This window comes from Gymnogyps californianus, chromosome 2 (assembly GCF_018139145.2).
Source record: "Gymnogyps californianus isolate 813 chromosome 2, ASM1813914v2, whole genome shotgun sequence".
Classification (NCBI taxonomy): Eukaryota; Metazoa; Chordata; class Aves; order Accipitriformes; family Cathartidae; genus Gymnogyps; species Gymnogyps californianus.
Window position 1 is genome coordinate 1434504 of NC_059472.1, and position 124602 is coordinate 1559105.

A 124602-nucleotide genomic window follows, 5' to 3' on the forward strand; every position below is an offset into this window, starting at 1 on the left:
GGTGAGCAGGACAGATTTTCCGAGGAGCTCATCTTCCACCGAGATGCTCCAAGGCTTGGGCAGACGTTGGATTAGGTGCTTATTATCCTCGCCCAGTTATAGCAACGCATAATCCAGGGATGATGCTTTTGACAGGCGGAGATGAGCGAGTGGACCCATCCCTCCTGCCACTAAGGCGCTTCCAGTGGCTCCGTAGCCGGCCAGGCTCCCCGTCATCCATCAAGGGTGCTACCCCAACTCTGCCCCGGGGTTTAGCTTGTTTCTGGTGAGGTCCTCAAGGGTCTGCACCCTTGCTGCTGTTAGATCATCTCCCTAGCCTTCAGCTGGAGATAATGAGCCCCTTTGACCCCCCCACCCCCCCCATCAGATTTGTGAAAGGGTCTCCAGTGGGACCGGAGGATTTCCAGCAGAGACAAACAGGAGGGACGATATCTAGGCACCCTTATCTGCCATCCCTGGGGACAGTGGCTTTGGGACACAGCAGCAGGCCAGCAGCTCCTCGGATTTTTCCTCTAGTGCAGCAACTGACTTGGCACTTTTGCATCTGTGTACTAACGAAGCAGTGATTAATTTCACTGGGCCATGCTGGAATCTTACTAAAGAGAGAGCAAGCACATCCCGAACTTGTCCCCGATTCCCCTAGAGCGGGGCCGGGCTCTCTCCTCTCCCCCCTCCTTTCTTTTCCACTCTGCCTTCTCTCTCCTACTAAATTAATCTCCATTGCTCCAAAGGTCTCTCTCGCACACACCGCTGACCCAAGCTCAAATTGATTTTTTTCCCTTACCCCTCACCCCCTGCTGTTTTCTGCCAGCAAAGCAGAGAGAGGATTTTTTTTTACTAGTATTATTTTTATTTTTTGTTTTTGGAGGTACTAAACTTTGACCTTCTGGGCTCTGGGAAAAAAATAATTTAGAAGTGAAAACTAATTATTTCAATGCAGGAATGTGGGGAAGGAGCCTGGAGGGTGGGGGCTCTTTTTACTGACTGCTTAAGGGGTGAAGTTATCAAGCCAGCTGCTGGGGTTTCATTCTTTCTTGGTTGTTCCCTGCTTGCCCCAATTCAGCTGTGAGTTAGGGCCATTTATTTCTTCTGTTTCAGACAGATCGGGGCAGCAGCGTCCTGTCCTGTGGCTCTAAGATGTTGTGATGGTCCTGGTTTTGGTAAGCGCTTCAAATTCACCCTCTTTGGTGGATATGGGGTGATGACGACTGGCTTTTGAGCAGAGGAGCCAGGCATGATGCTCTGAATTATAATGATGCTGATTGCGGCGTCTTGGGAAAAAGCCTGCCTCTCTCCCCTGCTCTCCACCTCTCGTTAGCAAAGAGGGCCCTTGCAATTAGGTCATCAGCCTGGGAGCTGGGGATCTGCTGTGTGCCAGACTCGGAGCTACCTGGGAGATGTTGCTGCCAAGACTCGGCCCCATCTGCAATCCCGGTGCTGGTCAGTTTATCGGCTCAGTGGAGCTTGTCTCTTACTGCATCTCTCCTTAGGATCCTACTTCACTGGGGGCTTCTTGATGCAGCAAAGAGAGAAATAAGTGCTGCAGCAAAGCTCCCTTCAAGAAAAGATGCTCGGAAATTATCATTCAAATCCTGTTGCTGAAAAAAAAGGAGGCTAGCCTGGCAAGTACCTGCTTTTGATGAAGTTTTTCAGGTCTCCAGAAAGAACCGGCAGTGGAAATGTTTCCTGCAAGAGGAAACCAAAAGTTTACATGTCTTTGTGACAAAGACATTTAAAGTTTTCTATCAAAGAAGAAATCTTCATGCTGGCGTGCGGTAGGATGGTGGGGATGAGAGCTGGTCAGTCTCCACTTTCAATCGCTCCTCCGCAGAGAGGAGAATTCACTGGCACAGGTGGCAAACGTCTGCATGAAGGAGAAGGAAACACAATTAGTAGCCCTGTTCAATAAGTTATGGCTGAATTAGGCAAATAGCAGGTTCATGGTGTTTAAGAAAATTCACAGGACAGAGAGAAGAGCTGGCCATGGGAAGGGGTGCAGTAGTTGAGTGGTTATGTTGGTCAGGGTGTTTCTGATGATCTAACACTGCCACCAGCCTGAAGGGGATGGCTTTGCTGACGGGGCAAAGCTGTTGGTGGTACACAAGTTAGAGGAAGCCCTGCAAGGGCCTTGTCCTGGTGCATTGGGGCACCTGAAATGCAGGATGTCCCTACAGCACCAGCCAACAACTCCTTCGCTGTCCTCGGGTGCATGCTGTCTGCTAAGGGCAGGTGCAGACTGGTGGGTGTAGGGAGCAGGAGGAAGGAGGAAAATCAAGGGGTGACTCTGATCCACTGGTCTCCACCTTGGGGTTGAGGCACCAGGGAGTTTTGTCTCCTGGGAAGTTAGAGAGGAATGGAGGGATGGATGGGGCAGCTGAGGTCACTCGGCTCAGCTTTTCCTGGCTTGCCCTGTCTTGTGGGAGGACACCAGGAGAGGCAGCGTGGCTGCATCTGCCCTGCAAGCATTCTCCTAGAGAATAAGGATGCCCATCTCTTGTGATGGCATGAAAGATGAGTTGCCCATCTCTTGGGGGGTCAGGTGTAGCACAGGGGGTGCTGGATACTTCTCTCTCTCTCCTCCTCCCACTCCTGAGCCAAAAGATGCTGCAGGGACATGTCTCAGGGAGGAGTACGTGGGAGCTTCGCTTTACTTCTGCACTGGGTAAAACATACCACTTGCCATGGCAGGGCCTCTTCCCTCCATGCACAGCAGCCCCATGAGGAGTCCGTAGGCTGCTCCTGGGCATGCAGACAGGATGTTCTGGAGTCTGTTACATGCAATGAGAGGACCGTTCTCAGCCCTGTGCATGAAACAGTTGACTCACCTTGGCCAAAGAACAGAGGAAAATATGTGTCCGTCCCTACTGGCCCTACGGGTCTTTCTTCTCGTTCCAGTGCTTGGACAAGGAGACGGTCATGCTCTTGGCAAATGCACTGAGGGCAATGTTAGTTAAACTGCATCAAGGCCCAAGGGGTTTTGTGCAGATGAGGGTCATTCTGCTCTTCCTTGGTACAAGTGGGTCTGAAAAATGGGTGGGAAAGTTTGAAAGCCTGGCCTGATCACGCCACAGACAGGAGCTCTGGGAGCAGCATCCCGGCTTTCCGCAGCGAAACTCCTCCCTGGCAGGGACAGGATGGTCAGCCTCCTTCCAAGGGTCAGCCTGGTGTTGGATTTCAGCTCCAGGGCCCAGGTGGGGAAGCTGGCCCCAAAATGCCTCCGTGCATGAGCGCAGCCAACGCACCAAGTCAGCAGCTTGGGAACTGGCTCCTCAGCAGCTTCTGGGGGACGTCTCAAGGACGATGCCTCTGCAGAGGCCACATGGGGCTGGGACACCGGGATGCCACACACAGCGGTCTGTGGCCAGTGTGTGGCAGGGGTGGAGTGGAAAGAAGAGGGCAAGCAAGAAGTGCAAAGAGTTTGGGGTGGACTCGTCCCCAAATCTGGTATAGGACCAAATCTGGGATAGGTGGGTACCGGGCGAGTGTCCCCTCTGCAAGTGTCTCGGGGCCATGTGTCCATCAGACCATTTGCCTTCCTGCTGAGGAGCAGCTTGGTCAGGGAGTGAGAGGTTCAGGATGCCCTTTACCATGCCCCTAAAGCAGGATTTCTGGGGCCAGCTCTGCATGGGGACAGCCCCTGCTCCTGGGACTCCCAGTGCTCTTGCAAAGGTGAAGAGATATGTGACCTTCAGGAGGGAGACAGAAGCGACCGACCCATCATGCAGGGACTCTGAGGCACCAGGGAGCATCACACATGGATCACCAGAGTCCCAGCCTCATGCATGAGCAGATGGGGAAGAAAAAGGCAGTGGGTTGCTCCCAGGCAGTGCTGCTGTCCTCGACAGGAAGATTTGCCCTTGTTTTGCTGAGCACTAAAGCTCTGGTGCTGTGACGTTGTCAAATACAGTCCAACAGGAGAGTGAGACTGGACTTTCTAAATATCAAAACCAGCCCGAATTCCAGCCTCATTTCTAGACTCAAATACAGCCAAAACAGGACTTCCCCCCCTCAACCCCCCTGAAAAATCATGGAAAAACACTTCCTGGTCTCCTCGGACACCAGAAGTGCTATTCACAGCTTCTCTACCCTTCTTCCTCTAAAGAGGTCTCATGTGTTCTTGCTCCTTGCACTCCACCAGAATCACCTCCCAGCCACCTCCATCTTGCAGCAGCCCACGAGAGAGTACAGGAAGCCAGAGATAAGGAAAAGGAAAATATGGGGAGCAGCAGGGATGGGGTCAGCCATTCCCTGGCCTGTGTAAAGGTCCTTGCTTGGCGCTGGAGGAAACCACCTCTTTCTCCTACAGTTCTTTACTGTTGGCACTTCACAGCCTAGAGGTTGGTGGTTTCAGAAAAGGGTTGAAGCATCCGGAAAGGAAATGCTTTGAGGGCTCATCTGCAGGGTGAAAAAGATCCAGCTGGTTATGCTGTGTCCTCAGAGGCTGCTCGGGTTTCTTCTGTTTTGCTATGCAAAACAGCCTGGCGTTACATGGCAGGGGAAGGGAGAAGCAGTAGCTGGGGAGGATGCTTCCCAGCAGAGCTGCTGGGGGACATGTCCAGCTGCTGAGCAACATGGGGATGCAAATGCCCGTGTAGTGCTGGCCTAGAAATTAGGGGATCCAGCAGCCAGCGGAGGAGTCTGCAGGGCAGGATGGAGGCCACGAGCCCCGCGTGGGGCATGGTGGAGCTGGAGGAGTGGGTGTCACGGTCAGTGGCCGAGGTACATCAGGTCCTTTGGGATGTGTTCACATCACAGCTGAGTGTATCAGGGTAGGCAGTGTCCAGCTACCTTGGACTGGTGCAAAAATAGACACAGACTCATTGCCAGAGCCTTCAGAGAGGCTGGGAGATGGTAGGAAGGCAGTCAGTCATGCAAGGTTAGAGCCAGCCCGGGCACGCTAGAGTGATGTTGCAATCCTGGCACATGCATTGGTGCAGGCATGCCCTTCGCCTGCCCGTTTGCCCACGTCTCTGCTGTGCGTTGCAGCCAGGACTGCAGGGAGGCTGGATGAGAGCACGCAGCTGATTGCCCCCACGGCATGTGAAGAGTAGTGGGATTTTGGGGTGGTGGTCCCTAGGTGTCAAGACAAGACTCTCCCATTCCTCAGATGCCTGCAGCATGTGCAGAAAGGAGAAACAGAAGGAAAAAAAAAACAAAACAACAAACCAACACACCCAACAACAGGTTTACCTAGATGAAACATTTATATGCCCATTTGATCTTGGAAATGTAATTACTGCCGCTCGCCCATTGATCGCAGCGAGGCATATTGACCAGCCCTGGTGCTCGTGGAGTCCTTATCCGACTCCACTAAGCAATGTATCGCTGAGGCCAAGCCCAGAGCCAACTCTGCCCATGGCTCCAGCCCCTTACGGTAACCCCACCTTGATGTGCATCCTCCTAGGGACAGCAAATGTCTTTTTGCTCTCAAAAAGGGCTGTTTTAGGACATGGTGTTGTTTTCCTTCCATCACCAGCTTGGGTCCCCTGGGGCCCAGATGGATTGAACCTGCATCTCTTTGGGACAGGAGAGTCCGTGATGAGCCTTGCTGTGAAGCTGCTCAGCTGGAACCAGGTCAGGAGCTGCGGTGATGGAGAGCAGCTGGTGAACAGCATGGGGTGCCAAGCGGAGAAGCTGGGACCACTGGGCACCTGAGCTTTCCATCTGAGGAGAAGACGCCAATTGCTCTGGTCTCAAGGATTCAGGAGACACCAGGAGACACCTCAGCCTTCCTGAGGGCTGCCCACGCACTGAGGGCATCTGCAAACGCACACGGGGATCTCACGCATGAGGATGTGCGTGGGACGGCTCTCTTGTGGGCATCCATGCTTTTGGGGCAAGTAGAGGCATCACACCCCGATGTGCCTCCACCTCCTACCCACCGCTGGCAGCCCCGTGGGGTTTGTGCCCGTTCTGCTGAGCTGGTTGCACTTGCAGCTGTGTGTTGGTAGGGAGAGCAGCAAGCTCACGTGAGCAGAAGGCGCTCACTCTCCTCTGGATATACGGGTGCATCGCTTCCCTTGGGTTTAGGATGGAAAAACCCAGCGTGAATTCACAAACCTCCTCTGCCCCAAGGTAGCCATCGCTTCTGCACTGACCTGTATGAGCCCTCAGTTCTGCAAGGGTGAGTATACACATGCACGCACACGTACAGTGCATTTCCCACCCTCCGTGAAAAGTCACGGTGCAATCATAAACAGGGGAGACCCTCTGATTTTAAGCCCACCAAAACCCAGAGTGGATCAGATCAGCCAGTTTTTGTGCCCCGTTTGCACTAGTGACGTACTTGGCAAATTCAGTAATAAGGGCATGAAAATCTACGGTTTTACTGCAAGTGGTGTCTTCCTTCATTCCTGTTTATTTTTCTTGAAATTCTCCATGTTTTCAATGAGAAAATGAAAATGCAAAGCCTCAACTTCCAACTTTTTGATAAATGAAAACACTTTTTAAAAAGCAACCAGAGGAAACCAGTTGGTTAGTTTTTAACAAACACACCTAAATAATATCTTGACGGGGTCAGTGGGATTTGGGCTTTTAAAGAAGACTGTCCAAACACCACTTCTTCTGGAAATTTTTCTTAAGTAACAACCTCAATTTCGCAACTCCTTCTTCTTCAGGTGGAGGTTTATGCAGGCTCTGGAGAGTTTTCATCTTTTTTTTCCCTTTCCCTTTCTCTCTTTTTTTCTTTTAAAAAAATAATAGTCTTTTCATTTAATATTTCTGAAGGAAACCTACCGTTAATCTGTCCAAATGCCACAAGTAAGGGCCACCCGGTGTGCGGTAACAGCTATCTACCTTACAGCAATAATGCCGCAAATGGATCCCCGAGGGGAGGTGAAAATCTTGATATACTATCGGCCGCAAATCCCTTTCAGCGGAGACGTAATCTTTTTACAACCAGGTAGGATCGTGGAGAAAGGGAGGGATCAAATTGGAAAGGGATGAGGGAAGGGATGAGCGCTTTGCTACTCCATAAATATAGGTTTGGGGCAGGTGCCTGGGACCTCTCTGGCTGTGGGTTTTGGGGGTTGCAGGAATAGGAGCAGTCGCACTTGCACGGTGATGTTAGGGGACATCATCCAGTCTCTTCTGGCTTAAATCCATGCAAATCTGGCCGTGCCACAAAAATCCTTCCTGGTTATCGCTAGTGAGCCCCGCATTAAGCAGGAATGGGCACAAGGTAAAGACCCCGCGGGGAGGGGTCAGATGGGGGATAACATGAGTGGGGCAGCTAATGGGAAGAGGGCAGGATGCTGGGGTTCATTTCCCAGGAGGGCTGCCCCTGAAAAAGACCCCCTTCTGCTAATGGATGCTCTGGGAAATGGGGTTCATCCCTAACCCTGCGCCTCGGTTGCAGAAAGGGATTCAGACCGCTGGCACTTGGTGGCAATGCTGCAGGACACAGAGCTGCGTTGGACGTGCTCTGCAGACACCTCCGGTCTCTGAAATCCTGAATTTGCCCCCTCCGAAGCTGCTCCCAAAGCAAGGCAGCCCCATGGGGGGCACACGGGGAGGTTTGAGGGTGTGCAGGTCTCTAGGACCATTCTTGGTCATCACCACCCTGTTGAGCTGGACCTCTCTGGTCTTGCACTTTCTGGTCTGAGTCTTGCACGAGTCAGGATGCAGAGGGATGAGGAAAGGGTTAAGAGGATTGAGGGCTGCTCAGGCCTCCCTGCTGTGGGGCTGGCAGCCCCCCACTGTGGTCTCCGGGTGGAGAGGAGGACTGCTGGTTAAGGACACCCCAGGGAAGGCTGTCTCACATGCAGCCCATTTCTAGAGGCTTTTTCCAAGCCGTGCTTTATTTACCTGTTCAATATCAGAGAGCAATTCCCACTGCAGCCTTAACATTACACGCTACAAAGTGCTAACTCCGCGAAACACGGCTTCCTCTTAAAGGAGTACATGCAGTAACACCCTGCGCCCCACCGGTGCGTGGGGCACCTGTGCACCCCCAAAAATGCCCCACGAGGGGCCCGCAGGCTGCACAAGAGCATCTGTGTATGGATTTGCACACACAGTGTCTTCCCACATGCGCACAAATAGAGTGCATTTGCACGCTCGGAGATGGATGGCAGGCCCACGTGCACACCTGCAGCAAAGCTCTCTTCATGGTGTGTTGCAAGCATGCACTGCGCGCACACACACAGAGCTGGAGGGGAATTTGCTCAGATGCTGCCTGGATGGGGGCTCCAACGTGCTCGTCCTGTGCCCATCTGGCTCTGAACCTGTCCCTTGGAGGCTATCCAGGGAGGTATGGAAATAGGAGCCTACTGCAGCAACGGAGAGCAAGGGAAAAGCAGAGGACAACAAATGAAGGGGCAAGGAGATGCGTCCCAGAGCTCTGTGTGTTGCTATTATTTTTTTTCAGTGGGGTCTGGGTGAGCTCCAGGGAGAAAAGGAGCTGAGAAAACACTGTCAGGATGAGAAGATGCTACAGGGTGGAAAGTCCTGTGCAGCACTGTCGTAGTTTAACCCCAGCCGACAACTAAGCACCACCCAGCTGCTCGCTCACTCCCCGCACAGTGGGATGGGGGAGAGAATCGGAAGAGTAAAAGTGAGAAAACTCATGGGTTGAGATAAAGACAGTTTAATAGGTAAAGCAAAAGCCGCGCACGCAAGCAAAGCAAAACAAGGAATTCATTCACCACTTCCCATGGGCAGGCAGGTGCTCAGCCATCCCCAGGAAAGCAGGGCTCCATCACGCCTAACGGTGACTTGGGAAGACAAACGCCATCACTCCAAACATCCCCCCCTTCCTCCTTCTTCCCCCAGCTTTATAGGCTGAGCATGACGTCCTATGGTCTGGAATATCCCTTGGGTCAGTTGGGGTCAGCTGTCCCGGCTGTGTCCCCTCCCAACTTCTTGTGCACCCCCAGCCTCCTCGCTGGTGGGGTGGTGTGAGAAGCAGAAAAGGCCTTGACTCTGTGTGAGCACTGCTCAGCAATAAGGAAAACATCCCTGTATGATCAACACTGTTTTCAGCACAAATCCAAAACACAGCCCCATACCAGCTGCTACGGAGAAAATTAACTCTATCCCAGCCAAAACCAGCACAAGCACCTCGCCACCAGCAATGTGCCTGTGACCCATGAGGGAGAGACAAGTCTCAAAAGACCTTGCTCAGCCCTGGGTGCTCCCTTGGGTACACCAGCCCCGAAGCCCGTGGGCAACCCAGGAGCCCTTGAGCCACCGGTGGATCCCATCTGCCGTATGACACCCCTGTCCCTCCCCGGCCCACTGATTTGCACCGCTCTTGATTGCATCCGCTGTGGTACTGGATCGTGCGAAATCCCATCTCCAGTCCTCACCGTCAGCCTCGGTCATGTCGCAAGGTAGCGAGGAGGATGGAGGCTCATGGGCATCGCAAGCTGCGATCCCTCGCTGCAGCTCCATCCCCCAAACAGGTGCCTCTCCCTGGGAATCAGGATATTGCCCAGGGTTTTTTGGTACAGGGGAGGCCCTGGAGTCCCCCCTGCCTGCCGGTGACAGATGTGCTCATCTGCTGGTGGCTCATGCTGCCGGTGGCTCCCCTCCTCGTGCCGGGGTGATAAATGGATTTACCTTGCATGAAATTGCTGGCAGCAGCTCAGCCGATCCATCAGCTGCTCCTTGCTCACCACTTTTCAGTTCCCCAGGTGAGCTTGGTATCCACAGACTTTCCCCAAGGCTCAGAAAGCCTGGCGACGGGGACAGGGACAGGGACAGGAGGAGCTGGGGTCCAGGAGAGTAGGGACATGCTGGTGGGGTTCACCCCATGAGCTCCCCAGGGCTTGGCATGTGGTTTCAGTGCTTGCAAACCAGCCAGAAAGCATCTTCATATCCATATTTTTAATTCCAGGTTTTTAATTTGAAATTCTACCGGGTATCACCCCAGTTGTGTGATGGATCTTGTCCCTTTGGAGACCCTGATCCGAGAGCGGGGGTCAGCTCTGCCTTCCATCCCTGAGGCTGGCAGAGGAGTGGGGAGACAGACTGTGGGGTGGTGGAGAGGGACGGTGGGGCTGAGGGGAGGCGGTGGGTTGGGGATCATGCTGGGGAGCTGCTCCCTGCCTTGAGCTCGTGCTCGTGCCTGGCAGAGCTGGACTCCGTGGAGCCTGAGGATTAATGCTTGTCCTTGCATTTCCGATGGAAACCCGTCTGCTCCGGAGGAGCCAGCTTGCCTGGTACTTTTCCTGCTGAAGCCTGGATGCTGGGACAGGGAAAATCCTCCCTGGGAGGATGCTGCAAGGTGATGGGGAAGGTGGTGGGGCTCCAGCCAAGCCTGGTCTTGGGTTGTCCTCCTGGCATGGGGCAGCAGCTACGGACGTCAGTGAAGTGTGGACGTTGACCTGGATTTGGATGGGGACGTTCATTCAAAGCGATGGGGAGGGTTGACAGCAGGGCTGAAACCTTCAGCCACAGCCAGGAGAAACATGAAATAAGTCAGGTCTGGTAAATCGTGGATGCCCAAACCACCAGCCAGGGCTTGAGGATATTATAAATGCCTCCACCAAGGGGATGCGCTGATTTACTTCCATCGGTTTCAGGTAAGCTGAAACCTTTTCCCTTCTCCTCTCGCCCTAGACATGCATTCAGATGCTGCCTGCCAGGGCCGGGAGCCATTTCTTTCTCACCTGCGGCAGCAGAAGGGAAGGAAAAGCAAGGACAGGACAAAAGGAAGATTACAGCTCGTGGACCAAGGATTGCACGAAGTCCCAGCCCAGCTGTGAGCAAAGTCCTGTTCCCTGCGGGTGAGGTTTAAGAGGCCAACTGGGCTGCTCTGGCAGCTCACAAGGAGCATCCTGGTGACTCAGCAAGGGTGCCCCTGGTGAGGGGACCCCCAGGGTGCTGCACCCACGCAAGCATTGCTCTTTGCCACCGTAGCACGGTGTTGGGGCTCAATCAATAACTCTGGGTATAAAGAGCCGCAACAGCAGCATTGGTGTGGGCTTGGGCAGGGTAATGGATGGGAAAAGCCAGTTCACCCAGAGTAAAAAAAAAGAAGAAAGAAAAAAAATCAATGGGCAGGATTGAGATGACATCATATCGCCATTATTATATCATCAGCCCTGCACTGCTAATTTATCGCTCGTGTAATCACTCTCCTTCCGCACCCGCTGGTCTCAACTCAGCATCTCCAGTCCCTACTTACACCAGAGCTCTCAAAAAGCAGCTCTTTGGTTAAAAAGCGGAGACTGGGGCCATTACAGGCCCCATGACACCCGTCTGGACTCTTCATCCTCTGCATGTTTCCCCGGAAGGGTTTGGGGAAAACAATGATGCCGGTTCTTCACTATTTGCCATTTCGCCAGGGCACGCTGGTGCATCATTTGGGGATGAGCCTTTGCCTGTACTAATCTCTTCACTCTAATCATGTTTTCATCATTTGCCTTTCTCGCTGCAGAGGGAAATAGGGAAAGGAGAGCCCACTCCCCTTCAAACGGCCAGATCCTTAGTGGGGGGATCAAAAACCTTTCAACTCTCCCTCTGATACATCGTCTGTTATATCTGTCCTGGTACCAGGAGAGAAATTCAGTTTGTTGATTCTCTCCTTTCCCAGCCTCCTTCCCACCCATTTCTATTGAGTTTTGGTGGAGATAACATCAGCACGGCACAACGCCTGCAGCCTCTCACTGTGAATATGGAAGCGGAAAGGCCACGGCGAAGATGCCACCTCCAGCTACAGTTTTCTCTTAAATCACAGAAATAATCATGTCGGCCTCAGTCTGATTTAAATAAAAGACAAAAAAAAAAAGTCGGGAGAAAGTAAACACACCCCAAATCAGGCAATTAAGAAGTTCAAGTCTCTGTAGAAATATTAGCTCAGTAGCATTACACATGTACGGCAATTTTTAATGGCCGCTCAAGCAATTTAATATGCACTTTAATATATCTGTGTTCTCCACAATACGGGGCCTGCGCAGGGAGGCTGATTTCGGCTCAGCAAGGATTAAATGATTTGGTTATATCGCATAAGCAGCTGAGGAAACACCCCCTCCCACCCTCAGCCTGGTGATTAGAGAAGATAAGGGGCAGAAGCAGACCCAGCCCAGCCAGCTGACCCCACGTGCCTCAGTTTCCCCTCTCTGTAGAAGAGCCTGCTCCAAGGAAGCAACAGCACGAGAGATTTGGGGGCCCTGTCTGGAAGGCCAAGCCAACTCAATATGGGAAAAGCCAAATTTTCATGCAGGGCTGAACCGAGTCCAAGCAAAGCCCCCCCAGCCCCAGGTCCTTGCAAGCCACGTAACCTTCCTCCTTGTTTTTCACAGAGCTTGGAGCCACCCTCCCAGCCCGACTGGCTGTTCCCACCATGGGGACAGGCACTGAACCCCCCAACCCTCCCAGTCCCCACCACCTACTATTAATCTTTGAGCTTTGCCGGGCAGTGACTTACTGGTTTCCCTCACATCCCGCTATAGCCTTGGTGCAGCCATCGCTTTCCCTCCGCTGCTGATTCTGTTGCCTTGTTAACAGTAAAAACAAAACCGCGGCAATCACGTTTGTTTTTGGCGGGACTGATTCCCCGCGAAGCCCCTCGGCCTTTTTTTATCGCCACAGGAACAGCCCCCCCCTTGCCTCGCCGTTAAACCCGAGTTCGTTATCCGATCCCCAAAGCTCAGCGCTTCACGGCTGCGGCGGTGTTGAGGCCGCACAACCTCATTGCACCTGACTGCCTCCCAGGCTGTGCAGGATCCAGATGAGCAGGGCTCAGCGTTCGGCTGTGCTGGATTCACTATCCAGCTGTGCCAGGCTCCGGATCCCCACGCAGAACTCAGCATCCAGCTGTGCCGGATTCACTATCCAGCTGTGCCAGGCTCCTCATACCTGTGTGAGGCTCAGCAGCAGCCCACGCAGAGCTCAGCACCAGGCCAAGCAGCGTCCAGATGTGCAGAGCTCAGCCTCCAGGTGTGCTGGATTCACGATCCAGCTGCGCCAGACTCCTCATGCCTGTGTAAGAACCCAGCATCAGCCCATGCACAGCTCGGAATCAGGCCTCACAACATCCAGATGTGCATACCTCAGCATCCAGCTGTGCCAGAGTCATATCCGGCTGTGCAAGGCTCCTCATCCCCGTGTAGGACACATCACCAGGCTAGCACAGCTTGGCATCCAGCTGTGCGGCATCCAGCTGTGCAGCATCCAGCTGTGCCAAGCATCAGGGCACAGCATGCAGCTTGCAGGATTCAGCATCCAGCTGTGCAGGGCTCAGCACCGGGCTGCCCTGGGGCATCCTGGCCATGCCGGGAAACGGGCTTGGACGCATGTTGGACATCCCCACTAAGGCAGGAGTCCAGGGAGAGGCAGAGACAATTCACAGCCGGCGGCTGACAGCAGGGACTTGCTCCAGGGGAAGGGCAGGGAAATTTTTGGCAGGACGGAAATGTTTCATCACCGAAATATCATCAGGCTGAGATCTTTCCTCAGGGAAAATGTTGGTTTTTTTTTTACAAAATATTTCCAATGAGCATTTCCTTGTCTGAAGAGTTACCTGCATGTTATGGGGGGTGATGGTGCAGTTTGGTTTTCTTTCAAAAAGTCGAGGACCTTGTGTTCCTGGATATTATTGCATGAGAGGTGCTGCACATCAATGTATTCATTTGACCCTGGTTGCAGCACCCGTGTGTCTCCTCTTGGCACCTTGCAGCATCGTCAAGGGGTTAATGAGGGATGCAGGGGAGGCAGAAGGGACCTTTGAGACACCGCCAGCTTGCTGCCTGGGTGCCGGCAGCCCGGACCATGCTCTCCGGCTGAGCGGGTGGCCGGAGGTGGCAGATGCCACCACCCTGCCCTGCCACACGGCTCTGGAGGCAGCAATTTCCCCGGGGCTTGGCAGCGCAAGGTTATGGACTCTCTGATTTTTAATTAATGCGATTGACTCGGTGCGTGTTGGGAAAGGGGAGGGCCAGGGACGGGAAATTGTCCCTTCGAGGGACAAACCCTGACAACCTTGTCATCCCCAATTAGCGGGTAATTACCTCAATGACGTACATCTTTATTAATCCAATTAATAGAGCGGGTGGCGTGACCTCGGCAGATCTGCTGACTCAGGGTGATGCTTGCCAGGAGGGGACGCAGGAAGGGGGTGGAAGAAAGAGTGAATTCCTCCTCTCCCGACCCCTCTTCTTCATCACTAATTAGAGAGGCTGTTTGCGAGCCCACACGCTGGCATGGTTCAAGGAGACAGGGATGTCTCCCAGCCTGATCCCAACTGTTTCCTCTTTCGTTCCTCCTTTCCCCATCCTCTATCCACTGCCTTCTTGCCTGTTTGTCCCCTTATTCATACATCTTCCAACAGACACTTCTTGGGGGAGAAATAACCCTATGTCAGGGTGTCTAGCCCCAAATAGTGGTGATCCAGGACATGGGGATGTCTCCCGCCTGGAGCGTTGGGCTCATCCCTGGTGACTTCTTTAAAGGGCTGCAAAGGTCTCAATGCACAAAGCTTCCCTGGATGGAGAAAAGCTCAGTGCTGGGTGACAGGATAGATGGAGAAATAGATGGATGGACAGATGGATCAATGGAAGGGTAGAGGTGGATAGATATATGGATAGATAGGCTGATAGGTAGATAGATGGATAGATGGATGGGTGGGTAGGTGGATAGATGGACTGGTAGATAGATGAATGGATAGATGGAGAGATAGATGGGCTGACTGATGGATAGGTAGATGGATGGATAGATAGATGGATAAATAGGTAGGTAGATAGGTGGATAGATAGACTGATAGAGGTGAATGAATAGATGGATGGATGAATGGATATTGATGGGGCTGAAGCAAATGGATTGATGATGCTGATGTGTATGTGTATGTATATGTATATGGGACCAGGTGTCTAGGAACCTATGGGAATAGCTCAACAGACTGATGGGTCACTGGAGGGCCACGTCCAGGTTGGACGGGTGGGGAGACAGTCAGATCAATCGCCCAGGCCATACCTCTGGCGAGGCCACCGCGGAGCATGGGCGGCCGATGCTGCCTAGTATGGATGGTGGTGCTGCCTGCACGTGCTGATGGGCTTTGTGGACCATAGCCACTTGTCCTGGCCGATTGTAAAGGGGACACCCTTGCGAAGCCAGAGGGGAAGCGTCACAAATGGGGGTGCGCACTCTCATGCAAGCGACAGTCCCAGGGGGCTGGTGGACTCCCCCAGGGAGGGAACACTCTGAAGGTCCTATGTCCCCATTGCCACCAGCTGGGGTGGGATCTGCTGCTGGGCACGAACCAGGCAGGGCAGGAGCAGGGAAAGGTGGAGAGAGCTCTTTTTTTCATAGCTCTCTTGTGGAGTGACCTCTCCTCTGTCTTTCCCCACAGATGGAGCCTCAATTAAATTCGGAAATACATTTTTTAATAGGACTTTCACCTCAGCTCCCTCCCGGGCTATTAAAGCCATTATGGCAGAGTTAAGTAAAGAACTAGCGGCCAGGCAATAAGCTTGAGAGCCTCTGTTGCTGTCATCATATGTTTATGGCCCAGGCAATGTTTGCTTTATTAAAGATTCAGGAGCCATTTCCGAATGGCTCAGTTCTGTCCTTCCCATTAAAGACTGGGCCCTGGCGAAGGAGGCCTTCGTGAGTGCAGGGAAAAAGAGGAGGACTGCTATCGAGACGGGAAAAAAATAGGATGAGTTTGTTGGGAGAGTCTAGGGTCATGGCAGGAGTCGCTCTATGGCAGGAGTCACTCCATGGCAGAGAGAAAGAGGGAAGAGGCAGAGCAGGGAGATGCACCCCACAGCACTGCTTTGCATTTGTTGCCCCTGGGTGCTGCAGATAAGGGCCCCCCCATATGCTGCAGGGTTTATTTGCCCCTGGTGCCCAGGAGCTGAGCAGGACCCACAGATGGAGGTCATGCAGGCTGCTGGCTTGGCTCAATACAAGGGCAAATCCCTGCATGGCCCAGCCGCTGCATCCAGCCGTGCAGAGCAAGGTCACACCAGCTGGGCTTGCTTCAAGCCATGAGGGATCCCCACTGAGTACCAGGATCCTGAAAGCCCCCTTTCCCCACAGCATGACCCCCTTGCTCCGTAGCATGACCCTCATTGCCCCATAGTATGACCCTCTTGCCCTGTAGCATGTCTACATTGCTCCACAGCACGACCCTCTTGCTCCATAGTGCAACACCCTTGACCGACAGCATGACCTTCTTGCTCAATAGCACGACCTCATTGTGCCATAGCATGATGTCCTTGACCGATAGCATGGCCCTCTTGCTCCATAGCACGACACACTTGCCTCCTAGCATGATCCTCTTGCTCCACAGCACGACCCTCTTTCATCACAACATGACCTCCTTGCCCCGTAGCATGTCCACCTTGCTCTATAACATGACCTTCCTTCATCACAGCATGATCTCCTCGCCCCACAACATGGCCCTCCGCCCTCGTTGTTTGCTGTAGACCCAGACTGTTCTCCCAGTGCATCCTGCAGCCCGTGAAAGCCCCACATCTCTGATCTGGCCTCAGTCTCCTATGCCAGGGGAGTTTGTGCCGCAGTGGAAACTTCCCTGTCTCTTGCTGCTGCTATTGCAAAGAGATGGTCAGAGTCAGCTCCAGATGCAAATCCCGAAGTGGGGCAGCTTTGTACTCTGTCGAGGGTAAAAATCTTGCAGATTAAAGTAAGGAAGGGGTGGGGGGGGGCGGTGCGAAAGCTACTAGCTTGGAAAAGGTGACACATAATACCTCAGGGTAAATTCTGGGGACAAATCCAGTAGAGGACCAGCATCCTCCCCCATCCTCTTTTGGACTACAGAGCTCAGACCCTTCAGAAACACGCATGTCCCACAGAAAACAGGGCACAAGGAATCAAAGGAGGTCCCCTCTCCACCCCTGCCCCGCTGCCAGACCAGGTCCACCCTGGGCCAGGTCTGACCTGCTCCCACACAGGAGACACTTACTCCCGTGCACGGGAAGGCGGTCAAGCACTCCCCGGGGACCACACAGGGATGGGGGGGTATCCCCAGCCACCGCTTTTGTCCCTGGTAGGAAGCAGCTGAGGATGACGGGCCCTGGGGACAGGCAGGTGCCTGGCAGGTCCCTGCTCGTGGCAGCTTGCCTTCCCTCCTCTCGCAGCAGCACTTTGCCTACGGGGCAGACGCAAGAAGACTTGCTGTCAGGCAGCATCGAGGCAATTGCTAGAGCAAGAGCTGACTTGGGTGCGAGCATGTAGATCGGTTTGCACAGAGCCATGTGCATGGAGCTACATGCATGGGGCTATGTGACAATTCTGGACTCGAGCACCATCCCACCGTGGGCTGGCCAGGCTGTGAGGAGCAGGATTCAGCGTGTACCGGCTCTGCCCTCTAGTGCAACGCTGCCAGCTTGCATCTCCACCAGTTCCTGAACCTGCTGGTCTCTCCCCTGCAGCCCCCAGTGCCTTGACCTGAAGCCCAGCCTTGACCCACCTGGCTCTGCTGCCCTGGTGGCTTCACACCCCTCCGGCACAGCCCCTCTCTTGTGGCCTCATGTCTGATGAGCCTCCCAGCGCTGTTTGCTGCCATACAAGGCCACGCAGCAGAGCTTTAGCACCTCCAAGCTGCTGGGGAGCCAGGGCCAAGAGGGGACCTTGCAAATCTCAGAGAGCACCTTGGCAAAGCTTTTCGGATCAGCCCAGGGGAGCAAGCCCCTCACTGCAGCCCCAGCGGGGCCCGAGGGGCAGCTTGTAGGAGCAGGATGAGCGCTCCCAGTGCTCCCAGCAAAATTTCACCCTTTCCTTACTTTACACGATGGATGGAGCTTGCTACGAGCTCAGGGTGCTCTACCCCAGAGGATGCTGCGCTGCAATGCTTGGCTTTATTTCTTGCACACTTCCCCCATAAGAACTTCGCAGGATATATGGTTTAAAACTACTTTTTATGGCATGCTTTGCAATGCACTGGTCTCCAAAGCACCCCAGGGACACCTCTGCTCACCCTTGGGTGGCAGCGTGAGTTGGGAGGTGCCAGCCTCACTGGGTAGATAGATGCAGGGTGCCAGTGCTGCGAGGAGTGGGTGCATTGGACAAGGTGCTGCTGCCCTCCAGTGGGCTCAGGCTGGAAAGGAGGGTGGCTGTGGGCACCCCGCTCTGCACCGAGCACGTGGGTGCTTGGGAGGGCTAAGGTGGGACTTGGGGCTGAGGATGACACCTTCCATGGGATGGAGTGAGCACCGGACAAGGGACCAAGTGGGCACAGCATCATTTCTCTTCTTGGGAGCAGGAGAAAGCCTGGTCTGCCCCATCCTTCACCCAAACTGACCCCGCTGATCCACTCCTGGCCCAGGACTGTTTGGAAGCAGCACCAGGTGCTGCTGTAGGGCCTGATCCTGCTAACGAATTGCAAATTCAGCGTGGCAAGCAGTGAGAGCACCTTGCACGGGTGCAGCGTCCCAGTACCACACCATGCCGGGGCTGGGGGCCATCAACCCAGTAGCTGATTTCCTTCTGTTGCCCCCAGGGACAAGCAGGAGCATTAATTTGTAGCCAGTGACAGCTCCAGAGGAGCCATTATGGGTTACGGTGCCAACGAGCCGTGAAGCAAGGAGGCAGGCACACAGCCGTGGCTCTTGACACCGCAAGTACCTTCTCCTCTTCTATTAAGAGAGCCGTTGTGTACTTAATGGAGGGGAAAATCAAAACACCTTCCCACCACACTGGAAGGGCTGATATATGGGCTGTGAGATTTTTATTATTGAGCGTGAAGCTCCAAGAGGAGGAAAATTCAACCTCAAAGGCAGGAAACTCAGCTGAACCCCCATGGGTTTGCTGGGCTCTCCCTGATGGGGTTTCCAGGATGGTGGGCACCAGTTTTCTGTCTCAAGGGCCCTAGAAATCAACAAGGGATTAAAAAAAACCAAACCAAACCCTCTTTGTGTCTCCTCTCTCGTCATAAGATGCCCCTAAGAGCTGCATTAACTGGTCCCAGCCCAGGATGCCCAGACCGAGGAGCATTGCAGATGGCCCCAGCTCCTGAGCCCACTTGGAGCTCCTCTCTGCGGGGACAGAGGTTGGAGAGACCTCAAGTTCTTGGTTACTGTAAAGCTATTTTTGCAATGGTTCTTGTGCTTTCTACCCATGTTGGGCCCCGCCACCAGGATCCTACAGGACCCCTTCACCTCCTGGTCCAGATGAAGACAAGCATGTGGAGATCCAGCTCCATAGCCTCTCTGCGAAGAGGAAGGGAGCACTAGGCTCTTGCTGATGGAGCACACATCTCATCTGAAAACGTCATCAGAGGGGGAGGTGATCCTGGCTACGGAGTCACGAGTTTCCCACATCCACTGAATGTAGGTGGGAAAGGGATCTACTGCAGCAGAACAACTTACTGTGGGTGGCTTAAAAAAAGACTTGGCAGGGCTTTGAGGTTGATGCTGGGTACAGGAGGTCTGATGAAAGGGGAAACACGTTAAATTACAAAACTATGCCGAAAAAAGTCAGATGCTATTTTAACCCTGACTTGGTAGAGAGGAGAGAAAGAGGCTCCCCACCACCCTTTTATACATTAACCCGATGTTGAAAGCACTGACCCTGGTTCATTCCCATCTAAGGGGGTTTAAACCCACCTCTGTGTCTCTGAAGAGGAGTTACTCTGTCCTTTAACCTCCTGTGAGGTGCACTGGGGTGCACTGGGGTGCACACTCCCTGAGCGAGGGACTTGTCTGGCTGCCAGGACCCATGGTCCAGCCCCACAGCCATGGGCTTGGTCATCGTCCCAGGATGGCAGGGAGGTGGGGTCCAGTGAAACACAGACCCCCAAGGGAAAATAGAGGCGGGGGGATCCTATGTCAAGGCTTTGCTGTTTACCAGCTACCAATGACATCCTCCAGCACGAGTAATGCCTTCGTTCCCATTGATGTGGTCTTCCAAAAACAAGGGGTTTGGAAACCGTTGTTGGAAACTCCCTTGGAAACCCAAAAACAGCAGATCAAAACACATGGTGTGAAGCAAAGATGACTTTCTTGAACGGTCTCCTTTTTTTTCCGGGAGAAAAGCCCCCAAGGGATCCAACCTCTCAGCCCTGCTCCCCACCCCCTGCATTACTTCCATGAAAAACTCATGTGACAAAGCCACCAGCTCCCATTACACCATGCTGGAGAAGGAGATGATGGCTCACCAAGGGCTGTTGGACCGATCCGGATGCTTAGGAGCTTGGTTAGCCTTGGATCAGGTTATACTAGAGCCAAATGATCTCTCCCAACCCCAACAGCTCCAGATTTAGGTAAAAATGACCCAAAATCAACCCATTTGCAAGCCCAGTCCGGGGCTTGTTCCCCTCCACGGCTGGTGCACCCAGTCCACCTGTGACTCGCAACAGAGATGCGCACTATGAGTGTTTTTGAATCAGTGCTTTTTAATCCATAAAAGGTGAGAGTCCATGTACAAATTAAAAAAACCAAAACAAAACCACTGTTGTTAGGGAAATTATCCAATTCGCACAAAACACAACCCCTCCGCCAACGCCAACGGAGGAGTTGGGTGATGCGGGTGGCAACGCAATGCGCAGGCTCGCCGTTTGTGCACGCTTCTTCTAAATAAACACATCTCCAGCTCGGAGACGTCTGCGTCGGCAACACATTTAGGATCAGGGGAAGATGCTGCCGGGATGCTTTAATGGCAAGGTGGCCTTTTCTGTGAACCTACCCCCTTCCTTACCACTCTCGCGCCAAGCAGGTGGCAAGATTACGTTGAAAATCTGACTGCACCAGATGGCCTCGTGGTGGTAGCCGGATCCGTAATCCGGTTTGATGATGTCTCGGTCTATGGAGAGGCCTCTCGGTCAGTAACGCAGAGCTAGAAGCCCTCCTTTCGTTCTCCTTAAATAAAACCGGGGCTGAAAGCTTGGCACGTGGGCATTGAGCCGCCTAGAAGAAGTCATGGTACAACCCTGGGGGGGATGCTCTCGCAATGATATCCCGCTGCCAGCGTGCGTTCGCTTCATTAAACTACCGCTACAAATTTGTCACGACTTAAAAAGTACAAAAATACAATTGCATCTCTGAAGGGTATTTTATACCTACCAAGATCATCCAAGCACTGAAGACCAGACAGCTCTTTAGCCTTCAGAAAAATAATGCACAAGGCAGAAATGAGATTGAGAAAATTTTGCCAATATATCTAAGTGCGTATTCGGAGTCTCCCAGCATTTCCAGTACAATTACCAAGATGCATGTATCCATCAGCCCAGCTCGGGTACGAATGCTGACAGCACAGTGTTAGGGTATTAGCAACGTGTGCAAGATCCAATACTAGCAGAAATTTAGTAGTTTAATAATCTGGAGGAGCTATCTTCCTGGAATTTTAATCTCATACCAAGAAAAAAAACAAGGCTCTTAGCTATTAATCTACTCACATATTTAGGGCAATCCACCTCTACTGATTAAAAAAGCGAGACAACAAATGCCCGTTAAGTCTTTCCCTTTTCTTCCAAAGAAGCAGGCTGTGCAGCTGGGCTGTATTTGCTGGGCCAACTTGGGTGTTCATTAAAATAAAAAAAAACCAAAAAGCACTAAAAAAAAATGGTCAAACCCATCCTAACTTCAACCCATTTCACTGGGACATCCCTAACTGGTACCACGGCAAAGATGCACAGCCCGGTGCTGCCTGGACAGGTCTGTGCTGGACCCCATGACGGGATCACCACGAGTCATCGATGCCCACGCTATCCCCTCTCCCGAAAAAGGGGAGTTGAAGGGGACCTCCAGATGGAGCTGCTGAATGATTCGGTTCTGCCAGCAGCTCTCGGCGAGCGGCAGCAGCGGTGCCATCTTCTACCTTGCAGAGAAAGCCTAGGAGACGCTAAAGAAGGTTACAGCTTTTGCTTTAATGGCTGGGCCTTGGTTTGGCTGCTCCTCGCACTGAGCAGAAGACACAAACCAGTCCCTGCTTTATACCAAAGCACAGCTCCCCCCGACCTCTTAAGAGCATTAAAAAAAAAAAAAAAAAATTAAAAATTAAGAATAAATCAGTGTTTCCCCACATTGTTTAGCTGAGGATCGTTTAACGCAGGAGTTGGGGGATGGAGGAGTCCGGTACTGTGCATCGCTCGCCTCTTCGGAGAGGATCCGACCAGTGGCACGTCCCCGGGGCTGGGGGGGGGGAGTCCTTGCAGCCCCGACACCAGCGCAGCCCGGACAGGCCACCGGTGCTTGCAAGGGTTGACTGGCAGCCAGCCCCGGAGCTCGCGGGACACGACCTAGCCCGGCGGCTGCTTCAGTACATGGCCTCGTTGTCTCCCACCGCAGTGAAGGGGACGCTGTAGGTGCTCTTCTTGCTCCGCTTGCTCTTCTTGCTCCAGACCAGCAGCGTGCTGGCGCTCTTGCTGTTCATCAGGCTCTTTCGGCTGTTCTCCTTGTTGCTCTTCAGCATCCCGCTGCCCGAGGACATCGCCGCTGCCTTCTTGTCCGCCTGTTTGGGAAGGGGAGCGGAGAGAGGCGTGAAGCCAGGGCAGCACCTGGGCTGCAGACGTGATGCCCAGCTTCAATCCTGCACCTCCAGCCTGGGAGCAAGACACTGGGGAACCTCTTCTGCAGTTTCCCACCTAAGGCTTGGGATGTGACTTACGGCTTTCGGTCCCTCCGAGCCCTGCAGGGTTATCACACTGATCTCCACTCCCTCCTCTCCAGTGCTCTTCAGCAGCTGCACCACCTCAGCGTGCTTGGACCACTTGCAGTCCTTGCCGTTCACCGAGATGATGTAGTCTCCCTCCTTCAGCCCGGCTTCCTGCGGGGGAAGAGAGAAGACGCACACGTTAGAGCTCATGGATGCCACTGCACAAGCTCTGCTCGGTGTCTATACCCCACTCCGTAGGTCGCAATCCTGTGGAGATACGGGCTGCAGGGAGGGTTGGGGTCCACCCTCCACCTACAGCACAAGGCAGCCAATGCCTTCATCATCCTAAAGATTTTACATCTGCTTTGCAGAGTGCATGCAAAAGTGGGATGCTCGACAGACTAAGGATCTCTTTTGGAGCTGCTGGAAATGGCCACGCTTGACATCCAGCATGCTATGAACTCCCAGCCCCGTGATTTTTTGCAGCCTTGCAAAAAGTGCATCCAGCTCCGACTCTTTGAAAAAGGTTAAACGCTGCAGGTGTCCAGAAAAAAAAAAAAAAAAAATTGCCTGCAAGCCTTGATCCTTGAGAAAACAGAGCAGGCTCAGCAAGGTTCTTTGCACACCCTTCATCCATCAAGGCATCAACAAGGCTCTTGACATGTTTGAAGGAAAGCACGTGCCAGCTCGGGGCCGTGGGGACAGCATCACAGCTAGCAGCAAATCAGCCAGCACATGCCAAGCCAGCTGCAATGGAGGTTTAGAAACTTGTCCACACAGGGACACCTGCATTTCGGTGTCTATCTGGAGTCCAATCCCACCCCAGCTGAGTGCAATGAAGCCCAGGGGATGCAACTGTGGTCCAGATATGGACCATATATGGTCTTCGAGAAGATTTTAGTCTCCCAAAAAGGGATGTGATCCTGCTGCTAAGGAGGACGTTGTTACAGAGGTGCTGGGCTCTGGATGGCAGGGTTGGTGCTGAACAGTGCTGAGGGAGCGGGGAGACCTTTCGGGCGTCCCACCAGGATGCTCCAGCAAGCTTCTGCTGGAAAACAAAGTTGCCCCCGATATATCAGAAAGCCCGTACAGTGAGTTTTCACTGAGAGAACTTGCATTTCAGACTTGCTATCTTGTTCCATCCACTGTCACGTCCCAAAATGGGGGAGAAGGGAGGTGGGTGCTTGCCAAAGAGAGGCTGCCAGCAGTTAAAAACTGAGCTAACCTCCGTATTTTTTCCTTAGCTGTCTCCTAAAAAAAAAAAAAAATGAACTCAGTTCTTTCGTGACACCCATCTGCAAGCCCTGGGCTGAGATCCGGCAGGGATGAGTCTCCACCTGAGCACACCAATGCAGTTACCAACTGAGTGTTAAGACCTAAAACCACCCGGTACCCCTCGAGGCAACCCCTGACACCTCACTTCCAGCATCCCCACGGGAATAGCAAGAGCCTGGGGTACTCACGGCAGCGCAGCCCCCCGGGATGACACCAGCAATGAGGACGGGGGAGTCTCCTCGCAGTGTGAACCCAAAACCGTTCTCTCCTCTCATCAGGTGGACGCTCCGTGCTGGGTACCACTTGTTTTTGGCCGAGAAAACCGAAAGGGGCCCCTGGGGTAAGGCAGAAACACAGAAAGCACCTTTTGGTGCAAGAACAACTCCCTGGGGACGCGCAACCTTGCAAAACACCCACTGATGGGGAGGAGGCAGAGCAAGAAAGCCTGTCTTTTGCATTTCTTTAAGGATGTGATTTTGAGCCTGCCCGGTGTTTTACCCTGCCTGCACACCCAAAAATGCAGATTTATGCACTATAAAGCGAGAGGTGCTTAAAAGCCCTTGTCAGATGTTGGCTTTATGAGTGGCAGCAGCAGCCTTGTGTGGGTTGGGAAGGACTTCAGGAGGTCTCCGGTCCAACCCTCTGCCCAGAGCTTAGGTCTGGGCATCCTCTCAGCACTGCCCCGCTCCTGCAAGGCAGGAGGAGGAGGTCTTGGCACAGTCAGCGAGCTGGCATCAGTTTAGACACTATAATTCTGGAGCAAAGGAAACAGAAAGCTCCGGTGGGCAGAGCTGGCTCCTTTAATTCCTCCCTTCAGGAAAAAAAACCCATCACCCAAGGAGGGATGATGGGGGTTGAGGTTTTTCACCTCTGCCTGGCTCTGGGGGATGCAGCCCAGCTGGGGTGGTCCAGGAGCGGGGTGCGAGGCGGTTGGACAGGTCACCTCTTCAGGGTCAGATCCCCCCCAGATCTTTCCTATTTTCCTGTCTTTTTCCTACTTTTCTGTTCCCACAGGAGCGGGATATACGTGCCTGCCCTGGGGCTGTTCGAAAGCAGAGATGCCCAACCTCTCCCTGGGGTGCTACGCAGCCCTTGGGGCGCCTAGGGGATGGGGACAGCACAGCCAAGGTCCCGCAGCAGCCCCAAAGCTCAGCCCTGCTGCCTGGGAACCTGTAAGCCTAAAGAGGGTAGGGATAAAGGTCCGGTGGGATTTTCCTAGTGGATTTTCCTAGCGGATCTTCCTAGCGGCACCATCCTGCCCCTAAAAAAGCTTCCTCTAAAGGATCCCTTCGGTCCTTCTCGGGTAAAGCCCACCCAAAATGCCTGCACCCGCTTCCCCGTGCGCTGGACGAGCTTCGCGACCCATTTAGGTCTTGCAGAGACAGATCCGTGCCCTCCCAGCCCTCCCCTCCTGCACGGGTCCCTGCCTGCGAGGAGGCGGCTCGTCCTCCTTGGAAAGCCGCCCGCGAGCGCAGCGGCTGCACCGGGAGAGGGAGAAGAGGCTGCGGGGAGGAAGGAAACCAGGCAAGCAGAGCGTGCAGGGGAGGAGGAGGAGGAGATGTCTGCTCCCTCGGGGCAACCTCCATCCCGTAGCTGTACGTACCAGCCTGTGGAAGAGGTCGGTCACCTTCACCTGGGAGAAGTTGGGGGATTTTATCTCTGGTTTCTGGTGCGTTTTGGCTAGTGGGAGAGAAAAGCACATACACTGGGGTCAGGTAGTTGCGGTAGCTGCTGTCTCTACATCGTGCTGCCCGAGGAGGGACGGTATGACCCATAAGACTCGGGACCTGCTCAGGCAGCTGCCAGACACGCAACCCAGAGCCCCCACTCCCACCTCGTGATGCTCCACCGCCGTGCAGGGAGCTCTGGTCCACAGCGACACGCCACGAACTCGCCGCGGAGTTTGCCCACCCCAGGCAACCTGCCAGAAATCCCCTCCCCAGCTGCACCCCCCCCAAAAAGCCACTTACGGTGAATGTCCGGCGCATCTCCCGTTTCGAAGAAGTCCTCCTCGTGGTCGATTTCCGAGTATTTGCTCAGCGAGCGTTTGTGGGCGAAGGAGAGGACCTCCTGGAGGATATCCATCTTCCGCAGGATCTTGCACAAGCCATGAATCCTCATGGCTTCCTCGTGCTTCATGATGGCTTTCTTCAGATGAGCTTTGCCTGCAAGGGAGCAGAAAGATCGCAGCCCGAGCGGAGCGGAGCAGCCCCGCCGCCGCCGCCGCCGTTCCCTCTCCGCTCGCTCGGCTGCCCACGGATGACAGCAGCCTCCGCGGCTGTGTCACCCGACGTGACTCAGGGACAGCCCAGTCACGTTCGCAGCCTGCCAGGCGTTCAACGTGCGCTAAATGGAGTAGGTCCCAGCCGTCAGCTCGAGCCCCTGATGTCGGGCTGGGAAGGGACCTTGAAGGGTGACCTACTTCACTCCCCCGGCGCTGGAGCTGGCAGATGTTCCCAAAAAACCGCCAGCGAAGGAGCTGCCACCACCTTGCGCCGCCCCCGAAGTCCCTCCTAACGCTTAACCTCAATCTCCTCCGCAAATTAACTTCTCTCCATCGCCTTGAGTCCCCCGGGGAGGGAGACGGAGGACAATCGAGCCCCGTCCTCCCGGTGACAGCCTTTTAGCTTCGGGAAGATGCAACACGTCTCCCTCTTTTTCTAGGCTAAGCAAAGCCTTCTCCTTGCCCTGCAGGTCCTGCTTTCCACCCTCGTCGGCATCTGCTCTTGCTTTGCTCCTCTCAACTTGCCTTCATCATGTTTCCACCCTCGTGAAAACGGAGCGGCCGAAAAACAGCCAGAAGAGATGAAATCACGATGACCCGCGGCTATCAATGCAAACATCTCCTTTGCAAGAGACTGCAACCAAGATACCCGTATCCAACGCTCAACTACGGAACAAGCTATATATATATGTCTGTATATACACACGTATCATAGAAACACGTGTGCCTGCAGCATTTCCAGTTTTAGGACACACGGTGGCAACATAACCCAGGGAGATGGTTGGAGTTTGCTCCAGACTTGTGAGGACCACAGCCAGTGGCCTTAAGACCTCTGCTTTCCCCCACGAGAAGTCGCAATCGAGGCAATGTATCAAGGCCGGATGGAAACCAGAGAGGAAGAGACTCTCCAAAATAATTGTATCAAACGCAATCGATCATATTTTATCAAAGCACCCACAGCCAGCCTCATCCACAGGCAAGAAAGCAACTATGTTTTATTGAGTATCATCAGTTCCTGCTATTTTCAAGAGATCACTGGGAATAGAGGTCAAGCATAGAAGCTGTGCAAGCTTTTGGCTCCACTCCATTGAAGATGGTGGAATATACCATGTCTGATAAAACATAATGTTATAAGACTAGGAGACAACAGAGGGGGGGAAAAAATATCCTTTCAGGGAGATGGTTTTAATGCTGCAAGTTTCTTCCCTTCCTGTAAACCAAAACCAGAGCTGAGGCTGGCATCTGCACGTTCATTTTTCACCAGCAGACGCTGAATGAAGCCCGTTCCCCCCCAGGAAGAGCAGGCAGAGCTGGAAGCTGGGCTGATGCAAATTGTCAAACCAGACGACAGCAGCTGAGGGGGTCGGGGTGGTGTTACCATCATGCTCTGGTTTTGGGGTTCATTTAGGGAGTCTCCTCACGCACACCCTCCGCCTCCCATCCCCAGCAGTGAAATCTGGGCGAGAAGCCGGGAGGACTTTGCTGAGGCCGGCGACGTGACAAACTCATTCCTGGTGGGACCTGTCTCCTTTCAGACGTGTGCAATGAGGGGAAAGAGCACCAGGAGGCAGCTCGCAGGGGAGGCAAACGGGAGACGACACCCCAAAATCAGGGCGCTGAGCTTGCTCTCGTTGCAGCCTCATTGGGGAGGGGCTGCCAAAACATGGCTTCAGCTGAATAAGCAACGCTCTGGTTTTTTCCCTGAAGCTGAAAATCCGCATGGGAGGAAGTTCTCGTCTCCCAAGCCTTTTGACGCAGCTAAAAAAGCCACCCCCTGGCATCTGCTCTGTCTTCTTGTTATCAAGCCAAGTCAGCGGCAAGCCCAAGCCAAGGATCTCCGTGTCCCTACGGATTTCTCCGTGCTGCGTTGGGTGACGTCACCTGGCTCAGGACACCTTGGTGCCTGAGGTTTTACTGTCAAACTTGGCTGGACAGGTTGGTGCAAGCATCATGAGTTGGTCCTCAACACCCTAACAGGGATGCTTTCCTGCCTTCCCAGGGGAGGCTCTTTTCAAAGAAAGCCCCAAAAAAGGTGTCTTTGCATGGAGAGACCCCCCCCCAACAGCTCATCACACACCTTCGTGGAGACCATGCCTACACGGGTAGGGTTACGATGGGGCTCACTGCCCGTGCATCGAGGTTTCATTGCAAGAACTGGGGGCTCTGCCCCCACCGATATGCTTACCCAGCTTCCTCCTCTCCTCGGGGTCCTGCAACAGGACGCGGAGCGACGGTCCCTCTGGCATGGTGACGTGGAACTGGATAAAAGCCTTCTCCTGCTCCGGCAGTTCAGCATCGGATGCCGCTGTGTGAAACAAACAGGTGGGGATAGGCTTAGAAGAGAAGTCAGGGCACTGCTCGGCCACCCAGACCCCTGTGGCAGTGGGGACAAGGGGACCAGGAAGCCACATCCACCTTCACGTGGCTCCAGTAACTTCAGCAGCAGCTTCCTCTCACCCAAGCACAGCCTGCAACGACCAAGACATCACCGATGGGGAGAGGGATGAGTTATCACATTCAAGGCTGCACCAGGCTTTGAAGCCAAGTGCAGGATTTGTCCTGGGCACGGCGCAAGTATCCGTCTCTTTTGCCTCCTTCCCTCCGGTCTGGAAGCAGGACTGGAAATCAGGAGCCCGGGGTTTTCCCCACCAGGACGTTAGTGACACGGAGCCAAATCAGACAACAACTAAGGCACAAGAGCTGGGCAGATTAAAGTGTAATTTGGGAGCTGAGCCCTCCTTGCTGTGCCTGGGACCCCTGCATGGGCAGAGAGCTTGCAGTGCAACCAAGGGGGTCCTTCGATGGAGAAACTGAGATGGATAGAGGTTGCACAGGCACTCCAAGCACTGCGCTGGGCTCTGTACGCATAATTTTTACACCCTTATTTCCAGGCAAAGCTGTTCCTAATCCCTCTTGGCTCACAGGGAGCTCAAGGCTGGATGGCAGCATCCTCGCCTGGGCACAGGGTGCGATAGGAAAGAACGCGGAGGGCTCCAGGGAGCCTTGTGGACTGGCTGGTCTGAATCTTAGGAGACCCCAAAGCCTGGTGAGCACCCCCAGCACAGGCACCCAGTGGGCTGGGAACCAGCAGCTCCAGTGCTGGCTCTCCCCATGCCAACCCTCTCCATGCCAGCATCCCTGGGGGATTGAACTGCAGCATAAAAAGTTTATTGCCAGCTGGTTATGGGAGCAAAGGATTTGTTATTCTGAACAAGGGGGTCAGGGAGAGGCAGCGAGCGGGCACGTGAGATCTCAACAGCATGCTCTGGATGGCACAAAAAAATCCTCAAACACCCAAATTAGGCATCTCCTGCAGATTTGTGTTTCCCTCAGCACCTAAGGCTATTAGGCCAGGCAAATAGCCTCAGAATTTTAGGGGAAAGGTTTGCCCTGTCCCTTGTAACCCCACGCAAACCCAACCCCGTCACCATCCTCTGCCGTTTCTGTCCTTAAGCCGCTCCAGCCCCACGGCACCCCACTCTCTCCCGTCTCTGCCCCAGCAGCTCTCCTCGCTCAATCCTGCTTCTGCAACGCCCACGCAGCGCAAGCACAGCAGCAAGATTTCGGGCAGGCTCCGGAGCGGGGGAGGACGCTGGGACAGTCTAGCAGCCACCGCCGTCACCGGCACAGCACTGCTTTCGGCAGCCATCCCCCAAAAAATCCCCCAGCCTGTCCTCAGCCACCCCACCAAGTGATGAGCCGGCACCACAGGTCACGGCGTGCATCGGCTGCCCGCCCCCAGATCCTCTGCCTGACCCGCAACTGCTTGCATGGCTGTCGGTGATGGCGCAGATGGATACCATGGGTTGCATCCCACGTCCGCGCTCCAGCTGGCTCCCCGGAGCCACGTAAACCTGGCTCCGGCACAGCCATGCATACCCTGCTACCAGCACCTCACCACCCCAGGATGCCCAGGGCAGCTGGCCACGAGGCTGGCAATTAAATTTGAGTAGCCCAGACCAGTTTGTCCAGGGATATCCTGGGGTTTTTTTGGTTTTATTTTTATTTTTTGAAGCCCCCTCCCCGCAGCTGGCCTGCCACATGGACCGGGGTGCCTCTGGAGGATGCCCGGCCAAGGATACCGGCACACGCGTGGCGAGCAGGTAGCTGACCCCCCATTTACCCACCCAGTCCCAAAGGGGACACAGCAGGTGACATCCTTACAGCACCTTTTTTGCTCACCTTTTTAGAAGGACTTTGCAAGCACTGTGCAAACCAGAAATATGGGGGAAATCTGCCCTGTGCATGAATCGCTGAGTCAATAAGCGAGATCGACAACTCGGAGCATCCCAAAAACTTTAGGTTTTGTATCCATCTACCCTGTGCATGCCTCCCTTCACCTCTTTTTTTGCAACCCCTCCCAAACATCAGGCTACCATGTGGAGCCAGCACTTGGCTGAGCAGGCAGCTGCCTCTGAGCTGTAACACTCACCGGGGCAGTCGCAGAGAGCAATAGCAGCGAAGTAGTGGGAGAGGGCTTTGAAATGCTCCGACTTGACGTGGACCATGGTGGTCCAAGAGAAGGGAACGTAATCCTTCACGTGGGCCTGGGTCATCGTCTGGTGCACCAGCGAGTAGACGTCTTCTACCTGTGGGGCATCAAGAGACAAGCTGCTAAGCCATGGGTTGAGATGTAGGACATCCATCAGGAGACAGTGACAGCAGGCTGTCCTCTCCTGGGGCGTTCTGCCGACCACAGAAAGAGCCTCCCCAGTGGTGACAGCCCCACTAAGTCCTCTCCTCCCCGAGGTGCTCACCCTTGCCGCCTCCTGGGCGAGCTGCAGCCGGGCGAGGAAGTCGTGCTGGGCACGCAGCAAGGTCATCTTCTCAAACACGCACTCCTGGACCTGGGCGACCATCAGCCGCACCAGCATGTTCAAGGAGGCGGCACTCATATCCAGGCTGGGAGCATTGGAGAAGTTTTCCTTCAAGTAGTTAAAGGCACCTGCACGAGGGAGAAGCTCCTGGTAGCCACCAGGCTTGTAAGCAGGAGGGTCAGACTTTCAGACCACGAAGGTTTCCCCACTAGCAACGCAGGATGAGAAGAGCCGGCAACCCAGCTCGCACATCAAACATCTCACCAGAACCGGTGGGTAAAAAGGTCGGGGCTTTGCTATCTAAACCACCCTTGTGCCCACAGCTTTCTTCTCCAAAGCCCTGGGTGACCGCAGTCCCAGGGTCCCTTTTTTCCCCCTGCTGCTCGCAGACGGATCAGCGTCTCTCCTCTCCCCAGCTGGGACATCCCTACTGCTGTGCAGCAAGAGAGAGCCCTTTGGGCGGCTGTTGGGTCATCCCAGCCCCTCTTCTCAACCCACAGAAGCAGCGTGGTGCCAACTTGCACTTGGTTTGTGGTCCCTTGGAGATGCCCTGTCCCCATCCCTCTTTGCACGACTGCTGCCTCCCCTTCTTGCACTCGTGTAGATTATTCCCACCCCGGGAAAATGCTGCCGGCATGCCCCTGGGGAGCCGGGGAAGGGGGGAACCCACGTACCGGCCGCCTTCTGAAAGGCATCGATGGCCTGGTTAAGCCCCGGCAGGGATGCGCGGTCCTGCCGTGCTCCGATTTGGGTGTGCAGGGCTCCGATGTTGAAGAGCACGCTGCCCTTCTCGAAGGCCAGCGCCCGCTGGTGGGATGGGACCCCTGTCAGGGAGTCATACCTGGGGAAGGGAAGAGTCAACAGCTGCCCATCCCGGGGTCCTCGCCCACGGATGCAGGAGGAACCTGGAGGGTTTTCGGCGCTCTGCGTGGGCTCGCAGCCACTGTGCCCATCACGGCTCATCCCCGTGGGGCACACACTTTCCCCTGCCTCCCCTAACCAACCCACCCAGGGCAACCGCAAGGGGAAAACCCAGCTCCCCCGCATCCGCCAGCACCGGCTTTGCTGCCGAGGCAGCGATCCCGTCGTGGAGGCTTGGTCCCGACTCCCTCCCCACTCGCGCTGCCCCAGGTGGGATGGGGAAAGCTGCACCAACCAGTGGAAGAAGACACCCAGGCTTTTGGTGGGAGGGAAGAAACGGCTGTCGAGGAAGTAGAGCTGGTTGTAATACTCCATCAAGAGCTCGAGCCCGGCTTCATTGCGGCTCGGGGTGCGCATCGCCTGCGGGGATGGGAGAAGAGACACGTGGGTGGGAAGAGAGGGGGAAAATGGGAGGGAAAATGACAGATTTATGGAGCTGCACATACTGGCCAGCCCAGGGCGGGGAGAAAATCCACCTGAGTTATTAGATCAATAGGATCAGATCAATATGATTAGATCAATAGCGGATGAGACGCTGCGCAGCAGCGGGAGGCAGCTCCCCAGCACAGGTTCAGCAGGGGGAAAGGTTGGGGAGGCACCAATTTGGTGCTGGGGCACCCAAATCCAGAGCCAGCAGCCTCGGAGCCATGCTGGAGGCAATGATCATCTAAACCAAGCTGGGATTTTTTTTTTTTTTTTTTTTTTAAAAAGAGAAACTCATGCAAAGTCTGATGAAATAAATGCTAGGGAAGAAACAGAATTTTTTGCTCTTAATAAAAAAGCCCTTGAGCTTTTGACCTGACACAGGGAGGAAAGTCAGAGCTCTCCTAATGCCTAGTTTTAACCACGGGGCTTTTCCCAGCTTCTGGCTTTGCAGGGCTCCTCTCCCACAGCCTGAAGAGCAGGATCAGGCCCTTCACAAGGGCTTGAGCGAGCCTCTTTCTTTCCGCTCTCCCAGATCAAAGCTTCACGGCAAGGCAAAACTTGAAGTTACTTATGAAAGCTGTTTCATAGGAGAGGAGAAAATTCACCTTTACCGGCTTGCTTTATATTTCCTCTTCTCCAAGTGCTAGCTAGAAAGAGAGCAGTTGTTTAGCCTTGCCAGGGGTGAACTAATATTCATAAACCAGTAACGGATTGCATTGCAACTTTTATTGTTGTTCAGTTCTAGGTTAGCAGGGTGTTAAAGGACGGGGAAAGAAAACAATTACTGAATGGTCTGTAATATTTTGTAACCTATGAACCGAAGCTGAGGTGCTCTAGCGCAGGAATCCCGGCACCCCGAGACACAAGGATAAGCGTGCAGTTTGGAGAGAGGCTGAGGGGACCCCGGAGCAAAACGTGGCACCTCCAAGGAGCGTTTCTGGACAAGCCAAAGCAAGACTTTGCAACTCAAGGGACACCGACCTGTCGCAGCTCCATGAACTCTTTGATTTCTTTTTCAAACAAGATGCCCTCCTCTCCATAGTGTTCACTGATGATATCCTGGATGGGGAAACAAGAGAAAAGAAAACCCTGAGTCACCCTTCAAAACAGATTTTCATGATTTAAAGGGTGACTTCGGGCGATTCTGTATAAGACACTTGCCAGCTCTCCCCGCAAGGAAACCTGCACCAGGGAAAACCATCTCCTCCCCTGCCTGGCTCTTGCTCTCCAGTGTCTCCGGACCCTCATCTCCCACTTTCCCATGTTTTAAGTCCAGCTCCTCCCCATAAATTTCATTTTTTTGCAGCTGTTCCAAAACAGAAAATGTTTTGCAGCTGCTGCAACAGCATCTCCTCTACGGCGCCCAACTGTACCCATGTGCTGAACCATCCCCCAAAGTGCACGGTCACTCCCTTCCATCGCCTTGCATCGCATCGAGCGTGCAAAACCCCGATGCTCACCTTCAGCGGTACCAGCAAATCCAGCTCCTTCGTCTCCTTCAAGCCCAAAGGGATCATGGGGACGCTGATTGACTCGCTGGAAGAAGACAGCAAACCTATTTGGTGGTTGGTTTAAAAGCCTTGGAGAGACCCTGTGTGTCGGGGACTAAAAGGAAGCAGCTCTTTGCCCTAGGCTTCTGCTGCTCCTCTTAAAGGCTAAAACTAGAAGAGGACCTGACTCCGCACAGCAGAAAGATGCTCTTCCCAATGCAATGTCGGGAACGGCAACGCGAGAGGAGAGGCGCACAGAAAATAACCTGAAACCATCACCCTTATACCTTCGGCTTCTGCTTTTCTCTCCATAACAAGTACAATAGCAACGAAACAGGCTCCAGTAACAAAGCTGCTTTAATTACCAGCCCTTGGGAACCGGGCGTGATGCGAGCACAGGTCATGGATTCACCCACTCCTATGTGCTAATCTGGGCTTTGGCGCTGATAAGGACTTGCTCGGGCTGCAGCGCTGTGCCTGATATTGAAATGTTCTACCTCTATTAAAAGCAGTTGTCTAATAATAGCTCTTATCGCAGAGCCTGTTCGATATTGTAAAACGCTGAAGACGACGACGACTCTGGGAACCACCCAGTTGGGGAGTGATTTGCGTTTCAACATTAAAACAGGGCAGTCGTGCAGCACCGAGGAAGAAGCTCTGCAGGATGACAGCCAGGAAGGACCATCTTTTGGGGGACTGAGCAGCTATTTTGATTTTCTGCTGCCAAGTAGTAAAGAAATGGTCTGTATAAGCAGCAGAGCCTGGAGCACGCAGAAAATTACAGCCCTGCGAAGAGCCCCAAAGCTGGACCCATCGTCTGACTCCTGTACACAGAGATGGGGAACGGGAATCTGCCGTGGTATCTGCAGCTCACATCGGCTCCGCAAATGCTTTCCCCAACACCCATTTATCCCTCGGGGATGTCCCCAACCCCGGCACCGAGCCATGGTACCGCATTCTCAGATACTGGGCCTCCCAGGGGACTGGTTTAAAGAGACAAGAAAGTTTGGCAGAGAGTGAGATGGGAGGTGGGTGAGGCAGGATCAAGCCCTCGTCAACTCAGGTTTGCACAACAGCCTCCTCTCGTTACCTCCAGAAACTGCTGATAACTTGTTAGCACATCACTCATTAGTCCAGGGAGGAAAAGAGGCAAAGAAAGTCGAAAAAGCCTGGGGAGCGGGGTAGGGAGGTTGCACCCACATTATCATCTGTTCATACGGAATAAACAGCTTCAAGAGCTATAATTAGTGCAGAAAAGCCATTATTGCTCATTCCTTAACAAGATTTCCGCTTGAATCCAATGCCTAGAGCAAACAAAGGGGCTTTTGTTTGGCCTGGGCAGGGTTTTGGGGTTGCTGCTGCTGCTGCTGCTTTCTTTTTAAACCAGGGCAAACAAGCGGTGGGTTGGAAAAGCTGAGCATCCCTGACAGGGAAGAACTTGGGGAGGGTGCGTGCAACATGGGAGATGTTGCATGCATCCCTACTTCTAGCACAGAGGAAGAAGGACCAACATGCACGATCACATTCAGAGACTGCAACAGACCTTCTGAGTGCAGCAAACACCCAAGGGTGGTGGAGATATGGGCTCCCTTGGCTTTCTTCCCATAGGAGATCCCGTGACCCTAACGTAATCCTGCACCCAGATCATACTGGTCCTACATTTAATATCATCGCAGCAACCTGCAGGATGGAGTCACCGATGCTCTCCTGGTCTTTGCACCTCTCTCTGTCCCCAGCAGCACAGCAATCCTCCCCCGAGGAGGGCCATGCACCGGGAAAAGCACGTGGATGGACACAGAAACGTAGAATCATAGAACAGTTTGGGTTGGAAGGGACCTTTAAAGGTCATCTAGTCCAACCCCCCTGCCATGGGCAGGGACATCTTCCACTAGATGAGGTTGCTCAGAGCCCCGTCCAGCCTGACCTGGAATGTTTCCAGGGATGGGGCAGCCACAACTTCTCTGGGCAACCTGGTCCAGTGTCTCACCACCTTCATTGTAAAATATTTCTTCCTTAGATCTAATCTAAATCTACCCTCTTTCAGTTTAAAGCCATTACCCCTTGTCCTATCACTACATGCCCTTGTAAAAAGAAGTCCCTCTCCAGCTTTCTTGTAGGGCCCCTTTAGGTACTGGAAGGCTGCAAGAAGGTGTCCTCGGAGCCTTCTCTTCTCCAGGCTGAACAACCCCAACTCTCTCAGCCTTTCCTCATAGCAGAGGTGCTCCAGCCCTCTGATCATCTTCGTGGCCCTGCTCTGGACTCGCTCCAACAGCTCCATGTCTTTCCTGTACTGGGGACCCCAGGGCTGGACGCAGTGCTCCTGGGGGGTCTCAGGAGAGCAGAGTAGAGGGGCAGAATCCCCTCCCTTGACCTGCTGGCCACGCTGCTTGGGATGCAGCCCAGGATATAGTTGGCCTTCTGGGCTGTGAGTGCACATTGCCGGCTCATGTCCAGCTTTTCACCCACCAGTACCCCCAAGTCCTTCTCCACAGGGCTGCTCTCATTCTCTTCATCCCCCAGCCTGTATTGATACCGGGGGTTGCCCTGACCCATGTGCAGGACCTTGCCCTTGGCCTTGTTGAACCTCATGAGGTTCACATGGGCCCACTTCTTGAGCTTGTCCAGGTCCCTCTGGATGGCATCCTGTCCCTCAGATGTGTCAATCGCACCACTCAGCTTGGTGTCAGATGCCATCCACCCATCCATCTCGGGAAGGGAAGGAGCAGCAGTGGCTCCCACATTGCTGCAGCGTCCCCGGTCTGTTCTGCCTCGGGGATTTCTGCTTTTCTCACCCAGCGAAACGGTGCTGCCGAGCCGCCCTGGCACGTTGGTTTGCTGCTGGCGAGCGTGCTAGGATTACCGCTCCAGTGAGTCAAGCCCGAGGTGGCTGGGTAAGCGTTTCAATTAACAAAAGGTCTAACCTCGGAAAGAGAGAAAAATAACCTAATACCCTCGATGGGAAAAGAAATCAGTGAGTAATCTGCTCTGGGAACAGCCAGAACAGCCCGAGCAGCCACGCTTTTAACTTCTTCTGCTAAATACCCTATTTCACCTGCTGGAAAAAACTCATGCTCTGGTGGGATGCTCAGGAAAGGGGGATGATGCAAGTGAAGATGGTTGTTTCTGACCTATTCCTCCTGCTTTGGGACATCAGCATCCAGAGGACGCACCATCCATCCCCAAACATCTAAGTATCTGCTAGGAAAAGCTGTTGAATTTGCTCTCCTTGCAGCTCTATAAATGAAACACTGATGTTCCCAGGATGAAAAAATGTTTCCAGCAAATCTCGCCCATGCCCAAGTCCTCCCCTATTCTCCAGCCACCACCTCATGGTCCCTGCCAGAGGGCCAAACCCTGCGCAGAGCAGGGAGGCAGAGGAACGGGTACAAGGCGAGAGGCTGCCTTGCTCCCAGAAAAAGCAAAAAGTGAAATAATCATAAAAATAAAATCCCAACTGAGCAAGCTGCTCTTCCCACACCGCAGGCAGCTGCCTGCCTGGCTCGGCTGCCCAGCGTACCTGTCGTTCTGGTACACGTCCACGCTGCTGTTCAGCTCCTCCAGCTCCTCCTTCAGCAGCTGCAGGTTGGAGTTCACGTAGCTCAGCTCCAGGGCGACCGTCTCTTTGACCTTGTGGTTACTGGTGGCCCTGCAAGACAGCACCGCGTGGATCAAACCTCCTCCATTTCATCAATGCCTTTATTTATCAACGCTTGGTTGCATTGATCAACAGAGATTAAGTTATCCAGCGGTGCAATACCACATGGATCCATCCAAACCGTCCCGCAGAACCGTGTCTCTTGCTCTGCGCGTGAGCATAGAATCATAGAATCGTCTAGGTCGGAAGGGACCTTTGAAGGCCATTTATTCCAACCCCCCTGCAAGGAGCAGGGACATCTTCAACTAGATCAGGTTGCTCAGAGCCCCGTCCAACCTGACCTTGAATGTTTCCAGGGATGGGGCATCTCCCACCTCTCTGGGCAACCTGGTCCAGTGTTTCACCACCCTCATCGTAAAAAATTTCTTCCTTAGATCTAGTCTGAACCTCCCCTCTTTTAGTTTAAAACCATTCCCCCTTGTCCTATTGCTCCAGGCCCTGCTAAAAAGCCCGTCCCCATCTTTCTTTTAAGCCCCCTTTAAGTACTGGAAGGCCACTATAAGGTCTCCCCAGAGCCTTCTCTACTCTAGGCTGAACAACCCCAACTCTCTCAGCCTTTTAGGACTGGGGAAGCCAGAGCATCCAGAGCACTGTGCCATGGAGGTTGAGGCCAGGCAAAACTCATTACAGTGTTGCACCCTGCTCAGACGAACCTGCTACTTCTGCCCCAGAGCAACCTTCCCCTTGCCCATCCATGCTCCCACCTCCAGTGCAGCTTCAGATTTGGCTATGAGCACTCAAGGTGCTCACCCACACCAAAAAAAACCCGTGCTTTATGCTTGGGTTTGAAGAACAACTTATTTTTGGGTGCAAACAACCCTTCTGCAAGAGAAGAGGCTTGCTGTGCTCGCCCATGAGTAGAGTCAGACCCTGCCCTCCCTTCCCCACTCCTGCACATCAGGAGATGTAAACACCAAGGCTTGATTTCAGCTGCCTGCTCCCAGCAAGACAAGCTCCCAGGCTGATTATAACCTTCTTATCTGCTCCAAAGGAAAGCGGGGAGAGATAACCCAGAGCTGACAGCATGCAGTCGTCGGCTGAAAGGGGCTCTGGCCGCTCACGCTAAATCACACTGGGCTCCAGGAAAAACAACACGTGCACAAGCTCTGCTCGGCCAGGGCACCGCTTTCCCCCCAGCTTTTGCAGAGCATGTTGCCTTTGACTTGGTTTTTTGTGGATAGCATCCTTCAGGGGCCTTGCCCTGACCTGGTTCACAGCAGTAGAAGGAGCTACGCTGTTTTTCTTTTAAGATGCTAGTCCTTTAGTGTCTCCTCCTGACTCCCCTCTGCTGGGATTTCCCAAGACCAATGCATTTTTTTTTTTTTATTCCAAACAAACAAAGCAAAACCACAGCAGGTCCAAAGATCTCCACGGCCGCTTCCATTTAAACATCCTTCAGCATTTCTGCAATTCCCCATACAGTATCAGCGCAGTAATCACTCTCTTTCCATATAAACCAGTATTTAGTCGCTATTTTAGTCCTCCAGGCGTCACAACCCCTCCAGGACACGGGCGCATCACTACTGTCGCTACAATTTTCTTCCAATATGAATTAAAGAGAGTTTCCCCTTCTTGCTCCCAACTGGCAACAATATTTTTTTTTCTTTTTTATAATTTCTTATGTTACCAACAGCTGATTTGTGCTGATTTGCAACTCAGTGACACCAGGGTAACATTTGCCTATATACATGATACACTTCTGACCAGTGCTTTCACGCCTGCTCTGCAGCAGAAAGCACGTAGCACCCTGCAAAGCCCGATTTTGCTCTGCAGGATTTTTCAGGTGCATGCAAGTTTTTCCAGGACTTGTCACCAGGTTAAGGATTTAAAGCCCAATGTGGCTTCGGGACACTTCAGTTTGCACTCTGCAAGTGCCACGTGCAGCAATTAAGAGCACAGTACCTCTCAGAGAGGTAATTTAGGGGAGCACTTGATCATTTCTGTGAGCAAACCTGTACTGAGGCACTTCGAAGTCCCTGTCCAGGGCAAGCGCTGATCTCCGTATGAGCATGCAGAGCCTACGTGTCTCCATCAGCCTCCTCGGGGAAGTTACCAGCTGTTTGCATAGCTAACACCAAACAAAGATTTCTGATTTTTTTTTTATTTATTTTTAAGAAACTGGTTTATTGGTGACACCTTTATCTCCCTGATTGCTTTGCTCAGCCCCAGTATTTGAACAAGGTAGGAAAAAGGTTTCCGCTGCCTCTGCCCATTTATTTATCCAACAAACAAACCCTCTTAACACCGTTGAGCAAACATCACGTGCTTTTTTTTTTTTTTTTCCAAACACACCATTCATGGCAACCTCTCCAGGAAAGGAGACCGATATGCTGAACAGAACAGTTCAGGAGATTATTTTTTTTAAACCATTGAGAGGCTTTGGGGGGGGGGGGTTTGGGGTGGGTTTTTTTTGTTTGTTTGTTTTCTGGGGTGTTTTTTTTTTTTTTTTCTTTTTTTTCCCAGAGGCAAAGAAACCAGCAAGTTCACCTGCAAACTCTGCTCCAGGCTGGGCAACCCACAGCTTTTTTCCATTTGCATTTAGCACTGGCATAGAGAGATGCAAAGGAAGTTTCTCCGTGCAACTCAAGTCTATAATTTTTAAGCAACAACCTTTAGACTTACAACATAATCCCCCCCAACTCAGCCTTTAATTTCAAGCACAAGCTTGATTTCTCCCCCCCACCCCCGATTTCCCATGTTTCATAAGCTCTGAGCACCGTAGCGCCCAGAAACCCACATTATTACTCAGCTGCAAAGTGGACTTGTGGGAGGGAGGAAAAGTGGCTGCTACCAAAGGACATTCAAACTGCTGATCTAGCAAAAATAATAATAAAAAAAAAGAGCCCCATCAGTGCATTTCCCTGGCCAAGTAATTAAGATGTGTTTTGCATCACATTTTTTGCTCACTCCCCTGCACGCAGCTCCGATTCCCGCTGTTTGCACGAAAACGGTGGCCAGGCACGTTTCTGCTGAGCCAGCACATTTTCCTCTTTTTTTTTTTTTTTCTTTTAATAATAAAGCGGAGTCGCGTGGAGTGGCACACGTTGGGATTTCACGGCCTTTTTTTAATTAGATGAGGCACGGCAGCCTGGTTGAAGCAGCAGGGTATGGGAGCTGTAGCCTCCCATCCCCCAGGAAGCCCTGCTGTCCTCATCAACCGGTAAAATACCATTTCTTCCTATAGTTCCGTGGAGAAACTATTACTCCCTTCTTCCAGGTGCAATAGGCACACGCCACTGATGTTAAATCATTCAAGTTCAGAAGTGAAAAGCCAACCTTGTTTTATTGGGGGGGAAAGAAAGATAATCAACGAACTGGCAAAACATGCCAAAAAAGCTATTTTAGGGCAGCCTTATGATATTTTCTTACATTAACAGACCTGCCCACCCTGCACTTGTGCTCCAATATCCTACAGGAACATGAGATACACACAAGAGATACAAAAAAGGTTATCCTCTGGTTAAAAAAAAAGAGAATAGCTGCAAAAAATCATGCGATTGCATCATGAACACTCTACAGGGGAAGGCAGTAATCCGCTGGCTCTACTTCTGCTGGACCAGCTGCAATCTGAAAGCCACGCAGAGGTGCCAACTCTTGCACCATCCCATAAATGCATCTTCCAACAGGGTGAAGAGCCACCGGACTGTGCCCAGCTGCAAAGACATACCTGAATTTTCAGATTCTGCTCTGGTGGAAGCACTGGGATGGGGATTTTTTGGAACCAAAGCTGGATTTGACCCACTTGCTGGGGTTATCAGGCAGGAGCTCTGCAGTTCAAGCTCAATCCCAGTTAAACATTTATTCCCATTATTCCATCTGCTCACACCCCGCGTTGTACCAGTCTTCCAGGACATTAAAATCATAATTTTTCACTAAAATGCATAGGATCAGCATTGCACCGAATGGAGGGCAGGCATTTCTAGGGTGAATGCTGCAAAGTCAAGGGAAGACTGAGCAAACCCCAACCATAGCCACAGGATTGCCAGCATCAGCTGCCTCCTAGACATCAAGACCATATTTCCACCCCCCAGCCAAATCCCTGGGCCAGAGGGATGCTCCAGGGACCAGGACTTACCTGAAGAGGTTTTCTGCCCCAGCTCGCATCCTCATCTCCTTGTTGATCTGCTGGTTAATCCGCGCCCGGCGATGCTGCAGTTTGCTGCGCTGGGTCTGGGCGAAGGGGTCACAGCCCTGCTGAGAGAGAGGGGCAGGGTCTCACCAAAAAAAAAAAAAAAAAGAAACCCCCACCATTTTGGGATTAAAAATGGCACTTTCAGAGCCTGGCACTGCACTTGAAAAAAAAAAAGTTTTCTTATCTAATACCACATGTTGCTTACAGCAATCTATTTTCTAAGCTATTCAGAAACGGCTTCCCAAACGCAACCGTGAACAGGAACTGAGCATCTCCTTTCCAGGGTCTCGCCATCCAGACACAAGACAAGGCCCAGGGGGCTGCTGATGAGCTCAATATAAGCCTCGAGCTCAGGAACAGATGTGACCCTATGTCTATAAGTGCTCCCATCTCCTGCCGGCTATAGGGGAATCGAGTGCAGGCAGCAAGTCAAGAGTTCACGGGGGTGGAGAATTGAGTTGCACAAAGCAGTAAATTAATTCCATCCCTGCCTCCTTCCTTGGCTTCGGCTCGGACTTTCTGCAGACAGGGAAACAAATTTAGTCTCTGACTTCAGGAAACAGACGGCAATATCCCTCTGTCTTGCGGGGGCAAGAGGTTATTATGGGATGCCCCAGGCAGAGAGGTTGCCACGAGGAGGGTCTCCAAATCCACAGCCACAAAAGCTCTGCCCAAGCAGACATGATTTCCATTGTGCGAGGAGAGGTTCAGATGGATGAAATGAGCCTCTAAAAGACCCCTGGATAAAAAAACACCTCTGTTTGGGGGGGCACAAGGCTGGGCAGTTTAAGAGGATGGAGACCTCCGAGCATGCTTTTCATACACCACTGCAAAGCACGGGCAGATCCCTCCAAGAACATATTAAGATCCACTGTAGCACTAAAAGAAATTCCTCAAAGCCCCTATTTCACCCTCTTGCTTCCCTTAGAAAACCTCCGTTTGCTAGGCACATCAGTCTTACCCGGCTCCCCACTGCTGGTGGACCCCTTGCCTCCACATCAAGAAGGGGTTTTGCCACCCAAGAGACCCTACAGAGCTCCAACAGTGCCCGCTCTCCTCCTGTCCAAAACACCTTCTCAGCTAATTTCTTCCATGTAGAGATCTCGGTGGGCTTCATCAGGTCTCACCTCATCCTCCAGGATGGGTCACACCAGTCTCAAATCCAACAAGCCAAAGCAACGCTTGGTTACCTCTCCAGAGAGGAATGTAGGTCCCAGTGTTACTCTGGGAAAACTTACTTCTAACAAATTATTTGATTTTTCTGGGGAAGGAGGAAAGTAAAAAAAGAAATCCTTGCTCAAAAAAGTACGGAACCAGGTTTGATTAGTAAGCAGGGAATGGAAAATTTTGCATTTTCATGGACTTCAGCTTTCTGAAAATTAATTTCTCATATTTGAAGTCCACTAAGTGGTGCCCCCTTTGAAAAGGGTCCAGGATTAACATTGGCATTTTCATTTAAGTGAAAGACTTGAGCTCCTAATTGGTACACTGGAGACTGAGGAATCAGAGTCACTCCATCTGGTCCATAAATCTGCAGGTTTAGTGCTTTACAGTAATCCATCAATTTGTTGAAATTACTGAAGGAACAAACTGGAAGCATGAGACCCTGATTATTCTGGAAAAGCAATTAAGTGGGATGTTAAGGAAAACACCCCAACAGCTGCACATATCTTGGGTCTGAGACACTCGGGAGCAAATACAGGAAAGGCTGATCCAGAAGTACCACTTCTGGATTTGCCCTGGGGGAACCCACCCATCCTGCACATATTGTTGGCTCCCCCGGGGAAAAATCCAAAAATTGGAAGAAAAAAAAGGATGAGGAATCCCACACCATGAAGCCCAAGAAGGGACCATGCCAGGTTTTCTCCAGCAAGAAGGAGCTGGGTCCTTGCTGAACATGGCCCTTCAGAAAAAAAACAAACCAACCAACCCAATCATGCAGGCACTACTCAAATCTGAGCAGCCAGAGGCTCCCAAAGCAAAGGAGACAGCACCAAACTCCTGTCTAGAAAGTAGCTGCTCATGCAGATGTAGTTCAAGATATTGCGCAAGTATTTCTTTTATTAACTAAAAGCTGATTACAAACATTGTGCCTTCAATGATGTTTCTTCATCTAGTGCAAGACATTAACCTATATACGGAAGTTAAAGCTTAAGCGGGGGAAAAGGAGCCGTAAAGAGAAGGTGGTGTTTATTAAAATTTCAACAGCCCCTCAGGTTTACAGAGGAGAGCTGTGCGCTTGTCAGCTCCAGAGACAGGCAAGCCAAATACATATGCAAATATATCCAAATACATGCAAGTGAGCAGGATCCAGGCTCCCTCTCTCTGCCTCTAGAGCTATAAAAATCCATCCAAGACTCAACAGCCCCGGTAGCAACTGTTGGAGGTGGAAAGCACCTCTTCTCTGCCTCCAGCTCTTCCTACAGGAGCTTTTATCACCTTTGAGACCTCTCTACTTCTTGCAAAGGTTTGCTTGAAAGCAGTCAGAGGATTTTAAGATTTTTTCGGGGGCAAGAAGAACAAAGACTACCTGAATACATGGGCAGGAGGCCAGAGGAACTGCAGGTGAGAGATGACGGAAGAGGAACAAGTGGAAGGACTATCCAAAACCACAGAGAAGGTCCATGAAGGCCTCCTTGTCTGGAGGCAAGGCAAGAAGAAACCAAGTAAGAAAAGAAGTGAGATGCAGAGTAGCACAAGAAGACACTAGGATGGCTCTACAAGATATTCAAAGACAGTGTTAAAACCTCTTCACTGCAAAAGAAATTAAGAGGTTTAGCTAATTGACTTGGCAGCTCCCCACTTCTCCCATGCCCGGCTTGAGACAACACCAAGAGGCAAAATTCGAGTCACCACAGTGTCAAAGCTGATGAACAGCAACCCTCTCCAGCGTGCAAACAGAGCAGCACTGATAATCGTTAATCACTTCATCTTTCCACAAGGGCACAAAGGAGCTGCCCTCCTTGCAAGCCCTGATGCAGCTGGAGACCAAACACGGTTCAGCAACATCCAGGACATCACGGCATTTGGATTTGCCTAGACTTCTCCCTCCGTGAGACGCTAAGCCATTTGTAGACCTGTGAGGTTTTTTTTCCCCCCCTGTCTGAACACTGGGTGTCTTCTCAATTGGATTTAATGAGATAGTTATCAATTCCCATCCAGGCTCCTAAGCCAACAGCAAAAAGGTACCGGAAAGTCAGGTATTGGAGCACCTGACGTAATACCAAAGCCTTGTGAGGCTGTCGAGTCAGAACCTCGAGACTTGCTGCCCTTAGGGACTTCATGGGATCTCCCTGCACCTTGCTTTCCTCCTCACCCTTTATGAAGCTGGGTAACTGCAGTAACCCATGGGATTGCAGCACATCTCACCTCGAGAGGATCTGCCGGTGATCCCAAAGCATCATCCCTGGCTGGCATGGACCAATATAAGTATTACGCCAAGGCCACCATGGGGAACAACCAAGCCTAGTCTGCAGCTGCTCCTGGAGCATTGCAGAAACAACATTATTTCACAAATACTGCAGCAAGAAGGAAATTCAGCTCCAGAATAAGACGTAAGTTAACCTGGTCTAAGCATATGAAAGGAAACACCATCACAAGCAAAAAAGGCCATATTTAAATCAAAAGGTAGATAGGGGAGATAGTCAAGAGGAGAGCATGCCCGTCCTCCAACAGCTTGCGTTCAAAGGAACCCAACACTTTGCCTGTGCCCGTACTCTCCAAGTTGCAACCAAAAGCTAAAAACTACAGCACAGAGTTTCTAAAGTAAGCAGTGATGGATTTAAGCATGCCTTACATAAGGTGGGCACAGGGGAAAAAACCCACTGTTAGGTTATAAAAGGGATTTTCCTTGCTTAATTCTTCTTTGTACAAGCTCTGAGGTCAACCCTTTAAGGTCAGAAGAAAGAGGTGTTATTTCAACCAGCCTCTTGGCCTTTGGGCTGCACCTAGGGACATCAATAGAAGAGTAAAATTGGGTGCTTAAGAAGTGGCCAGGTTGAATGTGAGATTTCTTAGCCTTCCTAGTTTAAAGCTTTTACAAAGGAGAAGCGAGCACATAACTCTTCAAGTAAGAGGCCATAAATTGTGTAGCAGCCAGAGAACAGCACAGCTTGTAGGTACACAGAGGACAGCGTATGTTAAGAAAGCCATGAAAATGAATGAGGTGTGGGTCATTAAGTTGTACTAGTTGTGTCCAGCTCTGAAGTTTATTGCCTCTGACAAAGCAGGATTAGAGCCAGTATTATTGTAGCCAGGCCATTTTATGCTCAGAAGGCATCTGCCAAACAACATTGCGTTCAACCCTCGGCATGGAAAGATGACAGCATTACAGAAAGTGCTCAGCCAATGCCTCCACGTAAGGAAGAAAAGGGAAGATGCCAGAAGACCCCTTCCAGAGGAGGCCAAGACAAACAGATCCCCTTTGAGGGATATCAAGGCTTCTGCCAACTCAAGCCCTATCTTTGCACAGAACATATACAATGATGTAATGGTGTTGTTCACTCCCCATCACCCCTTCCCGTTCAAGAGCACCCATCTGAGGTGTTAAATAGGGCAATTACACAGTTAGGTTTCCTACTATAAGCAAGCCCTTCGGGAATGTTTGTTTAGAGGTGATCACCAAGTGTACTTTGCACTTCACTTCTCCAGTAAGCACAAGGAGATGAAGCCTGGATCCATCTTAGGTGATGAGGCACACCTAGAGCGTTATTTATGACCCCAGTGCCAAAACAAGGCCACAGCCTCCCAGCTTTCCCAGCACTAATGACAGACAAACCTAATCACCTGTAGGAAAAGGCGGACGCCAGCAAGTCCAAAGGGCAAAGCCAGGCACAAAGGGACTAACTTCTGCTCTTTCGTTTCTGCTAGAACCGGAGCGCGGTCGCTGGAAGCAACTAAGCAAAAGCAAAACTTAAGTGCATGAAGCAATCAAAGGACAACTGCAAGCTGTTACTGTGAGAAGGGAAAACGTGATCCTAGGACATGCTGTTAAAGTTATAAGCAAGAGAGAAACGGAGATGCAGATCCGGTTGCTTAAGGGGCTGCTGCATCCCTGTCCGAAGGAGCAGGCACAGATCAGGAGCACGCTGGTAAAAGCCAGGTATGGATTTCTTCAGAGAAATGAGGAAGGGGTCTCTAGCTGGGAGTTAAGTTATAGCCCCAATGGGTATTGCAGCAAAAGCTCCTAGATACTTGCAGAGCTTGGCTGGATCACAGCATGTGCTCCACAGCCCACCTGCTGAAGCATGGGCCAAGCCGTGCCATCTCCAAGACCAGCTTTAGCCATAAAACAGTCACCACCAGGACTTCTGCCAATTAGAGCGGCTGGAGAGCACCCACAGAATAGCAGGAGAAACTAAAGAAGTTTAATTTGCACGGGGACTGGAGACATCCATAATACAGCAGTGGTGAGACGAGTTGTCACCTGGGGCTGACCTAGGCTCTACAGCCAGCCCCACCACCAAGGAGACAACCTTCACATCCCCAAGGACAGGGAAGTTCAAGGAGAAAGCTGCAAGGGGAGCAGGGCACCAGCCAGCCCTGTATCGCTGCCATGCAGGTATACAAACATATGGAGACCCTTGGTGCCAGGCAATGCAATATATAAGGGATAAGCTGCTGCTTCAGAGAAGTCGGGCATTTTTACCCACAACTCCCTCTTTTTTTCAGTGAGGGAATAACCTGGTTTGATGGAAATTAAATTATCTGCCCTTTGTCATTAAGATCATGTACTGCACGTGGGGAGCAGCACACCTGCACCACAGTCCTGGTACCCCATGTCAGCCAACACAGGCTCAGACCCAGTCTCACAATGCGGAGCAACGTGCTTGATATTGGACAACCAGAGCTCAGGGACATAGTTGAGGACTAATGGCAGGATTAGGCTCATCTGGGCTTCCACTGCTCAGACCAACTCGGGAGACGGTGGATACCATGAATATGTTAAGCATAGCCCAGCTGCATTTGGTAAAGGTACCTGTGATGCTCAACTGCCTTCAACATTTCCATCATCCCAAACTGCTGCGTATGTTCCTTAAAGCCTTAAGGATTATTTTGTTTTAATTTTATAAGTTATTCCTCCCAGGGAATAGACAGCTTATTGCTTTTTTTAAGGGAAGGGAGTCAAAAGGCATCACAAATGTTATCATTCAACCCTTCCCCAGGGAAGGAAGAGGGCATGGTTCAACTCTTCTGTTGGACAACCCGTTGGGATTTCACTTATTTGACCTCTCCAGTGCCGCCTTGTTCCCTCCTCACACCAATCAGTTGCTGAGGCTCGTTGCTCGGGGCATAAATAGACCCCTCAGACAAAACGGCAGGAGCTCTGCTGGAAACCTGGCTCCCTGTGTCTCACCTCCACTTCATCTCCTCCTACCCCAGGAGTTCCCACAAGAGCCACCCCAGGTGCTCCTTCTACACACACACACAGAGAACTGGCAGTCAGAATAAAACAGATTAAAAAACAACCCCAACTTTGGAGCCAAAGGCAAAGCCAAGCAAGGCTACAAAACAAGCCTGAGACACCTCGGTTTGACACCTGATAGCCATGAGGGCCACGCTCGATGGAGCCACAGCAACCTTTGGACAGCATGAGTCATCCCATCTGCAAACTGTTCTCTCATCCAGAGGGGAATTCCTTTAGGTAGGACCGGGACTCGTGAGCAAGATCAAATCCATGCCAGTGCTGTATATGGTTTGTTGCTAACCCTAAAGGCCTCCAGTCTTCAGTGCTGTCTGCTAAGTGGGTCCTGGGTGGTGAGCTCCTACAGCATTCAACACCACCAAGTTAGTGACCAACCAACCAACCTTTCCAGCACTACCAGTCTGCGCTCATGATGCAATTAAAGAAAACGGCACACGAAGGAGCACGAGGTGCTAAAGCACAAGGAAATCATACGGCTTGCACCCAGGAAGCCTTCAGCCCCAGCAGGGATGGTGAACAAAGAGCCAAAGATCAGGGCTTGGGAGGGTCAAGCACCAACCACCAAGCGTAATGCAGGCAGAGGCGAGCAACTCTGAGAGTTGGTCAAGTCCAAGCTGCGTTTGCTCTTCACCAATTCACCCAGCTTGCATCACGGCACGCTGCAGAATATCAACATTTGCTCTGTAGTAAAAGCTAGGGTGAAATACCTGCGCAGAGACAAGGAACAGCCAAAGATAACACCAATTTCTACAGCTCTAGGGAGCGCTGACACACACGTTACCACTGTCATTAACAGAGGTACCCTTGATCCATGACCCCAACCCTATGCATTGAGCACATAGTCTCCAGGTACAACCTCAACCCTGCAGGTTTTACCCAGTACATGCTTACAACATCTCCCACTAAAAAAATAGGCAGGTACTTATTTTCATCCACTCTCAGGAGCAATAATATTTCCTAACACAGAGTTTTGTCCCCCAAAAGGGATGTTTCCAAGTGCACAGATGATCCAGCAGCTGGAAAACTTGCTGTAGAAATAGGGAAACTGGAGCATCAAGCTCTCAGCACCTGTTTTATTTCCAGAAACACACTGGTCTAAAAGCTATTTTGATATAGTCAGAGCTGTCAACTGGGATTATTATTGCTCTTTGCAACCCACGAATTTTTGAGTCAGGCCAGCACAGGACAAGTGGCCAAGTGACCCTGGTTTAGCCACGTTAGCCCGTGGGATAGAGAGCAAAACAAAAGCCAGAGAACCACTCCACACACAAAAGCAGGCTTTAAAATCCTCCTTTTTAAAAGATTATCGATAATTTCCTTCTCCACCCAGCCAAGGGCATTTCAGAAAGCAATATAGGCTGTTACTACAAGGTAACCAGTAGGTCTCAACAAATGTTTTTGCTCCCTGAACATCTATTTATATATAAAAGTCCCTGTCATGAAACTAATCTCATGAAGCACTCCGGCTGCAAGCTGTTTTTCTGTGGGAGACGTTACCAGCTAAAACCTCTAAAACCTTTTATTGAGAATATGATTACATCACACAGCCTTTTAACAAATGAGTGGAGGATTAAGATTTTAAATTTCCCAACGAAGTGCCCTCACTGTTAGCTAATGCACTGAGCAAGAGGAAGGAAAAATAAAACGGAGGGGGTTGGGGGATAAAAATATGGACGATGGGGTTTTTAAACAGCAAAACCTTCATCCAGAGCTTGAATTTTAGGAGCATGAAACTGCTCCAGGGAGCCGGGGGAGGCACAGGGCATCATGAGAGCCGGGGCAGGGCGCCAGCAGGAAACAGATGTATTAAATCTTCAGCCCCGGTACGTGAACCCTGGCAAAAAAAAACCAAACCAAAACAAAACCAAACCAAAAACACCATCGCAGCAGCATTCAGGATCCCCTGCAAGAGAGCAAACATGCAGCGGCCGCATCCACAGCCCCTGATGCTGTCGGGGTGACAGAAACCAGCTAGAAGAGGCTATAGTGATAGTTTCTTTTAAATAAAACAAACCCTGATATCATTAATAGGAAATCTAATCAGGCGTTTTGGTTTTTTAATTAAAAAAAGTAATCATGTTATGCCAGATGCTGCATATCCCCTGCCAGTTCCCCCCCCCCCCCCCCCCCCCCCGACTAAAGCTTTGCAATATTTTCCTATGTTATTCTCCTCTGTGCTACTGTCCGATAGGTCCTAACAGAGTAAACCAATTGCTCATACAAGGGAAATGGTGTGTCTGTATGCAGAATAAATTGGAAAAAAAGCCCTGCTAATCTTCCCTCACAAGCAGTACCTGCTATTTAGACAAGGCCCTAGGTAAATGCCAACCTGGTTTAAGGTTGCAACCTCTTTAGCTGCAGTCAGAGAGGCCAGGCTCAAGGGACTCAAGATCAGATTGATCCTTGTTCAGCCGAGGTTGCAATCTCAACCCTTGCTCAGAAAAAAAAAAAACCCCACACCTCTAGAGCCTGGCTGAGTTTTGCTTTTTTGATTGTTGGGGGTTTTTTTTGTTTCTTAGGTGGGTTTTGTTTTGTTCTTTTTTTTTGCCAAAAGGCTGCAGAAATGCAGCTCTCTGCTGAAGAACGTGTTTTGAAAATTATATACTTGCAAGAAGAGATCAGATTACAGGGCGAACTCACTGCAAGTTTATAAAGCTGGCTCCCAGGGAACAGACCTAACGGGAGACACACTTCAAGAGCCCCAAAAGCTAACGTTTACCCATCTTTTCTTGCAACAAGCGGTACTCTTTAAAGCCTCCTCGACCCCGGGACCACGCATTGACACCCAAGGGACAGCAGGGAAAGTCGAGCAGCGGGGTCTGTGGCAGCCCGAGGACAATCCCCGTTGGTTTCGCCCCGCTGTTACTAATTAAACGAGTGACGCCAGCGGAGCTATCGGCCCCATCTCGCACGCATAGCCAGGCTACCGCTGCACTAACTTTCCTTGCGGGCAGCTCCCGGGGGGGGGGGAAAGAAGCGTGCCAGCGAGCAACACCCTGCCTGGTACATCTGAAGGTGACGGGGGGGCAGGCAGTGCTTGGCTAGACCATCTTCCTATGAGCAGGAAGGAGAAAAAGCCAAAATATAGGAGAATTTGATTAAAAGCAGTCACTGAGAAGCTTGCAGATGGAGCCAGCAGAGGAAGATGTGAGAGAGGAGTGGAGTTCAGGAAATGATGAGCTATGAGATAGTTGTGTAGGGCTGCTTATGGATGAGCTGCTGGACACATTTCTACCTCACATCACACGTGAAGCCCTTCCCCAGCCAGGCCCCTGCTCTGCCCTGACACCCCAACATTGTTTGATGACCAGGATGGACCTGCACCCCCACCCATGCCCTGCAGCACCCGTGGGGACCACCATCCCCATGGATCAGACAGGGATACCCGGCCCCACGGAGCATCAGTTGGGTGCTTTGCCATCCTGCCGCCCACCCATGGCACCCCACCACCGTGCCTCACCTTCCGGGTGCTGCCGCTCTTCAGGGCTTGCAGGAGGACGAGGCCACTGTCCCTGTCCCCTTCCCTGCCGCTGTCCGGGCTCTCCTCCTCAGGGGGCATCATCTCCGGGGGCACAGCATCCACGGGCTGAGAGGGGTGGGCCCGCAACTGGGGGCTCCTGCCTGACCTCACGGGGTGGCTCTGGGGCTCAGTGTCCCCTCCTTGGGCTGCTCTGCTTTTCCTAGCCTAGCCCCACACCCTGCTAGCCCCCAGGAGAGTTCAGAGCCCAGTCCTGTCCTGGGTGGGGGCTTCAACCCCCACTGACCCCTGCTCTCTTACGCTGCAAATTCCCATGCACCTCACATCTGGCTAGATGCAAGCCCACAGCCTGCTTCCCCCTTTGTAAGAGCTACCCCAGCTGGGGGGGGGGAGCCCCCAAAGACCCCCCTTTGCAAGAGCTACCCCAGCTGGGGGGGCAAACCCCCAAAGACACCCCCCCCCTTGCAAGAGCTACCCCAGCCAGGGGGACCCCTAAAGACCCCCCTTTGCAAGAGCTACCCCAGCTGGGGGGGAGCCCCCAAAGACCCCCCCCCTCGCAAGAGCCACCTCAGCTGGGGGGGAGCCCCCAAAGACCCCCCCTCCCCCCCTTTGCAATAGCCACCCCAGCCGGGGGGGGGGAAACTCCCGCCCCCCAAACTCCCTTACAGAGATGCCCCAGCTAGGGGCAAACCCCACAGCCCTGCAACCCCGCTCTCCCTGGTGAATCAAGCCCCGGGCCCCCCCCAGGAGGCGATACCCCCCCTCTCACCCCTCGGTGCCCCCGCACGGCCCCGCCGCCGGGCGCTGCCGGCCAGGAGCGAACGCGGCGCCCGGCCCCGCCGCGGCGCGGAGCATAAGGAGGGTGGCGGGGCGGGGCGGAGCGCGGCCGCGACCAATGGAAGAGGGAGATGGTGAGGATCGGCGGCGGCGCTGCCCAATGGGAGCGCGGGACGGGAAGAGGCGGGGGGGGAGGAACGGAGCGGCTCGGAGAGGGGAGGGGCGGAGGGGCTGTCGCCCGTGGCAACGGTGGGAATTAGAACGCCGAGGACGTCACGGGCGGGGCGGGGCCTCGCGGGGCCGCCGCGCCCCGCCCACGGCCACAGCTGGGCGCGCCCCCCCCCCTCCCCGCCCCACATCTGGGTGCGCGCCCGCTCCGCCCCCAGCCACATCTGGACGACCCCACCTCCAACCAGGACCCCCCCCAAAATGGCCGCCTCCCACCCCACGGCCACATCTGCCCCCCCCCCCCTTCAGACCCTACAATGCCCGCCCCCCCCTCCCTGCAACCCCCCCCCGCGCAACATGTGGGCTGCTGTGTGTGTGTGGGGGGGTGTGCAATAAGGCAGCACCCATCGTGCACCCCCCACTCAGCCAGCTCCAGCTGCCTCCTGCCCCAGTGCTGTGCCCCAGGCCCTCCCCTCTGTGTGGCCCCCTTGGCCAAATCACGTGTCCCCCCCCCCCCCCAATAAAAACATCTGGATGGTGACGCTGCAGCTCGCACAGCTGCCGGAGCAATTCTGCAACACTTGGGACTGCCGTGCCCTTGCCCTGCTCTAGCCATTAGACGCTGCTCCTGTACAAAACACAATATAATACACAATACAATACACAAATAAATGAAGAAATAAAATAAAATCCACTTTCTTACCTTTTCCAGATACAGGCGAATCCTACCCCATTTTTCCCCTCTCTGAGCCATATTGTTGAACCACGGAAGGGTTTTACCCTCAATCACGCTCACAAAATAAGAGCCGGACTGGGCCACAGCATTAAATCCAGCAAAATTTTACAGAAAAATGTCCAAGGGTTGGAAAAATCCAGTTCCCGAGATGCACATGGGACCCTAACGCGCGCAGCGCCTGGCACGGGGATGCTGAGCCGGGTTGTCACCGGCATGTGTCACCACGGAAAGGTCCCTTAGTCTTTACTGGGGCCTAGCTTTGTTTCCATAATGAAATTAATGAGATCGCGCTTGTGCGTGATGAATCCTATTCATGTCAATAGGGCACGGGGAACACCGTGCGGATTCAGCTGTTTAACAAGAGGGAAAAAAAAAAATCAGCCTGGTATACCTTAAACCTTTTATATTGCATGAATATGTTTTATAACTGCCCGAATACATTAAACCATTTCCCCCTTTCCCAGCCAATTTTTCCTTGTCGGGACTTCAAGCCTTGCACGCGATCCCAGGGAAGGGAGTATGTTAGGAAGGACTTTTCTCTCCCTCCTGGATTTCCCAATCCGAAAGGAGCCACTGGACTAGAAAGGTGTAATTACTGTTTAATCTGGAATGGCAGCAATGCTTTTCCTGATGAATATCGCAGCGGTTTGCAAAGAAAAGTGCTTTTAATCGTGTGGCCGCAACCGTCTGCACACCGGGGAGCGCGTAGGAAGAGGCATTTATTCTTCTGCTGACGAGGGAGCTGCCTTCAGCCTGATTGCGATCGACAGCTCGTGGGATATTGTCACCGGTATGGCCCTCAAGAGCTCGCCGCGGTGTCACCGAACCGTGCAGGCACCCCATTTGCAGTCTGGTTTTCCCCAAGGATGAGCCGAACCCCCTTTGTCGTCCATGTTTCCCCAGTGCAGAGCTCTGGATGGAGCCATCCTGCTCCCATCTCCCCCATCGCAAAGAGCGTCTGCAAAAGCAAAATAGATAAAAATATGTAAAACTCATCTTAATTATTAAGAGGTTTAACCCAGGTTGTGCTTGGGTAGGATGTATAAGCAAACTGGAGCTGGTCTAGGCTAGGACAGGTTTCTCCCAGCTCACCCACCCTGCAAACCTCATCGTTTCCCATCGTGGACATCCCAACTGGTACGGAGAGCTTGGGAGAAACCTTCACCAAGCATCAGGGCTCAATAAATCCATATGGGACCCAGGGTGAAAATGGAAGAAAATCAAATATACGCCGGTCCCTGGCTTGGCAGAAGGCGGCCAAGAGCGAACAAGCCCCAGCATGAAGTCGTCCTCTTCTGCTCCCTGCCCCGGGGCTGGCTCCCATCCCTTGACGACTTTTACTCATCCAGCAAGAAAAGTGGCTTGGATGCCTTTTCCACCGGTGGCGCAACGGGGATCAAAGAGGTTTTCCCGGAGCCAGCCCTGCCTCCCGGGTTTTCCGCTCCCGGCCGCGAACCTGGTGGCATCTTCCCAGGGGAACGCGTGGCCCCGCTACTCACCACGGTCGGGGATCTCAGCATGGAGCAATACCTTTTTTTTTTTTTGCCCCCCCCCCCCCCAACTCAGCATTTTTGGGGGAAAGCTCGTGTTCCTTCACGCTGTGCGAAGTCCCCGCGGCCCCTTTGCACCAGCCCCCTTTCCCAGCAGCGCCGCTTGCACCGGGTTGAGGATGGTTGTAGACCGTTTTGAGGCTCAGCTGCGATGAGGTGCTTGATGGCAACGTGGGCAGGTGAAAGCGATAGACTCGCCTGCATGAATAGGGCTGGAGAGGGGTGGGATGGGTGAATGCTTCAGGATGAGGGTTGTGGGCTGTAGCGTGCAGCACCTTGCAGGATCTGGCCTCTGCACCCAGTGCCTGGGCTCAAAGACCTCTCCAAATCCAACCCTGGGGGCTCCGATGGGTAAGAGGCAGCTGAGAAAGGCTGGATTTTGGGACTAATTTAATCATCTAATTGTAGGGGGGATATTTCCTGGAAGGGAGGTGTTCCTATGCTGTTTTTAAAGCAATGTGTTTGGTCCCACCCATCCTCCACCTGAGCCGTGCAAAGCATTTTCCCCCTAGCAGCTCTCCTTGCCGAGGAGATGCTGGCTAGGGGTTCTCCTCAAATTCAGCTTTTGGGCTAAAACTTCATTTCCCAGGGTGCAGCTTGGGCTGGGAGCCTCCAATCAGGGCTGAGGGAGTCTTTAAACAAGCTGCCTGCAGAGGGGCATTGCCCTTAGGGAGGCAGCTGGGCAAAGAGTGAGGTCTTCTCCGGTCTGGGTGGCTTTGAGGGAGGCTCATCGCCTTGTGCTGAGCGAGCGTGGTCCCCCCGGCAGCTGTAAGTGCTCACGGCTCGGCCAAGGCTGGTAAAATATGGAGGTTTTCAATGTGTTTTCTACGCCTTGAAAAGTTTGCAGGATATCTCATGGTGCTTTTGTAGCTTGTCTTCTCTCCTTGAAAAATTCCCTTTTTTTCCTCAGTGGTGAAGGTCCTTCGTGGATGGGGACCACCTTGGTGTTGTTTCAATTTGATCTTTATTTCTTGCATTCTCTGAGGCCTTGAGTTTCCAGGGGGAGCAAGTGGTTTGGGGGGGGTCTGGCTGCTCCAGCCATGAGGAGGAGAGGTGATAGCTGGGTGATGGCAGCCCAGTTGCCTGCTTCAGTGGGGGGAGTCAATATCTCAATTTTGCTCTTGTTTCTTTGTTGTGTTTTATTATTTTCCGTTGTTGTGGCTCTCTGGGTGTAATTAGGGCCTGGATAATACTTGCTGCATACCCTGGGCTGTTCTGAGGGTGCAAATCCACCCCAGCACACAACCCCCATCTACCTACCTGGAGCTGTGAATTCCTATACTATTTGTGGGGGCTTTCCTTTTATTTTAGCAGCAAGTTTATTTTTGCTATCTCCAGCAGCAGCTCAGGGACTGAGCTCAAGGCTTTTCCATTTGATGTTCTACTTGGGTCCTTGTTAAAACTGAGCTTAACCCTGTGGGTAGCTGCAGACTTGAGGGTTGAGCTGTGGAGCGAGCATCTGCTGGGGTTTCCTCTGAGAGCAAAAGTGGGGTGCTACTGGCCGTATACCATCTCCGTCTCATTGCAGTGGCCATCCTCGGGGATGCTGCCTTAACCCCATGTCACATCTCGAAGAGCTGGTGGGTCACGGAGCCATGGGAGTCTCAAGGGCCAGAGGGAAGAACAGCAGCAGCAGGTGGGTACCATAGGGCATGGCAGGGGATTTTTGGGGGCCTCCAGCATTATGTTACCACACTTGCTGCGGCTGGCTCTGTTAGGCAGCTCAGCCCTAAAACAGTCAGCAGGGAAATCCCTCCAAATTTCCTTTTGGGAGCGCTTTTTTGGTGCTGCTGGACATAAGGGTTAGGCGGTGTGGCATCACGCCATGACCTGTTTCCACCACCAAGGGGTTTGCTGCAGGCTTTGCCTGCTTGGCCTCGGCGGGACAAATTTGTTCTTGTCCCCAGGAAGCAAAAGAGCGAGTCGGGGAAGGGGCAGGAGGTGCCAAAGCCACCCAGGGGAAAGGCTGTGAAGCAGGAGCCGGAGGAAACACCATGCATGGTGCAGGTACCAGCTAGCCCTCTCCATGCCTGAGCGTTGGGGTGACCCTTGTGACTGTTCCCAATGTTTTGTGGGCATCAAACCCACAAAATTTCCTTCTCTCTTACACTGCTCTGTCCTGATGTGCAGCCCCCTGCGGTAAAAGGGAAGAAGAAGAAATCACCACAGGTCGAGGAGAAGCCGCTGCAGGAAAATATCATCAGCAGGTAACTCCGTGGCTGGATGAGGGGCTGATGGTGGCAGCCAGGGAGGAGATGGCATCAGTGGGGCTTTGCCACCCCCATGCTGGAGTTCCCCATCTGGATTCACCCCAGAGTCATGCATGGGAGCGCCGTGTCCAACTCTGCTCTCCTTGGGCTGCTTTGATTATCAAAAAGGCTTTTTAATTGGGAAAAACTTGTGTTCCTTCTCTGTCTCCTTTTTGGCCAAGAAGCTCTCTAAAGCAAGAGGCTGCAGAAGGGAAAGGTCTCAGCTCGAGCCTGCGGGATGGGATCCAAGCAGAGGAGGGAGCCGCATCTGGGTCGGTACGTGGTGGTCTCTGCGCCGAAGGATTAAGGAACACTCATGTGGTTTGCTCTCAAGGGAGCTGTGAGGATGGTGTCCTACAACTGGTGGTTGTGTGCAAGCCCCTAAAAGGGAGCCTTTCAGCATCTTGAATTAAATTAAAGCGTAATTTGCCTGAAGCTCAGATGCATGTGGCCTTGGGGTTGAATCAGTCACATTTTGGTGTTGGACCAAGAGCATGAACTGGCACTGATGGGGAGCACCAGGCCATGGGTGACTCCATCATGTCCCAGGCACGAGACTGGGATTGGTCTCATCCTGACAGCATCCCTTTCTGAGGCATTTGGTCTTCACTGCTGTTCTTGGGATGATGCTGGAGAGCACAGATCCTGGCTAATTCCCCCTGCATTTTGCTTTGCCCACGTTAACATATTGCACTTGTCCTCTTGGTGTGTAAAACCAGCAGAGATGCTTTTTCCCCTCCTCACGATGAGTCTCCATCCCTCTTGCAAACAGTGTCTGAAACGTCAGCAAACTCTCCTGGATGGATGCGCTCAGAGCTGCAGCCTTGAAACCCCCCGAGGGTGCCTGCGGTCGGTGTCCTGGTGTTGCCAGTGTTCCCGCTGCAAGTGCCAGGCACTTGCATGCAGGAATTTTTTGGAAGATCGTGGCTGTCTGCTCTTGAATTTACCAACCTGATTTCTGACAGGGGCTGAAGGATTGTGAATACGAGAGCAGGCGTATTCCCAGGGAACGAAAGTGTATATTGCCATAACCAACCTATAATTAACTCAGTTCCCCCCCCTCCCCCCCCCCCCCCCCCTTAATGAGTTAACCCAGCAGCTTCTCAGCAGCAGCTTTCAAGAAAAATCCTGGTGTGGTTTTGGCCTCCCTTGAAAGCCTTCGAAAGAGAAGCTTGGGGAAGTCAGAATTTATAACGAGAGCCTTGATGCTTGGCAAGCATTGGGTGAAGCTGGGATGAGTTTCAGGGCACTGCGTGGTTAGACGTGGCCTTGCAGGGCCAGGAGTGGAAGAACCTGGTTTCAGCTTTGAAAACAAGCATGCAAGCAGTGTGATAATATTTCTGGTGGCCACCATGGGTCAGCTTTTAGGGCTCAGTCTTCTCTGAACTTGTTTTCTTCTAGGTCCTGTCCCTGCTTTCCTTACGCTTTGCTTTTTCTTTCTCCTTGCCCTTCTCTTACTTGCTCTCTGTTCACCCTTGTCGTATTTCCCACTCTGTGGCTTTGCCCCTCACCTCTCTTTTTTTTTTCCCCCCTTGCCATCAGCTACAAGGGTCATTTAATCTTCTAAGGACCAAGCTGGCGTGGATGCACATAAGCTGTTGTTTGACACATCTTTGTTTTGGAGCCCTCCCATCCCTTCTACTGTTCTGGACCGGTGTCCCTCATAGCAGCAACACATCTAATGAGCATGATGGTTGAGGAGGGGTGATCATTTTCATGTATTTGCTCTAGAAAATACCTTTTCAGTGTCGTCGGAAGCAAGACAGGGATTTCCTAACCCCATAGAACCTCAAAGTTCTCCTCATGGTTGGAAAAGCTTGCTGTTTTGGGCTCCTGGTTTCTAGCCAAGGTGGCTGAGGAAGGGCAAGGCGACGTCAATGGGACGTGGGTGCTGTGGCCTGGCTGGCTGCCATTGCAGGGGCTGGGTGATTGCTTGGGGGTGATGCTGCTGTTGGGGTATCTACGCTAGCTAACCTCTCCCAGATCAACACTGTTACTATCTTTCAGGAGGAGACCAGATCAATCCTCCACCAAGGGTCATCAGTGGAGCTGAAAGACTCTTCAGGGTAAGCTGGGCTACTTTCTGAATGCTTTTTGCCCAGAGAACTGGAAATTTGTCCTTTCTCTTCTTGCTGTGGGGTTGCACAGCCCTGGTTTTCCCTCCTGTGGTACTGAGACCACCCTGCTGCTGATGCCTTCACTGGGCAGCTTGGCCATATCCTGGTACCTTCAGTGACCTTAAAGCTTGCCAAAAACATCACAAGTGGAATTTGAGGCCCCATCCTGGGATTTGAGGGTGGAGAGGGAGGCTCCTGGCCCCATCCAACCTCCCCAAGGATGCTCGAGTCAGCAGGGCGCGATCGCTCAGTTGCACATACCTACATAAATACAGAGGTAGGCGGTGGGGAAATGCTAGTGGGGACAACCAGCCTCGCAAAGCCTGGGAAAAGGGTGTTTCTTTCTCTTGCCCCATGCTAGATCTGGGCAGAGATAGGAAGCTGAATTCATAAAGCTGTCCCTTAGCAGGCTAATCCTCTCCGTGTCTTAGAGGCAGGGGCTTTCATGTCCAGTGAGAGGCCTCTAATAAGACCTTCTGGGGAAGGAGCTGATCCCAAAAGGTGGCAGGACTTTGCCTTGTGAGTCATGAATCTGCTGGTGCTCGGCTGCTAATGAGATTGGAGGGGCTGAGCGTGTTTTGCCGGGCCGTTTGCCCTAATGAGTTTAGTGGAGATTGTGTAATGTGTGCTCCGGCTGCCTGGAAAAAACATCTGGCCCTTGTTTTTTTGGGAACTTGCTGTCTCCATCCCAGACAGACTCAAAGGCTTTCCTGAGCCCTGTGTTGTTCTGGTGTCCCCCAGCCTGGTAATTTAGGATCGGCCTAAATGAACTCTTAGAAATGGGCCAAAAATCTCCCTTTCCCTTGCAGAAACCATGTCTGCGGGATGTTTTGGCTAAAAGCAGAAATCGTGGCTCTGCTCTCTTTGTGCTCACCTGGATGTGCAGGAGAGACATCACCACCCTCCTTGGATGGAGAAACCTAGTTTCCCAGCTCCTTCCTGGGTGGCACTGGGGCAGCTGGCTGTGCTTCCAAACTGGCCATACTAGGGGGTGCCAGGAGTGGGGAAAGGCAGGCAATGGGTCTGTCTCATGGGCTGGCACATAGGGCCTGAGCTCAGCTTCAAGCTTGCCTAGCATGGACTGGAGGAATGGGGCTTTGGTTGCTTTTTACCTGCTGCCCTGGATAAGTTGGGTTGTTTGTTTTGTTTTTTTTTTTTGTGGTGGTGCTGATCACAAGCTGGGGATTTGATGCTCTGCAGCATGGCGGGCATCTCGCTCGGTTGGGAGGTGGCAATGACCCAGCAGGGACAGCCCCAAGTTTCCCTGTGGGCAAGGGGACACCATCACCTCAACCCTGTGGAGATGTAGGCTCAACCTACAAGCTGTAAACTTGGTTTAGGCTGTGCTTGCTACTCCCTCGTTCATCTCTTGCTTTGCTTTTTTGGACCATGAGCAACTCAAAGATGAGGTTCCCAACTCCTTGCCTGGCTTGGAGAAGCCTTGGGAGAAAGTATTTTTAGTTGGCAGGTTGGTGCTTTATAATGTTTGCAAGTCTCCCAGAAGTCCCCAAAATTCACCTGACCTCTCTGCTGACCAGGGAATCATTCCTGCATTCCCCCACCCGTATTGCTGATGGCGGAGGTCACGGATCTGGACACTCCTTGTCCTGCAGCTTGTTGCATTGATGAGGCTGTGTCCTTCCCTGTTGTGCCAATGCTCAGGCTGCCTTCTTGGGAGGGGAGTGGGGGGAGCCTGTCCCCACGGTCTCAGGAGATGTGTCCCATCACGAGGTCTCCTCCTCCCGTGTGTCCACGATGCTCAGCCTGATGCCATCTCTGTCCTGCTTTCTGTTGGTGCTGCCAAACCTTGCAAACCTGTCCCCTTCTCTGGGCAGAGGTGTCTCTGGGCCCCAAGGAAATGTCCCCAGTCTTCCCCATTTGGTCTGGAGACCTTGTGGTCCTGCTCATTTGAGCTTCCTTGTCCTGTAAACTGCAACCTGGGGCCATCCTGTTCCTCCAGGGGCTGGTCACTGCTGCTTTGGGGTACCACAGCACCCAGGGTGCTGCCATGCTCGAAGGGAAACAAGGCATTGCTCCCAAGCAAGCCCTTCATTTTTGCGTGTGAGAGGTGGAGGCTGCTGCTCACCAACGTGGTGAGGAGTGGCTTTGCTTTTCTTTTCTTGTAGGTCGCAGCGCAAACCCCGGAGAGCGGGACCCACAGCAGGACGGTGGCTCTCAGCGACCAAGGCTGGAGTTGGGGTAGGAAACCCAGGGGGAACTGTCACCCCCCCCAGACCCAATCCTGCATGGGGCACATCCCTTAGCACCTCCTTCATGCACCCTGGGCTTTGGGATAGTCGCTCTCCTTTCCCAACTTCAACCTTTCTTCCCTTCTGGCTGTTTCCCACAGGTCCCAAAGCCAAGTGATGGTGTTGCTGGTGGGGCTGCATCCCTCTCTGGAGAGTCTGAGGCTTTGGAGATGGATGTGGGGCTTGCCGCTGTGAGGGAGGATGAGGAGAAGGAGCTGGACCCCCCTTTCCCACAGCAGCGAGGGGATGCCCGAGACCCAAAAAGAAAAAAAGAGAGAGAGAAGAAGCAAGAGCAAAGGAAGCAGCAGGAAAAGGGATTGCTGAGAAAAGGAGGGAAGAAGAAGGATGAATTTGAGGAAAGCCCTGGGGATGTGATGGAGGGCATCGAGGAGGAGGAGGGTGCTGATGGGGGCAGGAATCGGGCAGGGGGACGGGGCAGAGCCAAGGGAGGGAGCCGCAGCAGCAGCACCCGGGGATGGGGTGATGGGAGGGAAAAGCAGGAGAAGGGGAAAGCAGAGAAGCGCAAGAAGGTGAAAACAGAGGGGGTGGGGAAGAAGAAAATAAAGAAGGAAAAAATGTTGGAAGAGGAGCAAGAGCTGGAGAAGACAGATGAGGAGGAAGGAGAGAAGGGAGTGGGAGATGAACTGAAGGAGAGAGATGAGGTGGGAAAGGAAAGTGAAGATGGAAAAGCAATAAAGCAGGAGGAAGAGGAGGTGGATGAGAAAGGGGATGAAGGATGGGGAGAGACAAAGAGTGCAGAGATTGGTCAGGAGGAGGCAGGGAAGGGAGATGTGCCAGGGGAAGAGAAAAAGCGGAAAATCAAGGGGGAAATGAAAGAGAAGGGGAAGAAAAGCAAAGAGAAGAGTGAAGAGGAGGAGACCCCGAGGAAAACCCGGAAAAGGAAATCTAAGGAAGAAGGAGAAGAAAAGAACAACAAAAAGGCTAAAAAGGAGAAGAAAGAAGAAGAAAAGAAAGAAGAGGCAGAAAACAAGTGGAAATGGTAAGTGTCCTGTGAGCAGGTTAAAACTAAAACTCCAGTTGCATTAGTGTTAATTTCTTAGGGTAAAACTATGAAAATTCTTTTTTTTTGTTACTATTTTTTAACTGCTCTGCTGTATTTTCTTAAGCCTTGAACTCGGCACTCTTGGCAGGAGGAAGGGGGAGATAGATAACGGGAGGTTCGGAATACACAATAGTATTTGCATAATAGTTTTTTTATTCTTATAACAGTATATACAATACGTATTCCTCCTGAAATGGCTTTGCTGGTGCCCAGCCAGGGAAGGGAGATGCTCACGGCTGGTGGAAGGAAGTGATTTGCACAACCCCCTGTAACAAAACAGCTTCCAAGACAGCAGGACCCGTATCAGGGAGTTGCAGAGGGATATAAAGGGGCTGCATTTTGTTTTTTTCGCTTTTGCAGCAGGCTTTGGATAACCCAGGCAAGCTTTTTGGCAGGAGAGCATGGGGAAAGGATATATGAGTGGGGCTGATGGATGTTGTATTTTCTTTTTTTCCCGAGGTGGCAGGGAGCAGTGGCTTTAGCCACTTGGTGTCACTCTCTCCCAGAGCACCCCAATATCTGGGGCAGAGAAGGAGCGTTTAGGGTGCTGGATGCTTTGGAACCTGTTGCAAACCTGGGCTGTGGGGAGCTGCTAGGGTGTTATCCCAGACAGGGATGCCCATGGGCACCTGGACCTTTGGGACAGCTCTTGTGGGGCACAGGGTGGCATGAAAAGCAGGACGAAGCAGCTTTTTTTGCTAAGTAATGCCTTGTTTGGGGGGGGCTGGAGCCTGGCATGGAGACAAGTGGGCCGGTACGTAGCATCAGCTCGATTTGCAGCAGTTTTGCCCCGAAACACATGCAGGACTACATTTCCCATGAGGCTGCGCTGCCCTGGCATGTGGGGAGTGCCACAGCCTGGACCTTGGACACAGCGGTGGCTTGTCATGGCGATGCCTTGGGCACCACTACCACCATGCCTGGGTGGGTAGCAGGGTGCTGGGGCAGGATGCTTGGGGTGACCTGGGCATCCATCAGCCTCGCTGTCTCTGTGGGTGGTCGGTGGCATGTACCGGCGTCTCACCTCCTCGCTGTTTGGCCGCAGGATCCGTCACCCCCAGCGCACCCCCGTTTGCCTCTGGCCGGGCTCGGGGGGCTGCAGCAGGTGAGTGCGGGCGATGCTCTGCCGGGATGGGGGATCGCATGGATTTGGGAGGAGAGACGGAGCCCTTGCAGCACCCTGCGATCCACCCTTGCGGCTGCCTGTCTGAGATGCTTTCAGCCAAGTTTTCTTTAGCTTGTTGATTTTTCTTTAATATCTTTTTTTTCTCTGTGTCTTCCTGGCACAACGCACCTTTTGATACAATTGATTTATTCCACCCTGCTTCCCGTGGGGAGGAGAAAGGTCAGAAATACTTCCGGGGCGCCGCTGAGTGAGAAACACTGGGGTTTTTCTTCCCCAGCGTGAAATCTTGCTGTGTTTTCCCAGCAATCTTTGTGGGTGGTTTTTTTTTTTTTTTTCCTCCGGAGATGCTGGGGTTAAGGGGCCAGTGCCAGCCCGGCTGGCGCTGAGCTGCAGGATGCAGATCCCATGCACTGCTGTCCGCAATGCTCTTCCAGCAGACTTCTTCCTCTGCCCCGACCTGGGTTATCTCTTTTAATGTTATTCTCCTGATCTTCAGGGTGGGTGTTTTGACTATTTTTTTTACTTTTTTATTTTAAATTTTTTAAAAAATCTTCATTTCACAGCTAAGGCTTGCAGTGACTTTTAAATCCTGTTTGCTTTGGAGGGGGGAGAGGTGCATTAAGATCTTCTTTGCATTAAGATCATAGGTATAAGTAGTGATGAATGTTGTGTGTTACCAGTCTCTGGCATGTGCGCATGAACCTCTGAATCTCTTTTTTTCTCTTTTTGGGTGCTCTTTAAAAAAAAAAAAAGAGGCAGTGAGGGCTGGGGAGGGAAGGGAGGGTACATTTTAATGCTTGCAGCCCCTTCTGTGCAAACTGAGCAGCCTTCGTGGCTCAGCAGTGGGGTCTCTCTGCCTGTGCCCATGAGTTTGGTTGACTGATCCATCCCTTCACTCTCCCACTGCATCCCTCCATGTCACCGCACCAAGCGTGTCCCCTTCCTCAAGACACCTTTCCCTGGGTTGCATTGCAGTCTTCCTCGTCTGAAAGAACGGGGGAACTGAGGCAGTAGCAGAGACGACAGGACTTCACCTGGGTTTTGTGGCAGCCATCACTGCTCACAGAGCATCTTCCCAGGGTGACCTTCGGAGAAGGTCCCAGACCCCAGGGTTGGGATGCTCTCACGGGTCCCTCTTTTCCCAGGTGGGAAGAAGAGAAGAAAGAAGATGGGGTAAAGTGGACCCAGCTGGAGCACCGAGGACCCTACTTCGCCCCCCTCTACGAGCCGCTGCCTGATGATGTGCAGTTTTATTATGATGGTACGTCCGCCTTGCGATGGGACCTGAGGCATGTGGAGTTGTCCTCTGCCTGGCTGAAGGGCTGGTATCTTCTCTTGTATGGGGGAGGAAGTATTGCAGACCACAAATTATTAAAGGGCCTAAATATCCCGTTGGATAAAGCCTGAACCCTGGGTTAAAGCCGGAGGGTTTTGCACGTGGTAAGAGTTATGGGGTTATTGAGGAGCTAATGAGCCCCTGACGGCTGCAGGGTGCTTCATGCATCCCCTCCCATGCGGAGCACCCTGAGCAGGGTGAGGGCTGCTGTGTGGCTGCCTGCAGCTGGTTTTAGGGTGCTGTAATGCAACCGTGTGTGGATCTGGGACTTGCACCTCTGCTCACAGCCTCTCCCGGGTGCAGGACATGCAGTGGTGGGGCTGGACCTGAAGTTTCTCGAGGGGAAGCAATGCATCTTGATGCTGTTGCCTGAAGTCCTTGTGTACTTCTTGTGAAGATGGACTGGAGGGGAAAAGAAAGAACAATTTTTTTTTCTCATTAAGATGCCTTTTGGGTTTGAGCTTTAAGTCAGCTCATGCATGGTTTCCCCGCAAGCTGGGAAAATGTGATTATTTTTTTTTTTTTTTTTTTTTTTTTTTTGCTTTTGAGAGATGCAGTTTGCCTGTCCCATGGCCTCAGTGACTGACACATCACTTGCCCTCCAAGACATTGCAGGGTTTGGCTGGGCTGCTCTGAGCTCCTGATCACGGCTCCCAATGTTGTCCCCAGGGCCACCACGCATTGCCTTACAGCAACTCAGTGCATCAGTGAAGGGGCTGAGAGATTGGCAGGACAGATCCTGGTCTCTGCTCTCCTGCCTGGTTTCCCACCATGCCTGCTGAGCTGTCTTATCCTCCCTGCTCTTGGCTCCATCCCTGAACTATTTTCTTGAGAGATCAAGGGAAGGGAGGCAAGGAGGACCTTAGGACTTGACCAAGGGATGCTGGAGATGGGAGGGGACTGCAGTTGCATGGGGTCTTGGTTCTCCTCAGTCCCGTCACTGGGTGGACTGCCTTGTGGGGTTTTTACAGGAGGAGAAAAACGGCCAGTTTAGGGAAATGAGGTGTCTGGCAACGCTGTCACCAGAGGGCACTGCTGGGACATCGATGGGGCTGTCGGAGACTTTTATTTTGGATCTATGAGGAAGAGCCCTGGCAGCTGTATGTAGTCCTGCATAGGGTTTGGACCTTCTCTGTGGCCTCTGAGCTGTTGGAGACCCATCTTTGTTGCGTGCATTTGGGCTGATGGCTTTGGCCTGGGATCTTGGGTGACATTGGCTCATTTGCTGAAAGGTGTCACCGTTCCTGGATGAAAACATGTTTGTGCCCAGGCAACAGCCCCGAGTAGGGAGGGACCGTGGCTGAGCCGGTGTGTGTAGGTTGTCATGGGGCTGCTGTAAGGCTGTGACCCACCATACCCTGCAGTTCGGGTGGAGGTCAGGAACCCCAAAAACCAGAGTGTCTGGTGCAGGTAGGATTGAACTGTCCCCTGGAGCTCTGCAGGGTGCTTTTCCTGCAGCTTCCCTAGAAAAGCTATTTCAAAGTATTGGTTTCCTAGGAAGAGCCATGATGTTCCTTGGATTCACTAGGCTTCATTGCTCTAGCCAAAGAGCTCAGGAGAGGACGGTGGCTTTGCCACCTCCAAGAAATTATCTGAGATCCACTGGACAACCATGAGAGGCTCATGCATCTGTATCTGTTGCACAAATCTCAGCTTTGAGCTTCCTGTGATTGCTCCATCTGCGTGGGAAAGTATTGGAGATGAAACCTCTCCAAGTGGGATCCTGGCTGTTCAGCGTGGTCCTGGAAGTGATCATGGTCAGAAAGCAAATCTTTCTGTGTTGTCCTGTGGAGCCATTAGTTTGGGACTCATCATGGCATGGTGGCTGCTGAAAGCCCTGTGGCTCGTGACCTAAACGTAAATCAGGATTTCTGCTCTCCTGGAAAAGAAGATGAAGCGTGTGATTGCAGATGGGCTGCAGCAGCATCCCGCTGTGCCAAGTGCTCTGGGTATTGATCCACAGACGAGGCTGTGCCTGGTGCGGGGGGGGGGGGGGCTGAAGCCTTGCCGGTGTCTGTTCTCACCCCTTGTCCCTGTTTTGGCACTGTGTTGAGCGTGGGGACTTGCCAATCAACTGCCTGGTGCTGCAGGGTTGGGCTGTTCTCATAACTGATGCTAAAGGTCCTCTTCCTTCCTAGGCAAACCCTTGAAGCTGAGCCTGGCCACGGAGGAAATTGCCACCTTCTATGCCAAAATGCTCGATCATGAATACACGACCAAGGAGATCTTCCAGAACAACTTCTTCAATGACTGGAGGAAGGTACCTTCCCTGTGAGGGCTTCCTTGTCCTCTGCATTAAACACTCAGCATTAAACTTGTCATCCCCAGGCAGACCCAAGGCTGCAGTGTGAGATGGAGGGGATGAGGGTTTTTTTGTGGCTTGGTTCTTTTTTTATAATCATATACTTATGAGATTCTAAATTATATGATTTATTTCCTTGCTTCTTGTGGGTTTGGGCTGGGGCTTGCTGTCTGCAGCATCCTTGAGGGCTTCACGTTGGCACTTGTGCTCCCTCTGAGTTTCAGTGATGCTACCTAAGAAAGCAGGTGCTGGGTCTTGCAAACAGCTTTCACGAACGGTTTGAGGCATGTGTCCCGCTGAAGGATTAACCTCATGGTCCCACAGCACCACAGCTCAGTCCCCAAATAAAAGCAAGACCCCTGGTAGGGCAAGTTTTCATGCCCCCAAATACCTTTGGTGCTGCTTCTGCAGTCCCCGCAGGCTGCTTGCAGTCATGCTTGGGGACCGCTTGTTTCCACAGCAGAGGTTAGAGGTTGCTCCAGTCCAGAGCTGGCTGCGTTTTTGCTTCTTTATGGGTGCAGGTTCAGGTGTCCAGAGGCAGCCTGGCCTCCTGCCGTGGCAGCTTTGTCTGCCCTTGGATGGATGTGGCTAAGATAGCTGGGGTGGCTGCTTCCTTCTGATTTTTCTGAAGAACTGGCGTGTGGGTCTCTATTTCCTTGTCTGTGAAGGAGAGGCATAGGCAGCAGCTCTGTGCAGAGTCGGTTTTGCCTCCTGGCTTTACCCAGTCCCTCTCGCCTCTTGCTCAGGAGATGACCTCAAAGGAGCAGAAGATAATCAAAGACCTGGACAAGTGTGACTTCAGGGAGATCCACAAGTACTTCGTGGACAAAAGCGAGGCACGGAAAGCACTCTCCAAAGAGGAGAAGCAGGTAAGGACAGTTTCATATGACATCTGGGACTGGCTGATATGTTTTGGGACCAGCTTGGGGTATTTTGGCTCCTGCTTGTCTCCTTTCCTGGTGTTATGCCCTGACCTGGGACCTCTTTGGCCTTCGGACCAGCTCTGTCTCCACGACCATCACACCCCTCTTCATTAAGTTTATCTGCAGATGCTGCATGTTTCATGGCTTTGCAGGGTACCAGTCACCCTCGGACCGTGGTTTGGGGTCCTGCGCTGTTCCAGAGGATGGTGGACCTTGCTAAGGGGCTGGTGGCACACAGGCTTGTTCCATCAGCATATCATGCTGGGACAGCATCACTGTGAGGGTTTGCAAAGTGGGTGGAGATGAGCCATTTGTTGGGAGAGGACTTGGACCCATGCTCACCTCTTCCTCCGACCCTTTGAGCTCTGCCTTTCCAGCCTTGCTTTCTCTGGGGAAAGGAGGGTAGCGATAAGCAGGCATGAGTCATGGGGTTTTGGTTTCATCCTGTGGGATCATGATGGCATGGCGCTCATTTCAGAAACTGAAGGAGGAGGCAGATAAGATCCAGGAGGAGTATGGGTACTGCATGCTCGATGGGCACCGGGAGAAGATAGGCAACTTCAAAACCGAGCCGCCGGGGCTTTTCCGTGGCCGTGGTGACCACCCCAAAATGGGCATGCTGAAGAAGAGGATCATGCCAGAAGATGTTGTCATCAACTGCGGCAAGTGAGTTGCCATGGGAAGAGCTGAGCTCGTGGGGCTGCTTTTGGGACTGGGGTAAACGGCACACCTCCTCTGCCCAGAGCTGCCGCAGGGTTTTGCTATCTCCTACAATCACAGCTTTGCACACCCTGAGGCTTGAACTTGCTGGAGGCCTTCTGTCACCTCCAGATGTCTGCTTTGCAGTTAGGTGTGGCTTTTACTTTCTCTGTGGATATACAGTGGCCAGGAAGCTGGTCAGCAGCTCCCGTCTCTCTCACTGGTGCCCGCGCTGTTCACCCGACATCGACTGCAAACACTGCAGTGCTCCTATGGCCTCTTTGAAGAAGGGAGAACTCTGTACTCCCTTCTCCTGGGCTCCTCTTCCAAACGAGCCATTCCTCCTCATTTTATGGGTCCCTCGTGCTGGCTGGAAGCATCAGGATACTCACTGGAGGGAGGAAAAGCAGTGACTGGGTTAAGAGTGTTTGCCCTCTAAGTTACGTGAGTTGGATTGGTCTTAAACCACCCATATGAAGACTTTGTGGCCTTGATTCAAAACACTCCCCACCAGCCCAGCAAGTTCTCCTGTTGTCCCTAGTATCCAAACGATAAAGACCTGATGATGTTGTGGAGCAATTTTGGGCAGGCTGTATGTTTTCTGTAAGTAATGCTGCAATGTGTTGACCATCCTTGGCTCACTGTGAAGAAGCAGTTGAGCTGACGACCTGTTTCTTCTCCTTCATGGTCCGAGGGCTGTAACCCTGCTCTGCCCGCAGGGACTCCAAGATCCCCGAGCCGCCAGAAGGGCACAAGTGGAAGGAGGTGCGCTTTGACAACACAGTTACCTGGCTGGCCTCGTGGACGGAAAACATCCAGAACACTTTGAAGTACATCATGCTGAACCCTAGCTCCAAGCTGAAGGTTGGAGTGATGCTGCTGTTCAGGCAGAGCTGTTGCTGGTTGGGCCACCGGCTTTTTGCCAGGTGGAACGATCAGAGGAAAGCAGAGATGTGGCATGTCAACAAAAATGTACTTCCCTCCCCCTGAAAAAGGGGGTAAACTAAATTAATTGGGATGCCATTGGGTGGTGAGGGGGAAAGGACTGAGATGATTGCTAAGCATCAAGCCTATTCCAGGGGATGGATTGCTACTGGCAGAGCCATCCCTCTGCCGTGCTGCTCAAGTGTGTCCAGGGAAGGTTGCTGAAAGCCAGGCAGGGCCCGAGAGTGTCCACAGGGACCAGAGTGTATGGGGTTGCATTCATTTATGCCAGTAAACTGAGGGTAGGGGGAGGTGGGATCACCATCTGTAGTGCCATGGCAGGGAGGGAGTGAACGCTGTGGGGAGGGAAAGGTGACTTAAAGCTACTTCCAGTCCTCAGAGCAAATAAGGACACTGCGTGCAAGTTGGGCACAAGTGAGCAAGCGCATTGTGTCAGTGCACATTGGCGATGTCCAACGTGGACTGACACAATGCCGTGGCCATGCAGTACTTGACCACTTGGCTCCTCACTTGCTGCGTGCTGGCTGCTAGCTGATGGAGGACACCTCCAGACTATGAGCAGCTCAGACTTGGCTGGGATCCCAGGTCCAGCACAGCCGGCTGAGGGCACAGAAACCCTAGATGAGCTGTTTCTGCTCCGATTTCTCCACTTCATGGATTTTTCTCAAGGGAAAAAAAATGGGATTTGAGCAGTATTTAGATGCTGGAGGTGTTCCCACAACAGGGTTTGACTGGTAGGGGTGGAAGGAAGACGGGACATTGGGTGAAAATGTCTCTGCCTCTCTTTCCAGGGGGAGAAGGACTGGCAGAAATATGAGGTAGCCCGGCGCTTAAAGGATGTTGTCCACAAAATCCGTGCTCAGTACCAAGCCGACTGGAAGTCCAAGGAGATGAAGAAGCGGCAAAGAGCAGTGGCCCTCTACTTCATTGATAAGGTATCTGCGGCCTCACCCTGGCCCTCAGGTCCCCCCATCCCTGTTGAGGCTGGGATTTAGCTTACCTGATCCACCCCGCCCTGGAGTTTTTTTTTTTGGTGTCTGCTGGTTGTACTAGCCAGGGTTGCTCCTCATGAGGCATCTGGCAATGATCATGGAGGATGGCGACTCCTACTATCTGCTGATGCTTGTGTGAGGATGCAGTTGTGTGGCAGTGCAGGAGCTGTACTGTCCTTCCTGGACTTACCTGCACGTGTGTCTCTGATGGCAAAGGCCCCACTGGAGAGCTGGATAACTTTACTCTGGGGGGGATATTTTAGGGTTTCTTAGAGCAGTGAAATAACCTCCTACTGGAGGCAGTCACTGCTTGGTTTCCACCAGGGTCCCAGCAGCCATTCAGTGAGGCACTTCCCTCAGAAAGCTTTCTTTTTTCTCCCCCCACCCCTGGTGTCCACATCCACTTTAATAACCTTGGAAAGGAGAATTGAGGTGGGCTGGGCTGGATGACTCGTTGTCTCCTTCCAGCTGGCCCTGCGAGCCGGCAATGAGAAGGAGGAAGGGGAGACTGCGGACACGGTTGGTTGCTGCTCCCTGCGCGTGGAGCACATCAAACTGCACCCCAAGCTGGATGGGCAGGAGCACGTGGTGGAGTTCGACTTCCTTGGGAAAGACTCGATCCGTTACTACAACAAAGTGTCGGTGGAGAAGCTGGTGAGTGGGGCAGAAATGGAGGCAGCGGCCGGCACGGCAGTTTGGTGCAGGGTTAGCTGGGTGGCTCGGTTCACTCGGCGGTCATCAGTCCCAAGTCTGCATCTGAAACCTGTTGCGAAGATGCCTCCTGTGCTTTATCACCACGGTGGCAGCGTGCGTGTGAGATGAAACAGTGCTGGGTGACAAGGACACGCTCATGCTGACCCTGCCCTGGCGAAGGGCGAGAAACTTTGGGGTAGGGCTTTCAAGGTTGTTCTAGCCCATGAACCATGAGAGAGAAGTCCTGCCTCCTGCTGGAGCATCCTCAGTTGACTGGTGGGCATTAGGACTTGAAGTGTCCTCATTGATATCTTATTTTTTGCTTTGCCCATGGGATAGATGATTTTAATGGTGTTTGTGGGGAAACTGGAGTGCCAGGGATAGCAGAGATGGGGGGAAAACAGCCTGTGGCACCAGTGGCTTTGAGGTCCCAGTGGCAGCCCTTGAAGTTGAGGAGGTTGGTGGTGTGGTAGGTTGTATACTACAGAAGTCTGATTCAGAGTGTATCTGGATGAGGAGGCAGATGAGGGAGATGTCTGGGAGCAATTTGCTCCTTGTCCCTGACCAGGGCCATCCTTTCCTCTTCTTTAGGTGTTCAAGAACCTGCAGCTGTTCATGAAGAACAAGGACCCAGCAGATGACCTCTTTGACAGGCTCAATGTGAGTTGTCACCTCTAAGCTTTTGAAACAGCGCTGATGGCCCAGAGGAAGTAGAAGCAAACCCGTGACACCCCTGTCTAGCCTCCAGGCTCCCAGGCTGTGGTGCTGCATCAATGTCGTCCCTTACCCTGGTTTTAACTATCTCCCCTCCAGAGACACCACCGTAACTGAACACCCTGTTGGGATGCTGTAATTTTTTTTTTCCCATCTTCTTTCTGCACTGGTAGCATCTCTGCTTCTCTGAATGCAGGCTTTGCCTGCCTGCACCCACGAGTAACCTGTGTCCCTGCTAAGGAGGTGGCTTTCTGCTCCTTCCCTCCTCTAACTCATCTGCTCGGGCTTTTTTTAGCCTGGGGAGGCCTGCCCACGCACATGTTGCTCGGGGCATTGCCGGAGGTGTCAAACCTCAGCTGTTTGATGCTTTTCGCACCTTGTCGGGGCTCGGCAGAAGTGTGAGAGGCTGCCGGAGCACAGAGATGCTGGAGAGATGTGCTGCAGCCTTCCCGCCCGAGCTACTCCCCTGCAAAAACCTCCTCCCTCCTTTTCCTCAGTATGGGATATGGGGTGCTGCCACCCATGCTCCCCGTCTGCCTGCATCTCCTACAAAGCCACTTGCCCATCTTGCCTCTGAAGAGGCTACTCCTCTCTGGTTATATAGGATTTATCTGTGACAGGCTTTCTTGATACAAGTAAGGCTTCCTCCAAACCGCAGATGACTCTTCTTAGCATCTTCTGTTTCCAGTCCACCTGCAGCCCCATGTGCTCCGTAGAACAGAGATATCAGATGTGATATATGTGAGATGTGATATTGGATGCGAGATGTGTCCTTTTGGACATAGATGGGCAGAAATTGTTGACTTCCAGAGAAATTCTTTGTGGGTTTAGGTGGAATTTGTGCCAGGTTTTGGTAGATGAGGGCCTGACGCAACAAGTAGATCTGCAAGCTACAGATTTTTTTTTAATGCCTGATTTGGTTGCTTAGGCAGAAGATGATCTGAAAAGCAAGTGCTTTATTGTGCTGGCTTCTGCTTGTTTTCTTCCTTCCTTTACCCCCCACTTTGTCCTGTCTTCCTTCCTCCAGACATCCATCTTGAACAGACACCTCCAGAGTCTGATGGATGGTTTGAGTGCCAAAGTGTTCAGGACCTACAATGCCTCCATCACCCTGCAGGAGCAGCTCAAGGCACTCACTAACTGTGAGTTACTAACAGTGTTCGTGGTATCACCAGCCGCATGGTGCAGCCAATGGGCTTAGCGATGTCCAGCCGTTGCCTTGGGGTCCCTAGAACTGCCTGCCCCTCCTTGGCAGGTGATGCACCACATTGTAGGGTGGTATGTAACTTACGGGGGCATGCAGCAGGTTAGGAACCATGCTAAATGAGAAATAGTGACCCGCTCAGCGATGATCTAACTGATAACCAAGATGGGAGTATTTCTTTTTCCCTCTTCCTTGCATTGCTGGTTGGTTGCATTATTTTTGCCTGCCATGGATACACGAGTGATGAGGCACAGTATCAGATTCAGTGATGCTCAAGTGTCCTTCACCAATTTCCATGACCAGTATTGCTCTCCCCTGAGAAAGGATAGGAAAGGCAAACAACTTGCTGTTGTTCTGGTCCGTTCCCTGCCTTCCCCACCTCCCAGAAAGCAGACATAATGATGCTTCCATTTATTTCCAGCTGAAGATAATGTTGCGGGAAAGCTCCTCTCCTACAACCGAGCTAACCGAGCTGTGGCTATTCTGTGCAACCATCAGAGGTCTACACCGAAAACCTTTGAGAAGTCAATGCAAAACCTCCAGAGCAAGGTAAGACGGACCAAACTGAGTCCTCAGACCTAATATCACATCTGATCTCTTTTTGGGGGTGGATGGGGAGAGGGAGGGTGAATAACCTGATGCCTAGAGAGATCATATTGATCAAGCGTGGCAGGGAAAGAACCAGGAATAGTGGCTTTTTTAATCAGTGCAGAGACATCAGCAACCCAGGGGTTGAGAGGGATGGGGTAAGCTCAAATACTGGGTGAAGCACACTTGGCACAGAGTTGGGGTTTGGTTTTTTTTATCAGTTGATGTCTTCAAACCAAGCTGGATGCCTTTTGTGATGGCACAGTTTCGATACAGTTGGCTTGGGACCAGGGAAATTGGTTTTCCCATCTGGCTTTGCAGGAGGACCAGCTGAAATTTCATGGGTCTGCTATGGAAATACCTCAGACTACCACTTTTAATTGTCCTCAGCTTTTGTTCACACTCTACTGGGGAGCTTGGGACTTTGCAGAGGGCTCCAGCACTGTCACGAGCCAGTCAGTCTCAGGCAGTTGCACAAGATGAACAGATAAGAGCTGCAAGTGTTTCTGGCATCCGTGCTGTGAGGATCTTTTGCAAGAAGCTAAGAAAAGTTTGAGCTCCAGCAGGTGCTGGAGGGGCAAGTTGTTGGGGCTGGAGTAGGGCTGGTAAGAAACTGAGGAGTGGTGTGGCAAACGAAAGGGAAAGAGGGAGGCAGCTGAAACCTCCATGGAGGACAGGAGCACGGGCTCGCTTTGTATTCACCTTCACAGATCGATGCCAAGAAGCAACAGGTGGAGGAAGCCCAGCAAGAGCTGAAAAAAGCCGAAGATGAGTTCAAAGACACAAAAGATGCCAAAGCAGAAGCGTGAGTGACTTTTCCTTACGATCCTCTTTTGCAGAGGGCCTATGGATGGGGATGGTGTGGTCCGATACCCTACGTGCAGCTCATCGGAACTGACATGCCATTGTTGGGTACCAGGTGGCTCCTGGCCCATGGTAGCCTGGCAGATGGGTGGAGGTCTTGTGGATGGTTCCTTGCAACAGTAGGATTGCAAAGAGCTCCTTCAGGGGCTTTTTTTTTTTTGTAACAGGGCACACCTCACTGAATACTAAGACTTCAACCCGAGCTGCTGGCTTGGAGTTATCCTACAAATGCCATGGTGCAAAGGATACCTAGCTTGAGGTTGGAGCTGGGGATACACAGACTGGCCTTGAGGCATGTTTTTCTTGTGGGACACTTGAGTGGTGGATTGTGGCCTACCTGATCTCTGCAGTAGTCATTGCATGGGGTCTGTCCAAATTTGCTCCCCCCTCCCAGAGCCCAAGTGTGACTTGCTGCCCAGAGACAGGAGGAGGCTGGAGGAGAGGCAGGAGGCTTGTATCTTATGTTTTACTCTAGGGTTTCTTGTTTTCTGCTCATGCCCTGTGTTGGTGAGATGCAGAGCAGGTTGTCAGAGATGGTCGTTGCTCACGGAGCCTGGATTTGAGGGAGATGTCTTTTGCTGGATGCTGGCTTTTGTGCTTGCCCAACCTTGGTGGTAATAACATTTTTATAGAAGTGTCTCATTGGGTCAAAGTACTTGAGAAGTAGGTTAGTGCTCAATGGCATCTTTGACTCTGCCATTCCAGAGTATTTCTAGGCTCAGGCCTTATAGGACTTAAGGTGAGTGTAGAGACTACTCTGAACTGAAGCTCATTGGCTTCCCATCATGCTCCCAGGCAACAGCAGACCAGGAGAACTGCTCTGTATTTTATCTCTGCTGCTTCTTTTTCCCCTTTAACATGCTGTCTGTGTTGCTCTTCCTCTGCCCTCAGCAATGTGGAGAAGAAAAAGAAGCTGTTGAAGAGGCTGGAAGAGCAGCTGGCCAAGTTGAACGTCCAGGCCACGGATAAGGAGGAGAACAAGCAGATAGCTCTGGGCACGTCCAAGCTGAATTACCTGGACCCCAGGATTAGCATAGCTTGGTGAGTCTCGGGCATGCTATGGGGCAAATGTTCCTTTAGAGACATGCAGATCACCTAGCCCTGCCTGGGAAGAGGGATAAATACATGCCAGAGCCTTTGGGGGAAAGGAATAAACTTTGTTTCTGCCCAGAGAAACCTGCCCAAGCCCTGGAGGTGTTGGGGGAGGCCAGCAAAATCCAAAGCTAAGGCTTCCCTTGCTGCAAATAACTGATTGCAGGATGTTCCTTCTGGGTTTAGGGCAAGAAGGGGGTCACTTCATGTGTCTTTATCAGCAGCGGCACAAAGTTAATTTCTTAAGGAGCTTGCGGCTAAGGAGTTTGCATGGGTGAAAGATGCTGCACCCCGAGCGGAGAGGACCGCTGTGGTGGGAGCAAGGCGGGATGGGCAGCACATCCCCACCGCTGTCTTGTGGCCTGTACAGGTGCAAGAAGTTTGGCGTGCCCATCGAGAAGATCTACAACAAGACGCAGAGGGAGAAGTTCGCCTGGGCTATCGACATGGCCGATGAGGACTTTGAATTCTGAGACAGTGCCTTTCACGTTATGTCGTGCTCGTTTGGTGCTGTTGGAAGGCTTTTTTTTTTACATGCTGCTGCAGTCGTTGCAGGGGTGGGGCTGGGGGGTTGTCTAATGAAAGAGTTCGATACGGGTATTTTGTGCCTTTTTTTGTATACAAAAGAAAACACCCAGTTTCTAGTTGAAACAGGTATTGCTGACTTGTGACACTCATCCTGACTGCAGTGACTTTGATGTGAACTTTTAATTCCTCTTCAGAGTTGCCAAGTGCTTTGGATCTTTTCTTTCCTCCTCCGGAGTCTGGGAAGAAGATTGAATGAGAGCCTTAATTGTGCTGATAAACGAGATTAGATCTAATCCTATTTCCTTGATGTAGTGGAGCTGTGCTGCCCTTTTCAGACTCTCTGAATTGGCTTGATGGGGAAACACAAGGCACTGACAGCACCGAAACAGGCAGCTGCAGTATAAGACCTGGGCTTGGGTCAGGGATGCACTGAGAGGAAGGGAAAAATCTCAGGGTTTTACATGGCAGGGTATTTTGTGCCCTTTCACCTCCAGGAGAGGAGAAAATTGTGCAATTGCACAAACATAACCAAAATGGAAAAATGTTGTAGGAGGGAGTGAGTGTGTCATAGCAGGAGAAGGAGGGAGGGGAAGATGCTGGATTAAAAAGCAGGTTTCACATTGGAGGGATGAAATTCACCTTGGCATGAGCAAAGTGGACTTTAATCGTCCCTATGTGGTTAAACCTTGGTCTGGGAGAGGACATCTCATTTGGGGCCATACTTTCTTTCCCCTAGTTGGTTCACTTGGCTCTGGCTCAGCTCACTGTATCCATAGCAGAAACTAAACTGTCCGGCCCCAGATTTAGCCCTGGGAAAGGATGATGCTGGCTGTGGAGCTGGACCAGACTAAGGTGAGATGTGAGTGTGCTGGGGAGTGGTACCAGTCTTGCTGGAGCTGTGCCTGCGTGGGATGACTGCTTTGTCATCAGGCTGCATCCTCCCCAGCCTGCTCCCGCTGGGCACAGAGCAGACAGGGACCGATAGCATAAACTGCTGGTGCTTGCTGCCTAATTGGCTGCTTTTCGGAGGAGAAAAAAAAAAGTGATATCAGCATGTACCTGGCAACAGTTAGCCTATGTACTAGTGAATCTCAGGTGTAAGCAAGCTGTTGCATTGGCAGCAAAGCCTTCTGGCATCTCAGGGCTGATGTTCAGGTCGCTATAGTCCAAAGCTCTCGGTGCTTCCCATGTGTTCATTTACAGCCACTTGTTCTTGTGTTTTAAATGCTTGCTATTTTGGTTGGAAGTCAGGTACTTGAAATGCATTTCATTAAAACGGGAAGTGATTTTTCTGAGTATCGGTGACTGGAGACTTTTGGCAACTCAGCCAGGATGTGGTTCTGCTGTGAGCTGATGTGCAGAGGTCTGAGCCAGGGCCCGGTCTCTATAATGGGGACTGTATACGCTCAGTTGTCTGCAGGAGATTAGGCTTGATAGGAAAACCTTTGCCTTCAAGCAAAGAGCCTGCCTGCAGATCTCGAAAACCATTTGTGCTTGGTCCCTAAGGGCCCATATGCAAAACCGAGCCACCAAAATTGAATTGCTGCATGATAGCAGAGTCGTGACAGATGTAAGGGGAAAATGCACGGGTGAAGCCAATGCTGTTTTATCTCACATCCGCACTGGGGTGTGCTCAGCCACTTGGCTGAGACGTGACAGCTTGTGAAACTCTAACTGGACTGTTTCTGCAAGCCCCAAGAGCTCATGTTGGTTTTAATGAGGCAACTGACTCCTAAAACAGGGATCTAAATCAATCTGAACGGTGGCAAGATTTAATTTTCTGGCAAAGGCAGACCAGTTATCAGCTGCACAAGCAACAGGCAGGAGCTGCCAAGCATGCCTTGACCCCTGTGTTGGATTTGTACCTGTGAAACAGAGGTAACCAGTTTGGTCCCAATGGATGGAGATGTTTTTCTGCCCACGCTGCTAAATGCTTTCTGGCTTTCAAAAGAGGTTAAAGTGAGTATTTGCCACTAACTGTGGTGAAAAGTTTGTTCCATCCCAAATAAGGGAGTAATTCTAGCTAAGCCCCTAGTGAAACAGTGCTCCTGTTTTCCAGTAGCAGAAAAAAGGAGCAAGATGCAATTGGATGAGCACTATGGGTGTTTCCATTGAACCAATAAATCTTATATCTCTTTTTTTTTTTTAGTATTTCCTAGAGGAAAAAAGTCTCTCAAGCACCATGTGAGAGAAAGGAGTTGCATTAGTAAGAGCAGCTGCAGCAGTTTGAACAGCTGCTGGGGAAGCAATGAAAAAATCACCCCAGAAAGCAAATCCTGCTGCAGCTTTGGGGGGAGCTGAGTAACTTGCTCCTTGGCCTCTCCTCCAGCTGGTTCCCATCAGTGCTGTGATCCTCTGCTGGGTTAATGGGGTGGAAAGACTGGGTAATTGCTGTCCCGCATGGTCCTGCCCATCCTCACCCTGTTTTTGCTGGGGCGGTGGATCCACAAAGTGGGTGCTGGCAATATTTCATGCTTATGGGGCTGTGCTTTCAACAGCTCCTCTGTCTCTATCAAAGCATCCTGCTTCTCTCCAAAAGGCCACGCTTGGAGGAAAACTGAGGTGGTTCAACTCCAGTGAGAGCTCAGCTAATGAAGCTGGAGGCCTTGTGTTTGCCTCTTTTGCTGCAGCAAACGAGGAGGGCCAGGCTGGCAGCATGGGCTCTGTGCAGTACTGTAGGGCTACTTGGCCATGCTCAGATGCTCTGGAAGTCAGGGCTGCAAAGATCTGCCAGTGTCAGCTAAACAGTAATTATTGGTTATTCTTTAGGAGCTTAAATGAAGCATTTTTTTTCCCTGAAGGGTGTTACCCTGGATTGTATTGCCCTATGAACCAGTTCTATGGGGCTTGACCACTTCTGTCAAAAAGCTCAGTGAAATCAAGATTGGATGCCTAAGTGCATGGGAGGTATGAAGCAAAACAAGGTGGAGAGTTCTTGTGTTTTGCCAGGTATCTAATAACCCATACTGGGGTGAGTAACACAATGTGTTTGAAACAGCTAAGCTTTAAAGAGAGGCTGATAAGTCTGGGGAGTGTCCTCCTGGCCCTTGGCCATAAGCAAGCGAGGTACAGGTTGGAGAAGTCGAGCTGCTCGCCTTTGACATCACAGTGGCACGAAGCAGCAGTCTGGCCTAAGGCGCAGTCTGACAGGGATTTTCTACTGCTCAGGACCCCGTGGAGCAGGATCGTGCCCCCATCACCGACACCTCTGAGAGGAGGAACCCTTTCCCAGCCCAACAGTTTGGGGTTATTTGGTGACTCCAAGCAATACTGGCACACTCAGATGAACCCTACTTGCCTTGGCCCTTTCAGAGATGTTTTCAACTCGGCTTCTCCAATGAAGTGGCTTTTCTGCAGGCACAGAGAAGCCTGTGCTTTGATGCCTAAGACACTTGGTAGCCCAAAGTCAAGATACTAGCATTTTTACCAGTATTTCGCTAGTGAAATGCAAAGTCAAAAGTTTAGCGTTTTTTCCTTTGCAATTACTTCCTTTTTTTATTTTAAAGAAAAAAAAAAAACACCCAAAAATTGCAAAAAGGGAAGATCTGGTTTCAGGCAAAACCAGAAATGGTACCTTCCCCTGTAACTTCTTGGGTTACTAATGTGCTTTTCATAAAAGCCTGTTGTTCATATTGGTTGGGAGGAGACCTCAAGGCAAATTTACCAGGAACAAAACTGACTGCTCATGCTGATACTGGGACGGGCTTAGGGCTGCTCTAGTTACATAATGAGGCTTAAAAAGCCTTCTTGGGGCTGGAGAGTTTGTCTCCCTGCCTGCAGGCTAGGGATGTCCTGCACTGTGTAATGGCACAAGGACAGCTCTGATACTGTGGCTGTTTGATAAGATAAACCTCTGGGTGGTAGGAGATAGTGAGAAGTTCCTCTCATCTTGCTTTGGCATCTGCTGCCCATGCCCAGCCTCTTCCCAGAAATGCTGAGGTTGGGAGGGTCTCTGGAGGGCTCGAATCCAACCTCCTGCTCAAAGGAGGGCCAACTTTGGTTGCGTTGCTCAGGGCCTTCTCCAGCCAAATTTCAGTATCTCCAGTGAGGGTGACTCCACCATATCTCAGGGTCCCTGTTTTGGCAATTAATCACTGCCCTGGCAAACTTTTTGGCCTTGTATCTGGTTGGAATTTCCTTGATGCATCTTGTAACCAGCTGCTTGCCCTTTTCTCTGTGCACCTCTGAGGAGAGTCTGGCTCTGGCCTCTCTATAGCTACCCCCCCTTAAATAGCTGAAGGCACAACTCCATCCCCCCCTTAGCCTGCTCCCCTCCAGCCCGCCCCATTGCATAGGGTCATTCAGCCCTACATCTGGGACTTTGCTGAGCTTCACCGAGCTTCACCTTCCACCAAACACCAGCCTGCTGAGCCTCGGAGGGATGTGGTAGGAGCTTGTGGCTGAAGGAGACAGGACAATCTCAGTGTATATCTTGGGGGTGTACAAGCAATACCTCTCCCTGCATAAGAAGTTGTTCGAGCAGCTGGAGGCTCCAATGGGGCTCCGTCCCTACCTGTTGCTTCTGCCTCAGCATCCTGGAGAGATGGGAGCACGAAGCCTACATGTTGGCACCTTTTGCAGACACTAAAGCCCTTGGACCAAGCCATGCTCATCAGAAACCTTCCCATGTCGTGCTTTCTCCTGGGGATGAGTCAAGCTCTTGATGCGTGGCCAACAGATTATTGATCCTTGTTGATGAAAAAAAAAAAAAAGTGCATCAGCCTCCTGTTTCCCAGAGCCGCTTTCCATAGCGGTCGGGGCTGGCAGCGCTGCTCCCCTGCCCATCGGGGCTGTGTGGGGTGGAGAAGGGGGTCCTGGCAAGTGATCTGAGGAAAGGCAGCCATCAAAGCTGCTTAGCTACTCTTTCATCTGCTTAATGACAGGGTCTTTGCTCACCCGAGCTGGTTCGGAGAGATGGGCTTTTGGCTCATTCATCTTAATTGGTGCAGAGAGGGAAGTGGGTGTGATGAAAACTCCTCAGTGAGGAGCATTTGCTATTGAACTGCTGCTTATGCTGTGCATCTGCTCCCTGGTGAGTGATCAGATTAAGGGGAAAACAAAACAGCTGTAGTCTGGCAGACATGTGAGAGGTGGGAAACCCCTGTGGGGATATGAGGAAGAGAAATGTGAAGGATTTCCAGAGGGTTTTTCCTCCGCTCCTTTCTTCCCTTGAGGTCTGATGTGGCAAAAATGAAAAAAAAAAAAATTGGGAAAAATAGAACAGAAACTTTAAAAGGGAATGCTTTTGTCAATATAAGAGGAAAGGGGTAGAACAACATTTAAGCTGAGACTATCACTGCTGTGCTTTACACCCTCTGTCTCTGAACACAACAAATGGAGGCATTTCCTTTTCCAACGCAGATTAGCAGGAGAGAAGATCACGTTTGTGGTTTGGCATAAATAAAACGTGCTTAAGGAGCTCCCTGGATTTACACAGTTGTACTCTGTGTCCATCGACAGTCAGCCAAGTTAGGACTGCTGTAAAATAAGTTCAACTTGGACAGATGTTAGCATTTGCCTCATGTTTGTAAATGCGGCACTGCTGATGCAAAGAAGAGTGGCTGTAAAGGAAAGCAAATGATTAACCTATGAGAAATTGGATCCCTGTGATAAAATGAAGGATGGTCTAATGAGGGGCAGAGCAAGGGCTTCCAAGGCAAGGATAAAACTCCAGGATATCAGGTTTGTGCCCTGCGAAGGAGAACTCCTGGCATTTGTTCTGTGCAGCTATGGAAGGGGGACGGCTGCCCATTATGGGTGTCCTACAGGGAATGAGTCGATGACATATAGGCTGATTCTTCCTACAGCTTCTTTTTAGCCATGGTAGTGATATTTTTGGCCAGCTGAGCACATGTGTTATTCAAAAGAAAACAAAGACTCGGGAAGAGCTCAGCTCAGCCAAGCTTGTCCCAAGCTCTGAGAATGGCTTCTCCAGCCATTAATCCTGAGCTGCTGCAAGATGGGGCATGAGGAATTCCAATAAATTACTTAATATTTTTAATCCAGTTCTGGATTAGGCTGCAATTATGAGTGATTGGCTTGACTCAGAAATAAGGCTTTGAATAACTACTTACACAGCTGCAGGAGGGCTCATAAATTCCTTCTGCTGCCATGAGCATGAGAAGAGTGTGATGCAAGGTCTCTGCAAAGGGAGGTAGCTTCCAGTCTTTCCCTGGAGTTGCCCTGTATTGCTGGAGGGATGGTGAGGCAGATAGCTGATGCCTTTCAAAAAAAAAAAAAAAAAAAAAAAAAATGCTGTGTTTCTAGCTTGGTGGACTGCATCCAGACCTCCCCTTCTCTTGTAATCAGGGCAGATTATTTATCTGCCAAGGTGAGTCAGACAAGGAAGTCTCTAATCCCTTCCCACAGGTCACCTATACATAAATAAGCTCTTTGGTTGTCTTTTTAAAGCTGTTCTGTGTAATCTCTTCCATCTATTTCTCAAGCTATAGCTGGACTCTTCAACTCCTGAAGGCTGTTTGCCAAAGTGGAAGAGAATGGGGTGGCAGTTATCACAACCGGTTTTAATTAGGGCTCACATTTCCTTCTTGGTAGTCCCCCAGGCAGAAACAGTTCCTGAATTGCCATAGTTCATTCCTGGTGCTGCAAACCCCACTTCTGTTGGAGGCAGGACCTGGTGGGGTGAAATCTCCACCACCCGCTCTCCTGTGCATCCTTGGACCCAGCACTGTCCCCATTTCTGCATGCAGAAGGATTCCCCGCAAAACCAGATACGGGATGACCTCGAGTGCCTGCAAAAGCAAATTCTGCTGGCTGCCTTTCCAGGGATGAGATTTGAAGGCAGTAAGGGGAGGCAAAGAACTGGACCCCGCAGGCCTAGCCGCTCTTCCTAGCCCAGGCATGTGGCACGATCCCATTTTTTTTTGTATTGGGCTTCTCTGCCTTCTCCCTTGGGACCTTGTATGGGATGGCTACAGCTTCATGTCTCATCCAGCTTTCTGCTTCATCCCCGTGTCTTTCATGGGGGGTCACCAACCCCAGCTTTGTCGTGAGGTAGTGATGTGTGTCACATGAGCATGCAGTGGGGTCTTGGCAACGTTGGCAAAGAGCCGAGCGTCTTTGCAATTTGGCGTGCGGTCTGCAGTTCAGTCACGACTCCTTTTGTGATGTCCTCCTTCATTTCTCTTAGTTATGTTTGGTTTAGTTCCACTTTCCCTAAAGCCACTTGGGCAGGCTTTGCAGCGTGGCCCCTTTAGCAAGCAACGTGCCCGGACTGTGGCTGCACAACCCTTGACTCCCTTACTGTGCAAATAAGTTCTTTTTCTTTTCTTTTTTGTATTGTCACCTTTGAAAGAGCTTCTACGTGAAGTTGTGGTGAGTTGTCCTCATAGTGCTTTCCTGTGCGCTGGGGGAAAAAAAAAAAACACAAAACAAAAACACCACCACAAAAAAACCAAAACCAGGAGATATAATTCTATAAATAAAACAGAATAACTCAATCCAGTTTTTCCCCTTTGAAAGTCTAAGACAAGATGGTTTGTTATCCCTAAGCACTTTAATTTGGTATTGCCATTGCTAGTAACAGTCTGTAAGCTTTGTACTGAGTTTGCAAGACCTCAGGATTGAGGCTTGCTAGGTTTGCTCTGACTGAGCTTGTCTTGACTTCCCTGCGGCTTTTTCTTTTTTTTTTAATTTGGCTGAGTGGTAAGAGTAGTTTCTCTAATTGACCAAGTGGCTATGGCTAATTTGTTCTGCTTTTGTGTATATCTATATAATGCAGCTGTAGGTTTGTACAGATAGCAGGAACAAGTCATTATTCTGCGTGGAATGAGGTATTTATGACTCTGACCCAAGGGTATAGCGTAGAGACATGTTAAGATTTCAGTTATACTAATAATATATATACACATATACATGGTGTGCTTTCTCTTTGCCCATAAGATGAGTTTTGGAGGTTGTAGCAGTAGCGTGGCATCTTTCTCCTGGTCTTTCTCTGGTTCTTGTGGGCTTCCCTGATCTTGCTGGTACCACGCCAAGCTTAGTAGTGTGGTAACAGAGCTGGTAGAGCGGCCTTGGGCGAAGTCACTGGAAGGAAATCTGCATAGCTGGAGGGGGAACAAGCCTTCCCAGTGCTAACCCAAGGCTCCAGGCTTGACCCCGATTGGGCAACCAAAGATGGGGGTCCCAGTCCTCAAAGAGTGGCTCCTCCTTGCTGGACCCAGCATGCATATCCCCTTTTCTCTAGGACCAATGTGCAGCGTGCAAGTCCAAGACTCCCCATCCCCCTTCTTGGGTGGCCTTGCTTCCTCCTAGGCTGGTCACCACTTCCTACCCACCTTTTATCTCTTGCCTTCTTTCAAAAAGGAACCGCTCCTATCAGTAGCAACTGCTTTCCTTTTGGCTTATTTTGAGATATTAAGTAACGTGCTCGGGCAAAGGCAGCGCACAAAACTCAGACAGCAGATGTGAGCGCTGGGCTCCTGCAAGGCTCTGCAAGCGTACGTGTCAGCCCCCTGGTCCGGACCGTGCCTACTGTGCAGCACGTGGGTTGACCTGTGTCAGCCTTTGCATCGGCCACCCTCCCAGCTAGGACTCCACGGAGGGTTGGGAGCTGCTTCCCCTGAAGACTGTGCAGGCAGAGAAGAGCAAACGGAGATGAGGGCTCTCCTGATGGTGTGTCTGGCTGCTGTCCTCTGCGTGGACATTGGTGAGTTGTTCAGGATTACTGCAAGGCTTGGGCTGGGATGGAGAGAGCTGGCATTTTGGGGGGGAGAAGCCACGACCATAACTACTAAGTCCAGTGGTCTTTAAGAAGTCAGTAGCTTTGAGCTAAAAATTGAGTGCAGCCTTCACTGCTCTTCTGGCCCTGTGACCGTTTGCTAAATGCTGTAATGGGGTAGTTGAATATCAACATCCACAGAAAGCCTCTGCTGCCCACTCACCTGGAAGGAGGGTTTTTCTACAGGGAAGTGTGTGTTTAGCAATTCTGGGTGTGGGATAGGAGAAGGGGTAGAACTGGCTCAGCCAAATCCTCTATGTCTTATTCTGTGTCCTGTGGCCTGCATGAGGATGGGAACAGGTCCAGCTGGGAAGGCGTTTCTTGCTTTGATCTCATGCAAATCATTTATGTTCCCCTCCTGTAGCCAACTCGCTGACGTGCTACACCTGCACCAACCAGACCAGCAATGATCAGTGCCTGATGACTTCCCAATGTACCAAAAATGAGACAGCCTGCGTGACTATAGTTGAGAAGATAGGTGCCGGTGAGTCCTACTGCTGTGAACTGCCTGGGTTGTGACCTCCCAACCCTGCTGCCCAGCGCTCCTGTGTGTCCCAGCCCTGCTCTCAGTGGGTCTGTGTCCTTTTCCCCTTTCTGCTCCAGTGCATTGGGGTCTAAAACATTCCCCTTCCATGGGGTTTTGGGAGAACTTGAATAGCGCTGGGTTACAGCCCAATTATTTCTTCGCTTGAATAGCGAGGCAGAGGGTAGTTAAATGAACACCATAACCCATATAGACTTGGGTGATCTCACACGCTGCTTACACGGTAAAGTCAGGATTTGCCCTTGGAAGAAAGATTCATGAGTTGGTTTTATTTGACTTTTTATCCAGGCACTCACCAACAGAAGTTGATCAGCAAAAATTGCATTTCAAATTGTGGTATGTTTCAAGACCCTTATGAATGCTGCAGTCAGGACAACTGCAATCACAACGAGGCATCTGGGATGAGACCTCCCGTAGCGGTGCTGGGAACTGCAGTTCTGCTCAGTGTTACCAGGCCCCTTCTCTGGACTGGACTGTGATGAGGTCCCTGTTGAATAATGCGTGCAAGCTGCTTAACCCATCCTGGTCCCCCAGCACCTGCAGTCATTTTTGCCCATCTGTCCCCAGAATGTCTTCTGAACATCTGATGTTCAGGCACGGAAAGGCCAGTCTGAAGCTAGCTTGAGCTTGATGGAGAAGAGATCCCTCAGTTATTCTTTTATAGCTTCTCGTGCAACAGGACTCTGCAGCCACCATTAGGGGAAAAACAAACAAACAAACAAGAATAAATAATAAACATCTTGGAAATTTCTACTGAGTGCTGACTCACAGCAGGGCTGGGGTTTTGCAAGCAGCATGGTCAGGTTGTTCATGCAATTACACAGAGCGCTGAACAAATGGAGGTGAGTAGGAGGAAGATACAATCCTCATCAGCACAGCCCCAGATCAGAGTGTGTCTCTTAATGTTTCAGCCAGGCAGAAATTTCTGAAGGCTTATAGAAAGAAGGTCTGGAAAATAATGAATTTGCATCTCCAATGGTATTGTTCTAGTATGTTGTCAACACTCTGGTCCTGACAAGGTCTGGGACAGCACAGGGAAGGCATATTAGCAAATGAAACACCCTGTGTCAGTTCCTGGCCCTGGGGTCGGCTGGTGCCCATCTGTATAGCTGAGCTCTCTTCCTCCAAAATAAGGTGGCTGAATCCAAAATACCAATTGGAAAGTAGATCTGGAATTGTCAGGGATGGTCCTAGTTGGTCAGGTCAAAAACATGCTGAGGAGCATGCTAACAATTAAACAGTGTGGACAACTGTGGGACAGCCCTTGAAACTGTGCATGGGCTCTCCATGTATTATTGGTATAGAAATAGCTGCCTCCATGACACCTCTTCTGCAGTGTGGTTCCAGTCCCAGGGCAGCTGGAAGGGTGCTGATGACCTCTGGAGCTTGTGATACCTGGACATCACTGCTGGATACCCCTATTAATGCCCCCAAGTACAGGTACGATCCTGTATGTAACTTAATCCAGACCCAGCTGGGATTTGGGCAATACAGGAGTCCCAGAGATGCCCTAAAATCAGGTACTACTGGTAAACAGGGATTTGGGATGTCCCTGGGGCACCGTTTCCCTGTCCTGCTTGAAAGAGAGGAAGCCAAAGGGCAGGTTCTCAGCAGGATTTCAGCGCCTTGGTGTAACCTGGCCCCAGGCTGCCCACGCTGTGTTCTTGAACCCGAGTATCTCTGCCCCACAGTGGGACTCCCACGGTGAGTACCTGGTCACCTTCACAGCACCCAGGAACGGGGAGTGCATGGGAGGTGAGGTAGGAGCAGCCACAGGGTCTGAGTCCTTCAGTGATTTGGCATGAAAAGGGTTTAAGCCCGTGTTAGTTTGCAGTAAACCCATGGGTGGGATTAGCTCCAAGCTCCCCTTGGCTTCCCTGGGAGTTCAGCACTGAAACATCTGTGAAGATCTGAGGTGGGGACAGATCTGTGTCAGGGGGATGGTGGTGACAAGCCACCTTGCTGTCCTGATTTTGAGGAGGTCACAACCAGGAAGGATACAAAGAATGAGCCTTGCAGGACCAAGCACAGGTAAATCCCCAGGGAGGGGCAGAAAGATGGAGAGAAAGAGCCAGAAGGAAAAAATCACTATTCAGCCACGGTCATTGGACTCAAGGATGGGAAGAGCTGGAGCTTGCCCTCACCCAGGGGGTGCTCAACACACAGAGCTGCCTCTTCTCCTCCTAAGGCAATGCGTGCTTCAAACTGTTGTCTTCCCTGCCAAAAACAAGTGGTACTGTGTTGTCCTGGCCTCTTCCTCCCCCACAACCCCAGCCAAAATGAAGGATGGGGAACATGACAGGGTTAGATTCTGCAATTGCTTCAATGGGCTTTATTTAAGGCTGGGAAATCCATGGTGGTGCAATCATAGAATCATTTGGGTTGGAAAAGACCTTTAAGATCATCACGTCCAACTGTAAACCTAACGCTGCCAAGTCCACCACTAAACCATGTCCCTAGGTGCCACATCTATACGTCTTTTAAATACCTCCAGGGATGGTGACCCAACCACTTCCCTGGGCAGCCTGTTCCAATGCTTGATAACCCTTTCAGTGAAGAAATTGTTCCTAATATCCAATTTAACCTCCCCTGGTGCAACTTGAGGCCATTTCCTCTTGTCCTATCACTTGTTACTTGGGAAGAGAGACTGACACCCACATCATACCTGGTGCTGAGAACCTCTTCCATCCTGCAACCCCTGGCAGCTCCTGGTGTACTAGCAACTGGGTGGGAAATGGCAATACATACAGATTGGGCTGATGCTGGGATAGATGGAAATACTTGGGAACCTTCTGAGGTGCCACCTCAGAAGTGATGAGGCAGACATCATGCTCTGACCACAGGGAAGCTGAATAGTTAAAAACTTCAGGGCAAATAAAAAGAAGAGATCCCATGAGACTTAAGCCATGATGTTTCTATCCCTCCTCGTCACTGTGGTTCCATATGTGGACACTTGTCCCAAGGCCTTTTGTGAGAAGAGCCCAGTATGAGGCTCCCAGAAGATGAGCAGAACCCTGGCTGACTTCTGTTCATTGACTTCTGATCTCTGTTCTCCATCCAGGGAGACTCAACGGCCAGAACATTGCAGAGGGCAGCCAAATAAAGCTGCATTTACTAGCCAGCTCTAACACAGTTGTGTAGTGCACTGTGGCACAGCCAAGAGTAAAATCAGGGGCCAGGCTGTCATCCTGAAGGATGTGATTCACGTGCCTGCAAGGGTCTGATCTCCAAGGCTGAACCTAAGCAAGGGAAATAAACAGTTCCTGGGAACATTCCCTATCTGTAATGCTATGATCCACAACATTTAATTAACCATTTTAATTGCTAGCACGTTCCCTGGCAAGGTTTTAACATGGACCAACCACCATAGTCCCATGCAGTGTCTGGAAAAAACCAGAGGAGAGAGCACAAGGGAAGGACTATTCACAAGATGTTGATGTCCACCTCTTGCCCTCCATGCTGGAGATGGTCCTGGACACATTTAATTTACTGCTATAGCTGTAGCCTCATTTCTGCTCTGTGATGCTGGATACTGGGACACCTTTTTTGCAGCTCTCTGCCCTGACCCAGCCAAGCACTGCCTTCCATGCTGCAGTCATGCTGCTTCCATGCATTGGCCACCCAGTGTGACACCACCATCCTCAATCTCCCATGTGCCTCTGAGGAAATGCCAGCCATGGCAGTCCCACACCTCACACATATGCATCAGACATACCTGAGGCCAGGATAGGAACTTCCCAACTATCTGGCTCAATGGGCCACCGGCAACCCTCAAAATGCCAAGCAGCCCATTGTCCACCCTTGTCCATCATCGCACTTGTCCATCAAACCACTCCTGCCAGTGGACCAGTGGTGGACCACTTCCCATGGCCTTGCAGATCATCTTCCTGCTGTCAGTGAGGAGCAGATTTGAATCCCTGGACTAGGTGACCCCTCTCCAGCTCTGTGTCAGAGAGGAGATGTTCACGCCATCAATCCTTGGAAGTGAGGGAATAAACTGAGTCAGACACATTTCTTCGTTTAAAAACAAAAAATCAAGAATGCCCCTTGTTAATCATACTGAAGGGTAACACAGTAATTTTTCCCTTCTTCCTCAAAAAAACCCAGTCAAATCTGGTTAAAGCAAACTGCTTTATCAGCGCAGACCTTCGCCAGGGTGCTCCTGCTGCTGCAGGACACTGAGCCTTGACTTCCCAGGCTGATTTCCAAACTCCCCCAAAGTCATCCCTGCAAGAGGACACCACACAGTGAATCACGCTGGGCGATCCTTATTCCCTAGAATAGGTCTAGCTCTTCGGTTGCTGCCTCGTGACATCTGGGAGGACTGACACACCTTCTCTGGCGTTCACGGTGGCATGCAGTCCCTGAGTCTGGCAGAATTTCATCTGTTGGGCAAGTGATGTGGCTTATCCTCTCCACGCCCAGAAGGTGTATGTCCATTGGCGAGGAATGGTTAGTGCTCATGGGGTTATCAGGGGTGATTTCACCACCCTGTTGATCTTGCTTTATGTCAGCTGTATTGGCAGACCCAGTGGTTTAACCCTGGTGTCAGAAACCTCAAAAATATCTGCAAATCAACCAAAAAAAGCTCACCCCAATAATCCCCCCTCCTTTTTTTTTCTTGAAAAGGAAGACGTTATGGGTTTTGGTGTCCCTTTGAACTTCCTCTGGGCATGCCTTCACTGTGATGAGCAATGATTAGTCCCATCAGATGCTCTAAATGTCTTTGACCCCTCCTTCAGGGATGCTTGCTCATCTGACTGATCTCCTGCCCAGAAACTAATGTTGGCCCCCAATCATTTTAGCCCTCCCCTCATCCATCTAATCTCTTTTTTCCACATGTTTTCTGAGCCTCTGCCTCTTCTCCTTCTCCATCTCCATCTTCTAAACCCCAGCCTGTGTAGCTACAGCTGGGTCTCTGTTCTCTTTCCTGCAGTCCGAGTCTTGCAGGGTGGAGAAGGAAGGGGTGAACAGGCAGCCGATTGCCCAAGTGGCTTTATTCAAAGGGGTTGCTCCTGCTTGGTCCTCTCTGCTCTTTGGTGGCCGGAGGGCGTGTGGTAACTCACGGAGCTGTCTGCTGATATCCAGCACCAAACTTCCTGGTATCTCTTTCCTTGGAAGCAGAAGTGGGACAGGCAGTCAAATGGAGGCCCCAGAAGGGCTGAAATTATCAGCTCCAGCTCCACCCAAATGTAAGCATGCAGAGAAATCAAAAAGGCTGAGAACTGAATTATATCTGACAGGTATCTAGCAGGACTTTGAATGGGATGCTCCATGTAGAAGGAGGACAAAGATATTTTTACTCTTTTCTCAGATGTAGCAAAGGAAAGCTGTTGCAAAGCCGGAAACCAACCTCCAGTGTCCTGTCCTCTGCATCTGAACCCCAAAGCCATTGCTCTCTTGAGGCACCTGCTCTCAAAACCAGGATGCAGAGCATTTAGGACTTTGTAGGTAACCAGCAGCTTTTATAGGCAAACAGGAAATTATAAGACATTTGCCAACCATGAATATACAGCTAGACCTACCCTGACTGTAGGATATTGGGAGTTCTCCAGGTCTAACCCTGGAAATGCACTTGGCAATAATCCACCCAGATGAAGCCATTAATTTATGCCACTTATTACCATTTTGCTTTGAGTAGCTGCCTTCACTGAACTATCTGGCCACAGATGGGATGATCAGATTGGAGCTAAACAGTACAAAAACCCCACTCAGATATCAGTAGCACTGCTAGCCTGACCATAGATAAATTAAAGTATTAAAAGCAATGAATGGAATGAATTGCCTTAGTGCTTTCACTCGTCTCTGGACCCATCAGACCAGCCTGAAGGCAATGCCGAGGTGAGAAAACAACCCACATGCATTCCTATCCTCTCAAATAATGCATGATCCCTGCCCACTCTTTCAAAATTGCTGTCTTCATCATCACTCGGTCCAAACGCAGGGAAGATATATATCCTGTCCCCAGGTGAGGATGCTTTTCCTGGGCTGCGGAGACGACTGAGAGAAGATGAAGGCCTCCCTCCTTTGCATGCTGGCTTTGATCCTATGTGCAGGTCAAGGTGAGGTATCACTGGTTCGCTACTAGACAAAGAATAGTTGCGTGTTTTAAAGGCAGGCAGGCCTCGTAAGCCAGGGAAAGAAATCATGGGAGAGGGTGTCTTAGCTCTTGCAATGGTGCAGCTGAAGGACACAGTGGTCCTCTTTGGGTTTCCTATCTGTAGTCTCAGCCTGGATGTGTGAAAGTTTTCTTTTCTGCAGGGAAAAAATTTCCCTATAGTCGCATGTACTACTGGATTTTTATGAAAGCAAGACAGAAAAAAGGACACAGTTGCCACTGTTCTGCCTTTGTTAAGAGACGTTCCAGTGAGTTTGTCTGTTGAGATGATGCAAGACTCTGGTTATTTCTAAATCTTGAGGACAAGTGCTTCAGCCTATGATAGCACAACACATCAGCAACTCCGTGCCCCTGGTTCCTACTGCAGTCAGCGACATCGTTTCTAGCAGCAGCAGTGGGACAGGGCCAGATCTACAACATCTGTCTTCGTGCAGCTGCCTGCTGAATGCCCCTGAGTTCTGCCCGTCTCAGAGACCCGACAAGCTTGCTGATTTCAGAGATTTTGGGACAAAGTCGGGGAATTAGGGAGAAGTTGGATTGTGGACTAAATGGATTAAGCAGCCTTATGCTGGGATATTGGGTGGAGATGTATATTTGCGTATTATTTGCATTATAGATTATGTATTTTATTTCACAGAGAGACTGCAAATTAAGTCCGAGCCTTCTTAAAGTATATGATCTTATAGCCTCTATAGACGAGACAGTTAAGCAACCAGAGAGAATAAATGTTATCCTCATTTTGTAAAGAGGAACAGGGTTTGCCAGCGCTTGGAAATTTGCCACATTATCTGGTGCAGAAAAATAATTTCTTGGAATAGTTATTTCTGTCTCATTGTGGCCTAAGATTACCTTTCTGCTATTTAGCTTTGTTCACTTACCAGAATAGCAATTCTGACAAATTTCCAAGTGTTAACAACACCCCGGGGGACAGAGAGATTGTCTTCAGTGCCAAAACGAAGACTGCCCTAATCTGCATTAGATAACCTAGGCAGTAAAAATGAAGTATTAGACTGCACGCATCTTAGGGCTGAAGTCACACAGCAAAGAGTTAAAAGCCCTTCTCGTCACCTTTTTTTTTAACCTAGGTAACGGATATATGTTCGAGGGCATTGAAGTCCCACCCAAAGACGCAGGCGTGGGAGACTGACTTCTTCAGGCTATGAACATCCCAATTAACCCTATTCAGCTGCCAATGCTTACTGCCCAATTAGGCTATAGTCTATGTTATAGTGTCTCCAGCAACTAGAAAGGGTGACCCCAAGCCTTGGGACATCCCTGTAGACTCTTACAAAGGACCCTGTCCTTTCTAGCTCCCTGCATCACATCAAACCCAGTGCCCTTGGCCCATCGTTCTGTTATTTTGAGTGCAGGGCAGGAAGGGCAGACTTGCACCATCGGTGCGTGTACGCACAGATGTGCGTGCCTGAGTGCACATGTTGGGTGTAAATGTGCAAGTGTGCGGACAGCAGAGTGGGTTGGGTCTGGGTCTTGCAGCCCCACCACTTTCAGCAGACCTGCACCTCGTGCATTTGAGAGTCAGTGGAAAGAAGGCGGTAATTTTTGCTGCCAGGACTGGTGGCATTTTGTCTCCATCTTCCATATCTTGTGTCTCCTCTCGCAGCAAATGCCCTGTATTGCTACACCTGCGACTGGGAACAAAGCAACTGGAGGTGTCTGAAGGCTGAGAAGTGCTCAGACAAGGATGAGTACTGTGTGACCAATGTTGCCTCTGTAGGAATTGGTATGCGCTGGCTGTGTATCCTCTGATGGGGACTGAAGAATGGGATGTGGGGTTTTGACTGGATTTGTTACGGGTGCCCTTTGTGGACGGATGGGCTGAGGAGTCATGGGGAAGCACATGTGGGAGGTGAAGCCCTTGCTAGCCCAGCCTGGCAGTGCTGAAGTTTGCACGGTTTGAAATCCTCCTCCCCATCGCACATTGAGATTGTCCTCTTTAGCCTTTGTTTTATGCCTGCATGGAAAGGCAGGGGACACTGAGAGAAGAGGAAGGACAAAGAGAGGATCCTTCAGAGGAAGAATAAATAAATTTGAACCTTGATTAGACAGGGAGATGAAAAGAAGCAGGTAGACAGGGTGGATGAGAAGGTCTAGAGAGATATAGAGGGCAATAAAATTATTTCCTTCAAGCAGAGAAGCCTGGAAATGTGCTTTCAATCCAGGCATGAATATTGTCTCATGGATGCCATCATACACCTAAAAAAGCCTTGACGTGAGGGTCCATGCTGGGAGGTGCCAGATGCCCAGCAGGGATATTGAATGCCTTGTGTAGCTGGTCACCAGCAATTATTGGGCTGTAGTGGGATCAGGGTGGGTCTCGTTGACCATGCTGGTCCCTGGGGCTGTGGGGGACAGTGGGACTCCTTAGCCCATCTCCCTCCTGTACAAGATCGAGGAGCACTCAACAAAGTCTCATTGCTAATACCGCTCTCTCCCTTCTTTGGGCAAGGCTTTTTGTCTTTGTGGAAGAGGATCACCAAGAAGTGCTCCGAGACCTGCCCACACCACAACTTCAGCCTGGGCCTGGCTTCCTACACCTCATATTGCTGCCAAACCTTCTTGTGCAACCTGAGCGCGTGCCCGGGACCCAGGCTAGCTCGGCAGTGAGATGGCAGGGAGTCCCATGCCGGTGTCCTTCTTCACCTGCTCAGCGGTGGTGGGAGAAAGGGGCTCCTGAAGGCCTGAAGAGCATGGTCAGATTCCCCCAGGATGGTATGGACATCGAACACGCTGCAGAATAGATAAAGTATTATGGTCACCACCTCCTGCCCTGTGTCGCCTCCCAACCTGTAGCTTCTCACTTGCTTCTCATGCCTGAGCTCTGTCGCCCTGGCAGCTTGATGGAGAAGTGGCCGTGCTATGTCCTGCAGCTTGGGGGAGAGAGATGCTGCTTCTGCATGTCCTGCAAATCTCCAGAGGGGTTTCTCCTGCAATCTTACCTTATCTCGGGTGCAGCTGGGAGCCACACAGCGGCAGCTTCTAGGCTCAGGGAGGGGGGCGGGCAAAAATAACAACCCCTCTGCACCGACTCAGAAGGGGAAACTATGCAAACTCACAGGGTTGCTGCTGGGGAAGGGAAAAAGTATAAAAGCCTGAGCCTGCGATGGGTGCTAACCACAACTCTCCTCCCTTGCACCCCTCACCCCCTCCATCCAGCCTCTCACTTCCAGCCCCCTGCTAGGGACGATGACATCCCCCTGTGCCCCCTTAACAGTCAGACACGCCAGCCACATACCTCCTCCTGTGGGCTCTGCCTGCGGTGCCACATTTTTATCAAAACAATGCTTACCTGCACAGCCTGCACATCTGTGCACATCTGCGCACATCTGCTTATCTGCAGTGTTTGTCCCCACCTCTGCTTCCAGCAGCTGTCCTTGGTCATCCCTTTCTTCATGTTGCCTTGCTCGCTTGTGGCTGTTGTTTGAGCCAAACGACCTTACCCAGGGCTAGCACTGCCCTGGACCTACCACTTGGCATTGTGTCTTCCAGCAAGCCATTCATTTACCCGTCCCTCCGACATCCCCCAAAGCAACCGCAGGGTAACGAAAAGTATTTGCAGCATTTGGGTCGAGCTGCTGAGGAACAGTGGAGGCGTTTATAAGAGAAGAATACAGATTTCAGAGAGGCCAAATATTTCATGTAGATGTTTCCAGAAGCTACAGAGAAATGAGGGTAAAAGGAAGCTGAAAAAATGAACAATGATGAGAGCTCAGAGACTTTTCATTGCCAGAGGTGCTGCTGAATGCCTCTCCCTCCTCCCAAGCAGCACTTTTTGGAGGAGTTTTGCTCTGGCAAAAGCATTGAAATGCTTAAACTTGGGTCAGCTTGGGCTCCCAAATCTGCAAAATGTGGCTCAGCCAAGGGATGACGCCCTGCGCTGTGCTTCAAACCCAGCCCTGGTAAACAAGAGGGACAAAAGGGGCTTTGAGCCATGCCGAGCGCGTCTGCCTTGGGCTAGTGCCCATGGCTGCTCTGGATGAATGCCTTCTTCTGAAGTGCTGCATAACGGGAGTCTTCAGAGATGTGTGCTCTCTTTTATTAATCGACTTCTACTTTCCTTTACCCCTTCCTTCTCACAGTTGCACCATGCTGCGAGGGCAGATCTCCGTGCCGAAGGAGCCACGCTGGGTGATGCACCTCCTTTTACCTCTTCCTTAGACTGGGATCTCTTTCGTGCCCTATTTAGGAATTTGCATTTTTCGCCCTGAAGCAATCCAAGGCCCCTCCTTGTGCCTCAGCCTGAATGCTCAAAAGCTCTAATTTACTCCTCACACAATATTTTCTCATAAAAAAAGAGACTTGTGTGGTTTTTCTCCTGTGTACCGGAATTATTCAGCTCTCTGAAAGCACTGAGGAATCCCAGTTGGACAGACTCTAATAATTAATATTTCATTGTGTTGGATTTACACGTCCCGCAGTAGTGGAGACAGAGTCCCCCACAGCCTGCAGGAAAACACAGTCGGGTATTTTTTTGCCGCTTTAAAGCAAAACTGGCTGGTTTTTTGCTCGGTTTGGTCTGCCTTTGCTGCAGAAAAGCATTCTTGTATCCCATGGCTAATATAAGGGGAAATAAATCATCCTGGGCATAGTTGAAGAGCAAAGGGTTATTTCCCTTGCCCAAAGGGCACTGCAGCTCAAGGACGTTGAAATCTGCCCTCCTCCTGCGGTGCAAAGCTACCCTGGTGGCAATTACTCCTCTCCAAAACATTCGAGATGCGCGGGGAGGAAGAAGAGGTGGGTATGATTCCTAACCACTAATTTTGACCAGGAATTAGGGCCAATCGGGACCACAGAGAGATGGCAGTCATTAACACACGGATGAGGCTGTCCAGAAAATTACCCCGACCCTGTTCCCCCTTGCTGTGTCATTGTGCAAGGCAGCATTCACCCCTTGGGTTTGAAAGGTGTTTGGAGGACCCTAAACAGAATGGGATTGTGCACTGGGTGGAAAGGAACTAGTTGTTATCATCACTACAGACTGCACTGAGCTTCTCAGACCCCATTCAAAGACATGATGGTGATGGGAGAGGTGGGAGAGAGGTGAAGGAGCCCTTCTGCTCTCCCCAGCACAATGCAGGGCTCAGGTGCAACACCCGAGTGGTTTGGGGCATCCCACAGTGCAAAAGAGACAGCTCAGCTGGAGATGGTCCAGGGTGTGGGAGAAAGATGCTTCCGAGACTCGGCACGGCATTATTGCAGGCATTTGGGGAGGGGATACTCAACCAGCCAGACATGGGGAGAGAGGGGAGAGAGGGCTGTTGTCCCCCAAAGGGGCTAACAGACCCTAGTGCAAGGCATGGAGATAGGTCCATGGAGAAAGAAGTGCCCAAGCATGGCACTTAGAAGAGGCAGCACAAAGCACAGAGTCCTTTCAGTGGCTGGAGCTGGTAGGCAAACACAGCATGGGGATGAAGCAACAAACAATTACAAATGGCATAATAAATGCCTGGTTGCAGATAATAACTAGCAGTTTAAATACCTAAGGGACTTGTCGGATGGACATCAGGCTGTAGGACAGTTGGACTCTCTGTGTGCGGTTGTCACCCTTCCCTTCCGCTATCAGAGCTACCAGCTTACAGCCTCGAACAGCCAAACCCACGCGACAAATTTAGCCCTGCGCCAAGCTGTGCGTGTGGGCAAGGCTGGAGGAGTGCTGGGAGGGAGGCTGGAAGCGGGATGGAGCCATCAAGCCTTGCAAAAAGGGGATCAGCAGTGCCCTGGGCAGGGGTCCCCATGGGTGGTGATGGCAGATGAAGGCAGCCAAGCTTCCCTGTGGCCAGCAGCCACCCCATCTGTCCCACAGCCACCCACGCCACTGACATGAGCATTATGCCAGGCAGGAAAACACCAAACCACCTTTCTGAAGCGCAGCCTCTGATGTGTTGCCTAATTCTCCGCAAGGCTCGGGGCAGGGGGTGAGGTGCGTGTTTCGTTTGTGGGGTGGCCAGCATCATCAGGATGACGGTGAGACCTGCTGGGTCATGCAACCCCAGGGAGGAGGGAAAGCGGGGAAGCGACCTGGTTGTCCCCAGCAGGTACCAGGGTGTGCTGCAGGATGGACAAACACCCCTCCGGACTCGTGACACCTCCCTGCTGGGGGCTTGGGTGGAAATGCTGTGGGAAATTCAGCTCCGGGGGGAAATTCCAGCTCTTTGGGGAAACCAGTTTTCCAAACCAAAGCTAGAAGCTGAAATGACAGTGTTTCCCAGGCATTGTTTGGGGTCAAGCTACGTTTTTGTTTGTGGTACAAATCAAAAGAGTTTTTTTTTTTAAATTTTTATTCTCCTTTTCTTTCTTGACTTTTGACTTCATAAAACATACTTGATTTCAAGGATTGCAAACTGAAATGGCCCTTGGGGACTCATGCCATGCCCTTCATTGACTTATCTAAATGCTGGATGCATCAGTCTGCCTGCCCCCAAGTTGCCGAGAGCTGGGCACTTCTGGGGTGACTCTCTCCTCCTAGGACAGGCATCGAAGACGGTGCTTGAAGGGCTCAAAGGAGACCCCCAACTCTTTTCAGAGGCCCAGGGCAAGTGAATCAGAGAGACCTACCATGTACATGCCTAAATTAGTTGCTTTGAATCCCAGCCTCAGTGAGAAAAAGAAAAAAGGAAAAAAAAAAAAGAAAGGGGTGGCAAAACTGTCCAAAAAACCTCGCCTACGAGAGGAAACTTGTTGGAAGTTGGCACATTTCCATAAAACTCCCATGTCTGGTGAACTAATGAATATTCTGAATTATGGGGGGGGGAACAACAACAAAAAAACCACTTTCCTGGCAAATTCTGGACCGTTTCCAGCACAGAGAGCCAGACTAAGCCCACGAGAGGGAGCTGGTGCCTCTGTGCGGTGCCGGACTGGCCACAAAATGCTGTCTGCCTGCAGAAAGCCTATGCTCCTGGAGCAATTTCCAGGGGGAAAACCAGCAGCCATGCGAGGGATGAAGATGACTTGGCTGGAAGCAGCCCAGGGAAGGATAGCTGCGGGACCGCGCTGCCGATGCCAGCCACGCTGAGCTCTGCTTCGCTGACGATGGGCCCTGGCCAGCCTCCAGCGTCTGCTCACTCCCACGCCGGGGACGTGCCTTGGTTTGGCTGTGCAGGATAATTCTGGTGCATCTAATATCAGCTCCTGGGGAGCCTGTGCTAGAAGAGGGGGGGCATTTGCATCCGAACCCCAAAGCTGGTACCAAGCCCTGCAAGGTTTCAATCCAGAGCCTGTGGCCATGGGCTGCTTGGAAGTGGGGTGAGACCCTCTGTCCCTTCCTCTCCTACAGCTGCAATGCTCTTGGGAGTCCCCAGAATTGCTGGGCTGATGTTGGGCTGGGCCTGGGCAGCATGAAGGGAACCTTATTTTCTTGGCATCTATGAGGTCCTGGGGAGTAAAGAGAGGATCAAATCGGATGGTGCTGCGCCTTTCTGTCCCATTATGGGTGACCCTGTCCCCTCTTTCTGATTTTCCTACACATTCCCTCGTTGCAATAACTCCTTGAACATCTTCCTGCCCCTCTAATACTAAACTCCTCTAAGTCCCTCCATTCCTCTCATAAATGGTCACAGCCAAAAACCAAGACTAGCACCTGCAACCCACCATGCAAGCAAATAATGGGAATTCCACCTTTTTCCTCCTCATCCATGGGTTTTAACCCTGTCTTCAACCCACTGCCTGATGCCTTCAGCGATTGTATGAGAGTAGAGAAGGGAAGAAGTCCACGAAGGTCTTTGGGGAGAGGGTGGTCTAGGTGAGACTTCAAACCAAGCTCTACCACCGCTTCCCCATGTCTGACCTCAGGAGAGTCATTCGGTGTCTCTGATTCATGTAGTTAGGATGGAGATAACAACGCAGAGCTTCTCGCCCTGACCCGGAGGGCTCTTTGCATCTCGGCACTCAGTATCTTGGTGATAATTCACGCACCTGGTCCAGGCATGTCCTTACACCGAGACCAGGAAGGGTCAGCCTGCCCACTGCAGACGTCTGTGCATTCAGAGCTTGCCTCTCTCAGGCCCCTGCAGCACTGTGCTGCTATAACCAGTGTGAACACTCATCCTCTCCATAATGCGATGCAGAAACCTGTCATGGCAAAGCCGGGGCTGCTCCCACATCGCTCACTCCTCCAGAAATGCTGTTCTTTGACTCACTGTGGTGCCGAGGAGCTTTTGCTAGGAGCTCTGTTAGAAGCGGGGCATGCAAACAGCGCAGAAGGACATCTCTCCCACGCTTCCCCATCACACGGGAGCTTTTGCAATGGATGGACGTAGACACGGAGGTGAGGGCAAGGGTGTGGGCATTGCATGGTGCTTTGGTCGCTTGGCCACTGCCTGATTTGTTGTCAGCAGGGTGACAGGTCTCATGATGGACTGAGGCTGCTTAGGACGGGGTCCAGGACCCCTTGTTCAACTTCGAGCCTCCTGACAGTGCAAATAGGGGAGCTCCAGGGCCAGGACTTGGTCCCTGGAATGAGCCCAATGCCAGGATGAGATGCAGAGCCCCGTGTCCTCGGAAAGCCTTGAAAGGCAGCAGGAGGGCTACAAGCTGCTGCTGACCTGCCTCTCCCTTCAGCAGGCAGGCTGCCCTCCTCCCCAGCACCGGCACAGGCGAGAAGGAGGGCTGAGCCCAGCACAGCCCATGTGTCGTGGTTTAACCCCAGCCAGCAGCTAAGCACCACGCAGCCGCTCGCTCACTTCCCCCCCACCCCTGGGATGGGGGAGAGAATCAGCAAAAAAACCTCGTGAGTTGAGATAAAGACAGTTTAATAGGACAGAAAGGAATGAAAAACAATGATAATGATAATAATAATATGACAATAGTAATACTAAAAGAATTAAACTATACAAAGCAAGTGGTGCACAATGCAATTGCTCACCACTCGTTGACTGATGCCCAGTTAGTTCCCGAGCCGCGATCCACCCCTCCCAGCCAACTCCCCCAGTTTATATACTGGGCATGATGCCGTATGTTATGGAATAGCTCTTTGGCCAGTTTGGGTCAGCTGTCCTGGCTGTGTCCCCTCCCAGCTTCTTGTGCCCCTCCAGCCTTCTTGCTGGCTGGGCATGAGAAGCTGAAAAACCCTTGACTTAGTATAAACACTACTTAGCAACAACGAAAAACATCAGTGTGTTATCAACATTATTTTCCTACTAAATCCAAAACACAGCACTGTACCAGCTACTAGGAAGAAAATTAACTCTGTCCTAGCTGAAACCAGGACACCATGCTACAGCAGACAGGAGAGAAAGGAGGAGGCTTGGGGATGTGCCCCGCACTGCAAATGCTGGGAGACTGGTTTGTCTGCTCATCACCCAGCTCCCAGCTGGATCTCAGCAGTGGTGAGAAGGGAGGGTGGTGCTTCACCCCCTCCCCACAGCAGAAGAACCTCCCCAGGCTGCTCTGTGTCTCTTTTCCCCATGCTTAGAGCGGTGCAAAGCTTTCCCTGGGCGCGTGGACCTTGCTGCTGGGGTGGATGTATCTGGAGACAGATGCTGTCCCCAAGGTTTGCTGCCTGCTGTGGGGCTGAAGGATTCGGAGGAAGCAGACCTTGATGAATTTCTAGGTCTGACCATATTTCATGTCCCAAAATACCCACAGTTGCCAAGGCTTGGTGGCAGAAACCCAGTGCTTCCCCTAGATGCTGTCCTGCTTCCAAGGAAACCAGGAGGAGTGGTGCTCAACGTCTCCCAGGCATTACTAAAATGGTCCTGCCTGCATGGTCCCTTCCTCTTATTTGGAGCAAGAGGGAGCTGGGTTGGAGGCTGTCACAGCAGCATCCCTGCAGATAATCTCACCTCCCACTCCAGACCCTCCATGCTAAATGCTGCACCGCATGCGTTGGCAGGAGTGTGAAGAAGCAAACGGGTGAAACCAAGGCTCCTGAGGCTGAATGCTACAGGGAGAGGCTCCATCCAGAAAGGTAAACAGCACAGGGCAGGGTCCGTCCTCCAGCCGTGAGGCCACATGGTATGGCATGCTTGTGGCACCCTTTCCATCCCCAAAACAGGGTGGTCACATCCAAATCGCCCATTGGCCCTGGGCTGTCTCCTGGGCATGGCCTGGGAGTTGTTTCTTGGAATGGGTGAGTGTTGACAGTGGGCAAATGCGCAAGCCCATGCCCTGTCCTTGACTTATTGACTGGTGTAGAAGTGAGTTCACAGCTCTTTTTTGTTATCAGAGCACTTCGTGGGTCTGGCCAGGACCCCACCGCAGCGTACAACTGGCATGAGAATCCCAAAGGAAGCAATGCCTGACTCCAGCACGTGCAAGGATTGCTTGCTCAGGATGGTGTGTTGCATCCTCCCCTTCCCGGCCACCCTTCCCTGGGGAAATGAGATGGGATCGGAGTGGGTGGGCAGGACCCATCCCACCATCAGGACCAGGTGGCAGTGAGGGCACCGGAGATGTCATGGCCGGATTTTGGCTGTGGAAGTGACACCAGAGGCATTGCTTGGTGCTGTGGACATGTCAGAGGAGAGGAGAGGAGAGAAGAGGAGAGAAGAGGAGATACCCAGTATGTCTGCTGTGAAAGCCATGCCCGGAGGACAGGGGGTGAGCTTTTGGCTGCAGAACAGGTCTTCTGGTGCTAAGCCCACCCCAGATTTATTTCCGTTGGCGCTTCCTTCATCCCATCTCCCTTTCAGCTTGAAGGAAAGTGGGTTTTCCTACACGCGGGGAGGCAGGAGAGAGCGGCTGTGAGCAAAGCCAGGGCCTGATGCCAAGCACTGTGTTTACAGCCCAGAAATGGGAGGGCACATCCCTGGGCTTTCCTTGCAGAGGAAGGAAAGCTTCGTGGGCCTCTTTTCCCATTGGAGATCCTGTTTTCTTTCCTCCCCCCTGCTCCTGCAGAAGTGGTTGGGTTTCAAAGCAAAGCTGGCGGGAGCAGCGACCGCAGCTGCTGCGGGCTGAGGAGCAAAAACCACCGCTCTTCCATGCCTGTGATTTTGAGCATGCCTCTCCTCACTCAGACTCAATTTTGAGGCTCTGGAAGCCTTTGCTGAAACATTGTAAAGTCCCTTCAAGACATGGTTGTCTTTTTCCTGACATTTTAACAAGTTGGGAGTGGGTCAAAGCTTGGTACGCGGTGTGTGCCATCAAGATGGGGCGAGTTGTTCCTACCGTGCCCTTTCTTTGGCAACCAGGAGGGTGTCTGCAAACCCAGGGTGGCTTTTCCACCCTGGTATTGCTCCCTGGATCAGTGTGAGTGGCTTGGGGTTCCCATGCCCCTCCCAGGCTGTTATCCGTGAAGTTTACAAGCCCTTGTTTGCACTGAGTGGTTGGCAAGCTGGGCTCAGAGGGGCTGCTCTGCCGGTGGATGGGATCGATCACGGCACGTGAGCGGCTCTCACCATACCCCACGAGCGGTGGGGACGAGGTGAGAGAAGCCAAAGCCCAGCTGCAGTGTGCAGGGATGCTCTTGAGGTGCACTGATGCCTTTCCCTCCTTCTGCCCTACCACCAGCGCAGATGCACCCCAGCAAAACCATGCCCTGCTTTTCCAAAATAATAATAATAGTGATAATTAAAAAAACCCCAAACAACACACAGCCCTGAATTTTTGGCTAACCCTCCTGGGAAAATACCCTTCTGCTCGCCCAGTGAGGAATACGATTGCGTTCCCAGATATCATCCTGTTTGTTTCTCTGCCCTGCTGAACACACCCGTCAGGCTGGGATGGTTTCAGCTGGGATATTTCCTTGATTGGCAGCAACTCCGCCTGCCATGAGCTCTACTCCGGGGACAGCCCTGCTCTCCTTGCCCTCCTTGGCTGCAGTTGCGGAGGTTTCAGCATGGCTATTACCTGAGGTGTGACAAGTTTCTAGACGTAATGAGGGATGGCCCAAGCTCTTGTTCTCACCATGCAACTGGGGTTTTGATGCCGTACCTGGTTGGGTCAGCAGGAGTGGATCAGGAGAGAAACCGGAGCATCCTGATCTTCCCACGCATGTGCTGAGTTTTTCCACTCTCGTTGACTTTTTCCACTCTCAGTTGGGACTCTCTTGTAAAAAATCAGACCCAGAGCCCCTAAAACAAGAGTAGAGAGGTTGTCTATGGAGCTCATCACAGCTTTTCCACAGACAGAGAAACGTACTTTTCTCATTTTACTCTCAGCTTTCACCTAACCTCGGAAATTTCAGCTACTGGGTTTCAGCGCAGAGGATCACTCCCAGATGTTAAGGTAATCCACGCCGTCCAGGCGTCCAGTTCGGACTCAGGGAGTCACTTTCACACCACCCGAGGCTTTACTGCTAGGACCTAAGTCCCTTGGCACAGAGCGGTTCCAGTGAACCGACGGGTGCCCCGGTTGACTCCTTGACACACACTCACAAACTCACACATTCATTCGGACGGTATTATCCCCGCAGTTCGGACCCTAGGTTTCCCACAGCAGAGTTTCAGGTGCCAGATTCCATAAAAAAAAATAATTTAATTGAGTGGTACAGCAGTAGGAACGGCTCGAGCTGGGTGCCTCCGAAGAGGGACCCCGCACAAAGAAATCCCTGGGCAATTATACCCTTACGACGTACGCACTCGCCCCTCCCACGTTCTTCACGCGCCTTTCACGCACCTTTTGGTCCAATGATGTTTTCTGGTCTGGGATCTTTTAACACTTTATTGGATTCTTTCTCTGTCTGCAGGCAGGCCGTTAACTGTTCTTATCTTGTGGAGTTGCAGCTCTTGCTGAGGGTTGTAGCCTCCTTATCTTCTGGTTTGCACTGGCTCTGGAGGCCTTCTTTGGCTGAACTAGGTAAAAGTTCAGCATTTCTAGGTGAAAGTTCACAGCTTGCGGCCTAAGGCTTCAGCAAATCTTGCTACTCGTGCTAAGCAAGTAATGCTAAACATACAGTATACCAAATCGCACGTTATGCTGTAACCCCTGCGTCCTAATGCTAAATGATTGACTCTGAGCCAGTCATTCTATTTAAAACTTACTTATTTAAGCTAAACAACTAGTTTTTCTTAACACAGGCCTGAAATACCCATCATGCAAAAGATGAGTCAAGAACCTAGAGCAAAAAAAAAAAAAAAAAAAAGAGTGATTTTGAAAACCATGACTGTTTCCTTGCCTTCCGGGGTGAGGTGTGCGTATCTACCCTTTATAATGGGTAGACATGGAAAATTTTATTTCTTGCAGAAGCAACATGGACGAGTAGACTAAGGCTTTCTTGGTGTCCCTGCAGACAGCTGTGGAGGCTGTCACAAGGCCAGCTGCTACCACAGTGGTGTCGTAGATGAGTTTCTCTCACATATCACTGGCGTGGCAGGATCAAATGACTGCTCTCTACACCACCGTGTAACTCCAGGATCTTAAAGTTCAATTTAAAAAAAACCATAAAACAAACACAAAAACCCCACAGTGATCAGAAAGACACTTATGAAGACAAACATGAGAGCTGTCATCCACTTTTCTTCCTGTAGATGTTGGCCAAAATCTTCCATGGCAAAGCTTTTAATTGGCCTTTCATGAGTATTTGTACTGGCACGGTTCAGATGCCTATTGCAGCCCAAGATTTCCAAAGAAAGACCAGAGCCTCGCTTGTCAGGACCAGTGTGAGCATGCGGCACAGCGTACAGTCCCATTTTAGTCCCTGCACGTTGGCTGCTCATGTCATGAAAGAGGATGAGGAGGGCTGGACCTCGGACAAGGGGAAATTCCCACTTTCAGTGAAAAAGCAATGACAGTTTTGGGAATGATCAACTGAGCTGTGTTACAAGTGCAAACTTAAATAAACCTGTGAGGATCATTTCTCCCCAAACACGGTTGTGGCCAGTGGCGTCCTCCTTGGCAAGGACTGGCATTAACTCTTTTCGGGGAATCCCAAGAGGGTAATCGGTTTTTCTCTCTCACCTCTTCTTCCTCCTCCCAGCTATCCTTCTTTACTGCCCTTTTTCCTTCAGACCCTGCAGGTCTCCAATATCCCCCCTCCTGGCTGCAGAGATGCCACCACAAAATAATAAACCTTGGCCCTGGATCCAAGAAGAATGATTCACATCCATAACTCTAACCTCTTTCCTCTACAAAGAGGGTAGTTACAGCCAAATTGCTTGCAAGGAGCAGCCCCATGTCAGGGCATTGTTTGAGACAATGCTGGTTGGGGTGTGCCCAAGCCATGTTGATGGTCCAGTGGCATGGATGGCGTTGGGGCTGGGCTTGTGCCCTGTTTGGTGAGCTAGTCTGGATCTGGCCCTTCAGGCAGGGCATTGGCAGGGATGTGAATCACGGTGGTTGACTCCATGCATGATGGTGCTCTTTGATATCTCCCCATAAGCCTCCAAGCTGATGGGACTGAATTATCTTTTAGGACCTTAGAGGTTAAGGGAATGTGACAAAATGGCTTTGGTTCGCTGTTGGCTGGTAGCTGCGGCCCCAAAGGACTCAGGTTCCTCACCCGTTGTGACCAATGGCAAGGCTCCTGGTGACTGTCACAGCTGTCACACTGAGATGAAAGTCTACCAGGATCACCTTGTATTTCAGCCAGACACGGTGGATCTGTGCTACCCCTGTCCTTCCTAGCTGGAGGTTTGGTAGCCTCTGTCATCTGCCACGGGGCTGACCTGAGGAGCTCTGTCCTGTTGTTTAGAGCCTACCAGGTCAGCTACAGACCCAGATGTGCTTTGGGAAAGGGAAGAATAGAGTAGGCTGCCTGCAACAGTCCGGCCTTAGGTGGAAAAGGCAAAATACCACACGCAGGTCTTCCTTCTTTCCTGGGGTTTCTGGATCCCATGTTTTCCCCCGTCCTGGTCCTTCACCTAACCCTGTTGCCATTGCATGGCCAGATGAAGCAACCCAGCCTTCCCTGACCCGCCAAGGAAGGAGGAGAGGACACAACCAGATCAGCCTGATGCTGTGCGGGGGCTGGGCTGGACCGCTTGCCCTGCATGCACCATCTGCATGACTCAGGGACACTGGGAGCACTACCCATGGCTGCCGCCTTCTCACCTTGTCCCATGGCCTCTCCTTTCCCTGTTGAAGCTGCAGTTTACAACCCTGAGCTGAAACGGAGTTTTTCCTCCTTGCACCATGGAGGAGAGCTGCGACTGGAGCCACCCTCCAGAAAGAAAAAGGGAGAAAGTGGGAAGAGTTGACATTAAAACCTTCCCGGACCTGGCAGTTTGCTCCACCTCGCTGCTCCATCACGGGTTGAAAACACGCTTTGTCTGGCTCCAGTTACACAAAAGGGACAGGCCTTGCACAATGCGCTCCCAAGGTCTGGCACAAACACGCGCTGTCGGCTGCCAAGCTCGAAGTGGGTTAAGGTTTCTTCCTTAAAACTCCCAGGCTCTGTTAACTGTTTAATACTCTTCGTGACACCCATTGGGTTAACATCCACCTAGACCAGTTTCTGCAGCAAGACTCACCTCGCTGCCCTCCCCTCTCTTTTTTTTTATGTCCCTGGGAAAGTAGTTTTAACACCTCCACACTGTGTTCTCCTGACACCATCTGCACTTCCCACTACCCCAGTCGTCTTTGCCCTGGCTTTTCTTCCAGCTCTCTTCACCCCTTGCTTGAAAAAAACTGGGCTGCTCTCTGCTCTAAAGGACACCCGTCCCCCACCCCACCGCCGTGGTGCTGGTTGGAGCCCAGAGCCCTTGCAGTGGCCCTGGGCGTGATTGCAATATTAACAGCGCATAAGAATAGCGTGTTTTTGGGACCTGGCCAGACCCCAGTCTGGGTCCCAAAGCTTTTGCAGTCTTCTCCTTCAGGGACACAGGGAATAGGGGCCAGGGGATGCCCCAGATGCTTTCCCCATCCAGGCCCCACAGGAGACCCCACAGTTTGACTCCAGTGGCTGGTTAAACTGGGATTTGGGGAGCTGTAGAAAATGCTCCTCAGACCCTGAAGGGCTGTGGTTAATATCTGAACAGTGTCTGCACATAACAACATGTACATTTTGCACAGCACTAAGTAATGCCACCGTAGAAGAAACGGTGAAGTGTCGATACTTCCCTCCCATCCCATCTTATTTCTTACCCTCACTTTGCCTGTCTTTAATTATTTCCCCCCGAGCTTTGTGTGTTTGCTTTGATTTATTTTGCTCTGCACCGATATTTCTCAGCTCCCTCCTTCTCTCTTTCCAGTTCTGGGTGAAATATTGATCTTGTTTATTATTATTAACATTCCCTCTCTCTAATCTATTTAAATGCTTTCTCACATTTCCACTTCCTACAGCCCATTTCTCACTTGCAGATTTTCTATTCAGCTGCACTTTGCTTTAACAGTGTCATTTATTTACTGTTCATTTATTTGTTTTAATTTCAAAGCCTTTCTTCTTTCTTGTTGTGGGCTGTGTTCATGCATTGCTCCCTTCTTCCTGCTGAGGAGCTGCATTTTTCTGCTCAGTTGGCTCCAAGATGAGCTGAATTCAGCACGATAATTCAGTTTCATTTCTGGATTTTTGACGTGGATGGAAGGGAAGGAAGTTTTGTTTTCCATTTCTCCAGCTGGCTGAGAGAAGCCTGGCTATTACACATAAAACAAACATGTAGACTAACACCTACTATCTCCCCCCGTGCTCTAGCAGATCATGTTTCCTGCCTGACGTCATTCATGCATACGAAGTCTTGTTTGGAGAGTATGGCTTTTTCACAGATTATTTCCAAAGTATAGTTGCTACATTAGCTGTCATGTGGATCTTTCACATCCTTGCTAAAAGAGGAGATAATTAAAGATTCGTGCTCAAGGTCAGGGCAAATCCAGAGAACAGAGTGGAAGACTTTGAAAACTGGATGTTCATCCCCTCCACCCTGCTCTGGGCACCAGCAGAGACAGAAATCGTTGGGGGCTGAAGCTGTGGTAGAAAAGGAAGAAATGGGCAAAGGAAGAATGACTGCAAGCAAAAGACTCATCACAGGGGTTGGGCATGGGGCCATCTGCCCAGGATCTTGCAGACAGGTGATCAGAGAAAGAGCCTATGAACCAGCTCCTTGGGGAGTAATTTGGGGAAAACAAAGAGCAACTGGATGTTCTTTATTCTGTTTCCACACCATTTGTGACCTTACAAACACTGACTCTGAGCTCCCCTTGGTCATTTCTCTCTCTAAAGACGAAGGGTCCTGGTCTGCTGAGATGTCTTCTTGACCAGGACTTGTTTTATTTCTCAGTCATTTTCGCTCCCATTCGTAGTTTAACTCCTACAGGCGTTTCCATGCACTTTGTGCCTCTGCTGCATCCTGAGTCATTTGGCAAGAGGTGATGAAGTGGTTGTGGGAGCAGAAGGAGGGAGTCCAGAAGGACTGGAAAGGTCATGAGGGACTGGAAAAACCTGACAGAGTCCAGAGTTGGTCTACAGGTAGCAACAAACATCATCGCTTCAAAACCCTGGATGCTTCTGGAGGACGGAGAAGCAGAACAAAACAAAAGCATCGGACCCCATCCTTGCCTGGGCCATGGGGGACAAATAGTGTCATTGCAGGAACGATACAAGCTGTTTTTCTGCTTAAAGCACTTTCCTTAGTACAAGTGAGATAATTCTGAACAACTGAGGACAATCCAGCAAAAATCTTCTTTTTTGCCTCCTCTCCCACTTCCCACAGATACGAAGCTCTCATATCATGGCAGAGAGAAAGGATGGAGGATGCCAGGTGACGCCTACTATCTTGCAAGCGATGAGCCACCCCAGACTGGCGCAGCTGCCTCTGCTTTGCTCCAGGTTTCGCGGTTCAGCCCAACGGAGTAAGAAGGGATTCCCATGCTTGAATCAGATAAATTGTTCCCCAAATTAGCAATGCAGGCATGGTCAGCAGGAGTAGGCCTTGGAAAAAAAGATTGGATCTGAATGAGATGTAAAAAAAATTGCTACCTGGAGCCTTGTAATAGGTTCCTACGCACAAACACACCCATCACTGATCACATCTTATGTGCTGTCACTCCCCAAACCTCAAATTACTGTAATCAAAGCAAGTCAAAGTAAACGTGGTCCCGGTATAAAACCCTAGCGTGGTGCACCGTCCCACACTGTTCACGCTCTGAGGGCACAACGACCATGAAGGCTTTTCTGATTGCCCTGCTGGCGGCAGTCCTGTGTGCCGAGCAAGGTAAGGAGCTTTGGAGGCTGGGAGAGCCAGACGGAGAGGATGAAAATACCAGAAGAGAAATCAGAGATAACGCAGGGACAAGAAGGTTTGACAGCTTTTATTGCAATTGGTGAGGTCTTGGTAGTACAGTTTTTCTTTGGCGTCAGCTGCGTCAAGCACTGTTTAGTGTGGTTGAGTCTTAGCTTCTGGGCGAGTTCCGCCGAGGTACCCGTAACCCAAAGAAGATGAGCTCACCGCTCTGGTTTCTCACATCCTCAGGTATCAAGCTCCGACCACTCACATCTGAAGATAGCCATGTGAACTGAAAAATGCTAATAGGAATTAAGCTGGGCTCACAGTTTTGCATTTGGTTTTATTTTTGTTCCTGAATGAAACTTGAGGAGTTGTTGATAAAGGTAATACGGCTGGTATTGACACCACATCTTCTGCCAGCGTTTCACTTTATTTCCCACAATGACATTACAATTAAGAAACTAGGTTGCTGGCAGATATTTGAAAGCCTAAGAGCTCTTTGCTCATACGTTTGAAGAGCTTTTTAAGTGTCTGGGAGTGAGTGTGTTTGTAATGGGATCCACAATGCTCTGTGCTTGTCCTCTTTCAAAAGGAGGTGCAGATATAACTAGATAATTGTGTAGAAATATCCAGTTGAGAAACATTGGCTCTGTGCATGTATTTGCAATCCCGAGGAGTACTGAAAGCCTTTTTGCACCACTAAGGCTATTTCTGGCTGCATTCACAAAACTAGAGCTACTGGAGGATGGAGGCCAGACGCAGGCAAGGCTTTATAACAGCTATAATGGTTTAAGCTATGTTATGTTTCCTGACTGGGAGGGATTCTCCTGATTCCAGTCAGTGAATATGAGTGCATTTCAGTTGCTTTCGCGCACATGCTGGGGTCTCGGCTCCATCCGCAGCAGGAAGTGGTTTGAACGACTTTGTGAGATTTGGCAGAAAAGCGGATCAGAGAGAGCTACAGGGACTGTAAACTTGCTAGGCAGCGTGTCTGGGATTGCTCCGGCACGGTCTGCAAAAGGACAGTAGCCCACAGCTCGCGTTGGGGGACCTCCAGAGGAGAGGTGAGAGGCTTAACTTATCCAAGTGATGGAGAAACAGCGAGTGCTGAGTAGTCAGTTAAAGGGAAGTTAAAACCAGGATGCAACAAGGATGATTTTGTCTGCTGTTATGGAGAACACCTGCGCTCGCAACACCTGGCACGAGAAAAGAGCATCTGGGTAGGTTTCAGAGCAAGACAGTCAGTCATATGCTGAGGCAATCAGAGCTGGCTCCAGAGCTGTACCCAAGGCACCTAAGCTCCCCACATCACAGAGGGGAGGCCTTTTCTTCTCCTACTTGGGGTAGTTAGGGCCTCAAATGGCTTTTAATTCTCTTTTAAAAATGCTTCAAGAACTGCCTAACCAAGTGTCATGGGCAGGTTCAACTTCAGAGATGAATTTGAATCAACAGCAGCTGGGCTTTGGGGAGTCCCTGGGAGGAGTTTCCTTGTTAAAAACAGGTTCAAATTCAATTGAAAGGGGCTATTCTGTGCAGAAATAAGAGAATTCCTGGGTTCAGAAAGCCAGGAGGAATTGAACCAGGGAAATTTCAGCCTAACAGCGGACCCTCCCTGGTTTGCAATTTGGTCACCTTCACCCGAGAGCTCTCCACCACTGGTGACAATGAAGCAGGCTTTCCCGAGAGCAGCTCAGCTGCCTCTGTCACCCCTGCTCAGAAATGAGGAGCATTTCACGGGACTCTGAACATGAAGGAAACAGTTTCCACCGGTTGTGAACCCACCTCCAGGGAACGAGATGGAATGTGCCTGTGTTTCTAGCATGGCCAGCTGGCCAGTCTGGAAATTTGACTCAATTTACTTCAGGTTTGTTCAGAAATACATATCCTACCTCCTTTTGGCTTTGTAATAGACCTGGCTCAGCCCTGCTAATAATATCACTGAGAACATGTTGTTCCAGGCGCTGGTAGAAATAATCTCTCTATTGTCCAGAGCGACCTGTCTCAGGGAACTCCCTTTAATGTGGCTCTGTGCTCAGTAATTTAGCTCACAGGGGTGTCATAGGCTTTAATTAATTCATATCTGTACGGTGTTTTGCAGATGCAGTCTGAAAATACTAAAAACTAAGCTCTCACCTGAGAGCAGTGCCAGTCCATCCTCTCCTTGCCAGAACTATACCCGACCCAGCTGGGCAGGTCGCGAGCTCTGCTTTTGCAGGTTGGCTGTCAACCAGGCCAATGCGGGCCCGGGGGAGAAAGAAAGATCACCTGAGAGTGCTGCTCAGGCTGAAAAAATGTGTTTTCAGGTTTAACCATTAAAAGTCTCAAGGAAAGAAAGAAAACTTTTGTTCTCTCTGTTTGCTTTTTCAGCTTCATTAATCAAAACCAACCTCTTATTTCACTTGTCATGAAAACTTGTTTGTAACATACTTCTCATCTTGTGTTTTCCAAGAGGAGATGTGGCTTTTGACACTTTCTTCCCAGGAGGGCACTGCTGGAAACCACTAATATGTGTCATGTGTGCTTTTTCCAGCTTCCTCGCTGTTTTGCTACACATGCGACAACGAGCACTCCAACTGGAACTGTCTTAAAACCTATAAGTGTGAAGACCATGAGAAATACTGTACAACCACATACAGCTCTGCTGGGTTTGGTGAGTACCAGCAACACATCAAGGCTTGCTTTGTCTGGGTTTTTTTCCTCCAGAGACACTGATGGGCAATAGTTTTTTTAGGGCGGTAGTTGGTCTTGTTGGAAAGAATTGCTCACCGAGGTTTAAGGATCCCAACACGTAACGTGTGTGAATCCCTCAGCGGTGCTCTGTGATCCACCACCTGGGGTATGTTCCTCACCACCTTGTGGCAGGGCTGGCTGGAGCACACAGATTTTCACGAGCAGACCCTGTTGCTTGATCTGAGATCTCACACACACGCTTTGTGATGGAGGATGGAAAGGGGTTGGATTAAGTAATTTGGTTTTAGAAACCGAAAATGCATTTGCAGTGATTTTTTGCTGTCCTACAGGAAGCATGGTGTGGATTTCTGTCAAGGACTTTCTAGTGTCACGCATTTGATCCAGGTTGTGTGGATACTCACCCAGCACTCATCAAATCCTCTGATAGCTGTTATTGCTGCATTGCAAATTAAGCATAGTGCAATATACTTCCTCCTATCGTCCTCTGGTCAGCTCTTGCAGAAGAATCTTAAATCACAGCTCTGCTTTCTTGTCTATTCTCCAACCAGGCAAGGACGTGGGATACCGCATCACCAAGAAATGTTCTGTAGACTGTCCTGAAGCAAACGTGAACTTCGGTGTGGCGGCTTATTCCACCAAATGCTGTAGTACCTCCCTGTGCAATTTCAGTGGTGCCAACAGCGTAAAAATCAGCTACGCCGTGATGTTCCTGGGAATTGTGGCCAGTTTGGTCTGTGTCATCAGGGCAGGATTGTGATGAGGGGTGGGAGAAGATGTGACAACCCAAGAACCCACAAGGTATTCCCCAACTGAGTAACCAACATCCTCTGTCAAGTGCCTACAACAGGGTCTATGCTACCCTGTTTTTTCCAAGACACTGTTTCAGATCCCACCCACAAAAATGGCACGGCAGTGTAGCTCCTATTTTTTCCCTGTATCATTTGTTCTTTTGTACTAATTTTCCCTGGGAAAGCTCTTTTGATAGCATGTCTGTGACAATTGTCAGACAAAATAAAGATTTATGTTATTCTAGAGTGTGTTTGCTATATCCACACTAAGATCAGCCTGAGAAAACAGCTCTTCCAGAAAGGGCTGTAGTCTGAATCTCTACTTCACATTGAATTCCTCTTTTTAGCACCTGGGAGTCTTCTCCTGGCTGCCTTTCTCAATTGACTCAGTTGCATCCAGCAGCTCAAGACAGACGTTCTGCCTGATCACTCAGTGCTAATGAATGAAGGTATCAATCTGGAAAGGTCAAAGATGTTTGTGGTGTTCCCATTGCAAGCAACAGCAAGAATTGTTTTGTAACTGCTAACGCACAGGACTGGGGGGTTGCCAGGTATTGGTTGTGCTCCTGGCTGTGCTGCAAAGTTCTCGTGTGATCTCTGCAGGGTGGATGGTTTCAGCTTTTAAAATAGGTCAAGGGCCCACACCAAGATGCTGGAGATGTGCAAGATGAGGACGGTGCTACTGGAATCTGTTCTCATGGAAAGGGGACCTCCGTGCCTGCTTGAAGAAGATGCTGCTGTCTGAGTGATTGCTCATGACTTCCCTGCAGGGACAGGGGAAACGGGCAGAAAGAGCCTGGCAAAGGCAATGGGTGTCTGAACTGGTGGGGAGGTCTCTGCTCCTTCCCTTTCCTCTGTCGCTGCTGCATTTCCAGTCTTGGGGATGGAGGAGATGGGGTGGAGATCCCCTGCAGCTCTTGGAGGAGCGGAGCGACGGCTAAGATGGGCAAAACACATGCGCTCTTGGAGCTGGAGGGTGTGTAATTCCCAGCTGAGCACTTTATAAGTGCAGTGCTGCGTTTCAGGAGGGCTCGTATAGAAGTGGCACCTGGAAAAAAGCCCTGACGTTTGCAGCCCAGCTGGATTTGAGGGGAGTCCTGCTCCACCAGCGCTCAAGACAGGCTGCAAAGTGCATGTGTTTCTGTGCAACGGGGAGAAACCTCAGCGCTGGACGAAGGCTGTGAAGACGGGATTAGATTTAGTCATCCTATGAAAATTTAATTTCTAGGCAAGGAGCATGTTCTGGCATTTATTTAAATAAGAGATGGGCTAACTGAAGAATGGTAGTGTTGTAGCATTTCTGTGCTGAGGGACCAACAGAAACTTCATTTTTTGCACTTCTTTTTAACCACTTTTCCCATCATTTTTCCTATATCTTAATCACAATAATTTCTGAAATGATTCTCAAAGCTTTTGGCCAACTTGAAAATCCACATTTAGTAAAAACATCCGAATTTCACAGTTGCTTTTAAATTTCAGCTTTTGTTTCATGAAAACTACATGTTTTCACCAAAACAAAGGAATCCTTTGCCCTTCTCACATGACAATTTCAACCAGGTTTGGAACAAGATGAGCAAAACACTCTCCTTCCTTCTCCACTCACCAAATGTGTCAAGGGAAATAAATCTTTCCACCCCATCCTCCACCACCAGTTAAATCCCCTGCTACTCTTTCCAAAATCTTCTTGAAATTCATAGCTTCCAAATACTTGTAATCTGTGATACTATCTTCTCCTTTGCCTTGGTCCCTCTGGTGTCCTAATCATCTGTGTCCTTTCCGCCCCCATGGGTTCTTTGCAATCTATCTCACCTGGCACTGGTGAGGGATGAAGATAACATTAATATCAGGGGGACATATGGGACCAGTTGGAAGAGTGCAGGACCATCTAATGGAAAATCTCGACTGTCAGAAATCCTGCAACAACTCCTTTAAGAAATACAGCCTTGCCATCTCAAAATCTCAGCAGCTTGCAGGAGACAAGAGATATTTTAGTTTTTGCTTGGATGAGACTACAAGGGAGGGGGGGAAAAGAAAAGTGCCTGGCTGAGCTGCTATTTCTGTACCTGTTAATGGATGCTGTTGGCTGAAATAAATCTGAACGTGGGCTGCCTCTGCAGCGCAACGTACGGGCTGCAGAATGCCATCGCCTTGTGACTAGAGCCCTCTTTTCTGCTATTACCTCAAACAGTCAGCAATAAAAGTTGATTTACCAATAAAGACTCATGAAATCTCTTCTGGACTGGGGAAAAGAAAATATTTCACAAGGAAGAGAAGGTTGCACTGCCTGGCACGGAGGGTGCCAGCTTCTGTTTTCCTCCTGCCTGGTGCCTTACAAAGACATTGGCCTTATGAAGCCAAACAACACCCCTCCTTTGAGCTTTCTTGGTTAATTGCCACCTCTGTTCCAACTGAGTTTCGTGCTCTACCTATTGAGAAAGCAGAAATTTCCTCACCTTAGTCACGCAGGTCTCCATACTAACAATATTTATATGTCCAATTTAGAGGTGTTGGAAAGACTTACGTCACCTCAAGAACTAGGCACGCATTTTCGGTGAGATAATGACTGTAGATGGGTCATATTGGAAGCCCAAATATTTAATGGCAGATGGAAATCTGAGCAACTTTGAGACTAAGAAAAAAGGGAAATAAAACAGATGGAGAGCAGCAAGGGGTAGAGTCGCTGGCAGAGGCTTGGGGCACGCAGGTTGCTCCTGCAGCTCTGAGTGTCATGTGAAAGGGATCCAGCTGGGCCATTTCTGGGACTGTGCCTCCGTCCCCACGACTAGATGGCAGAAAGACAATGGTGGGAGGAAAAAGCAACAGCAATCAGAAGAAGATGGGAAAGATTCTGATTTTATACAGGGAGATAGGACGAAACATGATAAAAAAGGAGGAATAAAGAGCACCGTATGGAAATCCAGTGGAGTAGTCCTATTTGGCATTTCACATAATTTTGGCTGGCTATAATTTTTGTTTTTTTTCTGAAGACTTAATGAGTTGAGATCCTTGATCAGGCAATCCCTCATTCTCCATGTTTTAACTGGTTTGTTTTTTTCTCCCTGACATTTATTTTTTGTAATTTGTGAAAAAAATCACAGCTTGTTCAATGTGATGGGAGTGGGTGTTATTTCTATTTTTTAATTTAAGTGGTCATTTTCATTGCTCAGTGGAATTTATTTTTTAATAAGATAACATTTTCCCTCATATAAAATATCCAATTTTTTAACAGAAACATTTATGATTTTGAACTGCTGTCTTGAAAAGGCCCACAGAAAATGATGTCTGGTCCCCTATGAAATGCCGTGGAAGGATACTGCTCTTCTGATCTAGCTGTTGACAATCCTGGGAGACATTTTGTAGAAGTCTCAATCCCAATTTCAATTTTAAATTAAATCAATTTCCATATGCACTAAAACAGTGCGCGAGAAGAGGATCTTTAAGGATGCAGCCTGCTCTGAGACCCAAGCTAGCCAGGAAAGGAAAACATCCTCTTTTCACGTGGACACTGTTTTGTTTTTGTGTTTTGCTTTTCCTCCACTTATCCAGAATTAGAAACTGTTGCATACTTAGCACCAGATGAACAAGCTGCATTGTGAAACAACTAGGAAAAGAAGAAGTGGGGGGAGAACATACACCTGTTTAGATTTCCAACAAACCACACTTCCGCATACAAGCACTGACATGTTACTCTCAATTATCCACCATCTGACACAGCAACCCTATAGTTATTATCCTAGCATCAAAGCAAACACTGCAGAGGTATAAAACCTGCCCTGGGTGAGCCCTGCTTGTTTTGGAGGCTGCGAGACCTATAAAGGATGAAGACTTCTCTTCTTCTTGTGCTCGTCATAGCCCTGTGCATGGAGAGTGGTGAGTCTCCAAGGTCTGCTTTGCACTACCGAGACCCCCAGAGCTGGGGCATGTCTTTGATATTGCAGGATGACAAGGGGATTTTGCAGCATGAATGGTAAAGCCGAAGGGTCATTAGGCTCTAGACAATATTCCGGTGCTCAGGATAAGAAGCCAGGGGACGTATCCCCACCAGAAGTTGGAAGGATGCTGAGGAGATGAAGTGGGGGATGAGATACCCACCTCATCTGACTTGGGCAGTCCCAGCCCAGTTCTTGGAGTGGCTCAGAGCCCTTGGTGCAGCTCTGTGAGAAGAGGGGTTGGTTGAGCGATACACAGAGCTGGACAGGGAGATGGCAATATATGCAATAAAGCTGCAGATTTGACATATAACTAACTGCAGCCTGATTTTTTTTTTTTCACTTGCTTGTTTATTGGTTGCAATTACAAACCATCATTACCTAAATTGGTAGAGATGGTCATGCCACAAGAAGATGCAATTCTGACTCCCGTCTCTTTCTTGCAGCTTGTTGCTTTGAGGTGCAACTTTGCCGATGTTGATCCCAGGTCTGGGATGGAGATGCAGAGGCCCATTCTCATTCTGATAACTGTCTGGCTTTTTTGGGAAGGATGCACTGGGAACCCGAACTTTAACTTTTCCTGGTTGGGCTCCACCAAGGATTGCTGCCTGTGCCTCTGGGAGCTGCCCTGTTTGCACAGGGGTGGCAAGGAACAGAGGGTGCAGCCCTTAATATCCCTCTGACTATTCCAGGGGTATAGTTACTTCCCTCAGCTCGGGGGGCTTTTGCCTTATTACAAATTGAATTTTTCTCAGGCTCTGCTGTAGCGTTTTACCTGCAAATTACTGGCCATTCTGGTCCTGGTCTAGCAGAGCACTTAGGCTCACACTTAATTTGAGGCTGTAAATGTTCTTACTGTGGGAATTCACAGGCTTTAAACTTCGCATGTGCTACATCATTGTGCTCAACAGGGTTGAGAAAGTTGAGGGCAATAAAAGGATTCTTTCCTGCAGCTTATCAACTGTAATCACATTTTTTAAAAAGATCACGTAATGAGACAGCAAACTTAACAAAGGAGTCAGTGAAAATTAACACATATGCAGCACCACTTCGCTGTGCAATCTAGCCAGAAGGCTGGTTGCCGTTCCAATTAATCCTGAACCTGACTGACTTCAACGGTGTAAATCCTGCAACTGCTGGCACTTGCACTTGCTAATGCTTTACACGTGTAAGTTGTTTATCTGGGTGGCTCGAATTATTCACATGAAAATCTTCCTTGAGGAACGTTCTTTTTCAGTTAGAGCAGAGGTCTTGCTGGGTGCAGACAGAAGACCTCCAAAGGCAGCCTGGTTTAACCCCAGGTTTGCATCCTGAGCAGCGTACACTTCGAAAGAAATACTGTTCCCTTCCCCACTCAGCCCTCGTTGCAACAGATATCGCAACAGATGCAATAAAATCAGCAGTGTTCTTCAGCTGCATGAGCAAAATTATCCTACCTGACGCCAGGGTCTTAACTGAGCTACCAGGTTAGGAGCTATACCACACGCCTCCAGAGTCCTCTATAGTAAATGGTGAGTGAGAGAGAAAGAAACCTCTTGAGCACAGAGAGAGGTTGGCAAAATCACCCCTGCAGGGTGCTTTCCCCCTCTCCTGGCTAGAAGGGTCCCAGGGCAACTGGACTCTGAAATGAACAGCTTTGGGAGGCTGGGATGAAACAGGACCTGGGCATGCAACAAGCTCCACTGTTTCCTGCATAGATTCAGGAAGTTTTTCTTGGAATGGGCTTGATTAAGCTGCATTAATTAAGGAATAAAATGAGCTACATGTCTGGAAAACCCAGTTTGGGGACTGTGCTCTAGTGTACGGTTATTCTGGGAGGAAAGGGTGGTTCCCAGTGGGGTGGAGCAGAAATGTACCTGTATGGGGTTTGCACAAGAAAAGAGAATGAAGCCACACTGCTTTGCATGCAGATGGTCTAAAGGAGGGTCCTAGACTTGAAAAAAAAAAAAAAAAATTAGCCTGCAGTGTCAGGACAATACTGAATACAAGAGCCAGGCAGGACAGCTGAGAGGTTCTGGAGATGGAAATGACCAAGGTAGGAAGTAAACTGCAATAGTCTTGGTATCAAGTGAGAGCGAGGCAGGTGCTAGGTCTGAGGCTTTTGAAATCTTAAGGGTGTTGAGCATGGGAACAGAGGGAGATGGGATCTGAGTCACTGCAAGCCCAGCTGCCTGGCCTCTGCGTCCTCTGCTAGCTCCTCTTCAGTGAGAGACAACAGACGGACAGTAGGAACTGCGAGGACTACAGACCACAAGAGGAAAGTGAAGGTCAGTGCTGGGTGGCCATGAAAAAGGAGAAGGGGCTATTAGCTGGAGTGGGGAGAGAAGACAGTTTCCACAGAGACAGAGAAGGATGAATAGTGCCCTAAAAGGCGTTTTTGTGGCTTCCTATGAAATACAGTGACCCTGGTCACCTGGGGTCACGGTGTGAGCTGGGGCCAGGTCTGGGCTAGTAGGATGCTAAGGGGCAGAGAACCTGTTTGGGCCAGATGAGCTTGTCTAAGGTCAAACAAGGGCAGCAATGAGGTTGGGACATTGCTGGCAAAGGCACTAACAACGGCAAAGAAGCTTGGGCAAGGGAGAAGAAGAGGGAGGGAGAGGACGAGCAAGGAAGGCAAAGCTAAAGGACAGTGCTGGTACAAGAATAAGATGGGTATTAACTGGCCATAGATAGGGATATCCTGGAAATGAGAAGAATGAGTCTAATCCCCAGTGGGTGACATTACTGCAGGAGTGTTTGCTCCAGATAAACAGACGAGTAGGAAATTCCCCTTATCATGCAGAGAAACCTTCCCCAAGGATCTCTTTGCTATGAATGACTGCTTTGGCTTACTTGAGTGCAAGCTGTTCTCATTCATTCACATTAGCACAGCGCTTTGCAGATGCACGGTGTTACAGATGTACACATTTTGTAGCGTTAGGCAGTCATCACCCACGGACGGCTGTAAAAGGAATCTGCTGTAGCCAAGGGGGTGGTTTGCTGAGCCCTGTCTTCTACAGGTCCAAGATTGCCTCCTGACACAGGAGAGCTCTGAAAATGAACCAGCCAAATGCAAGCATCCATCTTCTCAGCAAACACTGAGAAGCAGATCTAGGTCACTCGTCCCTCATTTGAGATACCTTGTGGGGGCATGCAGCAAAATATTCATGCCTCGTATGGCCAGGGGGGTTATCTTAGGTGTGGGTGTCTCCCTTTTTGTATTCAAAAAGATTTTTAAAATAATTCACTGTTGGTCTGTGCGCTCTGAGAAAGGATGTGTAGGCCAGGACTCTTCAGGAGACTTGAAGAAGATGTGAAAGAGCGTGGACAGGAATCCACTGGTCTTTTTCCATGCAAGAACTAGTGGCCAGCAACCGGGGCTTGGAGGAGCCAAGTTGGAAAGAAACCACAAGAGCTTCATGCTGGAAGTGGTAGTAGACTGGGGCATTCTTTCCAAAAGCACACTGGGGATTCCAGATGTTTAAATGGATTCAAGGGAGATTCAAGTAAGTATCCAGAAGGAAGATCCCTTGAGGGTTACTAAATGAGCCAACCACATCAGTTTCAGGAATCTGAGCTTAAAGTAATTTGGGTCCAGGAGAGTTGCTGGGGCCAAGTTTCACACATACAGGAGGCTGTGGCTGCTGGGCTTGACAGATCCTCCATCTGGACCAGCACCACCAGTTTTGTGCTCCTGTGGATATTTCTAGAGGATATTGATGGGTGTTGTGTGCTTCTTTTGCAGCTTTCTCCTTGACATGTTTCACATGCAAAGATGCATCTTCCAATATACATTGTCTCAGCACAACCACGTGCTCTGACCATGAGAAGTACTGTCTCACAACCTATTCCACCACTGGACTCGGTAAGTGTGAAGCTTTTCTAAGGCTCTGATGACAAGATGGGGTTCAGGTTAGGCTGACTGCAGAGCCTCCTCCCACCCTGAGGTGTGGTGGAAGAATTAATGAGGATCATAGCACACAGAGAGCAAATCTTGCAGCAGGTGGGAACTCAGCATAGCCTGTCTCTGTTGCAATATATCGTAACAATACTGCCCTGCTGATTAAACACACTCAGGAAAGGGAGATATTGGAAGAAAGAGGATTTGTCTGCACAAACCCCTTGTCTCATCTCCAAGCTCAAATATATGCTCATGAGGTGGTGGAATTGGAAAGGGCCAGGTCCTGTGGAAGGAGCGATCCCAAGGCACGGTGACGATGATGTCTTGCAATCTTGCACTGTACAAATGCATTAGGTCTCTGAGTTCTTGCCCTAGGTTGCACTCAGCTGGCCCTGAAAACAGCAGAGGAGTCATAAGGCCTGGAGATGGTCTCCATAGGTCACATATACACAAATAATGATGCAGTGTGACGAAGCCCAAGGGAAACCAACAGCTTTGAGTACAGAACAAAGTATTCCCCACTGGATATTGCACAGCCAGTCTACCACTGAAGTCTGTAAAAAATATACAAGATGAAAAACTTGACTTTTCTTCCTGTTTTCTGTCTCTCCCACTTCAGGCAATGACCGTAACCAGCGTATTACCAAGAAGTGTTCTGCATTTTGCCCAACAATTGACCTGAATATCGGCATAGCCGGTGTTGCTACCAGCTGCTGCGAGACTTCCTTGTGCAACATCAGTGGTGCCAGCAGTGTGAAAACCAGCTACACTGTGATAGCTCTGGGTGTGTTGGCCAGTCTCGCCTGCATCCTCCGGCTGAGTTTTTAAAGGGGCTCGGGGGGGAAAAGGAGCTGCTTGGCCTTGCATTGCAAGGGATCAAACTCTCATCTGTATAGTGTGAATGCTGCCCTGTTTCTCCTACCTGGAAGGTCACATCCCATCAGCAAATAATTTTGCTCTCTCTGTGCTCTGATGACAATGCACAAGAGCACAGCCCTACCTCAAAATGGTGTTTGGAAGAGAAAGGCATGATGTAGAGCCCTGCACATGCAGAAGGGCACCATATAGTCACCATCTCTCCTACTATTGGCCTTTATAACTCCATGCATTTTTTCCCCTTCGTTTTATCCCTGCCATTCTCTTGTGCCATTTTTCCCTTTATACCATTTTCTGCCCTGTATCAATTTGCCCTGAGGAAGCCTTTAATATTATAGCAGTTAAACAGAAGCTGGGCACAATAAAGTGTTATTTTATTCTATTGTGTGACTGTGTGGTATGGTACATCGTGCGTAGCGGCTGGGTGCATCCATGTTAGCAGCAACAAAAGTGGAGGCGTTAGTCTGCAAGTCAAATCGAAATAATGCTGAAATATATTGCAATTGCTTTGCATGCACTTCAGGAAACCTCTCCCCAGATTTTCTTTTTTTTTTCTGCATTGGCCGAAGTGTCGTTTTGTGACTCCATTTCAGACTAAACGGCGTTCTATTTAACTTGCTTTCAGTTTCTCTTCTGGGTCAGCTGGCTGAAAGGAAATGGCTGTTGAGCTCTCCAGCAGGCAAACAGAGGGGACATGGCAGGACCCAACAGGAAGGAATCTTGAACATTAAGTTTTCTGTAAACTGATTTAAGATCTTCCAGTGGAAATTGCTTTATAAGCATTACGGATTATTTTGAACGGGGAGAAAAGTATCTTGCATGATGCTTAAAGGAAAATCATCAGAAAAGACAGACAGTTTCTACCATGTGTCTGCTGGAGTCTGGAAATTTCAGCTTCATCAGTAACAAAATATTAACTTTGAAAATAAATATTTTATGTTTGCTAGTCAAGTTTCCTATCAGGGTTAAAATTGAAGGAACTCATTCCACTGCACTGACCTTCCCTGTGGATAATCTTAGCTAGGAATGAGAGATTTGCTCACTCAAACCCTTCCAAAGTGAGTCACAGGAGGCTGAAATGCTTTCTCCTGAACTGAAGAAGCTCGCCATTAGGATTACCCCAACAAGATCTCCCAGGGTAATTAGTTGGGTGCAGCTCACCCAGCTGGTTTTCCCTCTGTAGACTCCTTGCACAGGGAGAGCAGCTACAGACTTTGCTCACTCTGCTGGGTATTTGCCAAGAGCAGAGGAACAACAACACTCCGAAACAGCCAGACCTTTATAAGAGGTTTGCAAAGGAGATGTGGTCTCATGGTGCCAGCTCACCCCAACCTGCTCCTATCCTTTCTTTTCCACCCTTCCTCCCATCTACATCCAACCCCCCTGACTGTTTTCTCTCCCAGGCTTCCTCGTTGGCTTCTTCATCCAGTCTTAGTTTGGGCTTTACCTCCAACCTCTATTTTCTTGCTAGAGTCTCAACTTATTTTTTTCTCCTCAGTGCAAATGCAAGTTTGGCCAAGGATACTGTGTCTTTAGCCATGAGACTCTCCGTTGTCCTCACGGTTTCTATTGCACTGCCATCCCCCAGCTGAGCTAGCTCCAGTCTTCTGTCCAATCTACTCTCTTCACCTTTCTTCCCCTCCTGCCAGATTTAGAGATATTCAAGTGGCACACACATTCGAACACCTCGAATGAGCCAAGAACTGTTCTGTGACCTTGGATGGCCAAACTCTGCCCCACACTCAGATCATAAGGTGGTAACAACTGAACTATTTGAAGTAGTCTTCAGCCTTTGCTATCCACAGGTCTAGGATTTCTTAGGGACAATGCTGGTTGGCACAGGCAAAGGCCAAGCTGGGGCTAGTACTGCCCCAGGTCTTGTCCTGCTGAGCTGGTGAACACAGACCTGCTCTTGGCATCCAGGTTTAAAATAAGGTCATGTCTTGTGCTACCTGAACTTGGCAGGTTCCTCCATTTTGGGTTGGGAGGGAACCTGGCATGTGAAAGAAGGTAAAAAAATGCGTGGGCAAAGGGGACGAAGGCATGTGGTAGAGCCTGCTTCTGCCATGGAGGATTTCATGGTCTGCTTGTGGCTGTTGCATGGAGAAGTTATGAACAGCGCTGGGAAGCCAGGAGTCCATCCATGGGCCCCAGCCTGCCTCCCTCTTGCCTGATTTCTCCCTGATCCCATAGATTTTGCATTCCCTACTGCCCAGCAACACAAACTGACCCACATCTCAAGTTACATAAAAGGGTCCTTATCTGGAGGTGGGAGCAGCAATTGCCCTGAGGCACAGGAGGTTCTAAAACCATGAAAGCTCCCTTAGTGAACCCTCCCTTGGCAACGGGTGTTGCGTAAAAGGAGACTCCTCTCTGCCAGCCTTCCTGAGAAATCCTGATGTGACATCTCCCACGCAGATGCTGCTGCGTAATTCCACACCCCTTGGCTGAGGGTTTCTTATTTATTGGCTCCCATGGTTGCATACTCCTTGGATGAGAGTGGCGAGCTGCCCTGCAGAGACACCTGGGATACCTGGAGCGCTCTCAGGAAGAAGATGAGCATCTCACTCAAATAGTTGGGATTGCTCCTGGGAGGTAGCTGGCTCTCTCTGCATGAATTATCTAAGAGCTTAGTTTTCGGTGCTCTGAGTCACTGCGCCAGGACCTGAATCAGTCAAAGGGGCCTTGCCCTGCCTAAATTAGGCACCTGGAGGAGGTGGTTTAACTTT

General features: G+C 50.9%; 7 protein-coding genes across 7 annotated transcripts; 6 read left to right on the top strand and 1 right to left on the bottom strand.

Moving 5' to 3' along the window:
* Positions 1-21923: 21923 nt before the first annotated feature.
* Positions 21924-51621, bottom strand: RHPN1 (rhophilin Rho GTPase binding protein 1). Its single transcript, XM_050891850.1, has 15 exons — positions 51322-51621; positions 41381-41499; positions 37168-37296; positions 33621-33696; positions 33142-33219; positions 31970-32094; positions 31488-31654; positions 30754-30941; positions 30429-30585; positions 28182-28301; positions 25743-25937; positions 25376-25452; positions 23961-24107; positions 22510-22668; positions 21924-22353 (listed from the first exon to the last, which is right to left on the bottom strand). Exons 1-15 carry the CDS (start codon positions 51421-51423, stop codon positions 22159-22161), a joined length of 2034 nt encoding a protein of 677 aa, XP_050747807.1. The 5' UTR covers positions 51424-51621; the 3' UTR covers positions 21924-22158.
* A 3277-nt stretch (positions 51622-54898) lies between these two features.
* On the top strand, positions 54899-61798 carry LOC127013838 (cyclic nucleotide-gated cation channel beta-1-like). Its single transcript, XM_050892878.1, has 9 exons — positions 54899-54921; positions 56099-56206; positions 56478-56577; positions 56701-56777; positions 57002-57095; positions 58827-58885; positions 61063-61135; positions 61287-61584; positions 61686-61798. Exons 2-9 carry the CDS (start codon positions 56130-56132, stop codon positions 61796-61798), a joined length of 891 nt encoding a protein of 296 aa, XP_050748835.1. The 5' UTR covers positions 54899-54921; positions 56099-56129.
* On the top strand, positions 61784-76284 carry TOP1MT (DNA topoisomerase I mitochondrial). Its single transcript, XM_050891071.1, has 14 exons — positions 61784-62185; positions 64520-64635; positions 66849-66970; positions 67759-67881; positions 68414-68601; positions 69354-69498; positions 70371-70514; positions 71040-71225; positions 71856-71924; positions 73006-73120; positions 73604-73731; positions 74481-74575; positions 75526-75675; positions 76097-76284. Exons 1-14 carry the CDS (start codon positions 62016-62018, stop codon positions 76197-76199), a joined length of 1854 nt encoding a protein of 617 aa, XP_050747028.1. The 5' UTR covers positions 61784-62015; the 3' UTR covers positions 76200-76284.
* An 8296-nt stretch (positions 76285-84580) lies between these two features.
* LOC127013475 (lymphocyte antigen 6E-like) lies at positions 84581-86244 on the top strand. The gene is made up of 3 exons (XM_050892361.1): positions 84581-84922; positions 85359-85478; positions 85827-86244. Exons 1-3 carry the CDS (start codon positions 84871-84873, stop codon positions 86015-86017), a joined length of 363 nt encoding a protein of 120 aa, XP_050748318.1. The 5' UTR covers positions 84581-84870; the 3' UTR covers positions 86018-86244.
* A 5304-nt stretch (positions 86245-91548) lies between these two features.
* Positions 91549-94281, top strand: LOC127013839 (lymphocyte antigen 6E-like). The gene is made up of 3 exons (XM_050892879.1): positions 91549-91600; positions 93278-93397; positions 94124-94281. Exons 1-3 carry the CDS (start codon positions 91549-91551, stop codon positions 94279-94281), a joined length of 330 nt encoding a protein of 109 aa, XP_050748836.1.
* Positions 94282-109645: 15364 nt separating this feature from the next.
* Positions 109646-113157, top strand: LOC127013687 (lymphocyte antigen 6E-like). Its single transcript, XM_050892669.1, has 3 exons — positions 109646-109697; positions 112240-112359; positions 112949-113157. The coding sequence occupies exons 1-3, from the start codon at positions 109646-109648 to the stop codon at positions 113155-113157; spliced, it is 381 nt and encodes a 126-aa protein (XP_050748626.1).
* A 3849-nt stretch (positions 113158-117006) lies between these two features.
* On the top strand, positions 117007-121825 carry LOC127013712 (lymphocyte antigen 6E-like). Its single transcript, XM_050892701.1, has 3 exons — positions 117007-117058; positions 120842-120961; positions 121617-121825. The coding sequence occupies exons 1-3, from the start codon at positions 117007-117009 to the stop codon at positions 121823-121825; spliced, it is 381 nt and encodes a 126-aa protein (XP_050748658.1).
* Positions 121826-124602: the final 2777 nt, after the last annotated feature.

What these genes read in the sequence shown, in the direction of transcription:
- TOP1MT (XM_050891071.1), top strand. Translation starts at nt 62,016, where the DNA reads ATGAAAGAGAAGGGGAAGAAAAGCAAAGAGAAGAGTGAAGAGGAGGAG. An exon ending in TCTTCAATGACTGGAGGAAG is followed by an intron (nt 66,971 to 67,758) that starts GTACCTTCCCTG and finishes CCTCTTGCTCAG; the next exon opens with GAGATGACCTCAAAGGAGCA. An exon ending in TGCAAAACCTCCAGAGCAAG is followed by an intron (nt 73,732 to 74,480) that starts GTAAGACGGACC and finishes TCACCTTCACAG; the next exon opens with ATCGATGCCAAGAAGCAACA.
- LOC127013839 (XM_050892879.1), top strand. Translation starts at nt 91,549, where the DNA reads ATGAAGGCCTCCCTCCTTTGCATGCTGGCTTTGATCCTATGTGCAGGT. An exon ending in GATCCTATGTGCAGGTCAAG is followed by an intron (nt 91,601 to 93,277) that starts GTGAGGTATCAC and finishes CTCCTCTCGCAG; the next exon opens with CAAATGCCCTGTATTGCTAC. An exon ending in TGTTGCCTCTGTAGGAATTG is followed by an intron (nt 93,398 to 94,123) that starts GTATGCGCTGGC and finishes TCTTTGGGCAAG; the next exon opens with GCTTTTTGTCTTTGTGGAAG.
- RHPN1 (XM_050891850.1), bottom strand. Translation starts at nt 51,423, where the DNA reads ATGATGCCCCCTGAGGAGGAGAGCCCGGACAGCGGCAGGGAAGGGGAC. An exon ending in TGCCTTTCAGAAGGCGGCCG is followed by an intron (nt 30,942 to 31,487) that starts GTACGTGGGTTC and finishes TCCCTCGTGCAG; the next exon opens with GTGCCTTTAACTACTTGAAG. An exon ending in TGCTCTCTGCGACTGCCCCG is followed by an intron (nt 28,302 to 30,428) that starts GTGAGTGTTACA and finishes TGTTTCACACAG; the next exon opens with CGGCATCCGATGCTGAACTG.
- LOC127013475 (XM_050892361.1), top strand. Translation starts at nt 84,871, where the DNA reads ATGAGGGCTCTCCTGATGGTGTGTCTGGCTGCTGTCCTCTGCGTGGAC. An exon ending in TGTCCTCTGCGTGGACATTG is followed by an intron (nt 84,923 to 85,358) that starts GTGAGTTGTTCA and finishes CCCCTCCTGTAG; the next exon opens with CCAACTCGCTGACGTGCTAC. An exon ending in AGTTGAGAAGATAGGTGCCG is followed by an intron (nt 85,479 to 85,826) that starts GTGAGTCCTACT and finishes CTTTTTATCCAG; the next exon opens with GCACTCACCAACAGAAGTTG.
- LOC127013712 (XM_050892701.1), top strand. Translation starts at nt 117,007, where the DNA reads ATGAAGACTTCTCTTCTTCTTGTGCTCGTCATAGCCCTGTGCATGGAG. An exon ending in AGCCCTGTGCATGGAGAGTG is followed by an intron (nt 117,059 to 120,841) that starts GTGAGTCTCCAA and finishes CTTCTTTTGCAG; the next exon opens with CTTTCTCCTTGACATGTTTC. An exon ending in CTATTCCACCACTGGACTCG is followed by an intron (nt 120,962 to 121,616) that starts GTAAGTGTGAAG and finishes CTCCCACTTCAG; the next exon opens with GCAATGACCGTAACCAGCGT.
- LOC127013687 (XM_050892669.1), top strand. Translation starts at nt 109,646, where the DNA reads ATGAAGGCTTTTCTGATTGCCCTGCTGGCGGCAGTCCTGTGTGCCGAG. An exon ending in AGTCCTGTGTGCCGAGCAAG is followed by an intron (nt 109,698 to 112,239) that starts GTAAGGAGCTTT and finishes TGCTTTTTCCAG; the next exon opens with CTTCCTCGCTGTTTTGCTAC. An exon ending in ATACAGCTCTGCTGGGTTTG is followed by an intron (nt 112,360 to 112,948) that starts GTGAGTACCAGC and finishes TTCTCCAACCAG; the next exon opens with GCAAGGACGTGGGATACCGC.
- LOC127013838 (XM_050892878.1), top strand. Translation starts at nt 56,130, where the DNA reads ATGTCACATCTCGAAGAGCTGGTGGGTCACGGAGCCATGGGAGTCTCA. An exon ending in CAGGAAAATATCATCAGCAG is followed by an intron (nt 56,778 to 57,001) that starts GTAACTCCGTGG and finishes TTTTTGGCCAAG; the next exon opens with AAGCTCTCTAAAGCAAGAGG. An exon ending in GGGCATCGAGGAGGAGGAGG is followed by an intron (nt 61,585 to 61,685) that starts GTGCTGATGGGG and finishes AGGGAAAAGCAG; the next exon opens with GAGAAGGGGAAAGCAGAGAA.